This window comes from Plecotus auritus (assembly GCF_963455305.1).
Source record: "Plecotus auritus genome assembly, chromosome: 9".
NCBI classification, from domain to species: Eukaryota; Metazoa; Chordata; class Mammalia; order Chiroptera; family Vespertilionidae; genus Plecotus; species Plecotus auritus.
In genome coordinates this window covers 59,314,269-59,458,447 of record NC_137783.1, presented here as the reverse complement: position 1 = coordinate 59,458,447, position 144,179 = coordinate 59,314,269, and the positions used below count along the sequence as shown (strand labels likewise).

Here is a 144,179-nt window from a genome sequence, read left to right as displayed (position 1 = left end):
AGGTGGCCCACAGTTCGGTACGTCCCCGGTGCCCTCTAGCAAAGAGTGTCCCCTGCCTCTCCTCATCCAGCCACTGCCCTCCATCCTGATCTTGCCACCTGCCTTTTTCTTCCGGCCCCATCGCCAGTGCCTCCACCTACAGGGCTGGGCCCTGGGTGTGAGCCTCTCCAGGCCTTCTTCACGCAGGACCTCAGAGCTGACTCCAGAATGCGGAGGCCACGCCCCTGCGGGAGCTCAGGGGACCTCGGGCCTCGGATTGCCCACCACCAGCCCTGGGGTGGGGGATATGCCCACCCACCCACCCACCCACCCCCAACCCCTGCCCTCCCAGAGGGCCCAAGGCAGGTCCTGCTCACAGCAGTCGCAGCAGAAGGGCTGCTGAGGAGAAAGCCAAATGACCACAGGAACGCCTTCCGTTCACTTTTCTGGGGGATCCCCGACTTCTCTGCATATCGTCAGCCTTTACTTGGGACTAAAACCAAACCAACAACCCCACCGCCCCTGGGCCATGGGCTTCCCTTACACCCTCAGCACGGCCCAGCCAAGTCCTGAGACCACAGGCACCACACACTTTCCTCGTTCTCCAAGCACACCCAGCTCACCCCATGGCCCTGGGGGTGCTGGAGACCAGGGAGTCTGTGTGGGGGGGGAGAAGATGAGAGAGTTCCTCAGGGGAACTTCCTTTAACTTTAATTTTTTAAAAAAGAAATACATGCATATGTTTAAAAAATCAACTACTGCTCCAAAGCTGATAATCAACTTCAGCACTGACGCCTGGATTGGGGTGGGAGTGCACAGCTGTGCACCGACTTCAAACAGCAGAGCCTGTCCTTATTGCAGTGAGAGGAGACATCAAGAGCAGAGGCTGTGTGTGTAAGGAAGGAGCTGGCTGGCTGGTGGGCCCCCAGCAGGCTCCTACCTTTTGGAGCCCCCCACCTTGGAGGTCCTAAACAGTGAGGTCTTTTCTCTGAGCCATTTGGTTTTTTCAGAGGAGAATCTGTCACTTTCCTGTCTAGGGAATTAAATCTGGCCACTGGGGGTCTGGGTCCAGGCTGGAGAAGGCAGCTGGGCACTCACCGTTTCCACATACGTCCACTGATTTCCATTTTGCTGACATCACTCTGCCCCGGGCTCTGCTGCGTCTGCCTGCGCCCGGAGCCACAGCTCCTCCAGCTCATCCCTGCAGAGGGTCGGCCTTCCTCTGCTGCCCTGGGCGGAGGGCACCCAGAGTGTCAGCTGGGGGATAGTCCCGTGTCCAGCCTCAGGGCCCCTGTGCTTCCGGTCCTGAGCCTCCAGCCTCCTGAGCATACTGTCTTCCTCCTTCTGCAGTTTTACTGTTTAGTTACTTGTCCTCCTGCATCTGCACTCTCTTTTTGAAAATATTTTTGGTATTTCTCATCCCGTTTCCTCTTCTGGTCTCAGGCCCTGTGAATCCACACCATGGTCTCAGGAGGACGCGGAGGTGACTGTGACCTCAATCCCCTTTCCAGCTGAAGGTCTCGGGTTCATCCTAAGTTGTTTATCGCTTTGAAGAATGTTTCTTAACTTCTCCAGACATGAGTAACACCTGGTAAGCCACGAGTGCCGATTTTCAGGCACCCATAGATCTCAGCGTGTGGATGACCCAGGTGCCTGGTGTGTTGTGTGGCCAGGACTTGGCCCTGGCTTCGGGACAACAACCTGTCGCTCATTGCAGAACAAGGCGCAGGAAATGGCAGTGTGGGGCCAAGTCAGTGCTGAGGTTCAATAGTGATGCTAAAGGGAGGCTCTAAAAAGAAGAAAAGAAAGAACCCCTTCTCATGAGCTCAAATATCCATTCTGCACTGGATGGACCACTCACCTCTCTTAGCCTCAGCCTCCCCCTCCTTATTTTGATGAGGGAATCTTCATGCAGCCACATAGACCAAGGGAGTGAAAGGATGTCAATGACAAACAGAGAATGATAAATGGAGGTAAATGGTGGATGGTGGATGGAGGATGGTGGACAGTGCATGGTGGAGGAATGGATGACAAATGGAGGCTGGGAAGCCTTCCCCACCTCTGGGTAAAGGAAAGACTTCTCTCATTCCTGTGATTGTCACATCCGCCTTCAAAGGATTTTTTGCTCACAGTCCATTTGGAAGAGTAGGAATCCTTCGAGGGCTCTCAGCGGGCTTGGGCGTGAGGCGAGGAAAGAGAACACCTCAGTGCAGGCAGACAAGTTCCAGAGCAGCGAGCTCCCAGGATGTGGCTCTAACCCTAGCTCAGTTCTTAGGGACAGACCTGGCATGTTCTCCAGAGTGGAGAGCAGTGGTTCTCAAAGTGAGGTCCTCGCAGATGCCTTGGTACCGCCAAGAGCTGGTGAAAAGTGTAGATTGTTGGCCTCAGCCAGGCCTGCTGAGGGGGAACTCGGGGGCAGGCCCAGCACGCTGAAAGAGCCTCCCGGTGATGTGGTGCCTGCCCAGCTTCCGCCCCTGCTCTCGGCCGGGCACACAGATCACCCAGGGATCCTATTAAGATGCACATTCTGGGGCCTGAGGTCCTGCATGTCTATCAAACTCAAGGTCATGCCAGTGCTGCTGGCTGAAGCACTTCACTTTGATTAGTGAGGCTCTCAAAAAATACAATTCGAGCCAGATTGGATTTCAAATTTTCTAATAGCCACATTTTAAAAAGTAAAAGTGAATAGGTTACATATGTTAACCTTTTTATTTAAACCAATACATGGAAAAGATTATTTCAACATGCAATCCATATAAAATGTGTCAAAATATTTTACGTAATTTCCATGTATATTTTTACTAGTGACCCAGCATGTGAAATCACGCGAGACCCGGGACCCCAGACCCCGCTGCCACAGGACTCCCCCAAGTCCCGACATGCCGCAAGACTCAGAGTCAAGTCCCCACCCACCCATGCGTGCCTCGCCGTGCACGCAGCCTCCTGGTGACCATTCTTTGGTCGTTATGGCATTAGGGCCACTGGGTTTTTATAATATAGATAGATATAAATGAAATCTTGTTAAGTTTAGAGCACATCTCAGTGGGGAATGTCCACATCTCAGGCATTCTATGGCCACATATGCCTAATGGTTATGTATCAGAAAGTGCAAATCGATATGCTCCCTCCACACTCCCACCCACAAACCCTCCTCCAAGGACCCACGCTGGGATGAAGGCATCACCCACAAGCCTGCCGGTGACTTCCTAGGGAACTGTCTGTCCCCTTATTAGAGTGAATATACATTTCACGTCACCACTGATTTAATATTAAAGAAGATTCACACCTGTATTTAGAACATTTTATTGCTCACCAAGTGTAATTCCCCCACAAAGAGAGAGGAGAAAAATCATTGTGCCCACTCAAGCCAGAGAGCTGGAATGGAGACCACACAACAAAGCTGGGGTCCACCGGGGAAGGGGGCTCGGGGGGAGGTGGTGGCAACACCAGGGGAACAAGGGAACAGGGAAATTCTGCCCACCAGCAGAAAGAGAGGGAGGAGCTGGTATCTGCCAGCTTTTCAGTGGGGCCCAGGAGGGAGGGGAAGAAGGAGATTCTTCCAGGGAAACTGCAGACCTAAGCTTCCATAGCCCACAGGTTTGCAGCCCAAGTGCACACAATCAGGGAGGCCTGGCAATCCCTGAACTGAAATTTTAACATGAGAATGGGTTGTAATTGGGTGAGATCTCAGGCATCCTAGAGGCAACAAAAGCAAAACCAATCTTTAGGAATATATTCCTACATTCAAAACAAACAAATTAGCCCTAACCAGTTTGGATCAGTGGATAGAGCATCAGTCTGCAGACTGAAAGTTCCCAGGTTCAATTTCAGTCAAGGGCATGTACTGTGGTTGCGGGCACATATCCAGTAAGAGGTGTGCAGGAGGCAGCTGATTGATGTTTCTAACTCTCTATCCCTCCCCCTTCCTCTCTGTCAAAAAATCAATAAAATATATTTTAAAAAAATAAAATTAAATTCCTGCTATATATGAGGTTCCAATTTAAAAATTCCAAAATATACAAAGAAATAAGACACAATAAGTAAAAATTAGCAAAAACATCAAACAAGAGAATTAGCCTCCACTGCTCCAACCATACTTGAGTTAGTAAACCATTATTTTTAAAGTTTATAAAATAACACTATTTAAAATGACTAAAGAGAAATGGGAACTTTGAAAATATTAACCAGGAAAAAAAAAAAAAAAAAAAACACAGCAGTTGTAGCTACATTTCTATTGAACAAAATAAACATTAAGACAAAAAACATCATCACATGATGATAATGGGAACAATTCATCATAAAGATATTTTTAAAATCCAAATCTGTATGTTTCTAACAATACAGTCACAAAACCAATAAAGCAAAAGTCAATATATTTGTAAAGAGAAATTTTAAAATTGACATCATAATGAAATTTTTATAAACCCCCACTCAGTAACTGATAGATCAGGCACAGAAAAAAGATTAATAAGGACACAAAACATTTAAACAGCACAGTTGACAGGCTTGATTTAATAAATATTTATAGTAAGCCTGGCAATCAGTATAATCTAACCTGTTTCTAGACAAAAAAAGTTGGCCTCCATGAATGCCAAAACCCCACACCATGTAGACCAGTTCTCTGACCACAGTAAAATAACATTAGAAATCAAAAATGGAAAGACAGTGAATCTTGCAAATGTATTTGAAAATTCAAAACCTTTAAACAGCTTAAGAGTGAAGAAGAAATCATATTGGAAATTAAAATCAAATAATGATGAATACTTAACATCAGAAACTACAGGATGCACCTAAAGTGATACTTACAGGGAAATTTACAACTTTAAATTCACATACTAAAAAGAAGGAAGACCAAAAAATCATGAAACAAGTGTCAAACTCAAGACATCATTAAAAGAATAACAGGCTAAAACTCTAAAATGCAAACTCTAGAAGGAAGAAAATGATAGAGATCGTGTTCATTTGGGAAAGTAAATGAAATTAAACCTCTACTGCACACCATGCATAAAAATCAGTTCCGGCTGGCATAAGAACTTAAACAGCAAAAGTAACATTTTTAGTAAAAAAAATACCCTATCTAATAAAAGAATAATATGCAAATTGACCATCACCCCAACACACAAGATGGCCGCCCCCATGTGGTCAAAGATGGCTGCCCCCATGTGGACACAAGATGGCTGCCACAAGATGGCCAGCAAGGGAGGGCCATTGTGGGCAATCAGGCCAGCAGAGGAGGACAGTTGGGGGGGACCCAGGCCTGCAGGGGAGGGCAGTTGGGGGCAACCAGGACAGCAGGGGAGGGCAGTTAGGGGTGACCAGGCCTGTAGGGGAGGACAGTTAGGGGTGACCAGGCCGGCAGGGGAGGGCAGTTAGGAACAATTAGGCTGGCAGGTGAGCAGTTAGGCATCGATCAAGTAGGCAGGGGAATGGTTAAGGGGTTATCAGGCTGGCAGGCAGAAGCGGTTAGGGGCCAGGCAGGCAGGTGAGCATTTGGGAGCCAGCAGTCCTGGATTGTAAGAGTGATGTCCGACTGCCCGTTTAGGCCCGATACGGTGGGATAGGGCCTACGGGCAGTCAGACATCCCTTGAGGGGTCCCAGATTGGAGAGGGTGCAGGCTGTGCTGAGGGACACTCTCCCCCCCCCCCCCCCCCCCGCAACTCCCAAGCACGAATTTTGTGCACTGGGCCCCTAGTTCATCAATAAACACCTTAAAGAGAAAGCAAAAAAACAAGTTTCAAACTGGGAGAAAATATTTGAAAAATATATACCCTACATGAGATTGGTATCAAGAATATGAGAAGGACAAACAACCCAATAACAATGAACAGGAGCGATCCAAGAAGGCACTCTTCCCAGGGCCAAACGGGAATTCAACTAAATTATAGAACAATCAACCTGAATAACCAACTGAAGACTAGCTGGAGAGAAGTCTTATAACCAAAAAGAAGCCACATGGAGACTGGGAGGAAGGGTAAGACATGAAAGAGTCTGGTTCCGAGGGAGGAAAAATGGCAGCGGAATAGACAGACGTGTTCCGAGCCTTGTCCCGGAGTAGGAAGAAAGAATAGCTGAGGGTCACATGAGGAGTGTGTGTTGGCAAGTTAAGAGACAGCTAAACTCCAGAAGAAGGTGGGGGACTTCTAGACGGGGTTCCCCTGACCTGGCAGCCCCCACTGTGGCTGGGTCCCCTCCAGGAGCTACGGGCTCCAACGAGGAGTTTGCGCCATCTTGAATGGGAAAGTGGAGCTTATCGGAAGCCTGAGAATCCACAACTGCGGCACCCACGGAACAGCTGCGAGCCCCAGAACACCGGTCCCCAATTGGCGCAAACACACGGATTCAGAGGAGCTCTACACTCCACCACGGAAAGGAGAGAGAGAACTACATAACCAGACATCCAGAGAAGAGAGACCATGGGGAGACAAAGAAACAGCCTGCATATGAAAGAAAAGCAGGCATCATCAGAAAAGGAAGTAAATGGCCCTAACAGGTTTGGCTCAATGGATAGAGCATCGGCCTGCGGACTGAAGGGTCCCAGGTTCAATTCCGGTCAAGGGCATGTACCTGGGTTGCGGGCACATCCCCAGTAGGGAGCATGCAGGAGGCAGCTGATCGATGTGTCTCTCTCATCGATGTTTCTAACTTTCTATCCCTCTCTCTTCCTCTCTGTAAAAAAATCAATAAAATATATTTTTTTAAAAAAAGAAAAGGAAGTAAACAAAATGGAGGCAAGCAATCTTCCAGAGAAAGAATTCAGAGAAATGGTCATAAGGTGGCTGAAAAGAATGGAAGACAAATCCGACAATATGAGCAAGAACCAAGAAGAAATGAAGAAGAACCAAGAAGAAATGAAAAATGACATCGCTGCTGGAAAGAACTCAATAGAAAGAATCAAGAGTAGACTAGAAGAAGCAGAGGACCACATCAGTGAGCTAGAAGACAAGATGGGAAAAAATACCCAAGTAGAGAAACTTCTAGAAAAAAAATTAAAAGACAGGAGGAGAGCTTAAGGGAACTTTGGGACAACACAAAACAAAACAACATCTGCATAATAGGGGTTCCAGAAGGAAAGGAAGCTGAGCAAGGAATAGAAAACCTGTTTGAAGAAATAATGACAGAAAATTTCCCTGATATAGGGAAGAAAAAACCCACACAAATCCAAGAAGCTCACAGAGTCCCAAGCAAAATGAACCCCAAAAGACCGACGCCAAGGCACATTATAATTAAATTGGCAAACACCAACGACAAAGTAAGAATCTTAAAAGCGGCAAGAGAGAGACAGAAAGTTACATACAAAGGAACCCCCATCAGACTAGCAACTGATTTCTCAACAGAAACTCATCGAGCCAGAAGGGAATGGAATGAAATATACAAAGTCATGCAAAGGAAGGGTCTGAATACAAGAATACTGTACCCAGCAAGGCTATCAATCAAAATTGAAGGTGAAATCAGGAGCTTCACAGACAAAAAAGGACTAAGGGAATTTATTACCACCAAACCAGCAATGCAAGAAATGCAAAAGGGTCTGCTGTAAAAAAAAAAAAGAAGAAGAAGAAATAGGAAGCGAAGAAGGAACACAGGGGTAAAGAATAAAAATGGCGACAAATAAGTACCTATCAATAATAACTTTAAATGTAAATGGATTAAATGCCCCAATCAAAAGACATAGGGTAACAGATTGGATAAGAAAACAAGACCCAGAGGAAAAACCAAGATGGCGGCATAGGTAAACACCTAAACTGCTGCCTCGCACAACAATTTCAAAACTACAACTAAAAGACAGAACGGACACCATCCAGAACCTCAGGAAAGCTGACTGAGTGAAAATTCTACAACTAGAAGGATAGAGAAAAGCTCACAGAGAATTGGAGGTACGGCAAAGGGTCTTTGTGCGCGCAGAGAGGAAGGGCGGCTGAGAGCCTGGCTGACTTTCTCTGGCGGAAGGGGGAAGGGAGCCCCCGACCGAACTGAACCCCGGTTCTGACTGCACTGAAACCCTGTTCCGGGCGAGCCCCTGGGGACCCACGCTCTTGTGGGGGGAGTCTGGACTCTCGGGCGGAGACTCAGGAGACGGGAAGGCGGAGGACTGAAAGTCCGCTCGGCCAGTGCGCACAAAGGCTGCGGAGGCTGCCACAGGCATTCCCTAGCGGAAGGGAGTGAGAGGCTCCTGACGGCACTGAACCTCAGTTCTGACTGAAGTGAGCCCCAGTTCTGACTGCAGTGAACCCCAGTTCCAGGCGAGCCCCTGGGGACCCACGCTCTTGTGGGGGGAGTCTGGACTCTCGGGCGGAGACTCAGGAGCCGGGGAAGGCGGAGGACTGAAAGTCCTCGCGCGCGCCAGTGCGCACAAAGGCTGCGGAGGCTGCCACAGGCTTTCCCTAGCGGAAGGGAGTGAGAGGCTCCTGACGGCACTGAACCTCAGTTCTGACTGTAGTGAGCCCCAGTTCTGACTGCAGTGAACCCCAGTTCCAGGCGAGCCCCTGGGGACCCACGCTCTTGTGGGGGGAGTCTGGACTCTCGGGCGGAGAATCGGGAGCCGGGAAGGCAGAGGACTGAAGGCACACACGTGCGCGCAAGGGCAAGGCTGACGGGAAGCCAAGACTGAGACTCCACCCCATCCAAGCTGAGCACAGAGGCTATTGCAATTTGGCAAGTCTAATCCTATAAGGCTGTCTCCAGCACCGGACTTCTCCCAGCATAGACACAGCTCATCCTTACAGCCAACTGGCCTGGCGGTCAATTCTTCCCAGTTACACCAACAACAATCAAGACTTAATTACAACAAGGCTGTACACACAGTCCACAAAGGGGTGCACCAAGAGTGTCCACCTCAGGTTAACTGGGGAGGCAGACCCACTAGGCCAAATTGGAAACCTAGCACACAAATCTACCAACCCAGGGAAGCAGTGAAAATGCGGCGTCTAAGAATCAGATCACAAACAAAAGAAATGGAGGAAAACAAATGACTGGACATAGAATTCAAAACCACAGTTATAAGACTTTTTAAGAATATCCTAGAAAAGGCCGATAAATATAACGAGACCCTCGAAGAGATGAAAAAGGACCAACTAGAAATTAAACATACACTGACTGAAATAAAAAATATTATACAGAGACCCAAAAACAGACAAGAGGAACACAAAAATCAAGTCAAAGAATTGAAATACAAAGAAGCAAAAAACACTCAACCGAAAAAGCAAAAAGCAAAAAAAAAAAATCCAAAAAGTTGAAGATAATCTAAGAAGACTCTGGGACAACTTCAAGCGTACCAACATCAGAATTATGGGGGTGCCAGAAGAAGAGAGAGAGCAAGATACTGAAAACCTATTTGAAGAAATAATGACCGAAAACTTCCCCCACCTGGTGAAAGAAATAGACTTACAAGTCCAGGAAGCCCGCAGAACCCCAAACAAAAGGAATCCAAAGAGGACTACACCAAGACACATCATAATTAAAATGCCAAGAGCAAAAGACAAAGAGAGAATATTAAAAGCAGCAAGAGAAAAACAGTTAATTACCTACAAGGGAGCACCCATACGACTGTCAGCTGACTTTTCAACAGAAACTATGCAGGCCAGACGGGAGTGGCAAGAAATTTTCAATGTGATGAGTAGCAAGAACCTACAACCAAGATTACTCTACCCAGCAAAGCTATCATTCAGAATTGAAGGGCAGATAAAGAGTTTCACAGACAAGAAAAAGCTAAAGGAGTTCATCACCACCAAACCAGTATTATATGAAATGCTGAAAGGTATTCTTAAAGAAGAGGAAGAAGAAAAAAGGAAAGATAAAAATTATGAACAACAAATACATATCTATCAACAAGTGAACCTAAAAAGCAAGTAAATTAAAAACCTGAGGAACAGAATAATCTGGTGAATATAATAGAATCAGGGGCATAGAAAGGGAGTGGACTGATAATTCTCAGGGGGAAAAGGGTATGGGGGGGTTCATAAAGAGACTGGACAAAAATCATACACCTATGGATGAGGACAGTGGGGGGTAGGTAAGGGCAGAAGGTGGGGTGGGAAATGGGTGGAGGGGAGCTATGGGGGAAAAATGAGAAATAATTGTAATAATCTGAATAAAGATTTATTTAATAAAAAAAATAAAAAAAAAAAAGAAAAGAAAACAAGACCCATATATCTGCTGTCTACAAGAAACCCACCTCAGAAAAAAAGACGCACACAGACTGAGGGTGAAGGGATGGAAAAAGGTTTTCCAGGCAAATGGAACTGAAAAAAAAGCTGGGGTAGCAATACTTATATCTGACAAATTAGATCTCAAAGTGAAGGACATAACAAGAGATAAGGAAGGCCACTTCATAAAACTAAAGGGAGCAATCAAACAAGAAGAAATAACTCTGGTAAACATATATGCACCCAATACAGGAGCACCCAAATACATAAAAAAACTCCTGGAGGATATCAAGGGAGAGATTGACAGCAATACAATCATAGTAGGAGACTTTAATACCCCACTATCACCATTGGACAAATCCTCTAAACAAAACATCAGCAAAGAAACATCAATCCTAAATGACTCACTAGACCAGATGGAATTAATTGACATCTTCAGAACATTTCACCCCAAAGCCACAGAATATACATTCTTCTCAAGTGCACATGGGTCATTTTCAAAGATAGACCATATATTGGGACATAGGCAAAATCTCTTCAAATTCAAGAAGATAGAAATCATATCAAGCATCTTCTCAGACCACAGTGGCATAAAACTGGAAATCAACTACAATAAAAACAACCCAAAGAAATCAAACACATGGAGACTAAACAGCATACTATTAAACAATGACTGGGTTACCAGAGAGATCAAGGAAGAAATAAAAAACATCATGGCAACAAATGACAATGAAAACACTACAATCCAAAATCTATGGGACACAGCGAAAGCAGTCTTGAGAGGGAAGTTCATAGCTCTACAAGCCTACTGCAAAAAACAAGAAACAGGGCTAATAAATTACCTAACCCAACAACTCAAAGAGTTAGAAAAAGAGCAACAAGAAAAGCCCAGTGTAAGCAGAAGGAAGGAAATAATAAAGATCAGAGCACAGATAAACGACATAGAGACCAAAGAAACAATACAAAAGATCAACAAAACCAAGAGCTGGTTCTTTGAAAGGATAAACAAGATTGACAAACCTCTAGCCAGGCTCACCAAGAAGCAAAGAGAGAGGACCCAAATAAACAAGATCAGAAATGAAAGAGGTGAAATAACCACAGATCCCGCCGAAATACAAAGGATTGTTAAAAAATACTACGAACAACTCTATTCCAACAAACTGGACAACCTGGAGGAAATGGACATATTCCTAGAAAAATATAACCTTCCAAAACTCAACCAGGAAGAATCTAAACAGCTCAACATGCCAGTAACTATGGAAGAAATTGAAGCAGTCATCAAAAAGCTTCCGTTAAACAAAAGCCCGGGGCCAGATGGCTTCACAGGGGAGTTTTACCAAACATTCAAGGAAGAACTAAAACCTATCCTCCTCAGACTATTCAAAAAAATTCAAGAGGAAGGAACACTTCCAAGCTCCTTCTATGAAGCCAGCATCACCCTAATACCAAAACCAGATAAAGACAACACAATGAAGGAGAATTACAGGCCAATATCCCTCATGAACGTAGATGCCAAAATCCTCAACAAAATTCTAGCAAATCAGATCCAGCAGTACATCAGAAAGATCATACACCATGACCAAGTAGGGTTTATCCCAGGAATGCAAGGGTGGTACAATATCCGCAAATCAATAAATGTGATACATCACATAAACAAATTGAGAGATAAAAATCACATAGTCATATCAATTGATGCAGAAAAAGCATTTGACAAAATCCAACACCCTTTCTTGATAAAAACTCTCAACAAGGTGGGAATAGAAGGATCATACCTCAACATAATAAAAGCTATATATGATAAACCCACAGCTAACATCATACTCAATGGGCAAAAACTAAAACCATTTCCCCTAAGAACAGGAACAAGACAGGGATGCCCACTCTCACCACTCCTGTTTGACATAGTACTGGAAGTATTAGCCATTGCAATTAGACAAGAAGAAGAAATAAAAGACATCCAAATTGGAAAAGAAGAAGTAAAGCTGTCTGTCCTTATTTGCAGATAACATGATATTGTACATAAAAAACCCGAAAGACTCCATCAAAAAACTAACAGACTTAATAAATGAATTCGGCAATTTAGCAGGATACAAAATTAACGCCAAGAAATCTATGGCATTTCTATACACCAATAGTGAACTTACAGAAAGAGAGACTTAAAAAGCAATCCCATTTACCATCGCACCAAAAAAATTAAGATACTTAGGAATAAACCTAACCAAGGAGGTAAAAGATCTATACGCGGAAAACTACAGGACACTGAAAAAAGAGATAGAGGAAGAAGTAAACAGATGGAAGAACATACCATGTTCATGGATTGGTAGGATCAACATCATTAAAATGTCCATACTACCCAAAGCAATCTATAGATTCAATGCACTCCCCATTAAAATACCAATGGCATATCTCACAGACCTAGAAAGAACTCTCCAAAAATTCATCTGGAATAAAAAAAGACCCTGAATAGCCACAGCAATCCTGAGAAAGAAGAAGTAGAAGGGATCTCAATGCCAGATTTCAAGCTGTATTACAAAGCCACTGTCCTCAAAAAAACCTGGTACTGGCACAAGAACAGACATATAGATCAATGAAATAGAATAGAGAATCCAGATATCGACCCAAACCACTATGCGCAATTAATATTTCACAAAGAAGGCATGAACATACAATGGAGTCAAGACAGTCTCTTCAATAAATGGTGTTGGGAAAATTGGACAGATACATGCGAAAAATGAAACTAGATCACCAACTTACACCATACACAAAAATAAACTCAAAATGGATACAGGACTTAAATATAAGACGGGAAACCATAAAAATACTAGAGGAATCCACAGGCAGCAAAATCTCAGACATATGCCAAAAGAACTTTTTCACTGATACTGCCCCTAGGGCAATGGAAGCCAAAGAGAAAATAAACAAATGGGACTACATCAAAATAAAAAGCTTTTTCACAGCAAAAGAAACCATCAACAAAACAACAAGAAACCCCACTGTATGGGAGAACATATTTGCAAATGTTATCACTGATAAAGTTTTAATCTCCAACATCTACAGTCAGCTTATACAACTTAATAAAAGGAAGGTAAATGATCCAATAAAAAAATGGGCAACGGACCTAAATAGAACCTTTTCAAAAGAAGACAGAAGGAAGGCCAAGAGACACATGAAAACATGCTCAAAGTCACTAATTATCCGAGAGATGCAAATCAAAACGACAATGCGATACCATCTCACACCTGTCAGAATGGCTATCATCAACAAATCAACAAATGACAAGTGTTGGCAAGGATGCGGAGAAAAAGGAACCCTCCTGCACTGCTGGTGGGAATGCAGACTGGTGCAGCCACTGTGGAGAACAGTATGGAGTTTCTTCAAAAAACTGAAAATGGAACTCCCATTTGACCCAGTAATCCCACTCCTAGGAATATATCCTAAGAAACTAGAAACACTAATCAGAAAGGATATATGCACCCCTATGTTCATAGCAGCACAATTTACCATAGCTAAGATTTGGAAACAGCCTAGGTGCCTGTCAGCAGATGACTGGATCAGAAAACTATGGTACATCTACACAATGGAATACTATGCTGCCATAAAAAAGAAGGAATTATTACCATTTGCAGGCACCTGGATGGAATTAGAGAACATTATGCTAAGTGAAATAAGCCAGTCAATGAAAGAAAAATACCACATGATCTCACTCATTTGGGGATAATGAAAAACATTATAAACTGATGAACAAAAAGATAGATACAGAGGCAGTAAAGCATCAAACAGAGTGTCTAATTACAGCGGTAAGGTTAGGGAGAGGTGCGTGAAATATGAGATCAACTGAAGGACTTATATGCATGCATATAAGAGTAACCAATGGATGCAAAACATTGGGGGTTGAGGGCATGTATGGGAGTGGGGGGGGGGCAATGGTAAGATATGTACACATATAATACCTTAATAAAAATAATTTTAAAAAAGGAGTCTGGTTCCCCTCCCACAGGCTGAGGCTAAGGTTCTGGAGGGACATCTCAGCTGAGGGTGTTCCCCCTGAGAAGTGTGGGGTCTAAACCTCAGGCTGAGCTCCAAGCCCAGAGTACAAGAGCTGGGAAGAAGTGCCCACATAATATCTGCTGTGAAAACAGTGTGGGGTTTCTGTCTGCCAGGGGAGACAAGAGTCCCCTAGAAACACAGGCACCCTCTTAAAGGGCCAATGCACAAAATTTCATTTGCAGCCACTCATCCTAGGCTCTGGCAAAGGGAGGATAGAGTGGACTAGAGTTCCATAAGGATAGACTAGGATTTGTGGCTCTGGGCAGAGAGCTGAACAGAGAGCTGCTAGGATTCTATACTGAGTCACCCTCTGGCACCACAGCCACCATCTCTCTTGGGTGGAGCATTCCCCTCCAAGAGGCATCTGCCTGGAAGAAAGCACTGGACTTAATCTCACCCCACCTTGTGGAGCCTACACCCTGCTGAGGAGTCAGCTGCCTATCTCCAGAATCAAGAAAAATCTCAAATAAACTATCTAACTTTACACTTAAAGGAACTTCAAAAAGAACAACAAAGACCAAAGTGAGTAGCACAAAGGAAATAATAAATATCAGAGCAGAAATAAACAAAATAGAATCTAGTGAAACAATACAAAAGATCAATGAAAACAAGAGCTGGTTCTCTGAAAGATAAACAAGATTGATAAACTTTTAACCAGATTCATCGAAAGAGAGAGAGAGAAGGACAGAGAGAGAGAAAGGAGACATAAATAAAATCAGAAATGAAGGAGGAGAAGTAATAAGTGACACCAAAGAAATACAAAGAATTATAAGAAAATGTTATCAGGAAGAATCAGAGAATCTGAATAGACAGATTACAACTAGTGTAATTGAAGTAGGAATGAAAAATCTCCCAGTTGAACAAAAGTCCTAGACCGGATGGTTTTATAGGTGAAACTTATCAAACATTCAAAGAACTAAAACCTATTCTTTTTCTTTTTTAAAAAATATATTTTTATTGATTTCAGAGATGAAGGGAAAAGGAGAGAGATAGAAACATCAGTGATGAGAGAGGATCATTGATCGGCTGCCTCCTGCACACCCCCTACTGAGGATCGAGCCCACAACCAGGGCATGTGCTCTTGACTGGAATCGAACCCAGGACTCAATTCAAGAACAGGGAAGACACCCAAGCTCATTTTGAGGCCAACATTATCCTAATTCCAGAACCAGATAAAAACACAACAAAGAAAGAAAAGTATAGACCAATATCCCTGATGAACATAGATGCTAAAATCCTCAACAAAATATTAGCAACCAAATCCAGTAATACATTAAGAAGATCATACACCATGATCAAGTGAGATTTATTCTTGGGAAGCAATGTTGGTACAATATCGGCAAATCAATAAATGTATACACCACGTAAACAAAATAAAAGATAAAAACCACATGATCATATGAGTTGATACAGAAAAGGCATTTGATGAAATCTAGCTCCACTTTATGATCAAAACTCTCAGCAAAGTGGGAATAGAGGGAACATACCTCAATGTAATAAAGGCCATATGTAACAAACCCACAGCCAACATCATACTCAATAGACAAAAACTACAAGCATTTTCCTTAACATCAAGAACAAGTCTGGGATGTCTCACTTTCACCACTCTTATTCAAGATAGTACTGGAAGTCCTACCTATAACAATCAGACAAGAAAAAGAAATAAAAAGCATCCAAGTTGGAAAGGGAGAAGTAAAATTCATTATTTGCAGATGACATGATGCTGCATATATAGAATCCTAAGGATTCCACCAAAAAACTACTTGAACTGATGAATGAATTCAGGAAAGTAGTAGGATACAAAATAAATATCCAGAAATCAGTTGCATTTTTATGTACAAGTAGTGAACTAGCAGAAAGGGAAACTAAGAAAACCACACCATTCACAATCGCTTCAAAAAGAATAAAATACATAAGAATAAATTTAACCAAGAATATAAAAGACCTGTACCCAGAAAATTATAAGACACTGCAGAAAGAAATTGAAGAAGATAAAAATAAGTAGAAGCACATATCACATTTCATGGATAGGAAGAATTAACACCTTTAAAATGTCCATACTACAAAGAGTAATCTATAGATTCAACACAATCCCTATCAAATTAACAATCGCGTATTTCACAGAACTGGAACAAATATTCCAAAAATTTATATGGAACCACAAAATACCCCAAATAGCCTCAGTAATCTTGAGAAAGAACAAAGTTGGAGGTATTATGCTACCTGATACCAAACTATACTACAAGGTCATAGTCATCAAAACAACATGGTATTGGCATAAAAATAGGCATATAGATCAATGGAACAGAATAGAGAGCCCAGAAATAAACTCATGCTTTTACAGTCAAGTAATATTTGACAAAGGACAAAAATATACAATGTGATAAAGATAGTCTTTTAATAAATGGTACTGGGAAAATTGGACAGCTAAATGCCAAAAATTGAGACTAAACCACTTTCTTGCACCATACACAAGAATAAACTCAAAATGGATTAAAGACATAAATGTTAGATTTGAAACCATAAAAATCCTAGAAGAAAACATAAGCAGTAAAATCTTGGATATTTCTTGTAGCAATATTTTTTCTGGTATATTGCCCCAGGCAAAAGACACAAAATAAAAAAATACAAAAATACATCAAACTAAAAAGTTTTTGCACAGCAAAAGAAACCATCAACAAAATGAAAAGACAACCCACTGAATGGGAGAATATATAAGGGATTAATATCCAAAATGTATAAAGAATTCATACAATCCAACACCAAAAAAACAACCTGATTTAGAAATGGGCAGAAGACCTGAATAAACATTATCCAGAGAGGGCATACAGATATAGAAACATGAAAAGATGCTCAATGTCACTAATCATTAGAGAAATGCAAATTAAAACCACAATGAGGTATCACCTCACACCTTCAGAATGGCTGTCATCAATAAATCAACAAACAAGTGCTGGTGAGGATGTGGAGAAAAGTGAACCCTCGTGCACTGCTGGTGGGAATGCAGACCGGTGCGGCTTGTGTGGAAAGCAGTATAGAGTTTCCTCAAAAAATTAAAAATGGAGCTGCCTATGACCCAGCGATTCCTCTTCTGGATGGAATACCTGAAGAAACACAAAACACAGATTTGAAAGAATGTATGCACCCCTATGTTCATTGCAGTGTTATTTACAATAGCCAAGATTTGGAAGCAGCCCAAGTGCCCATCAGTAGATAAATAAATGTAAAAGCTGTGTTACATTTACACAATGGAATGCTCCTCATCCATTAAAAAAAAAAAAAAAAAAAAGGAAATCTTACCCTTTGAGACAGCATGGATGGGCCTAGAAAGCATTAAGCTAAGTGAATAAGCCAGTCAGAGAAGGACAAGTACCACGTGATTTCACTCATATGTAGAATCCAATGAACAAAATGAACTAACAAGCAAAATAGAGACAGACCCATAGACAGAGAGCAGGCTGACAGCTGTAGAGGGTGGGGGAGATGTTGGGGTCTGGGTGGTTGGGGAGGGATTGAGAAAAAAAAAAGAAAAACTTATAGATAGGGACAACAGTGTGGGAATTACTGAGCGGAGATAGATGTGGGGGTAGGAGAGGATATGGGGTAAAATAAATTTTTAAAAATGAACAGGAAAAATATGAAGAGGAAAGGAATCATACATGAAGAAATGTTTAAAATCATTAGTGAGCAGACTTCCGGCTTCCTCAGCATGGCAGCCTTTCTGGCTCCTCTGCCTCTGTTCTGGCTCCTAACTGCTGGGTCCAGCCTGAGGTAACAAGACCAAGAATATGGGGGTGTCCTGGTCTCCGCCACAAAGACATGGGGGTGAGGCTAGGCGACCTCGCCCAGGTGACCTGCACCAGGCCCGGGACAGGGTTCCCACCTCACCCGCAGCCCCCGCCTGCTCCACCCACAGAGTCCGAAGGCAGCTGGGCCCAGGTGGTTAGCTGAGTGTGACCTTTGATGATGTGGCCGTGTGCTTCTCCTGAGAGGAATGGGATCTCCTGGATGAGACTCAGAGACACTGTACCAGGATGTGATGCTGGAGAACTTGGCACTTATCACCTCCTTGGGTTGCTGGCATGAGGCAGAGGATGAGGCACCTGTGCAGAGCGTTTCTGTAGAAAGTGTCACAGGTCAGGATTCCCAAAGTGGATCTGTCTTCCCAGAGGGCCCACCCCTATGAGAGGTATACCCCAGTGTTGAAAGGTATTTTGGTCTCAGCTGAGCACCAGGGAATGCATCATGGACAGAAGCTGCGCAGGCTTGGCCTGTGTGTGAAACAATTAAATTTCAGTGCAAACCTCCCTCAGCACCAGATACAGAATATTGGACAGAAATCCTTCACAATCAATGTGAACAGAGCTTCCATTGGGAATGACTGCAAATTTCATGTGTCTGGGAAGCCATTTACCTGCTGGCAGGTTGGAAAGGACTTCCTGGCCACTTCAGGATTCCTCTAAGTACAAACCACTAACACTGAAAAAAATTCAAACACCAGAACTAACTGTGTGATAGCCTTTCCCAAGTGAAAGACTCATTACAACCTTTAGAACATACAAAAGCTTTGTGGTACAAACACAAACTTGTTCATCAGCAGAGAGTCTTCAATAGAGACAGATGTTAATATGCAGTGAATGTGGGAAATCCTTTAGCCAGAGCTACAGCCTCATTAGATACTGGAGAGTTCACATGGAAGAAAGGCCCTATGAGTGTGGGGAATGTGGAAAATCCTTCAGCAAAAGCCATACCCTCAGTAACCATCAGAGAGTTCACACTGGAGAAAGCCTTATTAATGTAGGGACTGTGGGAAAACCTTTACTCATAGCTCTAATCTCATGAACGCCAGAGTTCACACTGCAGAAAGGCCATATGAGTGCAAGGAATGTGGGAAAATCTTTATCTTCAGGTCCCTTCTCTCAGAACACCAAAGAGTTCACACTGGAGAAAGGTGTTACAAGTGCAGTGAATGTGGGAAATCATTTAGCCAAAGATCCCACCTTAATAACCATGGGAGAGTTCACACTGGTGAAAGGCCATATGAATGCTGTGATCGTGGGAAATCCTTTAGCCATAGCTCTAGCCTCATTAAACACCAGATAGTTCACAGTGGAGAAAGGCCTTATGAGTGTGGGGAATGTGGGAAATCCTTTTACCAAAATTCTGGCCTCCTTCAACACCAGAGAGTTCATACTGGAGTCAGGCCTTATGAGTGTGGGGAATGTGGAAAATTATTTAGTAACAAGTCCAACCTCAATAAACATTGGAGAGTTCATACTGGAAAAAAAATAAATAAGATAAAATAATTAGTGAATAAGGAAAATCAAATTAAGATCAGGATGAGATTTTAGAATAATTTGATCCCCCAAAATTAAAAAGTCAGCTTCAAGTTGTAGATATAAATCAGATTTTCTTATACGTTGCTTGAAGGAGTGATATTTGGTACAATAGGTAGAACTCCTCGTTATATGTATAAAATGTAAAAAAAAATAGCCTTACCAGGAAGCATATATCAGAATGTTGATAGCCACAGTGCTTATAATATAAAAACAGAATGTCTTTTGTTGACCCCAAGAAGAGCATACCTGACAAAAGGATTTTTCATGGTTCACTGGACTCAAATTTATAACCAGAGTTTAGCACCCATTTGTTCACCCAAGCTGCCAAGCTTCCTGCACTGTACTCCTGCTATATGAGTCAAGCCTTATAGAAGTCCATAAATCAACCAATGGGCTGAAGACCTGCCTCAGGCAATGGGGCTGTATGGCTGTATCTTTATTTGCATCTTTACCAACCAACCAGAATGGCTGTTCAACTAATTAGGACAGTGCATTTTGGATCAATAAAACTGTGAGGCTTTGGAGTCCTCATTCGCATGAGAACTGACCAATCAGGGACCAGAGGCTGGAACTCCTCTACATAGCCAGCTTCAGCTCTGTCTCTATGGAGCCCACTTTCAGTTTCCAGTGAAGACTGCCTTTCCCCAGCTGGAGCTGCGAGGATAGAGCGAGGGCAGAGTGCCAGTGGAGCACAGCTGTGTCACCAGGGCCTCCTTCCAGGCTGCCTCCCAGCCAAACTATTCCGCACTGACTGTCCCACTACTGAGCTGAGCCTACCCCAAACAGTGGTGAGTGGAGTTGAACAGTATTTTCAAAAAAGTGACAGAGTAGATTTATCACAAGATTCCAATGATAGTTTCACCTTAGACAACAGAGCAGTGTGCTCCATCACGTTAAAAGATTAAAGGAAGGAATAAGACCACTATCCCCTCAATAGATATAGAAAGAGCATTTGTAATAATAATGATTATAATAATGATTCTTAGTAAAATCAGAGAAGGAAATTTCCTTAGTCTGATAAGGCCAGCTATCAGAACCTAAAGCAAACAACAGACAATAGTGAAACTTTGAAATCATTACCTTTAAAACAAGGAGTACAAATTTTTTACAAAGGAAAAAGAGGAAGAATCTACAGATAAAACTAATAGATCTTAGAGGATTTAATTTCCAACTGATAAATACATAAACAAATCATGGGGAAATGTAATTTTTAACAATAACATTTATAGATATCTTTGATTAAATCTAACAAAAAATGTTCATGAACTTATATTGCTAAAAGTATAAAACTCCATAGATGGATTTAAAATACCTGCATAAATAGCGAGTTTTAACAGACTGTTCAATATCATAAATATAATAAGTCTCACAAAATAATCTATAAATCCCACCTAATTCTAATTTATATCCAAATAAGATATTTCATTTAACCTGAAGTGTGACCTTAAAATTCCGAGGAAACAAAAGAACCAAGAAAAGCCAAGTCCATTCTGAAGATGGAGATGGTAGAGTTTCTACTTCACATATCAAGCCTCATCATAATGTTACAGAAATTGAAGCAGTATTTATATATTTACATATACACATGTATATGTATATGTAATATAATATATACATATAAGACTTACCTGGCAGAAGTAAAATTATAAATCGGTATTTATAAATTGGGGAAGAAATTGTGCTGGGTCAATCAGCTATTTATATGGAAATAGATAAAATTAGATTCCTACCTCACATCATTCACAAAAACAAATTCAACATATATTGGAAACCTAAATATGCAAAATAAAACTAGAACAGACTGACAGCTGTCAGAGGGAAGCGGGGAGAGGGGAAGTAGAAGAGGCTAAAGGTAGGATAACTGGTGATGGAAGGAGACTTGATTGGGGCGGTAAACACACAATACAATACATAGATGATGTATTGTAGCATTGTATACCTGAAACCTATATAATTTTATTAACCAATAAATTCAATTAAAAGCATTTTGATAAGGATATAGATGATTTTTATGACATTAGGGAGAGGGAATGATTTCAGAAACATCACATAATATGCTCAAACCATAAATAAAAAGGCTGACAATTGAAAAATTCTCTGATAAATGTTATACAAAGTAAAAACACAAGCCATTCAGAGACATTTGTAACTACAGATGAAAAGATTGGTATCTAGAATATGTGAGTCAGAATATCAGTAAGAAAAGGGTAATACAAATGAACAAATAATATAAATAGGTAATTCACAAAAAAAGAACATGAATGATCTCTTGAACAAATGAAAAAAACACTGAACCTTACTAATGATCAGAGAAATAAAACAAGGAGATACAATTTCACTATTTATCCATTTAAAATACATTTTAAAATGTGAATGTTTTGCCCTAGACTGTTTGGCTACTAGTAAGTGGATAGAGCATCAGCCTGCAGGTTGTGGGCTCAATTCCCTCCCACAGTAGGGGGCGTGCAGGAGGCCAATCAATGATTCTCTCTCATCATTGATGTTTCTATCTCTCTATCTCTCTCCCTTTCTCTCTGAAAAAAAAATATATTTTTTTAAATAATAGGTTTCTCTGAGGTTGACAGATACAAGATCAACTCATAAAAACAGTAGCATATTTTTACAATAACAGTAAACTAATAGAAAATATAACTAAAAATTAACCACAAACAATAACAATAAAAGTATGAAGTGTCTAGAAATTTTAAAATAATTCATAAATCCTTAAACAGAAAAAACTTAAATCTATTGAAGGACTAAAAGAAGATATAATTGATGAACAGTTATACTCTTGGTTGAGAATAGTTAATATTAAGAAGAAACCAATCTTCCCCTAAACAAGCTAAAATTTAATGCAACTAAAATTAGAATTCCAGCTGAATTTTTGGTGGATTTTGATAAATTCAATCTAAAACTTATTTTAAAATTTTAATAAAGCTTCAATAATAGCCAGTTCAACACTGCAAAATAAAAAAAAAAGTGAATAGTTTTTAAATCTATTAACAAGTGTTGGCAAGGGTATAGCTCCCATGAACGGCAGGTGAGGTGAATCAGTGCAGCTGTGCAGAGCGCTGTCAGTCCCTAGAGGAGCTGAGAGTGTGCCCCCACATCCAGATGTCCATTGGGAGCAGCCCTTGCACATGTGCACCGGGGAGCAGGGAAAGCTGGTAAAGCATCATTCTTGGTAATAGCACAAAAATGTAGACCCCAGTCTCTCGGGAGGGAATTAGAGCACAATGAAATATTATACAGCAGTTAAAATGAACTTGCATTACCAACATGGAATAAATCTCTAAAGCATAATGTGTGGCCCAGCCAGCATGGCTCAGTGGTTGAGCATTGACCTATGAACCAGGAGATGAATCCAAAAATGCCCACACCAGGACAAAAAATAACTAAAAGGTCAAAGGTTAAAGATAAGAGAATCTTAAAAGCAGCAAGAGAAAAGCAGTTAGTTACCTACAAGGGACCTCCCATAAGACAGTCAGCTGATTTACCAACAGAAACTTTGCAGGCCAGAAAGGATTGGCATGAAATATTCAGTGATCAAAAGCAGGGACCTACAACCAAGATTACCCAGCAAAGCCATTATTTAGAATCAAAGGACAGATAAAGAGCTTCCCAGACAAGAAAAAGCTAAAGCAGGTTTGTACCACCAAGCCAGTATTATAATAAATGTTAAAGGGAATTCTTTAAGAAGAAGAAGAAAATGTCAAAAATATGAATCATCAAATGGCAATAACTACATATCTATCAACAATTACTTTAAAGATGAATGGATTAAATCCTTCAGTCAAAAGACATAGAGTGACTGAATAGATAAGAAAACAAGTCCCTTACTTTACATATGATGTCTACAAGAGATGTACTTCAGATTGAAAGACTCACACAGATTGAAAGTAAAGGGATGGAAAAAGATATTTCATGAAAATGGAGACAACAACAAAAAAGCTGGGGTAACAATACTTATACCAGACAAAATAGACTTTAAAACAAAGGCTATAACAAAAGACAAAGGAGGACCCAACAATTACAATTCTGAGTATGTATCCCAAGAAATCCAAAACACTAATTTGAAAAGACATAGGCATCCATATGTTTATAGAAGCATTATTTACAATGCCAAGCAACCTCAGTGTCCATCAATAGATAAATGGATAAAGAAGTGGTGCATATATACAATGGAATATGATTCAGCCATAAAAAAGAATGAAATCTTGCCATCTGCAACAACATAAGGAGTATTGTGCTGAGTGAAATAAGTCAGACAGAGAAAGGCAAAGGTCATACATGTCATATGTGGAATCTAAAAGAACCAATTAAATGAACAAATAAAAAATAAAGAAACTTGTAGTACAGTTCATTTTGACAGGTGCCAGATGGGACGTGGGTTGGAGGAATGAGTGAAAAAGGTGAAGGGATTAATAAGTACAAATTGGCAATTACAAAATAGCCATGAGCAGGTAAAGTATAGCACAGAATATATAGTAAATAATATTGTGATAACTATGTATGGTGTTAGATAGGTACTAGATTTATTGGGGTGATCACTTCATAAATTATATAAATATCTAATCACTATGTTGTACACATGAAACTAATACAATATTGTATGTCATCTGTAATTGAAAAATAAAAATTATTTAAAAAGAGAGATGATTTTGAAGAATATGTTTTCACAGTGAAAGTATGCCTGTGCAATAATAATAATTAAAAAAAGATCAGTATGAGGCAAATTCAACAGACACAACAAAGAACAGCATGAATACTAAGAATGTCATCCAACATAATAATTGGATTGGAGACTCTAAAACTATTATGTTTAAAATTTTAGCCATAAAAGAAAAATTTGATAAGAAAAATAAAAGTATTGTAAAATAATGACAGGAAGGTTAGGGTGAGGGGAATAAGCAGTTTTAGAAATAAATATTATAGTTATAAAACTCAAAACTTGATGGAGCTTAAACAGAAGATTAGAAAGAGGAGGTTCTAGAAATGGGGGGGGGGGGGGGGAGAGGGTGGTAGAGAAAACTGGGAAGAGGCAATATTCAAAGAAATAATTCCTACAGTTTTCTGGGATTATTTAAAGACATGGATCCTTAAATTTGGAAAGCAAAAGGTACATATAGGATAAAATAAATCCACAGAAATCTGAGCAAAAATGCAGAATGCTGAAGACAAAGAGATGATATCCACAAAGAAACAATTTTGAAAATTTAGACAAAATGGACAATTTTCTAGGAAAAAAACTTACCAAAATTAACTAAAAGCATTATTGAACACCTGAAAATTTTTAGTGTACAATTCAGTGGCCTTTAGTACATTCACAATGTTGTGCAACCACCAACTCTATGTAGTTTCAAAGCACTTTAGTCAAAGTGCTCCCCAAAGAGAACTGTGTACCTATTAAATAGTCCCACTGTATCCACCACCCAACTCCCAGCCTCTGGTAACCTACAATCTACTTTCTGTCTCTATGGATTTGTCTATTCTGGATATTTTATACAAATGGAATAACATAATATGTAGTCTTTTATCCCTGGTTTCTGTCACTTAGATTATTTTTTTGAGGTTTCTCGATTTTGTAGTATGTATCAGTACTGCATACCTTTTCATGGCTAATTAATATCCCATTGTTTGGAAATACTATTTTTTTAATCCATTCATCTATCAATGGGCACTTCAGTTACTCCCATCTTTGGCTATTGTGAATAGTGCTACTACGAACATGGATGTACAAATATCTCTTTGAGATATTTGCTTTCAATCCTTATGGGTATACTAGAGGCTCGGTGCATGAAATTCGTGCACAGGTAGGGTCCCTAGGCCTGGCCGGCGATTGGGGCTGATCGGGAGCCTTCTGGCTGCTGGCCAAGGCCTTCCTTCTGGCTGCTGGCTGCTGGCTGGGGCCTTCCTTCGTTCCACGCCACCCCCTGGTGGTCAGCACATGTCATAGCGAGCAATTGAACTCCTGGTCTCCCGGTCAAACTCCCAAGGGGACACTTGGCATATTCGCCTTTTATATACTAGAGTCCCGGTGCACAAATTTGTGCACAGGTGTGGTCCAGCAGGCCCACCCAATGGGGGAGCATTGGGCTGGGCAGGCGGGTGGGAGGAGATATGGGCAGTTGGCCAGCCAGCCCCACCCCTGATTGGGGTGTTGGGGGCTGATCGGAGCCCGGATCAGGCTAGTTGGCTGCCACAGTGTGCGTTATAGCCACGGGTCGTTCTGCCTTTCCAGTCGCTGGGCTTTTATATATATAGACTAGAGGCACGATGCATTAAATTTGTGCAAGGGGCTCGGCCCTCACAGCCGCAGCGGCTTGCCTTGGCCCTCGCAGCCCCGGCTTTGTCCAGAAGGTCGTCTGGAAAGTCGTTGAGCTGTCTGGTCTAATTAGCATATTATGCTTTTGTTATTATAGATAGATGCCCAAAAGTGGAATTGATTACTATTTTTAAATTTTTAAGGAATTTCCATACTGTTTTTCATAGTGGTGGTACCATTTTATATTCTCACCAACAGTGCATAAAAGTTACAATTTTTTCGCATCTCTATAGACTGTTAGGTTCAGTTGGCTTATAGTGTTGGTCAAATATTTTATTTTTAAATATATTTTATCAATTTTTCACAGAGAGGAAGGGAGAGGGATAAAGAGCCAGAAACATCGATCAGTTGCCTCCCGCGCACCCTCCACTGGGGACATGCTCACAACCAAGGCACACGCCCCTGACCAGAATCGAACCCAGGACCCTTCAGTCTGCAGGCCGACGCTCTATCCACTGAGCCAAACCAGTTAGGGCAGTGTTGGTCAAATCTTGTTTCATTGTTGAACGTCTACCTACTTGCTCCATCCATTATTGAGGATGCGGTACTGAAGTCTACAACTATTGTTTATTTCTCGCTTTATTTCCACGAGTTTTTGCTTCATGTGTTTTGGTGCTCTCTTATTAGGGGCATATATAATCGTTATATGTTCTCAGTGGGTTGACCCTTTTCTACTATAAAATGTCCCTCTTTTTCTCCAGTAAACATTTCTTAAATTTTGAAGTCTATATTGTCTGATATTAGTATAGCACTTCAGCTTTCCTGTGGTTGCATGATCTTTTTACATTCCTTTTGTCTTTGAACTTAAAGTCCCTTGTAGACAAGTTAGATCTTTTTGTTAATTCAATCTGACAATCTCTGACTTTTGATTGGATTGTTTAATTCACTCACATTTATTACTGTACTAGAGGCCCGGTGCATGAAATTTGTGCAGGGGGACCGGGGGTCCCTCAGCCCGGCCTGTACCCTCTCCAATCCAGGACCCCTCAGGGGATGTCCGACTGCCTCTCGCAATCTGGAACTGCTGGCTCCTAACCACTTGCCTGCCTGCCTGCCTGATCACCTCTAACCCCTCTGCCTGCCTGCCTAATTGCCCCTAACTATTCCCCTACTGGCCTGATCACTCCTAACTGCTCCCCAGCTGGCCTGATCGCCCCTACTGCCTCTGCCTCGCCCCACACTCCAGATCCAGGATTCCCTTCTGCGGCCAGTTGCAGGCACCTGGGACCCAGGCTTCCCTCCCTCTGGCTGGCTGCAGGCACCCAGGACCCAGGCCGGCTTTGCCTGGGCTGGCCGTAGCCGCAGGGGATCGTGGGCGGGTGGCTTTGCCTGGGCCACAGTTGCAGGTGCTGGCGCCCGGAACCTCAGGGTGAGCAGCTTATCCCTCTCTTGGCCATGGGCATAGGCACAGCCATTGGTGTCTGGGACCACGGGGCAGGTGGCTTGTCCTTCTCACGGGTCACAGGCGCTGGCACCTGGAACCGCGGGATGGGTGGCTTGTCCCTCTCCCAGGCCACATCCTGGCTGGTTCCCATTCCTCTCTCATGAGCTCATTTGTGCCTGGCTTGTCCCCATTTCTTTCTCCCCACTGTTGAGTGTCTGAGCCATTACGGCATGATGGCATGATGACCATTTGCATATTAGCTCTTCATTATATAGGATAGTTGGGTTTATATTTGGCCCTTTATTTTTTATTCTCTATATATCTTATGTCTTTTTTCTTTCTTTTCCTCCTTTACTGTTTTATTTTGCACTGAATGAATTCTAATAAAAGAGTAATATGCAAATTAACCATCACTCTGCTACACCCACAAACCGTGCCCACCAGCCAATCAGGAGCGAGTATGCAAATTAACCCAACCAAGATGGCTGCAGCCACGGAGTGAGCAAGAGGCTTGGGTTTCCCCGGCAATGGAGGAAGCCAAGCTTCCTGCATACCCTGGCCAGCCCAGGCCTCTGCTCAAGGCTACAAAGTTTCAATTATAGAAGATAAATAAATCCCAGATCCCAGGGCCTCCGCTTGGGTCACCGGGGGGCGTAGCCAGCCTGCAAACCACCACAGGCCCCTCGCCCAGATCGCCCCATGCCCCAAGGGAACCCCCACCCTGATCCAGGACACCCTTCAGGGCAAACCAGCTGGTCCCAACCTGTGCACCAGGCCTCTATCCTATCTAATGAAAGAGTAATATGCAAATTGACTGTCACTCCAACACGCAAGATGGCTGCCCCCATGTGGACACAAGATGGCTGCCGCAAGATGGCCAGCAGGGGAGGGCAGTTGTGGGTGATCAGGCCAGCAGGGGAGGGCAGTTGGGGGCGATCAAGCCTACAGGGGAGGGCAGTTAGGGGTGACCAGGCCAGCAGAGAAAGGAAGTTGGGAGCGACCGGGCCTGCAGGAGAGGGCAGTTGTTTGGGACCCAGGCCTGCAGGGGAGAGCAGTTGGGGGGGACCAGGCCTGCAGGGGAGGGCAGTTAGGGGCAATCAGGCTGGCAGGGGAGTGGTTAGGGGGTGATCAGGCTGGCAGGCAGAAGCAGTTAGGGGCAATTAGGAAGGCAGACAGGCAAGCAGTTGGGAGCCAGCAGTCCTGAATTGTGAGAGGGATGTCCGACTGCCTGCAAGGGGTCCCAGATTGGAGAGGGTGCAGGCTGGGCTGAGGGACACACACCCCTGTGCATGAATTTCATGAACTGGGTATCTAGTAGTTTATAATGTAGTATTTTAATTTACCAATGATTTTTTCACTATTTTTTTCACTATTTTTCTTAGTAATTGCTCTAGGGTTTACCATATTTCTTAACTTATCAGAATCTATTACAGATTTATACTAGTTTAATTCCAATCCTGTATAGGCATTGCTACCATATAGCTCTATTGCTTTTTCCCGTTTTCTGCCTCGTGATGATACATACTGTTAGAAATCCACATTATCGTTGTAACTATTACTTTACCATCTGTGATAATTTCATTAGCCCATTGCAGTCTTGCTTGCTTCCATCCACCTCCTTGCTGTTATTGGCGAATGTTACATTCTGTATGTGATAGTCCCAGCAATATATTATATACACATTATTTTATACAACTGCTTTTGGAGTCAGTTTAGAGGTGAAACATACTGTGTCATTTATAATGATATTTTTACTATAAAATCTACTTTTACTGTAGCTCTTTGTTTACATAGATATGCATTACTATCTGAAGTCACTGGCTTTCAGCCTAAATAACTTTCTTTAATAATCCTTGTGAGGCAGGTCTGCTAGTAACACCTTTTCGGTTTTTATCTCAGTTAGTCTTAATTTCACCTTCATTTTTTAAAAAAAATATATTTTATTGATTTTTTACAGAGAGGGAGAGGGTTAGAGAGGTAGAAACACTGATGAGAGAGAAACATCCATCAGTTGCCTCCTGCACACCTCCTACTGGGGATGTGCCTGCAACCAAGGTACATGCCCTTGATCGGAATCGAACCTGGGACCCTCTATCCACTGAGCCAAACTGGTTAGGGCTAACCTTCATTTTGTAATACCTTTGCTGGATACAGGACTCTTGGTTTATAGTGTGTGTTTTTTCATTGAGCACTTTGAGTGTTATCCTTACCTTCTGGCCTCCATTACTTCTTCTGAGTTACTGTTAATCATGAAGTTCCCTTGTAAATGATGCATAATTTTTCAATTTCTACTTTCAAGATGTTCTTTTTGTCTTTGATCTCAGCTTTTTACTATGATGTGCCTGTGGGTCTCTTTATATTTATCCTTTTTGGAGTTCATTTAGCTTCAAGGATGTTTTTCAATACATTTGGGATGTTTTCAGCCATTATTTGTTTGAATAATTTTTGTTCTCCTTTCTCCTCTCCTTCTGGTACTCCCATTATGTGTACATTGGTGCACTTAATGCTACATCACATTTCTCCAAGGCTTGGTACATTTTTCTTCATTATTTCTCTTCTATCTTCTTTGGATAGCATCTCTATCAATCTATCTGCAAGTTGGCTGATTCTCCTGCCATTTCAAATCTACTGCTGAGCCTGTCTAGTAAATTTTTAATTTGTTGTTACACTTTTAACTCTATAAATTTAGCCCCTGAACCTTGAAGCTGGAGAGGATGAGAAATGCTGGCAGCATGCCCATCCCAGTGAGATACTGTTCCCTTGACTGGGAACTGAGGGAAGGAACCCAATTTTGTGAGCTAAACATACCTGAATTATAGCATCTCTCATCACTGAGATGAGGATGAATAAGTTGTGGCTCAAAAGTCATGGACTCTCACTGTAGATTTCTTGACTAAGTGTTTCTTTGTTTGCAGTATTCCCTTAGGACTATTTCTGGAAATATTAAATTTTAAGGTGGTGGTGGTGGTATTTGTCTGTCTTTTGAAATTTTGTTGTTATAGTTGCTTTCTGAATAGCAAGTCCAAAGGGTCCCTCACACTGCCATTCTGGAGGTGGAAATCTAAAAGATGTTCTAATGTTGGAAAGTTTAACTGTGTATTTTATGATACTATGAGAGATATTTAAAGGAGACAAATTACACAATCAAATGAACAGATGCAGAAAAAGCATTTAATACAATCCAGCAGTGTATTCTGGGCTGCAAAGAACATTTCCTTAACCTGGTAAAGGCCATCTGCTAGAAAACAACAGCAACTGTGTACTGGGTGTCCCAAAATGTATACATACCTAACAGCTAATAGCTCAATTTTGAAAATGAAATGTATTTTAATAAACACTGCCGTTATAATTATTCAAAGTGTGTGTATACATTTTTGGGGACACCATATATTAAATGGTAAAAACCTAGAAGCTTATCTTCAATGTCAGGAATAAGACAAGGATGCCAAAAATTGTTGTTTACACTCATTATCATATAGGAAATATATAAAATATAAGTATTGGAATGGAAGAAATATAATTGTCATTATTTGCAGCTGATATAATTGTCAAATACAGAATAATTTATAGATTACCAGAACTAGTAAAAGTTCAGGAAGATTGCTAGAAGTCAACAATAAAACTAGAAAATAATTTTTAAATGTTACTGTAGCAACCAAAACTATAGGATTATTAGGAATAAATGTAAGATGTGCGTAATCTTATAAAATATTAGTGAAAGACAAAACGGAATTATGTCTTCGTAATAAATATGCATTATAAATGCTCTATTCATACATGAGAAACTCAATATTATAATCATTCCCAAGCAATCTGTACAGTCATTACAATTTCAAAAACAACAAAATCCAAATATGATGAGGTGATCCCAAAATTTATATGAAACAAAGGTCCAAGAATTACAGCATTTCTAGAGGATAACAGGGTTCATTCTATCATATATTGATAGCCAATTATAAAACCACAATGATTAAAACAGTGGGTTATTGGCAGTTAGATATCTAATGAAACACAGAGCCTAGAAACATTCCCATAATACATGAAAACTGAATATAATGTAGAGGAGGAGAAAATGGCGGCCAAATAGGCAGATCTGTTGGGCACCTCGTCCCAGGGCCAAGCTGGAAATACAACTAAATTGGAGAACATTCACCTGGAATTTCCAACTGTGGTCCAGCTGAGGAGGTGACCTATATCAAGGAAGAACAGGAGGGACCTGGAGATTGGCAGGAAGAGCAAGATGAGAGAGAGGTGGGGAGCCTGGAGAGGAGGGACCTGAGCTACAGGGAGAACTATTCCAGGGGCACAGGCAGGGTTCCACACACCTGCCGGCGGCAGTGCTTCCCGACCCACTACAGCGCCACCTGCAGTGCCCGTGTCATCCAAGCAGCTGCAAAAGACAGCAGGACTGCTGGCAGCAGCAGCGTCTAGACCCGGCAGACCAGAGCCAGTGGGGGACAGAGCCACAGTTTCAATTGCCTTTTTTTTTTAAATCTCTAAACCCAGAGCCCAGAAGTAACTACACACCTGAGGCATTGGCAGAGGGAAGGAGGCATGGATTGAGGTGCCTGAGGACAGGCGGTGGCGGGGGGGTGGGGGGGGGAGGGGGAGGGAAGCAGGGCAGGGAGACTTGGAAAAGCACTAGCCAGGAGTCCTGCATTGGGTCATTCATATGCTTGCAAACCAAAAAGGCCATTTTCCCTGGGAGGAGCTTCCTGCTCCCAACACCCAGAAGGGAGGTAAATGAAAACAACAACAACAACAACAACAACAACAACAAAAACCCACCCAAGGTGATACAGCCTGCCATAACCTGCACTTTGAGCTTTACTGAGGAAACAAAGGCAGAGACCAAGCTTACAGGTCTGAACAGTCTCAAGGAGCCCTCAGTGACTGGACTGGAGGAGGGGCCATCTGCCCCACTATTCTAGGAACCAGCCTGATAAAAACTCCAGGGTCCCAGCTGATCCCATTGGTCTCCATACAAGGATCTCTGTCCAACCAAGGGCAAGTGCTGGCGAGGATGTGGAGAAAATGGAGCCCTAGTACACAGCTGGTGGGAATGCAGACTAGTACAGCCTCTGTGGAAAACAGTATGGAGTTTCCTCAAAAAACTAAAAATGGAACTCCCATTTGACCCAGTGATCCCACTTCTAGGAATATATCTTAAGAACCCAAAATACCTATCAGAAAGGATATATGCACCCCTATGTTCATAGCAGCACAATTTACAACAGCTAAGATTTGGAAACAACCTAAGTGCCCATCAGCAGATGAGTGGATAAAAACACTGCAGCACATTTACACAATGGAATACTGTGCAGCAATAAAAAAGAACTCATACCATTTGCAACAGCATGGAAGGACCTGGAGAGTATTATGCTGAGCGAAATAAGCCAGTCAGAAAAAGATAAGTGTCACATGATTTCACTCATATGTGGAATCAAATGAACCAGATAAACTGATGAACAAAAATAGACCCAGAGACATAGAAGCATGAACAGATTGTTGAACCTCAGAGGTAAGGCAAGGGAGGGTGAGTGGGAAGAGATCAACCAATGAACTTGTATGCATATATGCATAACCCCTGGACACAGACAATGGGGTGGTGAGGATCTGGGGGATAGGGGGATGGGAATAGGCTGGAAGAGGTTAATGGGGGAAACAGGCGGACCTATGTAATATTTTCAACAATAAAGATTTTTTAAAAAGGATATAATGTAGAAGTGGCCTTATGAATTAGGAGGGAAAGGATGAATATTTTTTTTTATTAAGGTATTATATGTGTACATATCTTACCATTGCCCCCCCCACCCCACTCCCATACATGCCTCACCCCCCAATGTTTTGCATCCGTTGGTTACTCTTATATACATGCATATAAGACCTTCAGTTGATCTCTTATTTCCCCCACCAATCCCTAACCTTACTGCTGTAATTTGACAGTCTGTTTGATGCTTTACTGCCTCTGTATCTATCTTTTTGTTCATCAGTTTATAAATGTTTTTCATTATCCCCAAATGAGTGAGATCATGTGGTATTTTTCTTTCATTGACTGGCTTATTTCACTTAGCATAATGTTCTCTAATTCGATCCAGATGCCTACAAATGGTAGTAATTCCTTCTTTTTTATGGCAGCATAGTATTCCATTGTGTAGATGTACCATAGTTTTCTGATCCAGTCATCTGCTGACGGGCATTTAGGCTGTTTCCAAATCTTAGCTATGGTAAATTGTGCTGCTATGAACATAGGGGTGCATATATCCTTTCTGATTGGTGTTTCTAGTTTCTTAGGATATATTCCCAGGAGTGGGATTACTGGGTCAAATGGGAGTTCCATTTTCAGTTTTTTGAGGAAACTCCATACTGTTCTCCACAGTGGCTGCACCAGTCTGCATTCCCACCAGCAGTGCACGAGGGTTCCTTTTTCTCCGCATCCTCGCCAACACTTGTCGTTTGTTGATTTGTTGATGATAGCCATTCTGACAGGTGTGAGATGGTATCGCATTGTCGTTTTGATTTGCATCTCTCGGATAATTAGTGACTTTGAGCATGTTTTCATGTGTCTCTTGGCCTTCCTTCTGTCTTCTTTCGAAAAGATTCTATTTAGGTCTGTTGCCCATTTTTTTATTGGATCATTTATCTTCCTTTTATTAAGTTGTATAAGCTGCCTGTAGATGTTGGAGATTAAACCTTTATCAGTGATAACATTTGCAAATATGTTCTCCCACACAGTGGGGTTTCTTGTTGTTTTGTTGATGGTTTCTTTTGCTGTGAAAAGCTTTTTATTTTGATGTAGTCCCAATTGTTTATTTTCTCTTTGGCTTCCATTGCCCTAGGGGCAGTATCAGTGAAAAAGTTCTTTTGGCATATGTCTGAGATTTTGCTGCCTGTGGATTCCTCCAGTATTTTTATGGTTTCCCGTCTTATATTTAAGTCCTGTATCCATTTTGAGTTTATTTTTGTGTATGGTGTAAGTTGGTGATCTAGTTTCATTTTTTCGCATGTATCTGTCCAATTTTCCCAACACCATTTATTAAAGAGACTGTCTTGACTCCATTGTATGCTCATGCCTCCTTTGTCAAATATTAAATGCGCATATTGGTTTGGGTCGATATCTGGATTCTCTATTCTGTTCCATTGATCTATATGTCTGTTCTTGTGCCAGTACCAGGCTGTTTTGAGGACAGTGGCTTTGTAATACAGCTTGAAATCTGGTATTGAGATCCCTCCTACTTTATTCTTCTTTCTCAGGATTGCTGTGGCTATTCGGGGTCTTTTTTTATTCCAGATGAATTTTTGGAGAGTTCTTTCTAGGTCTGTGAAATACGCCGTTGGTATTTTAATGGGGAGTGCATTGAATCTATAGATTGCTTTGGGTAGTATGGACATTTTAATGATGTTGATTCTACCAATCCATGAACATGGTATGTTCTTCCATCTGTTTATATCTTCCTCTATCTCTTTTTTCAGTGTCCTGTAGTTTTCTGCATATAGGTCTTTTACCTCCTTGGTTAGGTTTATTCCTAAGTATCTTAATTTTTTTGGTGCGATGGAAAATGGGATTGCTTTTTTAGTCTCTCTTTCTGTAAGTTCACTGTTGGTGTATAGAAATGCCATAGATTTCTTGGTGTTAATTTTGTATCCTGCTAAATTGCCGAATTCATTTATTAAGTCTGTTAGTTTTTTGATGGATTCTTTCGGGTTTTTTATGTACAATATCATGTCATCTGCAAATAAGGACAGCTTTACTTCTTCTTTTCCAATTTGGATGCCTTTTATTTCTTCTTCGTGTCTAATTGCAGTGGCTAATACTTCCAGTACTATGTCAAACAGGAGTGGTGAGAATGGGCATCCCTGTCTTGTTCCTGATTTTAGGGGAAATGGTTTTAGTTTTTGCCCATTGAGTATGATGTTGGCTGTGGGTTTATCATATATAGCTTTTATTATGTTGAGGTATGATCCTTCTATTCCCACCTTGTTGAGAGTTTTTATCAAGAAAGGGTGTTGGATTTTGTCAAATGCTTTTTCTGCATCAATTGATATGACTATGTGATTTTTATCTCTCAATTTGTTTATGTGATGTATCACATTTATTGATTTGCGGATATTGAACCATCCTTGCATTCCTGGGATAAACCCTACTTGGTCATGGTGTATGATCTTTCTGATGTACTGCTGGATCCTATTTGCTAGAATTTTGTTGAGGATTTTGGCATCTACATTCATGAGGGATATTGGCCTGTAATTCTCCTTCATTGTGTTGTCTTTATCTGGTTTTGGTATTAGGGTGATGCTGGCTTCATAGAAGGAGCTTGGAAGTGTTCCTTCCTCTTGAATTTTTTGAAATAGTCTGAGGAGGATAGGTTTTAGTTCTTCCTTGAATGTTTGGTAGAACTCTCCTGTGAAGCCGTCTGGCCCCGGGCTTTTGTTTAACGGAAGCTTTTTGATGACTGCTTCAATTTCTTCCATAGTTACTGGCATGTTGAGCTGTTTAGATTCTTCCTGATTGAGTTTTGGAAGGTTATATTTTTCTAGGAATATGTCCATTTCCTCCAGGTTGTCCAGTTTGTTGGAATAGAGTTGTTCGTAGTATTTTTTAACAATCCTTTGTATTTCGGCGGGATCTGTGGTTATTTCACCTCTTTCATTTCTGATCTTGTTTATTTGGGTCCTCTCTCTTTGCTTCTTGGTGAGCCTGGCTAGAGGTTTGTCAATCTTGTTTATCCTTTCAAAGAACCAGCTCTTGGTTTTGTTGATCTTTTGTATTGTTTCTTTGGTCTCTATGTCGTTTATCTGTGCTCTGATCTTTATTATTTCCTTCCTTCTGCTTACACTGGGCTTTTCTTGTTGCTCTTTTTCTAACTCTTTGAGTTGTTGGGTTAGGTAATTTATTAGCCCTGTTTCTTGTTTTTTGCAGTAGGCTTGTAGAGCTATGAACTTCCCTCTCAAGACTGCTTTCGCTGTGTCCCATAGATTTTGGATTGTTGTGTTTTCATTGTCATTTGTCACCATGATGTTTTTTATTTCTTCCTTGATCTCTCTGGTAACCCAGTCATTGTTTAATAGTATGCTGTTTAGTCTCCATGTGTTTGATTTCTCTGGGTTGTTTTTATTGTAGTTGATTTCCAGTTTTATGCCACTGTGGTCTGAGAAGATGCTTGATATGATTTCTATCTTCTTGAATTTGAAGAGATTTTGCCTATGTCCCAATATATGGTCTATCTTTGAAAATGACCCATGTGCACTTGAGAAGAATGTATATTCTGTGGCTTTCGGGTGAAATGTTCTGAAGATGTCAATTAATTCCATCTGGTCTAGTGAGTCATTTAGGATTGATGTTTCTTTGCTGATGTTTTGTTTAGAGGATTTGTCCAATGGTGATAGTGGGGTATTAAAGTCTCCTACTATGATTGTATTGCTGTCAATCTCTTCCTTGATATCCTCCAGGAGTTTTTTTATGTATTTGGGTGCTCCTGTATTGGGTGCATATATGTTTACCAGAGTTATTTCTTCTTGTTTGATTGCTCCCTTTAGTATTATGAAATGGCCTTCCTTATCTCTTGTTATGTCCTTCAGTTTGAGATCTAATTTGTCAGATATAAGTATTGCTACCCCAGCTTTTTTTTCAGTTCCATTTGCCTGGAAAACCTTTTTCCATCCCTTCACCCTCAGTCTGTGTGCGTCTTTTTTTCTGAGGTGGGTTTCTTGTAGACAGCAGATATGTGGGTCGTGTTTTCTTATCCAATCCATTACCCTATGTCTTTTGATTGGGGCATTTAATCCATTTACATTTAAAGTTATTATTGATAGGTACTTATTTGTCACCATTCCTATTCTTTACCCCTGTGTTCCTTCTTCGCTTCCTGTTTCTTTCTTTCTTTTCTTTTCTTTTTTTTTTTTACAGCAGACCCTTTAGCATTTCTTGCATTGCTGGTTTGGTGGTAATAAATTCCCTTAGTCCTTTTTCGTCTGTGAAACTCCTGATTTCACCTTCAATTTTGATTGACAGCCTTGCTGGGTACAGTATTCTTGGATTCAGACCCTTCCTTTGCATGACTTTGTATATTTCATTCCATTCCCTTCTGGCTCGATGAGTTTCTGTTGAGAAATCAGTTGCTAGTCTGATGGGGGTTCCTTTGTATGTAACTTTCTGTCTCTCTCTTGCCGCTTTTAAGATTCTTACTTTGTCGTTGGTGTTTGCCAATTTAATTATAATGTGCCTTGGCGTCGGTCTTTTGGGGTTCATTTTGCTTGGGACTCTGTGAGCTTCTTGGATTTGTGTGGGTTTTTTCTTCCCTATATCAGGGAAATTTTCTGTCATTATTTCTTCAAACAGGTTTTCTATTCCTTGCTCAGCTTCCTTTCCTTCTGGAACCCCTATTATGCTGATGTTTTTTTGTTTCGTGTTGTCCCAAAGTTCCCTTAGACTCTCCTCCTGCCTTTTAATTTTTTTTTTCTAGAAGTTGCTCTAATTGGGTATTTTTTTCCATCTTGTCTTCTAGCTCACTGATGCGGTCCTCTGCTTCTTCTAGTCTACTCTTGATGCTTTCTATTGAGTTCTTTACAGCAGCGATGTGATTCTTCATTTCTTCTTGGTTCTTCTTCATTTCCTCTTGGTTCTTGCTCATATTGTCAAATTTGTCTTCCATTCTTTTCAGCCACCTTATGACCATTTCTCTGAATTCTTTTTCTGGAAGGTTGCTTGCCTCCATTTCGTTTACTTCCTTTTCTGGTGATGCCTGCTTTTCTTTCATATGCGGGCTGCTTCTTTGTCTCCCCATGGTCTCTCTTCTCTGGGTGTCTGGTTATGTAGTTCTCTCTCTCCTTATCCCAGGCGAAATGTGACTTTTCCGTGGTGGAGTGTAGAGCTCCTCTGAACCCGTGTGTTTGCGCCAATTGGGGAGCGTTGTTCTGGGGCTCGCAGTCGTTCCTTGGGTGCCGCAGTTGTGGATCAAATATTTTTTTTAAAGGTACTAGGAAAAATAATTATCCTTATGGACTTTACAAGAGAATTTGTGAGAATGTAATCATGACTTTAGGTCATTAAAGAGGCTATTAAATAAGTAAACAAAACAAAGTATGGATAGACTAAATTTTACTTTATTTAAATTAAAAATTTCTGTATAATAAATGACAGCATAAACAAAGTAGATACGTGGATGTTCCAATTTCTTAGATTTTTATGTAAAATTTAAAAATTCTCACCCAAAACTAAAAATCTATAAATACCTAGAAATAAGCTTAATATGAAACATGTAAGATCTTTATGAAAAAGTTATTAAAATTTTATCAAAGACCATAAAATATTTTAATTAATAAAGAGACCTATCATGATACTAATGGGAAAAATTATAATTAAGTCTATTCTCCACAATTTTAGTGTAACTTAATAAATTGATTCTAAAGTTCACCCAGAACAGAATATGTACAAGAATAAGACAATGGAAGGGTGGGGGGAGGAAGGGAGAACTTGCCTATAGAAAATAAGACGCATATGAAGTCAAATGACAGTGAAGAACATGGTCGGTAGGATAGACATCTAGATCCATTGTCCAGAAATAGGCAACTTATCATATTATAAACTTGGCATTTCAAATAAATGAAGAAAGAAATGGACTAGTTAATACTAGTTGGGACAACTGCCTTTTCATTTTTGCTTGTAGTGGGGGAGGAACCCTTAAAGATAAATAACCAATAGTAAAACTAGGCAAATATGACATAAACAGGCAGCATACAATAGAGGATCTATAAATGACAAGAAAATATGAAATGTTTGGTTTTAAAAGTAATCCGGGAAATTCAAGTTAAAGCAAGATTATTTCCAACCACAAGATTGGTCAAAAAAAAAAAAAAAAGACACTAGTACCTACTGTTGTCAAGTGTGTAGAGCAGGGTTGGGCAAACTTTTTGACTCGAGGGCCACAATGGTTTCTTAAACTGGACCGGAGGGCCGGAACAAAAGCATGGATGGAGTGTTTGTGTGAACTAATATAAATTCAAAGTAAACATCATTACATAAAAGGGTATGGCCTTTTTTTAATTTTATTTCAATAGTTTTATTCATTTCAAACATTTTAACAAGAAGAATGTAAACACTTATTATTATAATTTGAAACTTCAAAAAATGGAGGAATCATAGCACAGTAACATACCTTATATTGAAGATGGCAAAGGCAAAATAAAATTGCCTAACAAAGGAAAGGTACAAAAGCCTTTCAAATTAAACTTAAATATAATAAAATAATTTAAAACTAAAACAAATAGAAAAGAACAAAATGTGTAAACAGTAAATGCAGTTAGTGGCCACGGTAGCGTTACTGATACCGCATCCGTATCAGCAAAAAAATGCAGCCACAGCATGGCTAGTGTGACATGTCCTCTGTGTGTCTTTTTCCCTGCTGCGCGCATCCGCAGTGGGAAAAACAACTGCAGTGGATACAAGCCCTAAAAGCTGAAAGTCTTTGTTGTTTTATTAACAAGTCATTGTGATGTACAGAATGTGAGAACAGGAAAAAATTGTGTCTGAGTAGAGCTCTTAATCTTACCTCAGAAAGGCTCTGATACTGTGCTCTCCAGGGGCGTGTCTCCCTACATCACCACGATAACATGTCTACGCATTTCCAGGGTGATGTCGGGAGATGCGTCCTCGGGCATTACAAGGAGCCTCTGGAAGATTGAGAGGTTGTTCCTTCTACTGAATGGGCGGATATAAATCCGCCCACTCAGAAGAAGGAGCTGCGGCCGTGTTTCCTGACTTTGCCATGTTAACACTGCTGCTGGTGAAGGAGCGGAGGGGAGAGCAAGAGAACCCTCCACTCTTTCAGCTCTGCGGGCCGGATAGAACAGCCGAACGGGCCGGATCCGGCCCGCGGGCCGTAGTTTGCCCACAGCTGGTGTAGAGTATGGTCCTTTGAATAGAAGAAAACAGTTTTATTATCCTATATAATAAAAGCCTAATATGCTAAGTGTCTGGTCGTCCATTCAACCAATCAAAGCATAATATGCTAATGATCTGCTCAACCACTCGCTATGACGTGCACGGACCACCAGGGGCAGATGCTCCAACCGGTAGGTTAGCTTGCTGCTGGGGTCCGGCCAATCAAGACTGAGCGAGATGGGCCGGACACGCCCTGGAGCCCTCCCGTGGCCCCTCCCCAACTGGCCAACCTCTCGCATCCCTCCCCTGCCCGGATCATACATCAGTGGGGTCCCTTGGCCTGACCTGCACCCTCTCACAATCCAGGACCCCTCAGGGGAGAACATTGACTGTCAGATAGTTCCATCCTATCTAATAAAAGGGTAATATGCCAATTGACCATCACTCTAACACACAAGATGGCCGCCCCATGTGGTCAAAGATGGCTGCCCCCATGTGGATACAAGATGGCTGCCACAAGATGGCCAGCAGGGGAGGGCAGTTGCGGGTGATCAGGCCAGCAGGGGAGGGCAGTTGGGAGGGACAAGGCCTCCAGGGGAGGGCAGTTTTGGGGGGGGCAGGCCTGCAGGGGGGGGGGGCAGTTAGGGGCGACCAGGCTGGCAAGGGAGGGCAGTTAGGGGCAATCGGGCCAGCAGGGGAGCAGTCAGGCATTGATCAGGCAGGCAGGGGAGTGGTTAAGGGGTGATCAGGCTGGCAGGTAGAAGCAGTTAGGGGCAATCAGGCAGGCGAGCGGTTGGGAGCCAGCAGTCCTGGATTGTGAGAGGGATGCCAGATTAGAGAGGGTGCAGGCTGGGCTGAGGGACACCCCCCGCAGCTGCCTGATGCCCCGCAGAGGCTCCCGCCCCCACAACCACACCCCTCTCGGGGTGGCAGGGAGGAGCTTACAGAAGACCTGGACACAGCTGCTCTTTCAGCAGGTGTGGGACGGGAGGAAGGCCAGCATAATACAGGAAATGAGAGGACGAACAGCAAGCCAGAGAAAACAAATCCAAGAAATAAACATGTAGCACTGAATAGCTCTAGAACAAAAAATCTAGGAATACAATGACTTTAAGAAAAGACTTCAGGCCATGGCTGATGTTGCTCAGTGGTTAGAGTGCTGGCCCTGCACTGAAGGGTCCCGGTAGGGCCACATGCAGGAGGCAACCATCAGATGTTTCTCTCTTTCCCCCTCCTACCCTCCCTTCCACTCTCTCTAAACAAACAAACAAACAAAAATTAAAAGACTTCAGAGCTGAGATCTTAATGTAACAATGAGAAGGAAACAAGGAAAAACAGGCTAAGAAAACAAACTGAGGTTCAAACAGCACCGTCACAGAACTGCAAGCACATGGATAACCATCAGCAAGAGCAGCTGAAACCAACCTCTCCCACAGGAGCGCCATCACGAAGGCGAAGGAAAGAGATGGCAACAGGACAGACGACACCTGAGGAGAGCAGTGCTGCCTGACACAAAGCCACCAGCACCACGGAAAGCGACCAGCCAATGAAAGGAATCCAGGAGGTCACCTCCCAGCAAGAGCAGAGAGGGCTGGGATGGCTCACGGCGCAGCATCCACAGCAGATCCAGGTGGGCTCTGGAGTGATGTTTGTTCTCGCGTGTGTGTTGGTTGAGTTATCTGTACTTACTTTTGGTTCTGCTTGCTTTTTTTGTTTTTGTTTTTGAAGATAACATTTCATTTTCCTAAAACCAACAGTCACCGTAGGGACTTTGCTTGTTATAAAACTGAGTACACTACAACTTTCTACAAACAATAGCCTTGTTTATCCCAGGCTATTTCATGCTTTACTAACAAGAATACCTGCCAATTCAACAGCACCTTAAAAGAAATACTATTTACAGGAAATTAAGATGATTCAAAAGATAAATCTCATCTTTTTGGGAGTGGCAAATGATAAATTTAAACATTTTAAAAAGTTAAGCACCAAAAATAATGCTGTTGTCAGATATTGCTGAATTAATTTATTTAACAGGTCTCACCGAATAGAAGACATGTTTTAGTGCAATAAGAGAATTCTTGCGATTCTGGGTCACAGACTTCTCAATGAGCAGCAGCGTGCTCTGGGACAACGGCTTTTGGGAAAAGGAACAAATGTGTCCAAGGACTGTCAGGCCCCTGGTTTTATAACATAATTCATAGCATCAATAAAATCAACCCCTGTGCTTATAAATCCTTTAAGTCCCAAAGAATTTCTTCTTCCTTAAAGTTTTAACTAAGAGGTAGCTATCACTCAAAGTAAACATCAAATGCAGCCAACCTCTGCTGACAGACGTGAGCATTACTCATAATTACTGGAAATTGCCGCTGGAAAGTCAATTAAAAGTTTAGAAATTAATGTTAATCAGCAGTATTCTGGCTTGAGTTTCCAAATTCCTTCCCCACCTGAAGTTCTATGAAACGTGCAGAGGTTTCTCAACAGTTCTCGAAAGACACAAGACTGGGAAACTGATAACTTGGACTCAAACTCCTGCAGAATCTCCTGCGTGCTGGCCTGGCCGTCCACGTGGGCCTGAAAGGCAATGAAGTTTCTCATTTCCACCAGGAGGTCGTCGTGCTCCGTGCTGGAGGGCGGCGGGGCGCCAGCCTCGTGAAGGGGCACGTTTTCACTTTCCAGCCGCTCTGGCAAAATCAGGTGGTTCCTGGCTCTCATTTTAGCCAACAATGAGGACGACGTGAGGGCCCCGGGTGAGGACTCCACAGCTTCCACGTTTCCACTAAAATGCTCTGAAATGTGGTCTCTCCCATCCTTTTTCACGATGCCGTCCTGCAGAAGGAAGAGCACTGCACTGACACATCTGACGTCTAACTATGGCCCACTAACCTCCCCAAAGCTCTGAGGGATACAATACATGGGTGCCCGGGCCAGGGGGTCAAGTTCGTGGGGAAAGAATGAAACACCAGATACCACAAAGTGAAAGGAGTCACCATCTAAATCCACCCGTATTAAAACCAACAACAAGAAAACACCCAAAGCTACACTGTTCACTTGGCGGCCACTCTGCGTGATGAGGATAAAGGGAGCAGAGGGGCTGGGGAGCAGGCGCCAGGAAACTGCCTCCAGGATGCTTGAGTTCCGTGGGCTTCTCCTGCTCTTCCTCCCAAATCTATCCCGGTCTAGGCTGGCACTGTGGGATAGGAACAATACTGAGCTGTACTTCTTCTTCTTCACTTGTGTATCATTTTATTCTTTACTGATTTATACCTCATACGTGTTTCCTTAAAAACAACAAAGGTTCTCTATTCGTATTCATCTAAAATAGGAGCCTGATCCTGGCAGTTCCAAAGGTTATCAGTAGCATAGCCCTTAACCAGAAGACCAGAGAGAACACCGAGGGGGCGAGGCCCAAGGGGACGAGGCCTGAGGGAGCGAGGCCCAAGGGAGCGAGGCCCAGCTGCTCTGGTGGAGCACTGGGACGTTCGTTACAGGACAGGGAGAGACTGTCAGAGCTCCGGCAGCTGGTGAATGCCAAGCATCCCAGGCCTTTGTTCTAGAGGGCAGTGGTCTTTGGAAGCACTGAGCCTCCGGGTGGGGCAGGCTGCCTGGGCCATGCCTCCCACCTGTCACCTATCCCTATATAAATCCCCAACCCCCCACCACACATATTAACTTTCTCAGGGAAAAATAGAGAATTTGCTCCAGATCGTGGGTTAAAGACTTTTTCTGTTAGGAAGTTAGCTGGCCTTTTAGATTCGAATAAAGTGGTTCATAAATCAGAGCAGACAGCACAAATCGCAGGTGGCATTAGCAAGCGACTTTTTTCACACTCGAATCAGGTTACATTTTCCTGGGAATGCAATCAAGTCTCCCAGGTGAAAAGCAGACAGGCTATCACATTACCTGGCATTTCTGCTTTGGGGACATCAAAGAAGGACGTTGCACAGAGAAGCTGGATTTCCTTTTCTGACCAAATCTACTCCTAAATAAGGAAAAGAACCACAGATAAAGTGTTTGTTTTTGTGACAAAGAGATGAAAATGCCTTTTCAACAACTAAACTCCTCCAGGAAAACTTTTTTCTGCGTGAATCTTCTTTCACAGCCATGGCCTTTCCTCTACTTTATTCTCCTGGGAAGAACAGGTGCTTCTCCATCAAGAACCCTTCAATATGCGTGTTCAGCACACGGGGCCACTGCCTCCACCTGGGGAGGAAAGCCCTTCCAGGAGAGTGGACTGAGCAGCACAGCCACTCCGACTGTGGAGCTGGCGAGATGTCTTATGAAGCAGCTGCATCTCCTCCTGGTTTTAACAAAACAGCTCTCCTTCCCCCTGAAAGCTTGTCTTTGGAAAGCAGGGACAAAAGCGAAGAAGAAGGTAAGGTTACAAATGTGTTTCACTGAGTCCCACAAGTTGGCTGGCCGTCCCTCCCTGAGGTTTTCCCTTGCAGAAGAGTAGGGGGAGGAGCGCCCATGCCTGCCCTATGCCCAGCCCTTCTCACAGCATGGCAGGGCAGCATTTCTCACTTTGTTCCCGCTGGTGCACCGGAAACCCCCCGGTGGCCGGTCCAGGTAGGAACACCAGACGCCACTCCCAGACACTGCTGACGGGAGAGCCTCAGTGCCTTCAGGGCATCCTGGGCCACTCGGTTGGCCTCTGCCTCCACCAGCACATAATCAGGGCTGGCTCCATCCATGATGGCGTCGTGCTTCATGACACTGTGCACGCCAACTAGCAAGAACACGGGAAACAGGAAACGTGTTAGTTCAGGTGGGAAACAAGCCCAGTTTTTCTTCCGTACAGTCTAGCATGTTGTAGGTAGAGGAAAACAATGAGTATTTTTATTTACTGAGACCCAGACACTTACACGCTGTGGCTACTTACCTTCACCAAATGATATGGGCTAGGGCCTATCACTATCCCTGTTTTACAACGAAGGAAGCATGATGCTTCAATCATAACTTCAACATCACCTCTTCCCACCTATCTGGAAATTTTAAAACCTTCTATGGGATGGTATATGAATTATATGTCAATAAAGCTATCTTTCTGAATCAATCAAGAGAAAAAAATTCTTTATTGAAGGGAAAAATATAAACCAGAATTATAGAATTTCTAAAATGTAATAACGATGAAAATATTACATATTAGACTAATTTAATGTAGTTATTAGTGAAAAATTCATAGCCCTAAATACTTATATTAATAAAAATAAATGAATACAAGAACTACATTTCCAAGTCAAATCCTATATAATAAAAGCCTAATATGCAAATTGTCCCCTCGACCTGGAGTTCAACCGGGAGTTCAACCAGGAGTTTGACCAGGGGGTGGAGCCGGCGGCGGCAGCGGCAGGTGGCCGGTGGAAGGGTATCCCCAGCCGGCAGCTGCTAGGGACCCTACCTGTGCATGAATTTCATGCACTGGGCCTCTAGTGGTTTTATAAAAAGTAAGCAAAAAAAAATTCACCAAAACACAATAAAAACAAAAGCATAATGAAGAAAGTAATGAAGATAAAAGCAAAAATTATGAAGTAGAGAACAATCATGGATCTAATTAATAAATCAAAATCTTGGTTTACTAAAAAAAAAAAATCACAAAATAGACAAACCACTAGCTTAACTTGATCAAGAAAAAAGGAAGGTGTATGGGGACATAGAAAATTAGAAATGACAAGGGGGAAATTATCTTGAAAAAGAAGTAAATTAAAAAGAAACATTTCAAGAGTATTTTCTATATCTCTATGCAAATGAACTTGAAAACTAGACAAAACAGATAATTTGCTAGGAAAACAGATCAATAACTGCAGAAAAGGCAGAGTTAACAAGTTACAGGAAAGCATCAGGTCCCGACGGTTTCTCTCTGAAATGCCATGCTAAGCTGCCTCTTTGAACAGAGAACCATCCCAGGGACCTGTTCAGGCCTAAACAGGACCACACCCCACAGACACTAAGCTGGGCAGGACTGCCTGTCCCCAGGGTCCTGACACATTGCTGAGACTCTTCCTAATTGTTCTCCCTTGACGTTAGCCATCAGCTTTCCTGCTTCCAGATGCCTGCCTCTGGCCATACCCCCACCTCCCTGTTGCTGCAATCTCCTGTGGTTGGAAAATCAGATAAATATAACATGTAAGGAAATTTCCTATTAATGTTCAGACAGGACAAATCCATTTAAAGCATTGCACCCCTCCCGTAATTGGTTATGTCAAGTACTATTGTTCTCCAAAGTTTCAAATCCTAGGTCTTCAAAAGGGAGAGGTGAATATAATTTTCAAAAATGTCAATAAATTTCAAATCTTAATTTTAGAAGAAAAAGTTACTTCCAGCAGACAGCACCGTCAGTAGAGGCTGCTACTGCTAGAAGCGGCCTGCTCGTGCTCTGTTCCCAGCACACTTGTGGCAAACTCAGCACAGGATTGCCTGACTTTTTTGATTGTTTATTTGTTAATCCTCACCCAAGGATATTTTTTTCCATTGGTTTTTAGATAGCATGAAAGGGAGGAGAGAGGAGGAGTGTATATATGTGTGGAGGGGGTAGGGAAGAGGGGAAGGGAGAGAGGAAGAGAGGGGGGAGAGAGAGAGAGAGAGAGAGCAAGAAACATCGATGTGAGAGAGACACATCTATTTGGTTGCCTCCTGCACATGCCCCAACCAGGGCCAGGGATTGAACCTGCAACCCAGGTACATGCCCTTGACCAGGAATGGCACTTGGGACCCTACAGTGCACGGGCTGACACTAACACTGAGCCAACACCGGCCAGAGTGGATTACCTGATTTTTTGAAAAGCTTTTCTAGAACATAGTCATCATTGTTCTGCTGCGTGCTCTCATGCTCATTTTCACTGTCCTGCTTCCGGTACTTTCCTTTCTTCACAAGGTGTGGAATTCGAGTTCCTTCAAACTTGGCGTCTCTGTGGCACTTGGAGCTCTTAGGCTTTTGTTTTGGCCTCAGAAGCATCTCCTGGGTCTCTTCTTCTGCCACACTATGTTTTGTTTTCGACCTGTGCTTATAGAAGTTACTGTCCATTTGTCCATTCTCCCAAAGAGGTTCAGTTTGGACCTGGCAGCTTTCTCTTTTATCAGAAAGACCCTGCTTTTCACCGATCCTTTCCCCACCAGATGTCCTGCCCGTGTCACTGATTCTTGAAGAACGTGAATACTGCCCCTCTGCACTCGGCACTGGTGAGTCCTCCAGTCTACACACCGCGTCTGTCTCCTTAGCAAGTCTGTCACCATTAGCTCCAGTGCCAGGTGTCTGAGGGGCCTCTCGCAAAGGGTCACCTTGATTAGAAGGCACTGCATTTACTGCAGCTCCTACAGCTGCCGATTTCTCTGCTAATGCTATGCTATCGCTGGCAGGTGCATTAGAATCAGGGAACTCTTTGCATATTGGAATGTTATGGTCTGTTCCAAAGGCCAGCTGAAGTTTTCTTTTTAAGTGGCATTTGGGTGTTTGAATATCTGAGCCAGTTCCTATAAAAGGAAAAACACACTCATGTTACATTTTATAATTCTTATATCAGTTATTCCTTCAAGTTAAACGACCTTCTGCAATACCTGCAAAAATAGCACTTGTTTCAGTGCCCTGGGATGCATCAGGACTGGTCAGAGTGAACAGCTCATAAAGGTCATTGGACTTGAAGAACCGCCGTTGCTTTGGATCCTTTAGCACTCTATTTGTCAAAAACTGCTTGAAGATTTGTCTAAAGATAAAAAGTAAACTGGTATGAAACAATATTTAGCTCTACCTCAAAATGCTAATGATAAAACAATGTAAGAGAGACACGATAACTGTGGCTGTACAGGTGTCAAAACAATGCCTAAAACTTCTAGCCTTGGACATTACAATTCAAAAAGTACACAAAACATCAGTGGTCTCCCATGTTTTACAGAATGTAAGTTAGAAATAATGCCTTATTATTATTTATACCCCATGGGTTTCTGCAACTTCCAAGATTCATCACATTTCAAGAAACACCTTTTTCCACATAATCAAGTGGTGCACAGCCTGTCTACGCTGCAAAAGCCAGCCTCGGACTGCTGGACCAGGGCCCCTTCCCATGACGAGCCCAGCAAACCCCACCTGGGCTTTGCAAAGTTTTCACATGGAGCTACCTTACCAGCTTCCACCTACTGAGCCACACCCCACGCTAAAGCACCATGCCACTGTCACTCTTGCCCAGATCCCTCCATAAAGCAGCCCTGCCCCGCTTAGTGGCTTATTCTTCAGGCGAAGGCGTGTATTTCTAAGCGGAGAGCTCTCCCTCTCAGGACTCAGCTGGTCTCCAGCCCTCTCACAGCCAGGCCCCTGAAGAACATACACAGTACCACAAGTGGCCCAGCACATTGTGGAGAGCAGGGGCCTCCCTTTATGAGCTGGGACGTGGCTTAATAGTCTTCAGCAGGGGAGGGGTGAAACTGGCAATATCTTCATTCCACTGTTTAAGTGCTCCTTGCTCAAATCCCTCCTCTTCACAGAGAGAAAGACGGAGGAGGAAACAGGTGCCCTGGTCAACCTTCCTCTACAGGACATCTGAGCCAAGATGAACAGAACACCCACGCCAGTCACACTCATGCCAGTCACACCCACGCCAGTCACACCCACGCCAGTCACACCCACGCCAGTCACACCCACGCCAGTCACACCCACACCAGTCAAACCCATGCCAGTCACACCACACCAGTTACACCCACATGCTATGTGTAAATATCAATATTGTTAGCATTTCAATTCTGTCACATCTTAAAATTTTTCTGAAAAAAAGATGGCACACTATAGTAGGCAGGAAAATTTCTTTCAAATAACAATAGTATGAAGTTTAAACAGAAGCAGTCCTTGAAGTTTAGTAAAGTAGAACAATGACCATGTTCAAAGACACCTTTTAAACAACTCACAATAAGCCATTTTAAAAAACTAAAATAAGGCTTATTTTAGTAAAAAAAAAATATATATATATATAAAAACAAAACAAAAAATTCAAAAACTACATTATCCCTCACATTATAGCAACCATTGCTTTATAAAAGACGCCTGCCTGCCCCGGCGGTGGGTTCTGTCCCGCACACACGCGCAGGAGAGCGGGCCCAGCTTCACTGACCGGTGGTAGATCTTCTCCTCGATGGTGCCCGCAGTGAGGAGCCGGTACACCGTCACCTGCTTCCTCTGGCCGATCCTCCACGCGCGCTCCCGGGCCTGCGGCAGAGAGCACGCGTCAGCAGGGCCCTCCCAACGACAAGCACTATCTAAAGAGAGGTGGCTGGGTGCTGCTCTCCACTCCCACAGTCAGAGTGCTGGTTAATAAGGCTAACACACCTCAGGCCTGTTAGGAAGACAAACAGGCAAGTGACAGAGAGACCTCTATCTCTACCTGAAAAACAGTGAGTCTGTAGCATTCCCTTTACCAGACCTGGTGATGGAGGCTGTGAACAACAGAAGCGCATCCTCCTCAGGCCAAAGCCCAGCAGCAACACGGAGCGCAGAGCTCGCAGGGCCCTGCAGACACCCAGGTGTGGTCCATAACCGACTGCTGACCCGCACAAAAACCCGAGATAACTTCACTCTAAAACTTAACTACTGACAGCCTATGGCTGAAGCTAACCCATAACATAAACAGTTGGTAAACACATACTATGTATGTTGTATGTACTATATACTGTATTCTCACAATAAAGTAAGCTGGAGAAAAGAAAATCATAAAGAAGACAAAGGACATTTACTGTACTTATTTTTAAAAAGCCTCAGATAAGTGGACTCATGCAGTTCAAACCCACATTGTTCAAGGGCCAACTATGTCACCAACACACTCCTTTTAAAAAATAAACAGACCTGTGTGTCTGTGCTTGGGTTCCAGTCGGGGTCGTAGATGATGACTCTGTTGGCCCCCGTCAGGTTGACTCCGAGGCCACCCACCCGAGTGGTCAGAAGAAACACAAATATGGACGTGTCCTAGAGTAAGACACACAACACTGAGTGCACACACTTAGGACCAGAAAGACCCTTCACCTCTGCCGCCCGTACTCCACCCACGGGAAATGGCCCTGATACAAGGAATGGGCTATGGACTAGAGACCTGGTCAGTCAAAGATGCCATCTCACAACTCCCACTCTTAATAGCAATATTAGTTGACATGTAAAAGTTGGGTTTTCAAGAAAAAATATACACACATTAATAATTTTAAAGACACACACATCAATAATCCAGAAATGCACGGAGTTAAAAGCAAAAACTCTCCCTCCCCCTGCTGCTCAACCCAGACCCAGCATGCTCAGGCGGTGTGGCATGCCTGCCCCTGCACTCAGCAGCAGCTTCGGCATCACTGCCAGTCACTGGTCACCTCGTTGTATCTTGTGATCAGTGGCTGTCTTGAAGCTATGGTCGTGGTACCATCCATTTTGAGATAGGAATACTTCTGGGCTCTAAGAAAGACTTCAAGTATGTCCAACATCTGTTTGGGAGAGAGGATGGGGGATAAGAGTTTAAAAATTAAATGCACACTTCTGTGAGTGCTTTCACATTTGTGTAAACAGTCACACCTTTCCAACAGTCACATTAAAAGGATTTCTTGCTTTGAGGGACATAAATTGCTGCGAGTATTTTTGGGATTTCCCTGCTGTTAATTTTTATAAGTTTTGTAAATAGCTGGGCATTTATTTGAGTTCAGGCCCAAACTTGCCCAGACCCAGAATCACATGGTAACTAAGCCTTTTTAAAAAGCCAACTTCTGGGCGCCAAATCTAGAGAGAGAGAGATCTAAGCTCCCAAAGAGATTAGCAGGCTGCCACCCCAGTATCAGCAGGTAGAGCTGCTGAGGGGATCATTACTTTAGATTATATTCTGTATTTTGAATTATAAGCCGTAAGGAACCAACTTGTCTCCTGCATGAGCTTTGTCTGCTCACCTGCCTTGACTGGGAAAACAGCAGTACTCGCTGGCCCTGCTTGTGCCATATCTTCAACAAGGACTCAACAACGATCATTTTCCCAGAACGTTTCCAGTATCCAAACTGATCTTCCTCTGGTTTATTATCGGAAATGCCTCTGAGAGTCTTGGGGCCTCCAGAAAAGAGATCAGGGTGGTTGCAGATTTTCCTCAGGGCTACCAGTCCAGAGAAAACCTAGGGCATAAAAGAACATGTGCACTCTAGAGGACTTGGTGTAAACTCACAGTCGCTCAGGAAGGAGGGGAGGAGGCTGTTCGATACGGAGAAGGAATTCTTCACTCGCTTCTTAGCTTCCTCCCTAACCACAGCATATGAGGAGCTAGAAGAAATCAAACTTCACTCACCTTCTTTTCCTGATAGGGCAAGTTCTCCAGAAACAAAAAAATTCTACTGGGCCAAATATGTCTGTAGGGGTCATATTCAATTACTGATTAACTATTTCCCTCACTAGAAGAAAAGGCATGCAGCTCACAGCATCAGAAAAACGTGATCTATAAAACTGACTCATCTTTTACGTACAAATAAAAAACGTCAAGAGAAACCAAGATGGCAGCATAGGTAAACACCTGAACTTGCTGCCTCGCACAACCACTTCAAAACTACAACTAAAAGACAAAATGGACATCATCCAGAACCACAGGAAGGCTGGCTAAGTGGAAATTCTACAACTAGAAGGGAAGAGAAAAGCACACTGAGACTCAGAGGAGCTGCAGAAGTAAAGTGCAGAGGTATGGAGGCGCACACGGAAAGGGCTGGCAACTGAGTACACGGCTGTCTTTTTAAATCCGCAGGGAGACACAAGCTCCCGACTGCTCTGAATTCCAGTTCCGGGCAAGACTCTGGGGACCCAGACTCATACGGGAAGAAACTGGACTGTCTAGCAGTGGGCAGAACTCGAGGGCGGCTTTCTCTTAGAGGTGCTTGCAGCGATTACCTTGGGACACTGAGACCAGGGCCCTCTTAGGGCAGGGCTTCCCATCAGCCATTGGTGTTTGCTCCACCCTGAGACTCTGCCCCACCCCAGCTGTGCGCGGAGGCTTTTGCATATGAATGGCCTGGTCCTTTGAAATCTAAACTTACCTAACAAACTGCAGCTGAGTCAGTGAGACCCAGAACATCCAAAAGAAGGCCCAAGGCCCCACAGCAGCTTGCACTGCTTCACAGCTGGGCCTCATCTGGGCACCTCCAAAACCCAAACAAAGAAAAGGAATCTGCAGATCTCTCCGTAGCTCCTGCTGGGTGGCCTCAGGCAGAGGCTAAATTAGCACCTCCTTGGAGATCCAAGAGCCAGTATACCCAGGGGTCAGAGTAGGACCATCCAGATTACAACTCCTCAGATCCATAAGGGACACACTCAGGGGGCAGACTCAGTGAGCACCAAAGCCCCACTGAAGCAAGTCTTGCCTCATAAGGGTGTCTCCAGCACAGAAGTTCTCCCAGCGTAGACACAGCTGATCCTCACAGCCAGTTGGCCTGGAGGTCAATTTCTCCCAGTGATACCAACAACAATCAAGGCTTAACTACAAGACTGTGCACACAGCCTACAAGGGGTGCACCAAGAGTGTCCACCTCAGGTAACTGGAGAGGCTGAGCCACTGGGCCCTATAGGACACCTACCACACAAAGCCACTCTATCAACTCAGGGAAGCAGCCAAAATGTGGAGACAAAGAAACAGGTCACAAATGAAAGAAATGGAGGAAAGCAAACTACTGGATATAGAGTTCAAAACCATGGTTATAAGGTTTTTCAAGAATTTTCTAGAAAAGGCTGATAAATTTAGTGAGACCCTCGAGGATATGAAAAAGGACCAACTAGAAATTAAGCATACACTGACTGAAATAAAGAATAATATACAGAGATCCAACAGCAGACTAGAGGATCGCAAGAATCAAGTCAAAGATTTGAAATACAAAGAAGCAAAAAACACCCAACTGGAAAAGAATAATCCAAAAATATGAAGATAGTGTAAGGAGCCTCTGGGACAATTTCAAGCGTACCAACATCAGAATTATGGGGGTGCCAGAAGAAGAGAGAGAGCAAGATACTGAAAACCTATTTGAAGAAATAATGACCGAAAACTTCCCCCACCTGGTGAAAGAAATAGACTTACAAGTCCAGGAAGCGCACAGAACCCCAAACAAAAGGAAGCCAAAGAGGACCACACCAAGACACATCATAATTAAAATGCCAAGAGCAAAAGACAAAGAGAGAATATTAAAAGCAGCAAGAGAAAAACAGTTAATTAACTACAAGGGAGCACCATATGATTGTCAGCTGATTTCTCAACAGAAACTATGCAGGCCAGATGGGAGTGGCAAGAAATATTCAAAGTGATGAATAGCAAGAACCTACAACCAAGATTACTCTACCCAGCAAAGCTATCATTCAGAATTGAAGGTCCAATAATGAGCTTCACAGATAAGAAAAAGCTAAAGGAGTTCATCACCACCAAACCAGTATTATATGAAATGCTGAAAGGTATTCTTTAAGAGGAAGAAGAAGAAAAAGGTAAAGATAAAAATTATGAACAACAAACACATATCTATCAACAAGTGAATCTAAAAATCAAGTGAATAAAAAATCTGATGAACAGAATAATCTGGTGAATATAATAGAATCAGGGGCATTAGAAAGGGAGTGGACTGACAATCCTCAGGGGGAAAGAGGGGTGAGGGGTGCGGGAAGAGACTGGACAAAAATCATACACCTATGGATGAGGACAGTGTGTGGGGTGGGGAGGGAACCGGGTGGAGGGGAGCTATAGGGGGGAAAAAGAGGAACAACTGTAATAATCTGAACAATAAAGGTTTAAGAAAATACAAAAAAAATCAACAGATGAATGCATAAATAAGTGAAACAACAAATCAATGTGGGTTTTTTCTTACTCTCTCAAATCAATAAATAAAATTTTAAAAATTAAAAAAAATTAAAAATGTCATGCCCATCTCAATTAGCAGAAATCAGTCACATAACTTGCAAATGCATTGAAATAGTATACTCCTGAGGACTCACTAAAAGTTCTATAATTTAATATGAGTCAGAGGTTTCCACTAGTATCATATCAGAAATAGTATGTGCATGGGAAACACACATATGGGAAAGATGTGCGGAGGTTCACTCTGCAGGACACACAGCAAGGGAGCGCTGCCTCCATGCCTGGCAGGAGGGCCTCCGTCACAGTTTTCAGAGCACAACTCACATTGACTCCCCAGCATAAAAGCTCAAGCAGGAAAAGAGAAGTCATAAACTGAGCCAGTAGTCAAAGACTATGATAGTTCTGACCAGTAACTAACAGTTAAACAAATACACTATAAAGGATCTGCATAAATCAGGAACATTGTCAAAATCCCCCAGCATCACCTAACTCATCTTTCTTCCCCAGCCCTTGCCTCCAACACAGCAGTCACAGCCACGTGTGGCCACAGCACAGGAAGTGCGGCTGGTCTGAACTGAGAGGAGCCACAGTGTAAATACACTGACCCTTTGAACTGAAGGCAAACTTTTTTCAATAAATCAGTCAGCCCTCCGTATCCACAGGCTTAGCATCCTTGGATTCAACCAACCGCTGACGGAAACAGTGTTTCTGATCCAAGGCTGGGAATCACACATGCAGAGGGCCGACTGTATGCATTGTCCTGTGCCATTTTATATAAGGTACCCAAGTATCTTTGGATTTTGGTATCTATGGGGGTCCTTAAACCAATCTCCTCCGATACCAAGGGATGACTATACACTGAGTGGCCAGATTATTATGACCTCTGAACACATAATAATCTGGCCACTCAGTGTATATCCTATATAATAAAAGGCTAATATGCAATTGTCCCCTCCACCAGGAGTTCGACCAGCAGGCAGGCCGGCCAACCGCCCATGTCCCCTCCCGCTGGCCAGGCTGGCTGGACCCCACCTATGCACGAATTCATGCACCGGGCCTCTAATATATATATACATACACACACACACACACACACACACACACACACACACACACACACTGAGTGGCCAGATTATTATGCGTTCAGAGATCATAATAATCTGACCACTCAGTGTAGTTAAGTTTTTGAGGAGTCAAAAGTTAAAAGCAGATTTTTGTGTGGGGTGGGTACCAGCACCCCAACCCCTGAGTTAAGGATCAACTATCCAATTTTGAAGACTTAACTACAAAAAAAGAAAAAGAGTAAATATCTCAATAATTATTGATTACATATTAAAGCATTTTGGATATATCAGGTTCAATAAATGTATCATTAAAACTGATTTTGCCATCTTTCTTCACCATTTTTAAGTGACTAATGGAACACTTTAATCACACATGTGGCTCATATCCTGTATCTACTGGATAGTGCAGATCTAGACTACCTAAGGCCTCAAGACTTGGAGGCACCTGAAGATTAGGGGAGATTTAGGAGAGATGAATAGATGTGAATGATTTAACAAACCTCCAATAGAAGACAAAATAAGAAATTATGAGCCCTGGCCATTGTTCTCAGTGGTTAGAGCATCAGTTCCTGCACTGAAGGGTTGCGGGTTCAAGTCCAGGTCAAGGGCTGGATTGCAGGTTCCATCACCAGCCCCTGAGTCAGAGTGTGTGCAGGAGGCAACCAATCGATGTGTCTCTCTCACATCGATGTTTCTCTCTCTCTTTTTCTACCTCTCTCACCCTCCTTCCCTCCCTTATACTCTCTCTGAAAATATCAATGGAAAAAACTTCTGTGGGTGAGGATTAACAAAAATAAAATAAAAAAAGAACTGAAGTGACTTAACCTGGAGGAAAAAGCATGCAGATGCTACAGACACCGGTAGCTCTGTCCCTGCTACCCAAGGATAAGCAGGAAAGTGTGCACTTTGGAGCATACTGTGCTACTCCAATGAGAACAGGTCAACGATTATGAAAGTCTTCCATATCAAATAAATAAACCACAATGTAAGATTCTGAAACACAAACACGTTGAATAGTTTACATGAACCTTTAGACTTAATTGCTGATTATAAAGCTACTACATACACTTACTGAACAGACATTTCCTCACAAACTGCTGAGTATTGCCAATAACTAAAATGTTATCACAGAAAAATGTATCATGATAATTCTTCCTTTAGGCGCCTAGTAACCCCAGCAGACCAAGACTGCTCCCCGCATCCTGCATGGATCAGCAGCCCCCAAAGGACTCACCATCAGATCTGTCATCTAGAGCTGCTTTCCCACTAGACCCTCTGGTGCTGGGTTCAAGTCTTAACAGTACTCCGCACAGACCAAAGGGAGCGTGTGGAGTGTAGTCGTGGTCTCTTACTTCTGGTAAAGGTTCTAAATGAAGTGAAGGCTTGCACCAAAATGTTTTCAAGTGTAACAGTGATGCCCTGGCAGTCATTGCTCAGTGGTTAGTGTCGGCCTGTGCACTAAAGGGCCACGGGTTCAATTCCCAGTAAAGGGCATGTCCCTGGGTTGTAGGTTTGCTCCCCATCCCGGGTCAGTATGTGTGCAGGGGCCAGTTATGTGATCTCACATCGATGTTTCTCTCTCTCTCTCTCTCCCCTTTCCTTTTACTCTCTCTGAAAAAGCAATGGAAAAAATATCCTCAGGTGAGGATTAAACAAACAAAAATAAAAAAAGAGAGAGCGAGTGACAGTGAACCGCTGACTGGTGCTGGTATCCGTTCTTTCCCCGCTTCCCTTCCTTTCTCTAGCTTCTCTCACTTTACTGACCTGCATCTCTCCATTGAGAATTCTGTAAACTTCTTTGGAATCAATGAAATTTTGGTAGACTTTATGTTGCTCATCTGTAAGACGGCAAAATAAGACCTATGGGGAAGAAAATAAAACAAAAAAAACTATAATTTCAAAAAACATTTTAACAGAATAAAATTATTAAAATATCATGAAATTTCCTAATCCAACAGCACAATGTATGCAATTTTAACAATGTACCTCTTGTTTAAAAAAACAAAATGAAGCCACATCTCAGAACTGAACAATGAGTATAGTTCCCTCCTCTCATCAACCCCTATTTCTGTCATCTGTCCACCTTCTGGTCCCCACCCCACCGTCCTGAGAGTCCCTGAAGACTGGCTTCCTGCTCACAGGAGAGCTCAGGACCAGGTGCTCAGAGCTTGCTCCATCCTAGCCATCACGTGCTGGGAGGCTCACCTCCCATGATGCCCCCTTGCCTCAGGTCAGGCCTACACCTCTGTTCCCAAGGACTCTGCCGGGACTGGCTGACTCATCCCCTTCCTCCATTTTCTTTCCTCTTCAATGTTTGCAAACACCACCTGAGTAATCCTTCTAAAACAGAACCCGAGTGTTTATAATTCTTAATGTCTTAAATTCATATTTCAGTCCTTTAAAAATGGCAACAGAAAAGCCTCCCCTTTCAATCGCAAGTTAATTGAACAAGTTATTCACCAGGTGCCTAGAGGCTGCAAATCACTGTTTCGGGTGCCATGCGGAACCCGATGATGGGAAAGACAAAATCCCAACCTCGGAGTCCAGTCTAGGAGAGGCTCCAGTGGAGCCTAGTGAGGTCCCCAAGTGACACCTCTGTGTGTGCGTTTGCGGAGGGATAGGAAAACCTTCAGGAAGAGGGGCCTCAGGTGCAAATGGGAGGAAAAGTGGGGCATTTTTAAAAAATCGGAAGCAATTTGCCTTGGTTACTGCATGGAATACAAGAGGCATTCTAGGATTCCACAGTAAAAATAGTGTTGCAAATAAGCTAAATCAGTATTCTTGGTGGGGAGAGGGATATTGAAGGTATCCAGCAACACTGCAATATTGAGAGGACTGGGGAGTGCCGACGGCAGGCCATTGGACGATCCCACTGACTTATGAGGATGTGAAGCAGAGGAGAGTATGAATCACCACAGCCACTGGTTGATGGGGAATCAGAGGCAGTCAGAGGGCTGTGGCCTGGGTGGCCGGCAGTGGTGGGAGCCTGTGGGGAGTGCTAAGACCACAACTAAATCTGGAGATGAGTTCTGCTGGGAAGCCAAGAGGCAGCCATGAAAGTAGCCTTGATGACCAATCTCCCAGATCCTTTAGTTTCAACACTCGAAATCTACAAGGCCTTTATTTTTAGATGCTGAGCAGAAGGTGTGGTCATCTATTGAGATAACAGGACATGAGGATGAAATTTAAAAGGATGATCCCTCAAAAGCCTGTCAGATGATGTCACTCCCCGTCAGGGGATCTTCCTGTGAATTTCCTCTCAAGTCTTGCCCATGCCAAGTGGCCCTATCACACACCTGTATATACAGATGTAGATCAGCCTGCCCACAGCCCCTGCAACCATACCTATTACCCTCACCGATTCCACATCTGAAACGTAGAGTGACGGAGAGGTACACCATGCTTTAGGAATATTTTGGTAACTCCTGGATTTACAGACCTGTTCATTTTTATCCGGTAAAGAAAGACTCATCTTGACATCTGACTTCATTCTCCGCAGAAGGTATGGATTTATGGTATCTCGTAAGACACATGCACACTTATAAGCAGTTTTAACCTTTAGTAAGACAAAAGGAGACACAATTACTGCCTGTTTAAGGAATGCATTTGTTCCTAACTCTCAATGATTCCAATGCTTAAAAAAAGAATTTTCAGAAGAATGACCAATGATTATACAAAATTGGTTGGAAATGGTTTGGAAAAATTAGTGTTAAGTCCAATATGTTCCAGGAGGTGGGAGCTTTCATAATATTAGTAAAAAACACATCTTATTAACCAAAATGTAAAAGCAAAAGAACAGCTGGTAATTTTGAACCCTATTCCTTTTCTATACTTTGCTTTAATTATTACTGTATAGTTAAACCCTAAAATAGAGATTTATTTGGTTCTCAACCAACCTCTAGGGAAAAAACTGCTTGTAAACAAATCTCTATTTACAATCTCATAGTCTCCAAAAGCTACAAGAGAATGGCTACTCTGCAAGCTGAAGATCAAAAGGCAACCAGGGGGGAAGCTGCAGCAGTGGAGGCAGCCAGATAATCAGCAGAGATTACTGCCCTTTGGAGACTTCAGAAAGTGAGTTCAAGACAAGCCCTATGATCCCAGAAATGAAAGGTCGCTCAGGTCTACCACGGAGCATATGGCTCTGTAATGGAGCAGCCACATGAGATGGTATTAACTATGTAGAAAAACAACGACCCACAGCACAGAAACCACTCTGCATTTCATTTAAAGGCAAAGAATTTAATAAATTATTGATATTTTAAAAATGGCTAGTGAATTACTATTTAATGGAAAAAGAAAAATTCTAACTAAAGTTTAAATTTAAGAAAGTTAGCTGTAAAATGAATGAGAGGTTGATCATAATACAGAAAAATTCATGTTACAAACTTAACATGGTAAAAATGAAAACATTTAAAAGACCCTACGAACACCTCAAGTATGTATACATGTATGTGCATGTATGTGTGTTTATCTTCTGTGATATTTTTGCCAAAAAATGCAAAACCTGAATCCAATCACAAAGAATGAAAGACAAACCCAAAGTGAGGCACATTCTATAAAAAAAAAACAGGCATGTGGTCTTCAAAACTGTCAAGGTCATCAAAAGGCATAAGAAAAGTTAGAGAAACTGTCCAAAATTAAAGGGGATTAAAGAGACACAGATACCACCAGAACTGGCAAAATGTAAATGACATACACCTTAGATAACAAAATTCTATCAATATATTTTATTTCCTCCCGATTCTAATATTTATGCTGTGGTTCTGTTAAGAAAATGTCCTCGTTCTTAAAAAATACACACTGAAGGATTTAGAGGAAAGAGTATCATCTGCAACTTGCTCTCAGATGATTCAGAAACAAACATAAATCTGTGTGCAGATAGAGGTTGGGGGGGAGAGAGGGAAGGGAAGATCGAGCAAATATGGCAAAACGTTAGCTAAACACAAACAACTAGTGAATCTAGGTGAAGAGCATGAAGTTCTTTCTAATTTCTGTTGAACTTGAAATTATTTCTGGCCCAGCAGGTGTGGCTCAATGGTGAGTACCTACCCATGAACCAGGAAGTCACAGTTAGATTCTAAGGCATGGCACATGCCTGGATTGCAGGGTCCATCCCCAGTAGGGGGTGAGCAGGAGGCAGCTGATCAATGATTCCCTCTCATCACTGATGGTTCTATCTCTCTCCCCATATCCCTTCCTCTCTCTCTAAAATCAATAAAGACATACTTTTTTAAAGAAATTATTTCTAAATAAACAAACACTATAAATGAAGAATAGGGATTCAGTGGAGGAAGAGAGCCCTTACAAAAGTTAATTAAAAATCATTCAATCTCAAGATGTAAAAGGTATTAAAATTGTTGTTGAAAATCCTCTGATAGTAAAGGTCTAAAATTCTATTTCTCATCAAGTATTTCAAACATGTGAATGTCTCTTTCAGTGAAAGGCTTTTTGTCGAGGCTCAGCTTTGACCTGACGGTGCAGGCCCCCCTGAGGGCTGTGCAGAAGCCCTGCCTCTCACCCAGGATGGAGCCTGCTCTCAGGTCGGCTGTCCATGCCTGTGACAACCCCATTCTCCCAGTCACCCAGGCCTAAAATCTCAGGGCTCAGCAGCAAGCTCACCACCACCTATCCCATTTCCTTTATCTTAGCAGCCTCCACATCTCATTTGTTCTGCCTAAAAAATTGCCACCAGGGGCCCTCCTCTCCACCTTCTTTCTCAGCACTACCACCCAGGTCCAGGTCCAAGTCCTCATCGCCCTCATCCCCAGAGGTCCTGCAGGGCCTTCAATGCAGCCTGAGTACCTGACCTGCAGCCTCAGTACCCATCTGCATCCCGAGTACCTACCCGCAGCCTGAGTACCCGACCCGCAGCTTGACTACCCACCTGCAGCCTCAGTACCTGACCTGCAGCCTCAGTACCGCCCTGCAGCCTCAGTACCCACCTGCAGCCTCAGTACCCGACCTGCAGCCTCAGTACCCACCTGCAGCCTCAGTACCCACCTGCAGCCTCAGTACCCGACCTGCAGCCTCAGTACCCACCTGCAGCCTCAGTACCTGTGAGAACAGCCCTTTCCCGTCTCCGCTCCGACAGCTTTGGTGGCTCTTGCTTGCCTGAGCACCTCTGCCTCCCTTTCAAGGCTCCCCTTTCCGGAACCCACAGCTTTCCTCGTGCTTCCCCACAAGCATCTCCAGTCCAGTCAAATGTGTCTCTTCACTGCCATGGCCAACTAAGGTGGCTGTTGCCTTGTTCTCGGGCCTGTTTTCCCAGAATCAGGATAAGAATACCTGTCGCATTAAGTCTTCCCTGAACAGTTCTCTCTGGTTTCCCCTTCCTAAGACTTTATACTACTTTATAAGATGCATTACCCCAATTTGCACTAAATTATATGCTGTCCAGAACTAATTCACTCTTGTTTCATAATTTGACTGCTCTCAAATATTTTACATGATTTTTTAAAAATCATCTGGAAAAATATAAGCTATTAAGCAAACATAATTTTGTGATTTTTATCAGATACTAATTTATAGGTTTGGCCATTTCCCTTCTTTCTAAACAGCTTGGCTACAAAGTATAATATTAAAATATAGAAATACTAGCAGTGTTACCTGTACTGGGGAAGCATTTGAATATCCCCCCATGGTGATGGGGACCGAGAACTGCTCCATAAACACAGGTAACGTGCCCAACTTTCCTGGGAAGACAAAGTCAAAGAGCGACCACAGCTCACGGAGGTTATTTTGCATTGGTGAGCCAGACAAGATGATGCGATGAGGAGTGCGGAACTATTTTGGGGAAGAAAATATTTTCTTATTAAATTCAGCTTTTAACAGATGATCACCGACCTTACCCCAAAACACTCCCACTCTATTTTGTTATTTAACACATGTACGTATCATTTTGGTCTTTCCAAAACACAGAAGACATTTTATATAATTTTAATTCTTCAATTACATAAGGGGAGAATTATTCCTTATTGTTCTAGCTGAATACTATGGATTTGAGTTAGATTTGGTTACATTCTAACAAACTGATCCCTATAAGGATATTAAGTTATATGAACAATTGGAATTTTTAAAAAAACAAGACTAAGAGCAAGAATGAAGAATTGTCTGTATTAAAGCTAAATGTATATTTCAAATTCCTTATGCAAAGGCACAAGGAAAGATTTAGTAAATGCGTTACTAAAATCAGGGAGTTTATTCTCAATTAAATATTATTACCCACCTGGAAATCCCCCTTGTTCCAAGAGGTCATACCTGTTTGCAAGCAAGGGTGATGGCAGCATTTGGATTTCGAATTTTGTGTCCCTCATCCAAGATCACATAGTGCCAGTCATGCCTACTAATATCATCTTGCCTCAGTCGGATGTAGGAGTAAGAAGTGATCAAAATTCCGTGACAATGAGCAATATCTCGAATTAGTTTCTCCTAAAATGATAATAAAATGGAAAAGCAAGTTTTAAATAAAAAGTTAAATTAAATAAGCATGACTCTTAAAATGACAATCTTCCAATCATTGCAATCTAAAGAACTTTATAAATATGTATACAAACACAATACAGACAATTGTAGTTATACATTAGTAGCAATGGAAGGTTACCACAGGTTTCATTTATCGGTAAGTAGCAAGTACTAACATAGTCATTATTGGGGGAAAGGGCTCAAAAGAAGACTAAAAAAATTATAACATACAAACACTTACTCAATTTTTATTTTTCCAAAACCTCCTTTGTGTCAATCCTTGTTAAACTTAAAACAACAAGGTAGATGGAAAGTGATTTATTTTAATAAAAAAGCTAGAAAATGAGAGGAAACCCAACGAGACAAGATAAACAAATCCAGGAGTTCTAACAACTTATGGCATGAATTCCAGGAGAATAGAGTCGAAAGAATATAAAAGTAATCATTTTTTTTGAAAGGTAGAAAAGTATCTGAGGAGAGACTTGGGTCTAGAACAGGGGTGGGCAAACTTTTTGACTCGAGGGCCACAATGGGTTCTTAAACTGGACCGGAGGGCCGGAACAAAAGCATGGATGGAGTGTTTGTGTGAACTAATATAAATTCAAAGTAAACATCATTACATAAAAGGGTACGGTCTTTTTTTTATTTATTTCAGTAGTTTTATTCATTTCAAACATTTTAACAAGAAGAATGTAAAAACTAATTATTATAATTTGAAACTTCAAAAAATGGAGGAATCATAGCACAATAACATACCTTATATTGAAGATGGCAAAGGCAAAATAAAATTGCCTAACAAAGGAAAGGTACAAAAGCCTTTCAAATTAAACTTAAATATAATAAAATAATTTAAAACTAAAACAAATAGAAAAGAACAAAATGTGTAAACAGTAAATTAAACATTTTCTTTAGTGCAACTTCCAAATTATGCCCGGGACGTAGATGTAGATGGCAATGTAGACTGGGTTGAAAGGTTTTTGGTCTTTAAAACATCAACTTCAGTGGGAACAGTGTTGTTGGTCTCCTTTTTAGCTAATGCTCTGATACTGTGCTCTCCAGGGGCGTGTCTCCCTACATCACCACGATAACGTGTCTACGCATTCCCAGGGTGATGTCCGGGGACGCGTCCGCGGGCATTACAAGGAGCCTCTGGAAGATTGAGAGGTTGTTCCTTCTACTGAATGGGTGGATATAAATCCGCCCACTCAGAAGAAGGAGCTGCGGCTGTGTTTCCTGACTTTGCCATGTTAACACTGCTGCTGGTGAAGGAGCGGAGGGGAAAGCAAGAGAACCCTCCGCTCTTTCGGCTCCACGGGCCGGATAGAACAGCCGAACGGGCCGGATCTGGCCCGCGGGCCGTAGTTTGCCCACGGCTGGTCTAGAAAGCAAAACATCCAAGAGTGTCAGGTGGAAGGAAACACTGAAAAAAGACACAGACCTAGGCAAATACCTACTAGATGTCTGAATTTCAAAAATAAAGAAAAATAAGAGGAACTACTATAGTTTTTAGTTAGAACAAAAAAAAGAAAAGATTTCCTTCAGAGGAAAGATTAACTGTGTTGAATATATTTTATGCAACATTAAACTTTTCAGAAAACAGCCTGGCCAGCATGGGTCAGTGGTTGAGCACTGACCTATGAACCAGGAGGTCACAGTTCGATTCCACGTCGGGGCACATGCCTGGGTTGCGGGCTCAAACCCCAGTGTGGGGCGTGCAGGAGGCAGCTGATCAGTGATTCTCTCTCATCATTGATGTTTCTATCTCTCTCACCCACTCCCTTCTTCTCTGAAATCAATAAAAATATATTTAAAAATTTTTTTCAGAAAACAACTGGAAAATCTTTCCATAATTCTAGGGGAAAGCAGTGACCCGGAAACTGCACTGATCTGAAGTAGTAGTCATGCTTGAGAGGAAAAGAAATTCCACCTCACAGGCAGGGGCAGAGCATAAAGCAGCAGGAGGTGGGCTAGGTACAGTGTGTGACAGTGGGCCAGCGCAGGGCTGCAGTCACCCAGAGAACACGGTGAGCCCGCAGACCTTGGGCCGAAAAGCTCATCACAGACAGCTTGCTCAAGGAAACTCTGAGAGACAGAGGCCCCATTACTAACCCCCGCTTTACAGATGAGGAAACTGTAGCTTAGAGAAAGTAAATAACACATCAGGTCACACAGCTGAGAAGTGGTAGAGTCAGGATTTGAATATAGGAAGGCAGCCAATTCTAAAGCTTATTAACTAAATGTTACGCAACACTGCCTCTTACTTTACCATAAAAGAAAAAGAATTCTAAGGGAAAATTACATGTAATATACATTCCAGTTCTTAAAATAAATTATTAAAACAATAATTAAGTAAATATTAAAACACTATTAAATACTAATGAAAACTGTTAAAAAATAAAAAGGGATATATTAAGTGTTATTATAATTCCAGTTTAGTTTAAAAAAAACCTAGAGTGAGAATAAGGGAAAATAAAAGTGTACTAAAAATCCTACCCTGTCCAAGGGTAGAATGGGGCTTAGGTGATAGATATAGTTTAATTTCTTAACCGCAAGAGAAAGATACATTGAAATACATTTGTAAACCATTTATGCCCACTTACTGATTCATATTTGCTACTCTGGCATGAATATGAAAAAAAAAGAAATAAGATTATAGAACTAGCATACCACTGTAGGGGAAAGAAGACGAAACATGCCAGGGGTCTCCATATGACACTAGAGGCCCGGTGCACGAAATTCGTGCACGGGGGAGGGGGAGAGGGTCCCCTCAGCCCAGCCTGCACCCTCTCCAATCCGGACATCCCTCTCACAATCCGGGACCACTGGCTCCTAACTGCTCACCTGCCTGCCTGCCTGGTTGCCCCCAACTGCCCCCCCCCAGCCGACCTGGTCGCCCCTCACTGCCCCCTCCCTGCCGGCCTGATCGCCCCCAACTGCCTCCCCTGCGAGCTTGGTCGCCCCACGCAGCCTGCTGTTCAGTCATTTGGTCGCCCCTCACTAACCCCCCTGCCGGCCTGGTCACCCCACGCAGCCTGTTCGGTTGTCTGTTCGGTTGCGGTGGTCGCTTAGGCTTTTATATATATAGATACCAAGGAAATGCAAACAAAAATAGAGCAGGATAAGAAATAAATATCAGACAAAAAGAACTGAACAGAAAAAAAGAAGGATATTTTATATTTTAAAGGAAACAACATAAAGAAAGAAGAGCCATGAAACTTTACCTACCAACAAAGCACCACAAGACAGGAAAGCAAAGTCCTGAGTGCTACATTGACAAAGTGGCATAGCCACAGCCTTCAGGGGACCTGACCACTGCCTCTCAGAGTGTGACAGATCAGAAGAGAAAAAACATTAAAGAAAACAAAAAATTTAAAATTAAGATACAAGGGATTTGAGTGCATTGTGGCTCTCAGCAGTGCTCAGACCACACGGGGAACAACCCTCTTCACACCTCAGAAAGGCTGGGCCCAAACCTAGCAGTCTGCTGAAACGGGAAAATGATAGGATGGATAACACAAAAATTAGTGAATCTTAAAGAAAAAACCTGACAGAAATGAAAAAGCAAAAAACTAAACAATTCTTTGAAAAGACACAACAAAACAGACAAACCTCTAAAAAGTCAACCCAAGAACACACAGATGCAGATACACAGCATGAGAACTGGCAAAGCAGTGTCACTGCAGATGCAGAGAACACAAGATGCTAGAGAACACAAAATACTAGCCAAGGGTGCGTGCAATCTAATGCCAAAAGATCACATCAGACAGGAGACGACTGTTGACAAAATAAGTCACCAAAATGGACTCGAGAAAAATGAGACAAACCAATCAGTATACTACACCCAAAGGTTTCATGAGTGAAGTAGGAATCCATACTGTTAAACTGTCCCAAAATACAAAAGTTAGAATAAATTCCAAATCATTAATATAAAGCTAGCAAAACTCTGTTTTCAAAACTGACATACACATTAGAGATCCATTACTTTATAAATAAAATTTAGCAACATAAGAATAGATAAATATCAGGAAATCTAATTCAATAATTCATGTAAACACAATCATATAAATTTTTACAAATTTAATATCTTAAAAATTGATATTATCTCAATAAACTATGCTTAGAATATTTTTAATTAGAGTACAAAAGGGTATAACAAGGGCCAAGAAATTTATGAAATAAAAATAAAAAGGAGGATAATAAAAAAAACTTCCAGCAAACAAAAGCCCTAGGCCAGATGGCTTCACAGGGGAGTTTTATCAAACATTCAAAGAAGAACTAAAACCTATCCTCCTCAGACTATTCCAAAAAATTCAAGAGGAAGGCACACTTCAAAGCTCTTTCGATGAAGCCAGCATTACCCTAATCACAAAATCAGATAAAGGACGACAAGGAAAGAGAATTACAGGCCAATATCTCTGATGAACATAGATGCTAAAAATCCTCAACAAAATTCTAGCAAATCAATCCAGCATTACATTAGAAAGATCATACACCATGACCAAGTGGGATTTATTCCAGGGATGCAAGGCTGGTACAATATCTGCAAATCAATAAACGTGATACATTACATAAACAAATTGAGAGAGAAAAATCACATAATCTATCAATTGATGGAGAAAAAGCATTTCACAAAATCCAAAACCCTTTCCTGATAAAAACTCTCCAAGTGGGAATAGAGGGATAATACCTCAATATAATAAAACTAGAGGGCCAGTGCACGGAATCGTGCAGCAGTGGGGTCCCTCAGCCTGGCCTGTGCCCTCTCGCAATCTGGGACTCCTCGGGGGATGTTGGACTGCCGGTTTTGGCCCAATCCTCGCAGCCAGGCCAAGGGACCCCAACGGTGAACGAATCCATGCACTGGGCCTCCAGTATGCATATAAGATCTTTGGTTAATCTCCTTCCACCCTCCCCCCTGCCCCCTTCCCTCTGAGATCCATCAGTCTGTTTCCATGCCTGTGTGTTGAGCATCTGCCCACTGGTGGCCAGTGTGCATCACAGCTACCGGTCAAACAGTCTCTTAGGCTTATATATATACTAGAGGCCCAATGCACGAAATTCGTGCATGGGGGTGGGGAGGGTGTCCCTCAGCCCAGCCTGCACCCTCTCCAATCTGGGACCCCTCGAGGGATGTCCGACTACCCGTCGGACATCCCTCTCACAATCCAAGACTGCTGGCTCCCAATTGCTTGCCGGCCTGCCTTCCTGATTGCCCCTAACTGCTTCTGCCTGCCAGCCTGATCACCCCCTAACCACTCCCCTGCCAGCCTGATTGATGCCTAACTGCTCCCCTGCCAGCCTGTTTTCCCCTAACTGCCCTCCCCTGCAGGCCTGGTCACCCCTAACGGCCCTCCCCTGCAGGCCTGGTCACCCCTAACTGCCCTCCCCTGCAGGTCTGGTCACCCCTAACTGCCCTCCCCTGCAGGCCTGGTCCCCCCCAACTTCCCTCCTCTGCCGGCTTGGTCACCCCTAACTGCCCTCCCCTGCAGGCTTGATCGCCCCCAACTGCCCTCCCTTTAAGGCCTGGTCCCTCCCAACTGCCCTCCCTGGCTTGTGGTGGCCATCTTGTGTCCACATGGGGGCAGGATCTTTGACCACATGGGGGCAGCCATCTTGTGTGTTGGAGTAATGGTCAATCTGCATATTACTCGTTTATTAGCTAGGATAGAGGCCTGGTGCATGGGTGGGGGCCAGCTGGTTTGCCCTGAAGGGTGTCCCAGATCAGGGTGGGGGTTCCCTTGGGGTGTGGGGTGGCCTGGGCAAGAGGCCTGTGGTGGTTTGCAGGCCAGCCACGCCACCTGGCGACCCAAGCGGAGGCCCTGGTATCTGGGGTTTATTTATCTTCTACAATTGAAACTTTGTAGACTGGAGCAGAGCCAAGCCTTCTGCTTGCTCCATGGCGGCAGCCATTTCTTTTGGGATTTATGTATCTTCTATAATTGAAACTTTGTAGCCTTAAGCGGAGGCCTGGGCTGGCCAGGGTGTGCGGAAAGCTTGGCTTCCTCCATCTCTGGGGGCAACCCTAGCCTCCTGCTCTTTCCAGCTCCATGGCTGCTGCCATTTCTGTTTGGATTTATGTATCTTCTATCATTGAAACTTTGTAGCCTTGAGTGGAGGCCTAAGCCGGCAAGGGCAGGTGGAAAGCTTGGCTTCCTCCATTGCCGGGGAAACCCAAGACTCCTTCCTGCTCTCTGTGGCCGCAGCCATCTTGGTTGGGTTTATTTGTATATTCACTCCTGATTGGCTGGTGGGCGTGGCTTGTGGGTGTAGCGGAGTGATGGTTAATTTGCATATTACTCTTTTATTAGATAGGATAGATCCTTATATGACAAATCTACCGCCAACATCATACTTAATGGGCAAAAACTAAAACCATTCCCCCTACGAACAGGAACAAAACAGGGATGCTCACTCTCACCACTCCTGTTCGACACAATAATGGAAGTGCTAGCCACAGTGATCAGACAAGAAGAAGAAATAAAAGGCATCCAAATTGGAAAAGAACTAAAACTGTCATTATTCACAGATGATATTATATTGTACATAGAAAACCCTAAAGACTCCATAAAAAAAAACTACTAGATTTAATAAATTAATTTGGCAATGTAGCATGATACAAAATTAACACCCAGAAATCTATCGCTTTTTTTATACACCAATAATGAACTCACAGAAAGAGAAACAAACAAACAAAAAATCCCACTTATCATTGCACCAAAAACAATGAAGATACCTAGGAATAAGCTTAACTAAGGAGGTAAAAGACCTGTACTCAGAAAACTACAGGACATTGAAAAAAGAGATAGAGGAAGACAAACAAATGGAAGAATATCTATCCCATGTTCATGGATTGGTAGAATCAACATCATTAAAATGCCCATACTACCCAAAGTAACCTATAGATTTAATGCAATCCCCATTAAAATACCAATGGCATATTCACAGACCTAGAACAAACTCTCCAAAAAATCATATGAAATAAGAAAAAGACCCTGAATAGCTGCAGCAATCCTGAGAAAGAAGAACAAAGTTGGAGAGATCACAATACCAGATATCCAGCTGTATTACAAAGCCACTGTCCTCAAAACAGCCTGGTACTGGCACAAGAACAAACATATAGACCAATGGAATAGAACAGAGAACCCAGAAATTGATCCAAGACATTATGTTCAATTAATATTTGACAAAGGAGGCAAGAGTATACAATGGAGTCAAGCAGTCTCTTCAATAAATGGTGTTATGCCCTAATTGGTTTGGCTCAGTGGATAGAGTGTTGGCCTATGGACTCAAGGGTCCCAGGATCGATTCCAGTCAAGGGCATGTACCTTGGTTGCGGGCACATCCCCAGTAGGGAGTGTGCAGGATTTTTCTCTCTCATCAATGTTTCTGACTCTCTATCCCTCTCCCTTCCTCTCTGTAAAAAATCAATAAAAAATATTTTTAAAAAAATAAATGGTGTTGGGAAAATTGAATAGATACATGCAAAAAAATGAAACTAGACTACCAATTTACACCATACACAGAAATAAACTCAAAATGGATAAAGGACTTAAACGTAGGACAGGAATCCATAAAAATCTTAGAAGAATCCATAGGCAGCAAAATAGCAGACATTTGTAGCAACAGCTTTATCAACTGTTAGGACAATGAGAACTAAGGAGAAAATAAACAAATGGGACTACATCAAAATAAAAAGCCTCTGCACAGCAAAAGAAACCATCAACAAAACAACAAGAAAGCCCACTTCATGGGAGAACATATTTGCCAATGTCATATCTGATCAGGGCCTAATCTACATAATTGTATAGGGAACTCATATATCTTAACAAAAGGAAGATAAACAATCCAATTAAAAATGGGCAAAGGACTTAGACACTTTTCGAAAGTGGATATACAGAAGGCCAACACACATGTGAAAATATGCTCAAACTCACTAATCATCCAAGAGATGCAAATAAAAACGACAATGAGATACCATCTCACACCTGTCAGAATGGTTATGACAAGTGCTGGCGAGGATGGGGAGAAAAGGGAAAACCTCATGCACTGCTGGTGGGAATGCATACTGGTGCAGTCACTGTGGAAAACAGTATGGAGTTTCCTCAAAAAATTAAAAATGGAACTCCCATTTGACCCAGTAATCCCACTTCTAGGAATATATCCTAAGAAATCAGAAACACCAATCAGAAAGGATATATGTACCCCTATGATCATAGCAGCACAACTTATAATAGCTAAGATTTGAAAACAGCCTAAGTGCCCATCAGCAGATGAGTGGATTAAAAAACTCTGATACACCTACACAATGAAATACTATGCTGCTATAAAAAAAAAAAAAAAGAACTCTTACCATTCGCAATAGCATGGATGGACATGGAGAGCATTATGCTAAGCAAAATAAGACAATCGGAGAAAGATAAACATCACATGTTCTCGTTCATTTGTGGAATATAATGAACAACATAAACTGATGAACAAAAATAGATCCAGAGACATAGGAGCATCAAACAGAACCTCAAACTTCAGAGGGAAGGCAGGAAAGGGGGGCGGGGTAAGAGATCAACCAAAGGACTTGTATGCATGCATATAAGCATAACCAATGGTCACAGGCACTAGGGGGGTGAGGGCATGTGCTGGGGGTTGGGAGTGTCTGGGGAGAGGTCAATGGGGGAAAAAGGAGACATATGTAATACTATACATAATACTTTAAACAATAAAGAATTTTTTAAAAAATGAAGAGGAAATTGTCTTCTCATCTGCCACAATAAACATAACACTTCAGAGCCAATAACACTGCTTTAGAGAATAACTATAACACCTGTGCCTATTAAAGGTTCGACAGGTGAGAGCTATAACATTATGACTGGTATTTTGCCATCTTCCTATTCACAATTTTCAGTGCCTGCACAATACTACATTAAAGGCCACCCTGACTTAACCATTTCCTGACTTCCTACTTATGATGAATGCAGCAGTAAATACCTCCGGGCTCACACTCCTTCATCGATTCCCCCTGACTACACCACTACTCTGCTGGCACCGCCACCAGCTGCTGTCAAAAGACACAGCGTTCCACCTCGAGCACCACAGCCCACCTCCCAGAACTTCTAGAAGCAGTGATGATTTCAACAGTTTCTTCACATCTAGATTTTCCACGGAGATTCTGGCAGCTAGAATTCATGAAGCAGGTTGGGCATGAGACAGACGATAGATAGCAAACGGAGACCCGGACTGTTCCAGGGCGAATTTTACTCCAGGCACAATGCTGTGTGCGTGCACAGAGAGAAAAGGAGATGAAGACAACCACAACTGTTTGGGGCCTGAAATACACCAGAAGTTAAGTCACTTATACCATTTCCACTGGATCATGGCCCAGCCCTGCAAACGTGGACTCTGCGATCCCGACTGCTGGACGCAGAATCCCCTGGATCGCTCTGGACAGCACTTCACCAAGTTACACAAATGAGATTCCAACCTCTCAAATATGTAGCCCTGGTACCATATTTAGCTTCTTTTGTATGTTTAAGGATTAAAGTTTATCTTTTAAATTTTGTAATGTTAGCTATAAATGTATAATGAGTAAGGATTAAGAAGATACTTTTAGAAAAAGAGTAAGTAAAATATTAAAATGCCCCCATTGAAAAGATAACCTCCACACACAATAGCTACTAGTAAAAACACATCCAAGACTATTTGCTTTCACCTGATTCAATCACAGAATTCTGTAACTGCTAAGACTGGAGTTTCAATAATGGTGAATTGTTGAATATTACGGATGTCTCTATCCAAATACTTAAGACAAATTATCTCGGGCGGTTTCAAATTAAAAGCTTGTAAAATATGTAACCTCGTTCCTAGTTTTTGCAATTAATAGGGTACGTCTGCAATTAGCCTGACTTACTGAACGCAGTGCTGCTGTCATTAAAAGATGTCTGTGCAAGAGCTGCTGTTATTACGGAGGCTCAGGAGACCAATCGCTCCTAGAGGGCAAACAGTGGACTGGTAGGAAACAAGAGCCATAAATCACACTGTCAGGCGCCGAGAGCGGAGGGGAGCACCGGCACATGAAGGCCATTCCCGGCAAGCACAGCATGGCAGCTTCCCAGGCAGGATTTACTGCACCTGTAATTAATTAAAATTTCCTTCAAGCTAAATCTTTAATAAACAAGGATTTGTGCTGACAATGAAGAAAAAATGGCTCCAGCAACTTAATTTTACAATATACCTCACAGAACAAGCATAGCATCTATCATTCCTTGTATCAGGTGAACATACCATCTCTGAAGTTAATAGGAATTACATCACTTTGCGTAATAATTTGTGTACTTGGAATGGGTCTGAAATATTTAGGATGCTGGAGGCACCGTGTGGCCCTTTTCTTTTATTTGTTGTGGTTTCTCGCTCTTCCAGCTTTTTTAAAAGCCAAGTCTTTTTACTCTAATGTTTCAGAAAACAGGACTTTTAAAAGAGCACACGATAACAGTTTTATCAGATGCCCATGTTTTGTGTGGTTTGTCCTTTAATCACACGTTGTAGTTCTCAAAAAGAATTTTAACATTCTACTTCATTGTTTCCATTTGGGGCCAAATGTCTGGACACGAGGAAAGGTCTATCCATGAATGACCATGAACATTTTTGATGCATTTATATGGAATCATCAGATATGCCAGAATGTATTTTCTTTCTCAACAACTAACATAGAGACCTACAATATTCTTTGTTTCTAGTAGCAAAAATTCCCCGAGTAAATGTAAGCTTTGCACATGCCATTTCACAGGAAATCAAGCTGGGTTCATAGAGGCTAAGTGACTTGCCCAAGATCACTAAGTGATCAAATGATAGATCCAAGATTCAAACCCTGGTCTGGTAATTGCAGAATCTATGCTTTACACCTTTAAGCCATTGTATTTCTCACTCTTTTTTAAAAAATATATATCTTTACTGATTTCAGAGAGGAAGGGAGATGGAAAAAGAGATAGAAACATCAACGATAAAAGAAAATTATTGATTGGCTGCCTCCCACACCCCCCCCGCCCCCCCTCCCCCCCTCCCCACTGGGGATCAAGCCCACAACCCAGGCACGTGCCCTTGACCGGAATCGAACCTGGGACCCTTCAGTCCTCAGGCTGATGCTCCATCCACTGAGCCAAACCAGCTAGGGCTATTTCTCACTCTTAAGCCTCTAAATGCCATGAAATGATCAAAATAAGATAAAACCCTTTAAATTATCTAAAATGTTCCACAGAATTACTATACCCTATGTAGAAGTATAAGGTGAGACATAAAGTGACAACTGTTTCAGAATATAAGCAAGAAACTTCTCGTTATACATTTTCAAACAAACTGAAAGAAAACTCCTTAATAATTAAATAAATGTTTCAACAGAGTGTTAAAGATACCTACTGTGAGTTATGGCAGAAGTATCACAAAACTACCTTCTTTTATTATCTTTTCATATATTTTCTTTCCCCAACAAAATGGTTAGCTTTTCAAGGCCAGTTAAAACCATATACCCATTTTGGGAAGCCGTAACTGCATCAAAAACCTGGAACATCATGTTTATAATTATACAACAAATAAATACTAATTGACTGACGCATTAGGTTTGTCTATATTAGAAAAAAGGGACCACAAACATGAGAAAGGGAAAATTTTTGACTCCTATTAAATATGATTTTAACTGACCATTGAAGGAGATTCAAAAGACTAGAAATGACTTTATCTGGTTGGACCATTTGGTTGAATATATTAGTCACACATTTTTTTTTTTTTTTTTTTTGCATGGTAGCTGGGTTTTTATTTGCTATCAAAGAGAATATGAACAAAGATAACATAACATGGTAATAGAGGTGGGAAGCTAACAGGCTATTTAGAGAAGAAAAAAAATAGATGCACCCCATTTAGAAATTGTTTGTTCATTTAAATGTTCTCTAAATGCAAAATTTTCAAAATTTTATGTCATACCAGCTACAACAAATCATTATGAAAACTAGAGGCCCAGTGCACAAAATTCATGTATCGGAGGGGGATGTCCCTCAGCCCAGCCCACACCCTCTCCAATCTGGGACCCCTCGGGGGATGTCCGGTAGTTGGACATCCCTCTCACAACCCGGGACCGCTGGCTCCTAACCGCTCACCTGCCTGCCTGCCTGATTGCCCTAACCACTTTTGCGTGCCAGCCTGATCGCCCCCTAACCACTCCCCTGCTGACCTGATTGATGCCTAACTGCTCCCCTGCCAGCCTGATCGCCCCCAACTGCCCTCCCCTGCCGGCCTGATTGCCCCCAACTGCCCTCCCCTGCCAGCCTGATTGCCCACAACTGCCTTCCCCTGCCATGACCTGCCTCCTCCACCAGGCTCCTCCTCCGCTGTGCACGTGGCCATCTTGTGATGGCTATCTTGTGAGGACATTAGGGCGTGATGCATGAGGGCGTGACGACCACCTAGGTTATTATTAGTATAGATAAAGATAAATCTATTTGAATGGTAAACAGAACAATTCTGGCATGATTACTCTGTTAAGTATTTTTAAAGAGAAATTCTCTTCTCTTCCCTATTTTCCCCACCCTGAATGTCCATATGCCAAAGCACCACTGTTACATTTAGACAGGACAACCAGTGGGCACAGAAAGCTGGAGAAAAGGAGTCTTAGCCAATAAGGATGGAAAGGAGGGCAGACAATAGATGCAGGGTGAGAAGCTAGACTGGCAAAATATTTGAAATATGATTAAGAAACATAAATTCTATTGCAATTGAACGCACTTCTAAACCAACAGGTATGCATAGGATGGCAAAGATCTATACATACAAGTATGACAGGACAGAGCAGAGGGATCAAACACCACTTGGGTGCCTGAATCCAAAAGCCAGTTCTGATCTTGGCAGTGTTACTAACAGGCCTGGGTAAGGAATTAACACATTTTTGATGTATCATCACAAATAGCAAAATGATATTAGCATTCAAAATAAATGGATTCTAAATCAAGAGTATGGTTTGAAAGAGAACATCATTTTGATCTTTCGCTTGACAGCTTACATCTTTAGAGATCTGAGATACATTTTTGTTTGGTTTTTAAAGAAACCTGAAGTGATCTGCTTTCCTACATAATCTCCAGGTCATACACACACATACACACACACACACACACACACACACACACACACACACACACACACACATATATTTATATTTTATTGATTTTTACAGAGAGGAAGGGAGAGGGATAGAGAGTTAGAAACATCGAGTAGAAAGAAACATCCATCAACTGCCTTCTGCACACCCCCTACTGGGGATCGAGCCTGCAACCAAGGTACATGCCCTTGACCAGAACTGAACCCGGGACCCTTAAGTCCGTAGGCCGGCACTCTACCCACTGAGCCAAACCAGTTAGGGCAGATCTGAGATATTTTGTAACAAAGAAGGAACAGTAGAGTTAAAGGTCAGAATAAAATCACAAGTCTACTGCTTTTCCTTCAAGTTTAGAAAGGAACTTCAAGTTAAAGTCCTTGTTGAACTGCAAAGCACTAAGAAAATTATGAACAATCACATGTCAGCATGTGTCAGTGTACGCAAAACAACCTCGGAAGCTAAAATCACTATAAACAGAAGTGAAATATCTGTCCTTAAGCTTTTGCCCTCTGAACAAGTTAAGGAAGCAAGCTTTACCAAGAAACAGTGACCAATATCAATGCTACTTCCATTAATGAGTCAATGTATTTCATTTACATGCAGGGAGTTCTTCAGGTTATCCTATCTAATAAAAGAGTAATATGCAAATTGACCATCACTCCAACACACAAGATAGCTGCTCCTATGTCAGTGGTTGGCAAACCGCGGCTCACCAGCCACATGCGGCTCTTTGGCTCCTTGAGTGTTCTAATGCCACTTCTTCAAAATAGACTCACCCAGGCCGAAAACCAACTTCTGTGCATGGGCCATGAAGTTTCAATTGCACTGTACGTGCACGCCCACACGTGGTATTTTGTGGAAGAGCCACACTCAAGGAGCCAAAGAGCCGCATGTGGCTCGCGAGCCGCGGTTTTCCGGCCACTGCCCTATGTGGTCAAAGATCCTGCCCCCATGTGGACACAAGATGGCCAGCGGGGGGGGGGGGGGGGGGGCTGTTGGGAGGGACCAGCCCTGCAAGGGAGGGCAGTTGGGGGCGATCAAGCCTGCAGGGGAGGGCAGTTAGGGGTGACCAGGCCGGCAGAGGAGGGAAGTTGGGGGCGACCAGGCCTGCAGGGGAGGGCAGTTAGGGGTGATCAGGCCTGCAGGGGAGGGCAGTTAGGGGCAATCAGGCTGACAGGGGAGCAGTTAGGCATCAATTAGGCTGGCAGGGGAGTGGTTAGGGGGTGATCAGACTGGCAGGCAGAAGTGGTTAGGGGCAATCAGGAAGCAGGCAGGCGAGCAGTTGGGAGCCAGCAGTCCTGGATTGTGAGAGGGATGTCTGACTGTCCGTTGAGGCCCGATCCTACCGGGATCAAGCCTAAACGGGCAGTCGGACATCCCTTGAGGGGTCTCAGATTGGAGAGGGTGCAGGCTGGGCTGAAGGACACACACTCCCATGCACAAATTTCGTGCACCGGGCCTCTAGTAATTGCAGAAGATACACAGGTGAGCCGTGATCCAGGTGAAGGTGTGAAATATATACACTTCACTAGCCCAAAGAAAAGCATAAAGATGGACATATAAAAATTTTGCCTTTTAAAGACAAACATCAACTAATGGATCTTTCTACAGAATTTTGCAAAACAAAACATTAAGAGATGTCAGTAGACAATGGAAGTGAAAAAAGGAATACCCAGGCTTACAAGGGTGGTGACAGGATGGTTATATTTTGACTAGAAAAACAATAGAAACTGTTATTTTTGCCCTGGTGGGTTTGGTTCAGTGGTTAGAGCATCAAACCTCAGACCAAAGGGTTGAGGGTTCGATTCCCAGTCAAGGAATCAGTTGCAGGTTTGCCAGCCATGGTAGGGGTGTGTGTGTGGGAGGCAACCAATAAATGTGTCACTCTCACATCGATCTTTCTCTCTCTCTCTCTTCCTCCCTTCTACCCTCTCTAGAAATCAATGGAAAAATATCTTCAGGTGAGGATTAAAAAAACACACCAAAAAACCCAAAATTGTTTATTTCCATGCTGCTAAAATATCACTTTTAAAAATCACCGCATTATATTTTAACTCAGTTTATATTCCATTTATCCTTTAAAATTCAAGGCAATGTCAGTTGGTTTTAACAACAGCTAGTATAAGTAAGATTGCATCTCACCAAACTTGAGCTACCAAACTATGGATAGTAATGATTTACTTCCATCAAAAGTTCTGCTTTCATAATCACAAACAAGTTGGGAATTTAGAAGAAAGGAGTACTGGCAAAATTACAGAAACCCTGGGGTCTAATGGCTCATGTGGGTCTCCCTCAGAAAGGCCAACATTCACCAGCTCTTTCATGGTCCACGAGAGCTCACTCAAGAGCTCCGACACTCAGGAAAAAAAGTACTCAGAATAAACTGCCACTTCCCGTCAATAAAACAACCTGCGAACCCACAGTGAAAACATGTAATTATTATTTATTCCACAAATGCTTATAGGGCACTTGGGATACAAAAATGCGGAACACACAGTCCCTACTCTACGCAACTTACAGTCTAGATGGTGAGACAGATGATAATAAAAAAAGCATAACACAACACATCTATGCTACCCCTAGGAATACAGATAAACCTCCTTTTAGATAATGTGGTTAAAGTTAGGAATAAGTGAGGAAACATACTATCAAAATACAGTGATTATAATTATATGACAATCAAGGATTCAAAGAACAAAAAACTAAAAAGCAACAATGCAAACTGTGAAATTCTCAAAATGGCACGTTGTTCTTTTGTTCATTGAAAACATGTTTTAAACGCATATTAACAAATGCTTTCTCCAATTAAAAGTTATTATGACCTTTTATACCCACCTTCCTAAAACCATTTGAAGCCCCCAATACTCCCAATCCTCCAGGGGACTGTTCGTGAGCCTGCCTTACGGTCCCCCTCATGCTCCCAGGCTGAGCCCTGTCTGTGCCCAGCAGGACAAACAACATGTCTCATCACCACTAGGGGCTGGAATGATAAGCCTACACTCACAATTGTTTTCAAAATATACAGCTCAAATTAAATCAGTAACAGTTTAACTGCATGAAGAGAAACACAGAAACACACACTATACATGGGTCAAAGAAAACAAGCATGTAAATGGAATGCTTTAAGATGAAACAAAAAGGTGCTGAAGTGCTGTGCTGTTACCTTTCTGTGGGTGTAGGAGCCGGTTTCGTGTAGAACTGCCACTCTGAACGGAGGCCACCATGTGTGAAATTCCTTCACCCACTGATGCATCACTGTCGTAGGGCAGACAATGATTGTCGGACCCAACCCCTCAAACCTGCACCAAAATGTCCAAGAAGAAAATACAACCATAAATGACAGCGCAAGGATGATCAACTGCCAAAAAATTAAAAAAAGAAACAAAAAGAAAATCCAAAAAAAAAAAAAAAAAAAAAAGGAAAATCCTAGCTATGGAAATTTGATATGTCCTATAAAGAAAAAGCTGCTAAGGTTAAAACCTCGTCAGTGAAATCCCCACCATCCCATTCATCAATTGGTGAATGTAGGTATTAAGAGAAAACACTAGCTAACACATTGGAAGATAACATCTATGCTCAGTGGTTGAGCATTGACCTATGAACCAGGAGGTCACAGATTGATTCCTGGTCAGGGCACATGCCGGAGTTGCAGGCTTGATCCCCAGTGGGGGATGTGCAGGAGGCAGCCAATCAATGATTCTCTCTCATCATTGATGTTTCTCTCTCTCCCTCCCTCTCTCTTCCTCCCTGAAATCAATAGATTTTTTTTTTTTTAAAAAAGATAACATTTAAAGTAAAGGAGAATCAAACAAAAATCATGTAATAAAAATACTTTTCTCTCCTCTATTCCAGATTAATGAAGAGATTATACAATGTATCTTAAACTAAGGGAACACAAGAGTGCCTTCTACTTGTTTGATCCTTTATAGTTTACCACAAGTTTTCACCCACAAAATTCCAACCAGCCTCACAGCCCTGGAAATAAGCCGGACAGAAATGCTCGGGTGTTCAGAGCCCAGAAGGCTGACATGCCAAGGCCACGTGGTCACCAGGAGATGGGCAACGCCTAGAAGTCAGTCTTCTGAGCGCTGCAGTCTGCTCTTCCACATGCTGCTCGCTTCCCATGTGATAAACACATGGAGGAGCATCATAGTGGCCATCGCTAGTGGTAAGCCCAGGCCAGCGAGCAAGCGCCTGTTCTTGTGGAAACAACTGAGCACCACAACCAAGAGCCTTCCCAACAACGCCCCTGTCCACCCAGCAATCCCAAAGAAGCATCTGTCCATGGCGGGGAAAGGGAGCCTCTTTTTCCTATTTATTTCCTCTTTCTACTTGCACACGCACAAATAAAGGAAGGGTTGACTAACCCATCCTGTTCTTCAATGCAGCATAGGTCAGCGGTTAGGACTGCCTGCATCTGAATCCCAGCTCTGGACACACTAATTCTGTGATCTTGGGCACATTACTTAATCTCTCTGAACCTCAGTCTCTCATCTTAAAGTGGGAATAACAGTACTGATCATATGGTTTATGTAAAGATTGAATCAGTCAATATCTGTAAAGTGCTTACAGTCAATATTGAACCACACAGTAAATACTGTAAGTGCTTGTTAAAGAAGATGGAATATCATGTAACCATTAATATTCTTCCTGAAGAATATTTTAAAATCTGGAAAAATGTTCATAGTAAGTCTTCTAAAAAAAGACTTACACATAGGTAGCTGATAGAGGGGTTGTGACCACTATCCCAGCATGCCTTTGTCCTAGCTCCTGCCTAACAGAACCAGTGCTGTGCAGCATCCACGCTTCCTTCCCAGAGGTGTGCCTGCTGGGACTCAGCACTGTCTGGCTGTAGTGAAGAAGGGAGAAGCAGGAGTCCCGATTCCTCTCAGACTGTCAGCACACACCACTCCCCTGGCAATGCTCACCGGACCACTAAGGGGCCTGGGAACACTGGCTCACCCAGTGATGGTAGTCTCCCCTTATCTATGGTTTCACCTTCTGCATTTTCAGTCCAAAAATGTTAAATGGAAAAGTCCAGAAATAAACAATTCTAAAGTTTTAAACTATTCTGAGTAGTCAGACTGTGATGAAATCCCACATCCAGCTTCAGCCGTGCGTCACCCCTTCAGCCAGTGTACCTGTGCTGTATACACTTCCACCCATTAGTCACTTAGCAGGCATCTGGGCTCTTGCATTGACTGTCGTGGTACCACAGTGCTTGCATTCAGTCACACTCATAGTGGCCTGTGCTATGGCACCCTGCCCACACCACTCACCTCCTTTCCTCCTCAGGTACACACCACACCATCCCACATCATCACAAGAAAAAGAGGGTGAGAACAGTAAAAGAAGACATTTTGAGAGAGAGGTCACATTCACACATCTTTACTGTAGTACATTGTTATAATTACTTTATTTTGTTATTAGTTACTATTGTTCATTGCTTACTGCGCCTAATTTATAAATTAAACTTTATCATAGGTGTCAGGTATTCACTGGGGATCTTGGAACACACCCGTGTGGATGAGGCGCTGCACCTTCTCAGCTGGGGAGCGTTTCCTCTGTTGGTCTCCTGCTGCATGTGCACAAGGAACTAGCCCAATGGCCACAGGGCAGCTGGGCTACAGTGCAAAATCTTATGACCACGAGAAATGTGAGCACCTGGGTCCCTAAGGACATCACAGCCTACTGACCAGGCTGGGTTACTGCCCACTCCTGCAGTTTTCCAGGGATAGCACACATACTGGGAGAGTTTAACCTACTTTGAAACCGGGCTTTATTTAGTTACAGTCAAAAGATCCTGATGCGCTGTAAACCACAGGTAGCTGAGTCTACCCCTCCTGCCTTCTCTACCCTCCTGTGACAATAGAACAGTGTCCCTTCTCTCATCGGAGACCAGCCCCTGGGCCTTGCTATGATCCCGGGCCCCACCACAGCCGCCCACCCATTGCTGGCTGCTTTATCTGCAGTCTTGCAGGGAGTCGGGTGCTAGTAAGGGCATAAGTGAATATTAAGCACCTTGAACTATGGGGATCTTAACATTAGACTCGCGCAGCTCCTGCTACAAGAGGAGCCAACACTGTCCAGACACTGCTGACCTCCATGGCCCTCTCCCTCATTCTGGAGCAGTCTCAGGCACTTTTTAAACTGCCCTTCTTCCCCTCCCCTACCTTTTTCTGCCCAACACAGTGTTGACTAAAGTTAGATGTACACTGCACATTCTTGCCCCATGTTATCTAATTAATTCCCATAGTTTCAATTACTCCCTCTACACAGATGACACCAAATCTAGGTCTCCAGCCCAGATCTCCTTCCTGAACTCCACAGTATCATATGCTTGGATGTCCAACTGCTGTATCTCCACTCAGATGTCCCCATGGCATTTTCCCCCCAACACCCTGCCCTCCGCATGTCTCCTAATCCAATGGAAAGAACTGTCACCTATTCTCCAGGTGCCCAATTTGGAAATCCAGCCCTCACTCCTGGTCAACCCCTCTTGCTGTCCACCATATCCAACCTATCGAGTTCACGTCACGTCTGGCTCCTAAATCCCTCCAAAAGCCACCTGCCTGTGCATCTACACTGCTGATGCTCAGTTCTGGCCACTATCATCTGACCTAGTTACTGTGTGTACTAGCATGATCAGTTCAAAAAAGCAAAATCTGAATGCTTCATCCCTTTGCTTAAAAAAGCCTTTTAATGTCTGCCTGTTGTTCTTGGAACAGTTTAAACACCTAACCTGGCCTATGAGACCACGAGGATCTGAGCTCTGCTCCCCTCATCAGCCTCACCTCTCATGGCCCCATCCCAACATATGCCCCGAGGCTTAGCACTCCACCTGCCCGCACTGTCTTCAGTTCCCACAAAAAGCACAACCTGGGCCTCTCACTCTTTGCCTCACCCCTTCCTATCCTTTCATCCTCGCCACTGTCCATTTGTCCTGCAGACCTCAGCTGCCTCTGTAGCTTGTCCTGTCCTTCCTCTCCAGAAGGGCTAAGGACCCCGCTGCGGTGCAGCACACTAATGAGGACCTGTACTAACCAACCCAATCACAGCACCCTCATTCCTAAGCGCCTTTCTTCAAACCATCTCAGTGCCTGAGCCACAGGAAGGAATTAATGAATACTGGCTTTATTAAATAAAAATATTTTTAAAGGTTGGCAGAAAATATATTGAAATGTTAAAAGAGATAATTTCTGAGTTGGGAGATCATATGTAATTTTTATTTTCTTGCTACAGCTCAATAAATGATACCTGAACTTAAAAAAATTATAAATCAGAGTAAATCACAACAGTGCTTGAAATAATAAAAACAATATTGTGCAAAACTGAAAAATACCTTGTAGTTCTAATAGAAAAACAAGCCATAACCTAAACGAGGCTTACTCTTATACTCCAATGTGACAGAGTCTCCACCTGCTTCTAAACCCTTTCAACCTGCAGCTTCAGTCCCTGCCCTGACCTCTGCTCTGCTCAAGAGCTGGGGCTACAGAAGTCAGAGGCTGCAATCGACTCTGGCACTTCCTGCAGAATTCCCCACACATCTCTGCTTCTCACCAAGACAGGTCCTGGGAGAGTGTGCCTCTGCCCTGGCCCCTTCTAAGACAATATTCCTTTCTAAAGGGATTAAATGCACCAGCTTATATCCTCCAAGGGGAACAAGAGTTACCATCAATATGTACTTAGCAGGAATTAGGAAACAACCATTCGAATCTGTCTAAAATAGTTAAAAACAAATTCATTTTCAAATAAGCATAAATACACACATATGGGGTTTTTATTAGGTTCTACAGCAGTTTTTCTCTTTCTGCAAACTGCTATAATGATGACTCACATTTTGTCATTTAAGGCCAATATTACATTCTGGCTGAACATCTGCGTGAATTATTACGCCCTTCAATTTCTGTCATTCTTCCTTTATTTAAAGACTATGGAGGTTTACAGGCTGAGTGGACAGCTAGGAGCAATACCAACCTTGTTCCTGAACCAAAGAAGGAGCAATCAAATTCATTCACAGTCACATCTACTACCCTACCCTTTCCAGCCCTCAACACTGGTGAGATGACCACTAGAAGTGCCAAATATCCTAGAGCCATGGTTGGCAAACTGAGGCTCGCGAGCCACATGCGGCTCTTTGGCACCTTGAGTGTGGCTCTTCCACAAAATACCACGGCCTGGGCGAGTCTATTTTGAAGAAGTGGCATTAGAAGTTTAAAAAATTTGGCTCTCAAAAACAATTTCAATCGTTTTACTGTTGATATTTGGCTCTGTTGACTAATGAGTTTGCCGACCACTGTCCTAGAGGATTAGCATCAATTACCAAACTGGCTACAGCTCCTTTCATCCTCGATGACCATTGATTACCTCACAAATTTAAGACAAGCCAATAGTGCCAGGGTCAAATATGTCAACCTGCAGGATGGAAATCTGCTATTCACAGCCTAGAACTTACCAGAAATTACAAAGTAAAATATTTAATTTTGAAAGTTTATTAACTTTTTCAAGCCATTTATTTGTAATTAGAAATTTACTAAATGATAGTTAAGACTTTAAAATATTATCTGAAGTTTGAAAGATAATTTCTTTCCTCTCCATCATAAAATTTGGGGTGTGTCTATCATAATATGAATGGCAAAGTGAAAATAAGATAGTATGTGCATTATGAACTGGGAACACAGTGACCAGTATAGATTTTTATTAACCACATATCATATGTTTCTTCCTTCTTAAAAACAAACACACATATACATTAAAATAAACCACCCAAAATGTCTTTTACCACGAAGTTTCTTCTTGCTATCACAGAGACTCACACTATTTTAATGATCATGGGCCTTAAAATTACAACACTAAGACCAAGTTAGGGCCCCAAGCTGAACAGCTTGTAGCAGTTTGGGGGAAATGTGCACAGCCAATAAACCAAGGCCGACTCATATCACCTGACAACTCAATTTCATTTGAACTTCACTTGACTATTCATCTGACTCTTTTCCTTTAGGACATGAACACGGAGGAAAACTCCAAATTCATTCCGTTTCAGAAGAGGACATGTTACAAAGCTGTTACAGAGTTTGCTCTGGCACATGGGAGTGGGGGAACCCTCAGTGCACCTCTATTCATACAGAGCCTCGTTGTTCTGATGATATACAACCACATTCTGGGAAGCATTTGTACCAATACTATTTCAGTGAAGACCATCTGGGCTGTAGTCCAACATGTCACACAATTTCATTATGGAAAGAGGATATGCGCATCGATAGCTAATTGATTACAGCTGTTCTCATCATTAGCCCTGACTTCGCTCCTACCATTGTCACTGCTCGGGAGGCATGTTTTAATTTTTAGATCAAAATTACACTGCAGGGATGACTTTAGGTTTCCTAGGCCCAGAGGACTGGGTTCCATACAGGTTTCATGATAATAGGAAAGGAAAAGAGGAAAAGACATGGGAAATAAGAAAATCCCAGAAATTATTTAAGGAAAGAAAGACAGTCCTAGAAAACATCTAGTTATCAAACAACAACAACAACAACAAAAACCAAGTGGAGTTACCGAGCCAAGCCCACCTAAGAGCCATTTAGAACAGAGAAAGCATTTTTACAAATCTAAACTAATGGCAGTCTTAGAAAAGAAAACATTAAATTCAACTATGACTTTTCCCTGGGCTGGAATGTCTTCACCTGTTTCCAGGCAAAATGTAACAGAATTCTAAGAGGTTTTGAAGAAAAACCTCTTCTTCCTTGCAATAACAACAAAATATTTAGTATTTTAAAATCACCAAGTGTTTTTTCCCTTTCCCACATTTACATAAATATTTCTAAAACTTTAAATACTCCTCATGAGAAGTGTTGACCTGCTAAATTAATAAGAGAGTAAGGGATAAAAACAAAGCACTAAACTCTGAAGGTAAAAAGTTCTTCACTCAGTAGCCCATGATTTGTATTTGGCTCTCTGCTATACACTGTCTGTGAGGAATTGGAGAACAGCACAACACAGGGACTTTCTGCAGTTGTGACTTCAGACACACTGATATGATTTTAAAGGTGTCTCCAAATCATATCTAGAGAGTGCCTGAGGTTTCTACCACATAACCAGCAGGTAAATATCTTGCTTTTACTCCTTAGATAAGGCTACTGGACTCTAAGAAGCTCTCAGTATTATGCAAAGTGAAATAAGCCAGTCAGAGAAAGACAAGTATCACATGACCTCACATATGTGGAATCTAATGAACAAAATAAACTGATGAACAAAATAGTTCCAGAGACACAGAAGCATAGAAAAGACTTATGAATCTCAGAGGGAAGGTGAGGGAGGGTGAGAGGTGGGAAGTGATCAACCAAAGAGCTTGTATGCATATATGCATAACCCGTGGACACAGACAATAGGGTGGTGAAGGCCTGGGGGAAATAGGGTGGTGAAGGCCTGGGGGATGTGGGAGGCAGGGAGGTGGGCTAGAAGGGGTTAATGGCGGGGGAAGAGGGGACATAAGTAATACTTTTAACAATAAAGATTTTAAAAAATAATAAGCTCTCAGATTAACTGGCTTCAAGAATAAGCCACATAATTTACCTAGCATTATTTTTCCCAATACTAAACTATACAAAGCAAATTTACAGCTTAAATATGAAAAGAGTCACCAAACTGATTTTAAAATAAAGTATTTCAGTCCTACCATACCGAACTAACACTTTAAAATTCTTATTCTTTCTGAGTACTAAAGCTTTAATAGTTTATTTAAATTCCTAAAGAAAATAAAGACTAAAATCTAAACACAGTTTTCCATCATTTTAGCATTTCAGATAGTCACTTAGGCTGTGGCCTTAGCATTTTTATAAAGACTTGGAAGAGGGGGTAGAAAGCATAGTGAGCAGACAAGTAATGTCATTTTAAGAAATTGCTGTCTATAAATGCTCACACCGACTGTAAAAGAAATTCGGGAGAATGGCTTTTCTAAAGCCCCAACTTCCCCCATGAATAGACTTTGTACTTACTGTAATGCTTACCTGGTCTCCTGCCAAAACAAATATTTTAATATAAAATTTAATAAATGGAACTAAAAGTATCATGTCTAATTTAAAATTCCATATTGTGTAAACTATTGATATTAACATAATTGAGTTTGTAAACAATCCATTTGTAGAAGCTAACCTTAGACAACTGTATTGACCCAAAATATCTAGTGGGGCTCATCTGCAAAATGAAGCCTCAATGCCTAGAATTCATTAAAAGTGTTACATGTTTAATTTCTCCTGCCCTACAGCTCCATTGTCTCGTAAAAATTTTCCTTTGATCTCCCCCACTAAAAGAATTAAAGGAATATTGTAATTGAAATGTCATCAATAATTCACAAGACCCTCCTCCACAGCAATACATCTGATAAAATATTAATTGAGCTCCACAGACTGACAGTCTGCAGAGGAGCACTTGCCTGTAATTTGAACCACGAGTTCTGATCTTGCTGTAGCTCAGACCTGCCAAGAAGGCAATTATCTGGATGGTCTTGCCCAATCCCATTTCGTCTCCCAGAATTCCTCCTGCCTGCTGGCAGTGCAATTCCCACAGCCACCTAACACCTGTCTGCTGGTACCTACAACAACAAACACCAACAAGAAAAAGAAAATGGCAAATGGTGGATAATACAGATCATAACACAAAGTACTCATGAATTAATCATTTCACTAAGTTCTAGTACCAGTTAGAGAAACATGCCGGATGTGTGTTTTACATAAGTATTATATTTATAAGGTCATACATTTTTTATTATCTAGGCCTAAAATCACAAATTTTTCTTTACAGAACATTAACACATTTCTAATTAAACTGATAGATGGTGTAATTAGGGATTATTTTCTTTCTTTTACAACATTAAAAATAGCTTGGTAGATAAACATAAACTCATTATCTTTTTCAGTATCTTCCTGGAGGGGGAAATCTCAAATATTTTTAGTTTTTAAATTTTCAGTAATTTTCTATTAATAACAAGCATGAACAGCATCAAAAAGCAGGCCACAGATTACCAATTTACAGCATATATTACTGAAAAGTCACTGGTAATCACATTTCTTTTTTTGTTGTTGTTAATCCTCACCTGAAGACATTTTTTCCATTGATTTTTAGAGAGAGTGGAAGGGAGGGGGAGAGGCAGAGAGAGAGAAACATCGATGTGAGAGAGACACATTAATTGGCCGGGGATCGAGCCTGTCACCAAGGTACTTGCCCTTGACCAGAATCAAACCTAATACCCTTCAGTCCATGGGTGGACGCTCTATCCACTGAGCCAAATTGACTAGGTCCATATTTTCTTTTTATAAGAAAAACTAAATTAAATTTTAAGGTGATAAACAAGTCTGAATAATAGAGTTCCTCATAAAATTAATACATAACAGATGATTCTGTCATATTACTAGCATATGCAAAAAAAAAAAAATTTTAAAAATCAACAATAGCCCTGGCTGGTTTGGCTCAGTGGATAGAACGTCGGCCTGCGGACTGAGGGGTCCCGGGTTCAATTCTGGCCAAGGGCACATGCTTGGGTTGCGGGCTTGGTCCCCGTATGGGAGGCAGCTGATCAATGATTCTCTCTCATCATGTTTCTCTCTCTCTCTCTCTCTCTCCCCCTTCCTCTCTGAAATCAATAAAGATATATTTAAATAAATAAATAAATTAATTAATTAATTAATTAATTAATTCTTTGACACTGCTCATTTAAAAAAAAATCAACAATACAAAAAATCTTTTTAATATTTTAAAGCAGAACTTGATTCAGGGACTTTTTCATAGATACAAAAACATCAGAGCTCTTGAAATTTTAAATAAGGAGTACAGGTCAAAGGTAATAGTAACACAGTCCCCTCTACAAATAAAAAAAGAAAAATGTTGGTATTTTCCTTTCTCAATGGTATATTTATTTAATCTAGTCTAAAAATAAAGTTTAAAAAAGGAATAATGCAAAAAGAATTTTTAAGAGTTAACAACATGGAACAGTATAAAGATTACATGGCAAGTTAAAAAAAATCTAAAAATAAAACCCCACCTAAGTTAAAAGACAATGAAATCCAAAGGATTTTTTTTTTTTTTCAGGAAAATATCAAAACTAATGAGCTTCCCACCTTAAAAGAAAATGATTTTATTTTACTGCCCAAATTTATTTGGTACATGGTATGTCTACCTAAAATCTCATTATGAACTGCAGTCCTTGTTGAACTAGTTTTACTTAATCTTCTCTCATGTCATAATTAACTTTCCCCAGTATTTTGCAAATCAATTCCAAAAGTTTGACTCCAGCTGTTGCCATTATTATCACATTAGGAAAGCTTAGAATGAGAATTTTGCTGCTTACTAAGTTTGCTAATCATAATATACAATTTGAATATGCACCCTGGAAAAAAAGGATTAAAAATCAAAACATAAAAAGTGCACTATGAATAAAAGATCATTTAATTTGGGAAGAAGGACAAGTTCTACTAGCAAGTGGTATGCAATCAGAGAATAATGGCTACTACTTGGGGAGCCTAGAGCCTATTGCCAGGGAGGCACCAGGCCAGGTGGTTGGATATAGCCTCAAAACCACCCTGCAGGGAGATTGGCCTGCCCGTTTTATAGTTAGGAAATGAAGGCACACAGAGGTTAAGTAACTTGCCAAAGGTCACACTGTTAGAAAAAAATGAGCTAGGCAGAACTGAAATCCAGAACCTCTGACTCCTACCACTTTAGAGATAATCCTGACCAGCAGTTCTCAAGGAGGGGTTACTCTGCTTCGTAGGGGACAGCTGGCACTACCTAGAGGCAAGTGTCATTGTTCTCTAGTGGTGAAAGCCTGAGATGCTGGTCAACATCTTACAACGCAAAGGAACAGTCCCTTCAACAAAGAATTATTCGGCCCAAAATATCGTTGTGCTAAAGATGAGAAATCCAGATCTAGAATAAAAGCTGGCTGTGAACTGGCTATAATACACTAATCCCAGCTTTGGAAAAGGATGTATTCAAAAAACTCATGTACAGAACTAACCCTTTATTTGTGGTTTCACTTTCTACAGTTTCAATTGCTTGCAGTAAATCACAGTCTAAAAATATTAAAGAAAAATTCCAGAAATAAACATAAGTTTTAAGTTTGCACACCATTCTGAGTAGCATGATGAAATCTCAAGCCTTCCCACTTCATCCTGCTGGGACATAAGTCACCCCTTTGTCCAGCACTGCCCCCGCTGTACATGTTCCCTGCCCCTTAGTCACTTAGTAGCTCTTTTAGTTATCACATCCACTGTTGAGATATTACAGTGCTTGTGTTCAAGTAACCCTTATTTTACTTAAAAATGGCCCAACCACAAGAGTGGTGCTAGCAATTCAGACTATGCCAAAGAGAAGTGAAAAGAAAAGTTTGGTACTATCCACAGTTTCAGGCATCGATTGGGGGTCATTAGGGAAAGTTAAAGATTTTTACAAATTACTGTACCATAGTAAAGAGATTATTATACTCTGCTTCTCCCATGAGACTAAAAAATCACAAAATTATCGCAGATAATTGGTATATTTTGGCATTGTCACACTAATCTAAGATTGCATTAACTAGTGTAGCTAAAAGTAAGGTCAAAAGGGTGAAGCTTGCCATTCAATTGCTAAATTATACAGATGAATGCATTTGCTGGGCAAACTTTCAAAACAGAATTTTAAAAGTTAAACATGATCTTACAGAAAATATCACTTAAGTGGGTAATTGTACCTTCTGACTCCCTTGTGTACAATTCTCTGTTAATCTAATTACACAGAGTGCAGTAAATACAGGAAAAATACATATCTATAGTTTAAAATTAAATTGCCTTACCTAAAATATAATCATAAAATAAAAATGGAGACTATCAATCATATTACTCTTTTTCATATAGCAGAAGAAAAGGAACAGAAGTTTTATAACATTTGTGAAGTATTTAAAACCTTGTTTTTGAGAGATGAAAAACAAAAACAAAACACTTTCCAGAAATGTGCAATTAAGATAAATTAAAAAAACAAACAAACGTGCTAATATTAACTGCAATAAGGTTAATAGTCAATACAATAAATCATATACATTCTTAGTAAGCAAAGTTTGGTTATTAACTGTGAAATTTTTTTGCTAGAAAATTTCCCATTTATTTTTAAAAAATGCAGATTCAACTTGAGTCTTGAGGATATTTGCCAAATCACTCACTATACGTGTAGAAGTATCTTATCTTTGATAAATCACCTTAATCTGTAATTTGGCCTGTTACTTAATAAGCAATCGCTTCAGAGAAGATGAAGAGTTGCCAATAAACATCTTTATTTACCTTTCCATAGTTAATTTTCATTTTGGGAAAGCAATAAATAAAGTTGCCACCTCTCCAAGCTACAAAATCTATAAAATTACTAGAGAGATTCAGATTTTAATTTCTTTGCAGTTTTTCTATCTAGTTATGGCAACCCAACCAAGATACTTCAGCACATTTTTAGGATTCAGCTTTTCTATATGTTTAGTGAGATAAAATAATTCTTCCTGTACTTGTTTTCTCCCCCACTCTCCAAGAAAATTAAAACTATAAATAAAAACTCTTTGAGATGAAATATAAAAAGCATGCTATTTTTAAATAGACATCTTGCAGAAGTTTAAAGCATGGCTGACAGGTAAATCTATGAAGATTAAACATAACCATTTCAAAGAAAGAAGTTTGCATCCCATACCCAACTACCAACTGATGATGAGAGACAGAAAGAAGCTATTTAATGGTTTAACTTCCTATATGCATCTAAGAAGCCTTCCTGAAGTACCTTGTTAAGCAAGTCCCAAGAGTGATGAGACTGAATGTGCTTCAGTATTCACATTCATCATGGGAGACTGCCAGGGCCTTGCAGGCTTTCCGCATGCGCCTGCCATGCAGCATCCGGTTCTAACACTGAGGCCACTTCATATATGAAGCATAGTCAGTTGCAAAGAGCAACTCAATCCTGAAGGTGTTTGCCTATATCTTCTTTTTTGACATTAGGACATCTACATAAAATATTTAGATGCACATTTGGTCGGCTGAAAAGTATTATACCCTTAGGTACAATATAGGGCACTCAGAAAATAATCTAAACAGTTTTTTTATTCTACATAGAAGTAAAAAACCTTCCCAATATTGATTTTAATATGAAACTCTTCTTAATTAACCTGATTTAAGAAATTTGAGGTTTGGTTCCTAAAAATTACTAAGAACAATAAAATAATTCAATGTAGATGGTTTTTAAATGTGCTGCTTTTAGTCTGCTAAGACAGGTCCATATAGATTCATCAGTTTACAAACATACCCAATGCGCACTTTAGTCAATTTATTATCATCTAATTTTAATGAACAGCATGTGGCTAAAATTTCATTTGACAGCATCTATTTGCAATAAATTGCTGCAAGTACCTAAGGGCCTACAGGTAACTGCTGTGTAATTCCTAAAATATTAATCTGCACACAATGGCTTGATGACAGAATAAAAAAAAAAAAAACATATGGCACATACTTGAAAAGCTTTTTGAACAGAAAACCTGGCACTTTAAAACCTTCATCAAACTCAGCATCACTTTCCTCAGAATCATCTTCAAGCTTCAGACACTTCTCTTTGTCCTGCAGTCTCAGCTTATTCCATCTCCTACATGAAAAGAAAAATCATATTTCCATTATTTTGATTATAAGACAGATTAAAATAAATCGTTCTAGATAATGCACAGGAAAAAAACAGGCAAGTTAGAATGATCTTTTTTCACCCAAAACACCAATATTCAAAGAAGAAAAACAACTAATTCTCTTTCCCTTCCTTCTCAATTCAATTCTTATTTGAATTATTGTAGCTGCACTACAAATATTTTTAAGGTTCCAATTCATTATTAAAACTACCTGTTCCTGAGAAACCAAGATGGCGGCATAAGTAAACACCTAAACTGCTACCTCGCACAACAATTTCAAAATTACAACTAAAAGACAAAACGGACACTATCCAGAACCACAGGAAAGCTGGCTGAGTGGAAATACTACAACTAGAAGGAAAGAGGAAAGCACATTGAGACTCAGAGGAGCTATAAAAGGCTGAGGTATGGAGACACGCGCACGGAGAGGACGGGCGGCTGAATGCACGGGCAGCTGAGTGTGCGGCTGGCTTTCTAAAGTGGGATGGAGACGGAAACTCCTGACTGCACTGAACTCCAGTCCCGGGCGAGACTCTGGGAAAGCAGATTCATTCGGGGGGGATCTGAACTGTCAGGAAAAGAGAAAGCACACTGAGACTCAGGGGAGCTGTGGAAAGCAGAGGTCCGGGGGCACGCGCGCGCAGAGAGGACTGAGTGCTGAATGCACGGGCGGCTGAGTGCGCAGCTGGCTTTCTAAAGCGGGAGGGAGACGGAAGCTCCCGACTGCACTGAACTCCAGTTCCAGGCGAGTTTCTGGGAACCCAGACTCATTTGGGGAGAAACTGGTCTGGCAGCGGGCAAAACTCAAGGGTGGCTTTCTCTCAGAGGTGCTTGCAGTGATTACCGAGGGACACTGAGATCCAGGGACCTCATAGGGCAGGGCTGATGGGAAGCCAAGGTGTTAGAGAGTGGGAATTTTTGAGTGCTCCAGAGAGGCCGTGGACTATGCCCCAGATAGAGTTGTCAGTGCTGACACCAGGCCAGGCCTTGAGATATAGTCTCACGGCCCCTTTCCCCTTGCACCTCACAAAATAGCCTTGCAAGATAGAACACTGTCAGCTTTCTGAAGAACAGGATAACCCTGTAAATAACATGGTCATCAATAGCATGGCCCTGACATTATTTGGGAAAAACTGTTTTGTCTTGGGTTACTTACTCTGTAAAAACAGGATGTGGTTAATGTGCTTAAAAGTGGTCTTGCACAAAGGGTCGGGGCTGCTCTCTGACCTCCCCAGGTAGAGAGGGCAGTCGCCGGCCAGCAATAAAGGCTCCCTAAATTTTAATTTGGTCTGGACTCCAGTGGTCTTTACTCGCGTTCGCTCCACAACAAAGGCTGTTGGCTCCGCCCTAAAATTCCGCCCCATCCAAGATGAGCACAGAGGCTTTTGCAATTATGCAAGTCTTGTCCCATAAAGGTGTCTCCAGCACAGAAGTTCTCCCAGCGTAGACACAGCTGATCCTCACAGCCAATTGGCCTGGAGGTCAATTCCTCCCAGTGATACCAACAACAATCAAGACTTAACTACAACAAGGCTGAGCACACAGTGCACCAAGAGTGTCCACCTCAGGTAACTGGAGAGGCTGAGCCACTGTGCTCTATAGGACATCTACCACACAAAGCTACTCCACCAACTCAGGGAAGCAGCGAAAATGAGGAGACAAAGAAACAGATCACAAATGAAAGAAATGGAGGAAAGCAAACGAATGGATATAGAGTTCAAAACCACGGTTATAAGGTTTTTCAAGAATTTTCTAGAAAAGGCTGATAAATTTAGCGAGACCCTCGAGGATATGAAAAAGGACCAACTAGAAATTAAACATACACTGACTGAAATAAAAAATATTATACAGAGACCTAATAGCAGACTAGAGGACCGCAAGAATCAAGTCAAAGATTTGAAATACAAAGAAGCAAAAAACACTCAACCGGAAAAGCAAAAAGAAAAAAGAATCCAAAAATTTGAAGATAGTGTAAGGAGCTTCTGGGACAACCTCAAGCGTACCAACATCAGAATTATGGGGGTGCCAGAAGAAGAGAGAGAGCAAGATACTGAAAACCTATTTGAAGAAATAATGACCGAAAACTTCCCCCACCTGGTGAAAGAAATAGACTTACAAGTCCAGGAAGCCCACAGAACCCCAAACAAAAGGAATCCAAAGAGGACCACACCAAGACACATCATAATTAAAATGCCAAGAGCAAAAGACAAAGAGAGAATATTAAAAGCAGCGAGAGAAAAACAATTAACTACAAGGGAGCACCCATATGATTGTCAGCTGATTTCTCAACAGAAACCATGCAGGCCTGATGGGAGTGGCAAGAAATATTCAAAGTGATTAATAGCAAGAACCTACAACCAAGATTACTCTACCCAGCAAAGCTATCATTCAGAATTGAAGGTCAGATAAAGAGCTTCACAGATAATAAAAAGCTAAAGGAGTTCATCACCGCCAAACCAGTATTATATGAAATGCTGAAAGGTATTCTTTAAGAAGAGGAAGAAGAAAAAGGTAAAGATAAAAATTATGAACAAATACATGTCTATCAACAAGTGAATCTAAAAATCAAGTGAATAAAAAATCTGATGAACAGAATAAACTGGTGAATATAATAGAATCAGGGGCATAGAAAAGAAGTGGAATGACAATCCTCAGGGGGAAAGGGGTGTGGGGGATGCGGGAAGAGACTGGACAAAAAGCGTACACCTATGGATGAGGATAGTGGGGGGGGAGGTAAGGGCACAGGGTGGGGTGGGAACCGGGTGGAGGGGAGCTATGAGGGGAAAAAAGATGAACAATTGCAATAATCTGAACAATAAAGATTTATTAAATTTTTAAAAAAATAAAAAAATATTAAAAAAATAAATTAAAAAAAAAAAACTACCTGGTCCTCATTTGGAATACACCCTGAGGGAAAACTTCTCTGCTAGTTCCTAAGATATATGAACTTAATTTTACAAAAGATTTAGTGAAAATTTCTATGTGGCTAAGTATCTCCTAAACAGCAGTATAACAAAAAAGTATTTTATTTCTAATTACTATTTCTGTGCTAAAAATATGCTAGTAATACCACAAAACAGCACAATATCTTGAATATAAGGTAAATTTTTGGTCAATATGACTATAATTGGGTTCACACATTGATTACTTAATGGGGGGGGGGCATCAATAATATAAAAGTACTGATAATTATACCATTGAGAAAAAAGTGTGTTTACCAAATAAAATCTAAGTTACAAATTTAGTACATAATGCTTTTCAAATATAAAATAAAATGAATATTTATATTTCAGAAGGGTAATGCCATCTATCTATATATATAAAAAGGCAGTGACTGTAACGACCAAAAGCTCGACTGAACACCGGAAGTCAGTCCTGCAGTCAGTGCTGGGTTGCCGTGGCGACCCAGCACACGGCGACCCAGCACTGACTGCTGAGGGGGCTGTGGATCAGGCCACGAGAGAGGCCTGGAGAGAGAGGCAAGGTCTGATCAGCCCTTGTCTCTCTCTTTCTCTCCAGGCCTCCGCGGGTGCTGCTGATCAGCCCAGCCTCTCTGATCAGGCACGGAGATAGGCCCGGAGACACTGACTGGCATAAAAACCGACCAATCAGAACCAAATCTGGGTGAACTGTGAGGAGCCAATGGCTGCCTAGGAGGAGGAGCTTTTGACACAGACTGGCATAGAAACCGACCAATCAGAACCAAATCTGGGTGACGTGCGAGGAGCCAATGGCTGCCTAGGAGGCGGAGCTTTTGACGCTGACTGGCATAGAAACTGACCAATCAGAACCTAATCTGGGTGAACTGTGAAGGCAGAACCTAAGGTGGGGCTGAGGAGGGGTTTTAAGGCAGTTGGGGCGAGATCAGGCCGGCAGGGAAGGGCAGTCTGGGGAGAGATCAGGCCGGAGGGGAGGGCAGTTGGGGGCGAGATCAGGTCTGCAGGGAGGGTAGTTGGGGGCAAGATCAGGCTGGCAGGGGAGGGCAGTTAGGGGCGATCAGGCAGGCAGAGGCAGTTAGGAGCGATCAGGCAGGCAGGCAAGCGGTTAGGAGCCAGCGGTCCCAGATTGCGAGAGGGATGTCTGACTGCCGGTTTAGGGATCGGGCCTAAACTGGCAGTCGGACATTCCCCAAGGGGTACCCAATTAGAGAAGGTGCAGGCTGGGCTGAGGAAATCCCCCCCTCCCTGTGCACGAATTTCATGCACTGGGCCGCTAGTATATATAATAAAAGCCTAGGCAACCATTACGGGGGAATGACCAGAACAACCGGTTGCTATGATGTGCACTGACCACCAGGGGGCAGACGCTCAATGTAGGAGCTGCCCCCTGGTGGTCAGTGGGCTCCCACAGGGGGAGTGCTGCTCTGCCAGAAGCCAGGTTCATGGCTGGCGAGCGCAGCAGCAGTGACGGGAGCCTCTCCCGCCCCTGCGGCAGCGCTAAGGAGCAGCAGAGCCGAGCAGTAAGCAGCCTGTTGCTAAGGAGCAGCAAGCAGAGCGGTTAAGAAGCGAGTAGGCGGGTGGTAAAGAGCGAGGGATCCCGGATTGTGAGAGGGATGTCCAAGGAGTCCCGGATTGTGGGAGGGCACAGTCTGAGCTGAGGGACACCCCCCCACCGTGCATCAATTTCGTGCACCGGACCTCTAATATATACATAAAAGAACAAAATGTGTAAGAACTAAAAGTCTCAGCAATATGCCAAGGTTGTTGGGAAGTTGTAGCCATTTAGCCAGACTAATTCTGTATTCATGTAACTACAATGGACACTGGTGTTACAAGTTAAAAAAAAGTCAATAGCCTCACATTTTATTCATTTCCATTTATAAAAGGATGACTTTTCAGTAGGCTTGCAAGTGACATTTTGAATTTCACAAAATGGTGGAAATAAAGCACTGATACAGATAAATGCCTTGCAAATCAAAAGCTCACAGCAATATATGTAAGAAGGCATTTATCTGCCTCTCATGCAAGAAAAACATCGCACATCTAAGGGAAGGTAAAGGAGAAAAGGTTAGAATGATATTGCACAAGGTGTATTCTCTGGTATCAATTACCAAACCAGCATGGAGGCCAAACAGAGCAACAGGAGACCCATCCAGGGAACTGCTTAAAGCACCTCCTTTGATAAATTCTTGCCTTGATGAAAATTTCAACTCTTCAAAGTAGCAAAAGGAAGGGTTAGCTGAAGTTTAACTGAGGAAGACTAGCTGGTGATCTGAAACTGCTTCTCAGGGTACTAAGAGAACCTATAAATCAGCATTGTTGGTAATTTCCAGAGAACAGCAAATGGAAGAGGCAGTATATAGCCAAGTCTAAGGAAATAGCTGTTATATAAGATTTAGTATGTAACAGTCTTTTTATGTAAAAAATTAATCACCTTTTTGTGCTTAACTTCTAAAAACAATCTCTTCCTCTCTTTTATTTGTATTTTTCTTCCTTAATTTCCAGGCAACTGATTAAATGAAGAGTGATGCGGTGGGCTATATAATAGTCTCTGCTATTCTGAGTTTCACTTCATCTATAAACTTAGTTACATGCAATGGCATACAGCAGTGGTTTTCAACTGACCGTCCTCCATTGCCCCCTTGTCACAGGGAGATTTGACAATGCCTGGAGACATATTTGGTTTCTACAACTACTAGCATAGAGCTGGCTGAGGCCAGGGATTCTAAGCATCCTACAACGTACAGGACAGTCCTCTACAACAAAATGTTATCTGGTCTCAAAGGTCAATAGTGCCAAGGCTGAAAAACCCTGGTATATAGGTATCCTTTACTAGTGGAACTTAAATATTCATACCTTTTCTTGACATACATATATGAATTCTTACTACTCACTACCTGAAATTTAGCAAGCAAGCAAATTCAAATGAGATATTCCTCAGTATCCAAACTCTTACTATCAGAGCTCAAAACCAAACATCTGCAAAACAAAGGATACTGTACTTAGAAAATTTGTGGATAATATAAAATTTGTGGAAAAATCATAGTACTTAAAAAGTACTTCATTTGCAAATACTCACAGATAACCTTATAAGAAAAAAAGAAAAACACCAGAAGTTACTGGCTTTTTAAATTTGGTACAACAGGTCATTAAATACTTTATAAACAAGAAATTCACTGACAGATGATCGCCATTTCCTTAGACTCAGCCCATACATCTTTGTGGCTGTTGAATTTCCCACCACATCACTCTGTACCAACAGGGTATCAGCTTCCCTCCTCCCTCCCTGCCTCCCTCTTAAAATGCAGGCATCGTGTCAGCACAGAACATACAGCACCTCGGAAACCACAGAAGCCACCATAGAAATGATTGCATCCCAGCGTCATCCGCTTCATAAAGAAAGATGAAAAGAAACAAACATTTATTCAGCTTGGCTAAAGGATGACTGAAGGTGGTGGAGAAAAATCATTATTACCTATAAATATTGGTATCATTGTGAAGACAAATAACCCAGTAGAATCATATACACATTATTAGAGACAGAAAATACCAGTTAAAAAACCACATGCCCATGTGGCTCAAGCTAAGAGATTCTCTGTTACACAAAGCAGCAATTCCTAGGTAGCTTGTAGCCAAAACAGACCTGCCCATATCACTAGAGCCCACACAGGGCAGCGCCAAGCGCAGGTTGACAAGAAGTACAAGGCACACTGTGGAGGTGGAGGAGAGCCAGAGTCATCTGAATCCTGAGAGAAACAGGTGCTGTTCCCATCCTCACTGCCCTCAAGGGTCTCATGCTCTTTTTCGTGTGCTTATCCCACTTCTCGCAGCCTGGAAGGCTGAGGGTTCTGTCTGGCCAGCAGATGTCGAGGGGATTCTGTGCTGTGAACACACTGGGTTAGACATGCAGTAAGCACAGGCCCAAACATAGAGTCCTGGTCTCAGGTGGTCCAGAACCACATCCTGACTGCCGTTTATTAGCTCCTTAACCCACAGCAAGTAAATTAATCTGTTTAGCATCTAAGTTTCCTCAATTGTGAGATGGGGAGAACAACAGTGTCCACTTCCCTGGGTTTGGGCGAGAATTAAATGAGGTGTCACATGTAAAGCACTTATTAGCATAAGCCTAAAATAAAATAAATGCTAAATGAATTAATCTACCATTACATATAATGCTACCTATATGTGTGAAACCCTCCACAACCCTGAGGCAGGAGCCATTACTATGCCCACAGAGGGGAACAAAGGAATATGTAGTCCAATTCAATCGCACACGATACTGCAAAGCACCACCAAATTTGACAGAACTCCTGAACAAGTCCATTTGAACTAAAACTAAACTGGTTTATCAAACGGATGCTAAGTAGATTATTATGAGTAACATGATCAGCATGAATAAAGACAGTAGCCATCAGAGGGTACCTGCTGGAATACCTCACTTTAAAAATTCTGTAACAGACTATTACAGTGAACCGTCGTGAAGTAGGTCCATCTTTTATATAACAAAATGACTTTTATATAACACAGAATGACTTAAAATTAGTTGATGGCAGAAAAATAAGATCCGGGCCCAAGTAATCTGAAATCTTAAAAATTAGAAATGGCTCCAAAATGTCTAAATTCTGTTATGAAGTAGTCCAATATTTACATTTTTGGAAAAGAAATAACTTTTTCCTGTTTTCTATTCTCTCATTTAAAAAAATTCACACATGTAATAGTCACAGCTGCAGCCGAATAAAACAAAGTGGGCCTGGTGTTTCTGGCAGTGTCTCTAGCTCCTCACACAACGACCACCGTCGGCCCGCTGTTGACTCCACTGGCAGCCACTTAGAAGAGAACCTAGCAATAAACATAAACTTCAATTCCAAGCAGATGCAAACAGAGAAAACACTCCCTGGCTCCCGCACATTCATGCAGGAATGAGAACCAGGCCCAGGCCCAGGCCCTGAGGCCTGGGGCTGATACCACAATAACCATCTATCAGTAGCAGCTCGGACCCAGAGCCATACTGCTAGCAATGAGGGCACTGCAGGACCAGTTGAACTGTACCAGGAACAATACTTCCACCAGTTGTAACTTACTGGGTACCTTGTCAATGAAACCCTAACAATACACTGGAGAGCAAGTTGCCACCACTTAAAGTTAATTTACTTCCTAAAGAGAAATTTCCAGCATGTCAAGAGTGTTCCATACACACAAGCGGAAAAACATGGAGAGGTGGCAGAATGTCATCCCTTGTGGCCTCCTATCTGTGCATCTGCATTCCTGCACTGCCTACAACCTCCCCCGCTCCAACACACATCCCACATCTGTGGACCCTTTAGACCTCTGCCCAACTAGTGCCTCCAAAGAAGGAAGCCTTCCCTCATCAGCCAGTTAGCCATCATGTCCTCCAGGTGCTTTCTCAACCCCTTGGTACCTTAGGCATACCCAGTGTCTCTGCTAGCATCTTTTGAAATCCGTATCTGTCTCCTCTTAAGGCTGGGAGCCACTTGAGAATAGAGACTGTCTTAGTCATTTTTATATCCCCAGAGACTAGTATAAATGCCCACCTCACCACACACTCTCAATAAATGCTGAATGAATGAATGAATGAATGGGGTTCAGAATTGGACTAGGAATAAGGAAAACATCAGGGTTGGAAAATGATCTAAGTGGGTCACTCAGAAATGGGTTCAAGAAACTTCTAGTTCCATCTCATTTACAGCCTCCCTCCCGCTGCATTTCCTACTCCCACACACGTGACCTAAGGAACTACTCCCGGCTATATCCACTGGATAACAGGGGTAAGGTCCACTATGAAGAATCAGCCAGGGCAAACAGCAACTGCAAGGTCAGAGAAATTCTAATTTAGAATTTTATAACCAAAAATGTTATATTGAATATAAAAATGTTGTAAGTCATCTTCAAGTCCTGAGTTCTTTTTTTTGGGTCTCCCAGGGGATTCACTTTGCAGCTAGGTTCTGCATAGGGGCTGATGGGAAGAATCAGAAGCCCCAAGGTAAAGCCCAAGCTTCCCTAGGGCCAGGTGGAACAGCTGGGCAAAAGATTAAACTTTTTATGAAAGACTGTCTTCTGATAGAGGAAGAAAGATGTTAACTAGCCCTAAAGTATATTTACATTAGCAGAAAGAAAATGCTTTTTATGTTCCCACCTTCATCTTTTTCTTTAATCTAGACATATAATAGTCACAGCTGCAAGCAAATAAAATGAGTGAGTGTATTAATCACTTGGGGGGTGGTTCTAACTCCCACAGCCCCCCTCCCCCCAATGGCAGCCACCAGAGGAAAACCCAGTAAAAAAAAAAGATTTAAGACAACCAGTGAGAACTGGATATAGGCAGAGAGCTGCATTATAGATCTGCAACAGGTAAGGAGAGGTCTGAACTTTAAAAGCATCATTTAACAATTACTGCATTTGTCTCCTTGACCACAAAGTGAACAAATATTAGGTTTTTATAGAACTAAATGAGATTATATATGTATTATACCCTTTGGATTAAAACTGCATGTTGTTTTTTTACACAGCATACATGTCAGATGCTTTTATAATTATTGGCAGATTACACACAAAAAAAGGTAAAACTGAGAAATTTTAGTTAACTGCAGGTTAAAGGTGAATAAACAATAAAACACATATAACAATCTTGGGCAGGCAGGAGGCAAGTGCAGCCCCAGACTAAAGGCCATCCTGCTAGCCTATCCCTACTGCCAGCCAAGATCAAGATCACTGTAGTCCACCCTGGACAGAACATCCTGCACAACTAGGACAGCAAGAGTGTGTAAATCCAGCCTTACATGGCACAACAAAAGGACCTGGAACACTAACCTTAGAACAAAGAGATGTGTGAGGAACCAAAGTGTAATCTTGACATACCCACACATAGAACCAATAAAGTTTGAAGAATACTCCCTGGGCAGATGTCTAGTGCCCCCTAGTGTGTTCAGAGGAAATATCATTTTTAATTTTTCCCCAAACTACTGAAAATGTACTTATATTTGTCACTAAGTGATACTTTATCACTAAGTGGAGTGTTAATCATCAATAAAAAATGTATGAAAGGTAAGAAAAGCCGAAGATCAACAAAACTAAGTTTGTAACAGCTAATTATTTGGCTAAGCATATTAATACCAATTGTGAAACTGCCTTTTACTTTAGAGAGAAGTCACCTTTTCGTATATATCAATATTTATGATTCTCATGGACCCCCTTACTGGCTTGATGGGATCTTTGTAGTAATGTTTTACCTAGTGGGCATGCAAATAACAAAAACAGCTAATATTTACTGAGTGCCTGACATATGCCAAGTATCTTGGACATATTATCGTTTGTAATCCTCATAATATCCTTGAAAAAGGTGCTGCTGTGATTCACATTTTATGGATGAGGATATCCACAAAATCTCAGAGCTACCAGATGAGACTTTGGCATTCTGATTTCATGGCCTGTGATTTCTAACCTCTATGCCAAATATCACTTCCTTAAGCAATGTCAGCTAGCTCTGGTCAAGCTGTGTTTTGAAATTATACATACAACCCTAGCCGGTTTGGCTCAGTGGATAGAGTGTCAGCCTGCGGACTGAAGGGCCCCGGGTTTGATTCCATTCAAGGACACGTACCTCGGTTGCAGGCTCCTCCCTGGCCCGGACCCTCGTCGGGGCATGTGCAAGAGGCAACCATGTGTTCCTCTCACATCGATATTTCTCTTTGTCTTTCCCTTTCTCTTCCACTTTCTCTAAAACTCAATGGAAAAATATCCTTGGGTGAGGATTAATAAAAAAAAATAGAAATTATACATACTTACATACATACACACCATAGTAGCCTGCCCAAGATCAGCAATGTGAAGATTCAAACCCAGATCATCGGGCTACAGAGTCTGCACTCCTTATTCTTACATAACCTTGCCTCTCAAAAAGTATTTTTCAAAATCCCCAAAGCCACCTATTTTCTCCTAGTACCAAGCGAAGAGTAAATAATCATTTCTTTAATTGCTATACAATGCAAACAACTATACAAGAGCAAATCAAATTCTACTAAACCTCAATTCAAATTTGTCTCAAAAAATGTCAATGCTAAAGTTTAAGGAGGAGAAAGATGGCTTTCATTTTCGTGCAATAATGTGATTTCTTCCCGACCTCAATACTGTGCACAGTGAGTCCAAACTCACTTTTCACTGGGCACCTGCCATCTGTCCAAGGAGCAGTAAAATCAGTTTAGTTCTTTTGACTACAGATAATCTGGGTTGAACAGATGAATAAGACACATTTAATATTAGACAATCCAATATACTCAACTGCCTATAAAACCCACAAAAAATGGAAAATATACCTATTAATAGGAACTGTCAAATTATTAGTAACTTGAGATCATATATTAACAAAATGAACATGCTCTCCCTGAAACAAAGTCACAAATTTTACCTTACTGCTCTGTATTCATTTTTATATTTCAAGGCCACCAAGACCAGAGCAGTTTGGATCTACATGGACTGTGAGGAAGTCACAATGATATAGTTAAATCACTCTTAATACAGGGTGAAATTTCAACCTGAGGATCATTCTCCACTGACTGCAATATCCATGAAAGAAATTCTACAACAGAAGCACAATAAGTGCAATTTGATTTTTAAAAGTATATTCAAGGCACCAAGCTGGGTATTTAATATAGTTTGCATTTCTGCAGCACACTGGGTTCTCTATTTCAGACAGCTCAGAATCCCTTACAGATTACTCTAATTTGCTAAATTGAGATACTCGGTGTTTTACTTTTCTTATCTGCCTTTTTATGGTCTTTCTGGGTGGACTTAATTGGCACATCTAAGCAGATGAAATAGCCTCAGTTAGGAGTCCACATCTCACAGAGTAAATTAAGACTAATGCAGACAATTATGCATTGGAGCTGAGAATGAGAGGTGTGTGCAGAGCTAAATTAGTCTTCATTTGTGTCTTAGCTTTATCATTTAAAGGAAGGCAAGATGCACCCTAAGAAAATTCTTTAAGGCAGTAATTTTTGCTTCTCTTCAAAATACAGACTTTTTGGCCCTAGCTGGTTTTGCTCAGTGGATAGAGCAGACTGACGGGTCCCAGGCCCAATTACAGTCAAGGGCACATGCCCAGGTTGTGGGCTCGATCCCCAGTGGGGGCGTGCAAGAGGCAGCCGATCAATGAGTCTCTTTCACCATTGATGTTTCCATATCACTCTCCCTCTCCCTTCCTCTCTGAAGTGAATAAAAATATATATTTTTTTAAAACAACACCGACTTTTTGGTTGATCTCTTACAACCCCCATCTCCTGCATGTGCTGGGGGGTAGGAGTGGCCAGGGAGAGGTCAATGGGGGAAAAAGGAGACATATGTAATACTTTAAACAATAAAGAATAAAATAAAATAAATTTAAAAAAAAACACAGACCCTTAGAAGAAAATAAAAAAAGGACATAGTTTTATTTCTTGAGAAAGAAATTAAGTCCCAGAAACTGATTATATTTAGGTTTCTAGATCAAGTCCATATTAAACTTTTACTAAATTCAGATTTTTAGGAATCAAGTGATGTTGGTTATTTTTGTTTGTTTTTTTTTACATTGGCATATAATTGACATATAACACTATATTAGTTTCAGGTATACAACATAACGATTTGATACTTGCGTATATTGCCAAGTGATCCCCACAGTAAGTCTAATAAACATCTGCCACCACACATAATTATAAATTGTTTTTCTTGGGATGAGAATATTTAAAATTTACTCTCTTAGCAACTTTCAAATATGCAATACAGTGTTACTAACTTAACTATAGTCACCATACTGGTTTGTGTTTTGTGTGTGTGTTTTTAAATCAAGCTCTACAAGGTAATTTGGCCTTTATGTAAGTGCCACCTAAAGGTGCTGAATCCTCACCCAGGGCAAACCAAGATCCAAATGATGGACCCACAGGGGACAATCCCAGCACAAAGGGAGACATCTCTAGTGCACTACAGAAATGCAAACTATATGAAATACCCAAACAATAAAATGGAGACAGAGCACCTGGGAGAGTGGGTCTAGGGGCGCCCTCCAGCAGCATTTCGGGGGGAGCAGTGGAAAGCATGCAGCAGGCCTCCATGGAGCAACGGGAGGAGTTAGTTGCTAAGGCCAGGCTCTTCTGAGTCCACTGCACCCGACCAAGCTGACAGGCCACTTCCACCTGACCCATACCAACTTCAGGCCCCAAATTTCTTCAGCTTTTTTAGCTCAGATTCCCATCTCCTAAGGGGCTGTGAGGTTTAAACCAATGAACCCACATTACATGAAGCACTGCAAAGTAGTACACATTCATTAACGTTAGCTATTATTGTTCTCATATAATCTCTTCCCATCCCTGCTCAGGCCACGGAGGCCTCCAAATTTCCAAATCCAAAAGACTTTTTTCAACGTTTATCCTACTTAGCTTGACGCCTCTTAGCAACTGAAAATGCTGAGTCTTCCCCTTCTAGAATTATGTGTGTACACAGCCAAACCCTCTGAACAAGACTCAACGCACTCCTGGGCGCAAAGGGGAGGACAATGAAACAGTCTTCCCAAAGGATTAAGCCTTGCAGAGCGTTGGAAGATATTCTTTAAGATTTACATAATGAATGGAGTCATCAGTCCTTTTAAGCTCAAAGTTATTCATGTAAAATAAAGTAAAAAATAAGTCAGAAGAAAAAAATATTTAAGGTAAAAAATGTGTTAAAAACCAGTCACATCAACAGGCATCATGGCTATGGATTCAGATTACACCAGGATCATAAGGTAAATTCTATCTGCATGGCCAGTGAGGCTCAGTTAGTTGGAGTGTCTTCCTATGCACCGAAGGGTTGCAGGTTTGATTTCCAGTTGGGCACATGCCTGGATTTCAGTTCGATTCCCAGTTGGGGCGCATATGAGAGGCAGACAATTAATGCTTCTCTCACATCGATGTTTCGCTCTATTTCTCTGTCTCTCTCTTTCTTTCTCCCTCTTCCTCTCTCTCTAAAATCAGTAGACCATATCCTTGAGTGAGGATAAAAAAATTCTATCCACACCATACTTGTCAGGTCTAGCCTCCCTAGCAATATCCCCAAATCCCCATCCAACTGACTTTTTTGGTTTGGTTTCTATCAGGAAGGTAGAGGCAGCTATATGCTGATTCTTGGCACCACCTTGTGGTCACATCTAGATATTACACATTCCACATCATTCCACAAATGGAAGGAAAGTGATATTTACACAACCCTGTCCTGGCTCCCAATCCCTGGTAGAATTCTTAAGTTCTACCTCTTAAGAAATGGTTAAAACTTCAAAGACTGACTTGAGGTCCTGGATTAAATCAGAAAGTAGGATGATAGTGCTATTATCCAGTCCCAGGAAAGGTTAAGCTGTAGAGGAGGCTTGGTAGGAAATTCCCACTAAGCATCAGCTAAAAAAATAAAAAAAATAAAATAAAAAAGATACCTAGTTAGAATTGATCTTGAGCTAATAAAAGACTTACGGCACAAGCTGAAAGCATGAAGGATATGAGACGTCTAAGAGTCACCCACTTTCACGAATTTAAAAGAGCTTTATAATTAACACATTGCGGGTGGATCACGAGCATTCTCATGTTTTCATATTACAGTGTTTTACATAAATGTTAAAGGCATGCCTTAAAATTAAATACCCATTGCATTTTGAAGTTATTTATTACATGTTCTAACAAGCTAATATCTTTTTAAAGTATGACACTTTGTAAAACATTTTTTGTACTCATTCAATAGAAAGTTATCTGGCCACTGGGTAAAGCTAGCAATAAAACTACTGGTGCGCAATGTGTTAACAGGGCTATAATACATACTTAAGTTAAAAAAATGTGCCTAGACTTTGGCACAATGGGACAGAGTGGGGAGGGGCGGGTGGGGTCATGGAGCAGGGTCAGCTGGTTTGAACAAGACCAAGATAGAACTACAGCCAGGCACTACAGCTTAACAGAGAATCCTATCTAATAAAAGAGTAATATGCAAACTGACCATCACTCCAACACACAAGATGGCCACCCCCATATGGTCAAAGATGGCCGCCCCCACATGGACACAAGATGGTCGCCACAAGATGGCCAGCAGGGGAGGGCAGTTGTGGGCGATCAGGCCAGCAGGAGAGGGCAGTTGGGAGGGACCAGGCCAGCAGGGAGGGCAGTTTGGGGGGACCAGGCCTGCAAAGGAGGGCAGTTGGGGGCAAGATCAGGCTGGCATGGGAGGGCCATTAGGGGCGAGATCAGGCTGACAGAGAAGGGCAGTTATGGGTGATCAGGCAGGCAGAGGCAGTTGGGGGCGAGATCAGGCTGGCAGGGGAGGGCAGTTAGGGGCGATCAGGCAGGCAGGCAGGTAGTGGTTAGGAGCCAGGGGTTCCTGATTACAAGAGGGATGTCCAACTGCCGGTTTAGGCCCGATCCCACAGGGGTCCCCGATTGGAGAGGGTGCAGGCTGGGCTTAGGGAACCCACCCCCCATCCACAAATTTTGTGCACTGGGCCACTAGTGTTTTAATAAATAAATGCCGTAAGAGTATTTAAAATATGCTTCCATATTTCAAAACATAAAAGGTTAACCTGACATGAGAGTTTGTGTGTTTGACCTTGGGTCCGGGAAGAAAAGGCCAGACATTGGAAGCTGCTATTGACGGGCCTTACAGGGCTGCTTGAATCTTCACAGACCTAGCCTGGGCCCTGGGCCCTGGGCCCAGAAGGAAAGTTTAAAAGCTTGCTCTGGAAAGCCATTTGGTGTCCTTGACCAACTACATCCCTAAGAAGTGCCACTGTTGCCTGAATGAACTGAGGGTGTTTCAGCCCTAAGATGTTCAGTTGAATAGACTGATTTTCACTGAGCATTTCTGACGATTTTTGCAATTACTCCTGAAATTTCTATCTACTATGTTTTGTTTTGTTTCTTCACTCTGGGACCTAAATAAGGGTTGTGTCCCATTTTACTGTCTTTTAAGTTTAAATTTAGCCATGGCTGGTATTGCTCAGTGGTTAGAACATTGGCCCGTGCACCAAAGGGTCTCAGGTTCGATTCCCAGTCAAAGGTACATACCTGGGTTGCAGGTTCATTCCCTGGCCCCAGTTGGGGCACATGCAGAAGGCAAAAAATTGATGTGTCTCTCTCACATCCATGTTTCTCACCCCGCCCCACTCCTCTGCTTCCCTTCCACTCTCTCTAAAATATCAATGGAAAAAATATCTTCGGGTAAAGATTAACAACAACAACAACAAAATGTACATTTAACATGTTTCTCTTTTCTGCTCCCCTTGCCAACAGGGGATTCCACTTTGGCTCCTTAAAGTTTGCTGCTTAGGTCAGCTCAAAGAAGAAAGCAGGGACCCTCCCTCCCCCCGCCAACAAGGGGTTAAAAGGACCCCTAGCCCACACTGAAAGGCAGCTTTTCGAGCCTCCCACTCAAAACTTTCTTTCAAGTGCACTTTTGCTTTGCTTGCTGAATAAGCCTTCTCTCGTGAGTTCGAATCTTGGCTCTGAATTCTTTTCATAGCCAGAACTCAAGTACTGAGGTCTGCTTTCACTGTTTACATCTTGGTGCAGAGACTTGAATTGTCCTACTCACTTGCTGTGATAAGTCATCCTCTCTGACTCACTCCTACCTCTATGCTCTTGGTCTCTTTTCTCAGGACCTGCAGCCAGGTAAACAGTAAATACTGGCAGTTTGTTAATTACCTTCTGGGAGTCGGAACTAAACCTTTCGCTGGAAAAATGAGAGCCTGAACTTGTTCGGTTCCAAAGATAAGGGGCACTTCCTCCCTCCACCTCGCATCTTGGGTATTCTTAGGTAACTAAGAAACTATGTGGCAGTCTCAGCAGGCATCCCCATGATGTGCAAGAGCTCCATAGGGAATTCCAACTCAACTGTAACTAAATAACTGATTTGTTTGCTGATGTGCACATAGAGGCTGGTTACCTAGTGCTCCAAGTCCTTGAGGCTATATTAGACAGCCAAGGAGAGAAGCAGAGACAGGGGGTAACAGCTCCTTGGAGTTCAACACACAACAGCACACTTTCACCCACTACACAATATCCCTGTAAATTTTGCTCAGAGTCTACAGCTCTTACCAGTAAATTAAAACTGAAATTAATAGGAGAGCTTACATCAATGATGAGAGAGAATCATTGATTGGCTGCCTCCTGCATGCCCCACACTGGAAATCGAGCTCACAGCCTGAGCATGTGCCCTGACCGGGAATCAAACCGTGACCTCCTGGTTCATAGGTCCATGCTCAGCCACTGAGCCACACCTCCCAAGCCAGGTCCCGGTCTTTTAAAACAGCTTTCTGCATACTCTTTAAGGTCCCTGAAACAGGGTAATAGGACCACCCTCAATTCCTTCTACACTCTTCTAACGACCTTTTCTTTATTTCCAACTTCTATAAGAGCTTCAGGAATAACTTAACAGCGACTCTCACTTCCCTTCCAGAGGTGGCTGCTCTCTCTCTCCAAGGCCTCCACAAGGACCAGAGATCTTGGGAACATGAGAGACAAGGCAAGTTGGTCACTAGCCCGACTATTGAAGACCAGAATTACAGGAGGAGTTTTCCACCCAAGGTGATGACGGTACTAGGCACCCCTTGGATGGATAGATGTGATTGGGGGTGGGGGTGGGGGGCAGGTAGGGACCTCCGGTAAGATTAGCTAAGGTTGGAGGCCAAGAAGCAGGGATGCCTGGCTTCAAATAGGAGCACTCTCCCCTGGGTGGCACCCAGACAGCAGGGTAACCTGCCCTACTGTGGCTCTCAGACCACAGGGCAGCTCAATATAGCCCAGATATTAGCAGGGATGCCTCTAACTCTTGGTTCAGAGTGTACCTGTCTCTCTGAAAATGGGGAATCAGTCCACAGTGCCTCGAGATACCCCTCTGGAATACATACCAACTGGGAGAAATTTGATCCTGAGTCCTTAAAAAAAAAAAAAAAAAAAAAAGGCTAATATTCTTTTACAAGACACCCTGGCCCCAATACAAGTTGGGCGACAGAGATGTTTGGCCAGTCAATGGCACCATTACTTTTAATACTATTTTACAGCTAGACCTGTTTTGCAATTCCCAAGGGAAATGGACAAAAGTCCCATACATCCAAGCCTTTATGGTTCTCAGGGATGACCCCAGGCTATGCATTACCTGTAAACTAGATTCCTCCAGAATTGCTATACTGTACTCACAGCCCCTGCCTCCCTTACCTCCCCCAGGTAAACACCTCTCCTTCTCCTTGCTCTCCTGTGACCACAAAGGATGAAGAAAGAACTACCTGTCAGGCTCCAGTCCCTCTTCCCCCATATCTGGGGCCTTTTCAAGCTACTTTAACTGGCCCTTTACAAGAGGTAGTAGGACTGACTGGGATCCCTATAAGAGTACATACCCCTTTCTCTATGAAAGACTTACACACCAAATCCAACAGGACTTAGGAAAATTCTCAGAAGACTCAAAGCTTTGATCTGACCTGGAGAGACATTATTGTAATCCTTGCTCAATCCCTAAATAAGGAAGAAAAAGACAAGATCATAAAGAATGCCATCCAGCTTGGGAATGGCATGCATATGATAAATACCCTCTAGGAGCGACAGCTATACAGGTCACTGATCCTTTATGGGACTATTAATACCTCCCAGAGAACCTGGAACTGGGACCATTTCCTAAAAAGCCTTCTAGAGGGAATGAAACAAAGCCGATCTATGCCTATTAATTAGCAACTATAAGCCAGGAACCTCAGTAGACTGCTATAGCCTTCTTAGAGAGATTGGGGGAGGCCATCATTAAATGTACTAACCTAGACCGATTTGGAAGCAGGCCAACAGTCTTACGAGACTGTTTTCTAACTTAGGCTGCCCCCGATATTCTGAGAAAGCTCCAAAAGCTCTCTTAGGACCACATACCCCTACCCCAGGCCTACTTTTGGCAGCCTCATCCGTCTTCTATAACCAGGATCTAGAGGAGGAGGAGAGGCTCCAATCAAGGGAGAGGCCTAAAGATCAGAGATTGAAAAAAAAAAAAAAGATCAGAGATTGGCTCAGTTATTAGCCATGCTCTGCTGTCGCTACTCGGGTTGAGCAGATCCAGATTGCCCTGGAAGAACACCTCCTCCCAGAAACTACTATATCTACATAAGATCTGGATATTGGCAGAATCACCCCCAGAAAGTAAGCCCCAGGGTCAGGGTGAGCCACCTGGCCGCTGTTCACTCTACCATGAGCATGGGCACTGGAGGAGGAACTGCCCCAGGAACTGCAGGGATCCTGGGTCCAACTTGTCTCTCCCCATACAGCCCTAGACTAAAGGGGCCTTGGATACCATCCGGCTCCCAAATCGAACATCAACATCATGGGGATGGAGCCCAGGGAAATCTTGAAAGTCAAAGGTAAGACAGTTAAGTTTTTACTTGATATGGAAGCTGTATTCTTGGTCTTGACAACCTTCTCTGGATCACTCTGCTCTGCCTCTCACCTGGTGGCAGGTGTGGATGGTAAGCTGACCCACCGATGGCTCAAGCTGCCAATCTGCTCCCACTGGAAGGGTCGCTTATTTTCCTACCAATTAATAGTTATCCTTGGTGCCCCAGCCCCTACCAGGTTGAGATCTTTTAGAAAACTAGGAGCCAAATTAATTTTCCAAGGGCGATAGGCATCTTCATTAAATTTTATAGCCATCTGTACCCCTCAAGACCCTCAAAATTCTAAGAAAGAGAATGAGCTAGTTAGTTAATTTCCTGGATAAACCCTGAAGCTTGGGCAGATAAAACACCTGGACGAGCTAAAACTGCCAGCCCAATTTAATAACCTGAAGAAAGCCAACCTTCTCCATTAGCCCCTCTGGTCCAACATCAATAAACTTACCCAGGAAAAGTCTGGCTACGAGACATCACCCAAATGCCAAGATATAAAGGACCAAAATACTTTAAGCTTTTACTGACACCTTCACTGGATGGATTAAAGCATATCCCACTAGGACAGAAAGGGCCTCAGAAGTAACTAAGGCATTACTTAAGGAACTAATCCCCAGACTCGGCCTACCCCGGTCTCTACAGAGCAATAATGGGCCATCCTTTTTGTATTCCAGGGCACCCAACAACTAGCTACTTCCCTAGAAATTTAATATCACCTCCACTCCTCCTGGATGCCCCAAGAATCAGGAAAAACAGAAAGGACTAATCTTACTTTAAAGTCCATCATTAGAAAACTAAGCCAGGAAATGGCTCTCCCATGTGTTGAAAACCCTGGTAGAAGACCCTCCCCATAGCTCTTCGTCAAGTATGAATTACCCTAGGACCCTCTCTAAAGGTAAGCCCTCATGAAATGTCATTCAGACACCTTATCTCAAAGGAATATATAATCTCCCATGGACAAGTTCAAAAGGCCATCTGAGAATATGGAAAAGAGAGACTCCCTGCCCCTAGCTAGGGTGGATGACCTAGGAAGGGAAGCCTTCTTACCAGGAACACAAGTACTTATAAAAACCTGGAAAGTCAGATCCCCTCAAGATCAGTTAACTGCATTTTGGAAGGGGCCCTTCCCTTTACTGTTACCCACTGTTACAGCCATCAAGGTACCTGAGATTGCAAGCTGGATACATCACACCAGAGTCAAACCTTACATGCTAGAAGACTAGACACCCATTCAGCATCCAGGATACTCCTGCAAGCCAACTGGAGATTTCAAACTCTTCTTTAAACAGGTTGCCAAACCAGGTAAGTCCAAATAATTATTCTCCTCCTTGCTCTACACCTAGGGGATAATACTCCTTCCTTAAATGCCTATACCTTAAATCTGCCTGGCCTTGCTGGATATGTATCCGCTCTCAGGACTGGGGACAACTAGCCACTGAAACCTACACGGACTGACTATCACCCCCACTTTCCTACACATACAGACAAATTATGTCTCACCTAAGAGAGGAATAGAAAATACAATCAAAGCCAAAAAGATTTTCTTCCCTTGGTATCAAAAACAACTAGATATCTTACACCTCTAAAATTCCACCCAAACCCTTGTTCACCAATTTAATAAATGTAAGAGGCACCCAATTCCCAATTTGCATTCATAGCCATTCTCCTGGCTCCCTAAACCAGGGACCAGCGACAGGAAGCCTGTCTTCCACCCAATGCTCACATATTTTCACTGTCCCTGCCCACAGACAGTCCACAACTCAGGGATGAGCCTAGGACTACAATCCTCTATAGGACGAGAGGGAATTGATGAGTTAATCTATTGGCCCAAAGGACTCACTATTAATAGCCAAAGTTACAACAGCTCCAGAGAGTCATTCTCCTGTGGGTCTAACTTTACTAGACCTTCCTGCTTCCTTGATGTAACTCAACCAGATCTGAAATGTATCCACTAAATGCCCCTGGTTCCCATCACCAAAATCATTATCTTTGAGAACCTATCAGGTCCACCCCATTCCTTGAAAGATACTTCCCAGATCCATACCTTAGCCCCTCACCTCCACAAATATGGCAGCTCAAGGAATTTGTTTACTCTTTTATCCAAGAAAAGAAAATAGGGCTACCTGACTCCATAGGAGGGAAGGCAGGAGAGCTACCAGGACGGGAGGTCATGGAGGAATCCACTGTACCTATATGGGACATGTCTCTCACTGCGAAAACACCTCCCACACAGGGCCTACACTTCATCCGTGCAGCTAATACCTATCTTTCCCTCCCACCTGGATGGCGAGGCCTTTGCACCTTAGGGTACATAACCTCACACATCATCATTGCCTCACTCTTTCTGCCAGTTTTTAGTAAAGAAAGATTATCCAAAAGAGCATTCCCCTCATCCCCCTCTTCATGGTTCTTGGTGTTGCCGCAAGGGCAGGGAAATGAGTTACTGGAGGACTAGCCTTCCAGGCACAATCCCAACTCTCCCGAGAAACTGCAGATTCCTTTGAAAAGGCTGCTGAGACTCTTTCTCGGCTACCAACACAACTTGATTTTCTTGCAGCAGTAGTCTTACAAAACAAAGCTTTAGACTTACTGACTGCTGGGGAGGGGGAGGGGGTACATGCATAAACCTAAAAGAAATCTGTTGAAGGGATCCCTCCATTCTGTGAGTTACTTAGTGCTCTCAGTAAGCTGCAGTGAGACTGGTGAGACAGGAGATGCAGCAGTATTGTGCTCAGGGAAATGGTGGAGAAACTTGCAGTATACACTGTTCTTGGCTCACAGAAAATGTGTGGCAATACGCAATGCTGACATTACAAGGAACACGTTCACCTTCCCTTTTATCTTATATCTCATTTGCATCATATACTAACAAAGTCATGGAAATAAAAGCCAAAGTCAGTCTTGAGCATAAAAAAAGGACAGTGAATAGGACAGGTATGCTGTGTATACAAAGTACATTTTTGGCATGACAGTGGTTTATAATTCTGTAGATATCTACTTTTTCAAGATAGGGAGGGAGGATTTAAGAAACCAAACTTCAACAATAAAGATCTGAAAAAAAAAAAAAAAAAGCAGCAGCAGCCAAGCTTATTCTTTCACATGTTAAAGCTTAAATTTCAGCTCTTATTTGAAGTAAAGGCCTCTAAAATTACTTTCCTGCTTCAAAAGAAAAAGCAAACTATCCAGCATGCTCAACATTAGTCAACCTTTCCTTCTGACCCTTGTCACAAGGCAACCACTTTTGGTGTAAAGGCACACATCTCATGCTTCAGGATCCCGCATTTCACCTTGCCCAAACCCTTCACCTAGGATTTTCTTCTTGGACTTGCCCCCAAATCTTAGTGAAGACCCAGAAGTAGAAGCAATTGGGTCAGCTTCATTGAGCACTCAGGGGCTCTGATGGTTTGAGTACGCTAAGGCTGCAGGAAGTTCAACCTTTGGATAACAGGGATCTAATATATTAAGCTGGATCTAGAACTCTTATTTATTAATAAACCTGCCACCTAAGATAATGCAAGCAGTACAACCTTTTTATAATAACCTCCCCAGACTGACCTTAATCGCTGTTTATAATAATCTTCATCTCCATCGTCTCGGCATCTCACTACTTTCCGACCTCCTCCTCCTTTGGCAGCTTCAGCTTCTTCCCCAAAACTCTCATCATCAATCTCCTGCACTGTGATTTTCTTCTGCCATTTCCGTCGCTTGAGCACAGGCCCCAGATCAGAGTCAGTGCCTTCTGCAGACAGGTCCACCTCTGCTGCCGCCTCCCGCTCCTCCTCCTCAGTGGGTAAGTACTCGGACTCTTCACCCTCAGAATCTCCCTCTGCCTTTGGCCTCACATCAGACTCCAAGTGTTTCTTTCCCTTCAGCAATCCCACTTTCCCCTGGAACTGAAGAGCCCTCTTCTGGAGTTTCTTGATGTGCTTTTTCAAGCGCTTGTCTGTTTTAGAAAGAACTTTGCTTCTCTTGTTTGGTTTGTTTTCACCGAGTGTTGGGCTCAGCTCAGAAGTGACCAAGGCTGGAGTTTTCCTAGATGCTCTTTTATTACAAACTTGCTTCTTCCTTTCAAAAGACAGTTTTGCTTGATCTGCCAAATACTTTTCAAAGCCTGATGCTTCATTAAGCATTAATTTCCTAGGCTTTTTCTCCTGTTTCTGAGGGATCTGGGTACCAAAAGGTGTCATCTGGCCAGTGCGGATGAGTTCTTCCCAAGCAGTCTCCTGAACAGGCATGAGCATGCTGCCAAGACAGGACGGCCCCGCTTCTGAAAGAGGGACAACAATGCATTGGGCACTAGCGTTCTCCAGGAATACAAGGGATATACTCAGCTACTCAATAAACAGTAGGCTCCTACAATTAATTAATATTAAAAATATATCATTAATCATTAATACCTGGCTAATGTGACTCAGTGGTTGAGTGTTGACCCATGAACCAGGTCATGGGTTCGATTCCCAGTCAGGGCACATGCCTGGGTTGCAGGCTCGATCCCCAGTAGGGGCTGTGCAAGAGGCAGCCGATCAATGTTTCTATCTCTCTCTCCCTTCCTCTTTCTCTAAAATCAATAAGAACATATTTTTTAAAGTATATATACATATATATATGTATATATACACATATACTAGTATATATATCATTAGTATACTAAAGCATATGAAGAATAGAGTAAAATTTATCACACCACTTTTAATATACTCCTGTTCAAAAAGGTGATTTCTCAATAACTTTTTCTAAAATATGGCATTATAAATATACTCTCATGCATCCAAAGACAGACCTAGTCGTATGTAACATAAAGATAGACAGATAAATTTAGCTATGCTTCCTTACCAATTAAAGAGTAACCCGGGGAGGAAGCAATCTCCCAAGTTTCCATGTCATTGCTAATACCAGCATTCAGGTTGACTTAAATTCAAGAGACAGTAAAACTGAAAACAGACATCTAAAGAATCAGCATGCATTTAAATGGGTAAAACATAAATGTTAGGTCTGCACTACCCAATATAATAGTCACATGTGGCTATTTAAATTTGAGTTGAAAATTCAGTTCCTCAGCTGCACCTGCCATATTTCAAGTGCTCAATAGCACATGTGCCTGGACAACACAGACAAACATGTCCATCACTGGATAGCACTATGCTAGGTGCGTGAAGTTAACTGGCCGAGGGATGGACTAAAATTGGCAGCTATGCCATAATAACATAAAGTAACCTAGAAATCATCCTTCTTTCATTTGTTGAAATTAATAATCTCTGACAAGATTACTTCAGCCATGTAGTAGTATTACTTTATGGTATAAGTTTTATTTCCCTGATGACTAATGAATGAACTATGGTACCTTTTCATAGATTTATTGATATTTTGGATAGCCTCTTTTGAAGAAAATGTTCAAATCCTTTGCCCAAAATACCCAAAGAAGTAAGGCTCAACAGGAAGAAATTCATATTCTCAACTCTACGTTTCTTGTAGGCCAATAATACCATGGCCAGTTTCTCGTAAACCTAAACTAAAAACAAGTCACTAAAGTGCACAGATCCTAATGTAGAGCTCAATGAAATTTCAGAAAAAACATACCCATACCCCAGTATCCAGATCAAGAAACAGAAATTACTAGCGTCTCAGATGTGCCCTTCTTGGTACCTCCAAGCCTCTAACCACCTCCCACCCCTATGATAAAGACCTGACTATCAACAGTAAAGACAAGTTATACCTGACTCTGAACTTTATGTAAATGGAAATGTTCATACTCTTGTGTCTGGCTTCTTTTTCTCAACATTACACTTGGAGGATTCACACTTGCTGAATATAGTTGCAGTTTGTTGATTCTCATTGTTGTTAGTGTTCAATTATATAACTATACTACAATCTTTCCATTCTACAATTAATGGACATTTGGGTAGTTTCCAGTTTGAGCTACTAGGAATAATGTTGCTATTAATATTCTGGTGCACATCCTTTGGATATATGTTTATAATTCTTTGGGTTTGTTAAGCTTTAGTAGGCACTGCCAAACAGTTTTCCAAAATGGTCCTATCAATTTTAAGTTTTACCAACGGTGTTTGAAAATTCCAATTGGTCCACATTTCTGTCATTCTATTTTAGCTACTGTTAGGCATGTAGTAGTATTACTTTATGATATAAGTTTTATTTTCCTGATGACTAATGACCCATGGTACCTTTCCATAGATTTATTGATATTTTGGATAGCCTCTTTTGAAGAAAATGTTCAAATTCTTTGCCCATTTTTCTTATAGTTTGCCTTTTAAAAAACGATTTCTAGCCCTAACCAGTTGCGCAGTGATTAGAGCGTCAGCCTATGCACCAAAGGGTCACAGGTTCGATTCCCGGTCAAGGGCACGTACCTCAGTTGCTGGCTCAATCCCCAGCCAAGGTCGGGCGCCTGCAGGAAGCAACCAACCAACTTGTCTTTCTTCCACCCTCCCACCCCCACCCCTTCCCATTCTTTCTGAAAAAACAATGAAAAAATATCCTCCGGTGAGGATTTAACAATTTAAGTAAGTAAGTAAGTGAGTAAGTAAATAAATAAATAAATAAATGATTTCTAGTTCTCTATACATTCTGGATTCAAGTCTTCTGATTGATATATGTACTGGCAATAGCTTCTCCTACTCTGCCGATTTTCATTCTCTTAATGCTATCTTTCTAACATACAGAAGTTCTTAGTTATAATACAGTTCATTTATGAGAACTTCCCATTTTTTTGTCTCATTAAGTCTTTGCCCCAAAGTCATAAAAAATATTTTCCTATATTATACTGTAAAAGCTTTGTTCCATCAATCAGTTTAGATATACAACTCATTTGGAATTTGTTTTTGTATATGTGGATTAACTCAGCACACATAATGAAAACATGATTCTTCTCCACAGTATTACATTACCCCATCTGTCATAAATCAAGTGACCATACGTGGGTGGGTCTGTTTGCTGGACCCTCTATTCTGTCCCATTGGTCTACTTGTCTATCCTTGTGCCAATACTGCAGTGACTTAATTACTATAGCTAGATAGTCAGTCTTGATATTTTGTTCTTCTTCAATATTGCCTTAACTATTCTTGACCCAATGAATTTTTATATGAATTTTAGAGTCAGTTTGTTAATGCCTTACCCTACACTTTCCACCCTACAATCTCTTCCTCAAAGACCCCTGGAAATACATATTGGAGTTGCATTGAAACTATAAATGGACAGAACTGACATCATTACAATACCACATCTTCCAATGCATTATCACAGTGTGCCTCCCCATTTATTTAAGTATTCTTTTTCAACAACATTTTCTATTTTTTAAACATTTTTCTACTTACTTTAAAATATATTTTTATTGATTTCAGAGAGGAAGGGAGAGGGACAGAGAGATAGAAACATCAATGACGAGAGAGAATCTCTGATCAGCCGCTTCCTGCATGCCCCCTACTGGGAACTGAGCCCACAACCTGGGTATGTGCCCTGACCCAGCATCGAACCGTAACCTCCTGGTTTATAGGTTGATATTCAACCACTGAGCCATGCCAGTCGGGGAACATTTTCTATTTTTTAATGTAGAAAGCATTGCAGGAAACTATATTCTTTTGTTGAGATTATTTTTAGGTATTTGATTTTTATTATAATTGGCATCTTTATTAAATTTTATTTTTTGCTTTTGCTGGTACATAGAAATATGACTTATCTATATATATAAAAGCCTAAGCGACCAAACGACCAAATGACCAGTCGCTATGACACACACTGACCACCAGGGAGCAGACACTCAATACAGGAGCTGCCGCCTGGTGGTCAGTGTGCTTCCACAGTGGGAGCACCACTCAGCTGACCAACAGGCGCCAGATGCAGGGCTCACCTCTCCAGATCAGGACTGACAGGGTGCGAGCCCGCAGCAGGTGCACTGGGTCTGGGATGAGCAGAAGCAGCAGGCAGGAGCGGCAGGCAGCATTGGACTGCCAGTTTTGGCCCAATCCCAGCAGGCCACGCCGAGGGATCCACTAGTGCATGAATCTGTGCACCAGGCCTCTAGTTTTTATATATCAGCCCTATATTAATGATATTGCTAAATTCACATATTAATTCCAATAGGTTGTCCATTGATTCTTTTGAATTTTCTACATAATCATGTATTCTATGAATAGTCATAGTTTTATTTCTTCATTTCAATCCTTATGCTTTTTATTTCTCTTTTTCCAATACTACACTGTCCAGTACAATGTTTAACAGAAAAAGAGGCAGTGAGTACTTCATCTCCTCCAAATGAGGAGCAAAGCCTACTTTCAGGAATGGATTCTTTATCAGATAATTCCCACAACAACCTCTGAAATGGAGCACTATGTAGAGAACAGGGGAAAGAAACCTCAGGTAAGCACATGAGCAGAGAAATGAAGGTCTACCATACCTATGCCTATCTCATAAGTTCAAAACAGAATTGCAAAGGTTCAGAAATGAGGTCAAGGTCTATGCCCAGACAACGCAGAGCTGGATCGCACAAAGAGTCCTACATACTCTGCTTTACCACCTCTCAAAATTGAGCACAGGGCACTAGGGACCGAGAAAGGACAGAGGAGGGAGGTCGATAAGAGAGACCAGGAGCCTGAAGTGCTGGCTGGTGCCCCAATGGAGAGATATAATAGGAACCAAGAGCTCAGAAAAAAGGCAAGGCCATAGGTCTACAAATGTGTAAGATTTTAGAACCTAGGTGCCCGCAAAAGCCAAGGAGAGTTGGATGAGATTATTTGGGAAGAGGTTCGACAAGAGGCTCAGCAAAAAATCCTGAGAACAATTAACATTTAAGATAAGGCCAGAATAGTTGGCCAAAAATAACTAAATAGGAATGGTCTGAGGGCTGAAAGGAAAGCCAGTTGAAAGACAGGAATCCCGGGAAACACAGGATTTGCTAATGCAGGCCAGTGGAGCAAGGGTAAAAAGAGGCTTTTGGATTTGGGGAAGTAACTATTAATCCAGGGCAAAGTTTTATCAAAGAATCAATAGGAGGTGAAAGATAGCAGCAAGTTTTAGGCAGCCAGACAAGAACAAAAATTTGTTACCAGTGAGAACTATGATGCCTCAGCAGCAGAAAGCATGGCTTTAAAAGCGCACATCTCTAATATTTTTTCTGTTGCCTCAATTAATTCTTCATAATTCTCTTGTCTTATTAAATAAATTACTGGAGCTAGTAGAAAATATTTTTAGCCTTAATTTTTATTTCAAGTAATAAATGAATGAACAGCTACGAACAATTTCTGAACATACAGACATACACACTGACTACAGACGTATTTCATTTCAGAGCTTATGCATTTTCTCAAAAGGTTTTCCAAAAGACGCCCATCTAAGACAGTGATATAAACAAAATCATGGTCATGGTATACCTGGAATGAAGGTATCTTTCCTTAAACAACAAAACTGATGTTTGGAAAGCCTATCAAATATGCCTCAAAAATATATGTGAAATCAATTCTATTAATGCTGATGATGTTGGGCTTACAAAATGTACCTCAATTAAGATGTTAGTTGTCTTTATAAAATTAACTATACAAAAATGTAAGAGTTGTAATTTATTAAACATAATACTAAATGTGGACCAGCAGCCAACAGTAGACTGAGTTAAAATTTCACTTTCACTCTCTAACTTTGGTTCTGCAGGTGTAGAGAATAAAATTTTCCTAAATCAGTTTTGACACTAAGGCAAAGAAATATATTTTTCAGAAAACCTAGGCCAGGACTCACTACTGGCATCAAGTATCAATTCAGAACACAGAGACACTGTTCCCAGTTCCTCACCTGCATCCTCCTCCTCCAGACTGGCATGATCTAGTTCAGCTTTTACTGCCACTCCTCCCAGGAGGGCCTGCAGGCGTTTCTGTTTTGCTGTGATCTTCTTTAGTTGTTGTTCCTTAAATGGTAAATGTGAATACAGAAAACATCAATGCAGCGATTTATTGTTGCAAATACAAAAGACAGCATTACAAAATTTTTAAACTTTAATCAAGAGAAAAATAAAATAAAACAGAAATTCCATATATTACTATTACTATAGAGAACCTTATATGAGCCACTGCCATATTTCTAGCAGGAAGTAGGGCTCAAAGCATTTCCATCAGGCAGGTATCCCTGTCCCCACCCACTCTCCCAACATAGCTTTCTACGTGCCCAGAACTGAGGTTCACATGTACTGACACTCCGCTGATTTGGGGGTGGCACTGCTCTACTTGGTTCCCCCATTACAACTGTGTAAATCACCACACTCCTCTGTGTTCGGACCTTAACAGCCAATGGGCTATGAGGTCAATAGGCTGGAGGGTAAGAAACATAAATGTGAATGTTCAAAAGTTGAAACAGTCAGTCCCCTTTGATAACTTACCATATTTATGTTTGTTCTTTATAGAATTCTACCCAACCACAAATTTTAAAAGAAAAATATATTTTGATATACCCTTTTACCCCAATCACAACAGACTCCTCTTTCTTGTCACCATCAAAGCTCAGACATGGGGATATTCCTACAGCCTCCTCAATTAACAAGGCCTTTGGTACTCAGTTCTTCCCAAGGTCAAGAATGTTTAAATACAAAACATGAATGTGGGGCAAGGGAAATCCTGACTATAAAGGCCGTATTAGAATGACTTACAATTTGTTTGCAGTTTTTCTCAGCAAAATCTTATTTAAAACAGCCTTTCTCTCTGAATAGTCTATCTCTAAACATCAAAGAGCTGCTAAAGAAAGACAGGGATATATAACTGAGTTGGGCTATTATTGAAAATGGTCTAAAGTTTGAGCCTCTCCTCTCCTTGAAACTCCAGCCCACCGAAGCCCAAGGTCAGAGAAGGTCTCTGCACATTAAACCACATGCTCCCACAAGAGGCCAGATGCTGCTTTTCTGATTTGGGAAGACCAACAGCTGCTTCAAGCCACTACTAGCTGTGATTCTGGGCTATTATTCTGGAGGTGAGAGAAGATGGGGTGGTGAAGATAATGGACTGATGAGTAGAAAGCAAAAAGAGGAACTGAGTCTACACACATCCCCACTAGCACAGCTTAAGTGAAAGATGCACAGACACTACTCATTGAAATGAATCAATTGCAAGCACAAGGATATCTGTTAGTCATTTTGGATGGCAGAAATAAAATGATCAAAATTAGTCATTCCTATCTTCTGCAATGTATTTCTAAAAAGTGTTCCAAATCTCACACACACACAAAAATGTCCTAAGTAACAGATAGTCCCTACCCTTAAGTTCTATGACTCTAAATGCAGACGCAGTGTGGCTGGATGATGACTGTAATACCTGAGACCAGCCTCTCAGAACAGTGAGCATGTGTTCACTGTTCCTGTATCACAGGACAGAGTGTAAACAATCAATGCAAGCAGGAGCTAAGCAGGAAAAAAAAGAAAGTTCATAAAAAATAAGGAGACTGAGTAGAGGCCTGCACACCAAGCAGGAGCCTAAGTTGGGTAAAAGAAAATAGTGAGGCAAGGAAGGCTATGAAAGTACACCAGTAAGAAGGCATGCAAAGCCAAAAACCTTTTTCTCAAACATGTATGTATGTGTGGGAGTATGTCTGTATGTATTTTTAAAAATACTCTAACAAAGGATATTAAAGGGAAACAGTTGAAAAATTAAACATACATAAAAACTCAAAATTTTCTATTATACATATTTGCTTCAAATCTTATAAGTACTTTTCATATTCCTTCCTAAACATTAAATGTCTAAATGATGACTTTTTCAAGTGTTATTTGAAATCACCTTGTTATATTTTTGCCGTTTTACAGAATCTAGTTTCCTGTTGATGTCTCTGTTGGTGGCAGCTTGAGGGCTAAGTTGTTCAATAATTTTATTGATTTGCCTTAGGGATGTCGTACATGACCTGAAAAATAAGATAAAATGTATATTTTCCACCCTGGTAACATTTCTAATAGTATAATATAAAGATTGAAATACTAAAAACATGACTCTCTTATTTCTTATTAACTAAGATAAACGAAACTAAACCAAAATGCATAGTCGTCTTGGCCATAAATAGAACTTGAAGTGTTGTTAGAAGTTTAAGATGACTAGCGTTTTATTTTATCTGCTTCTTTAAATCAGCTCATTCCACTTTGTAAGCTGATTAATTTATCCTATAAGCATTTTAAGTGACTAGTTTATTCAAGAGACTACTAAAACAATGTGCAATAAGTTGTCCTTTTATATGAAAAGATGAATACATTTTTTTAAGACTACTTTTTATAGAAGTTTTAGGCTCATAGCAAAATTGAGAGGAAGGTACAGAGATTTCCCATATACCCCGTTTCCCCTATTGTCAACAACCCCATAGATGGATTTTAAAAGCCCATTATGAAAGTCTCTCAAAGCTTCGAAAAGTACTAAAAATGCTTAAACATTTTATTGGGTAAGTCAGACATCTGTGGCAATATTTTTCTTTCACATGACCAGAAAACGTATTTGCTGTAGTATTACGAAGGGGAAAAAATCGACTTTTAATACATTGCTCCTAAAATAGACACCACAGAAATATAGCTCCCAATTTTCAAAACACAAATTCAATCTTGACACTTGTGTAACTTGCTGTTGTATGCTTTCTGGATTTTAGCATAAAAAGATGTTATCAATGCAAGTGACTGGCAAAGCTGAGGACCCCGTGCCACCACCCATCCGGTACTAACATGCCTGTGGCTCTGCAGCACTCTGCCCTGCCATCTCTGTAAGCAATGGACACATTTCTAAGGTCAAATGTAAAAGGTGTGTTCATTACAAAAAGTTGAGGTACTCACACCTGAAGGTCAGACTACAACTATTCGAGAACATCTGCAACTCAAGAGACCAAAAGAACATACCAGGAAACTTAATAGAAAACATGTCCTTTAAGTGCCAATAGCCACCTGTACTACAGCCCTCCCCAGTGGGTAACCAACAGCTCCATGTTCCTCTTTCTCCCCTCCCACAACCACCCCAGCTAAGACTGCACCACCGCTCCATCCAGCCCTCCCCTTCGCTTTCTTGCTTGCCTGACACTGCCTGGAACACTGGCCAAGGGAGAGAAGACTAGCAATGGAGTATGAGCTCAATCCTGCACCCCCTCCTAGCCCAGCCCATAGCCTCTCCCTTCTCTACCAATGTGTTAATGTGTTATGCTCAACAGGGCCCAAGTCTCTTCTAAAACACAAATGAAATCTCCATGGGACTTCATCTTCTCTTATAGTCAAAAGTAGGAAAGAAAGGAAGAGCAGAGAGATATTTTTCCTTATTTCTAGAAATGCAAAATCTGAAAAATTACCAAAAGACATACTCATTTTAAGGGAAAGAAACTACAAGATAGAGAAAAAAGTGAGGAGGCAGGTGTGCTCCTGGGTTCCCGAACAGGACACATAAGAACTGTCAGTACACTTCTCCTGAGAATGATTCTGTACACATGCTTGTGAGTTCCGGGTCACTCCTCTCCATTATGCACAAACAGGCTGTTGTGAGCTGGACTGAAACTTTAACTACCCTGTGCATGCTGCTCCGGAGGGAAAGGGCTGAGGTTCAAACACAAGGTCGATGACTGCCCTTTTGATTCTATCCTCCATATGAGAAATTCTATAAATCTCCTAATATTTCTGGGATACTACAGCTAGTATCTGAATTTCTCCATCCCTTGTAAACACAAACTCTGCAATTAGAGAGAAGATGGTCCACACTCACGTGAGGTCATCCAGGACTGACTGGTACTCCTTCTCTGCATCCACAAGCTGGGCAGCATGGCTGGCCTCATGGATGGCACTGTCCACCTGCTGAAGCACACCTTGCTCCAGCACGTCCTGGTCATAGACGTCCACACCCAACCCCTGCAGTTCAAGGGCCTGTGCACTGGGCTCCACCGCCTGGATCTGATGTCTGTCGATGTGCAGCAGGGCAGGCCTTGTCCTCGGAACTTCCCACGGACAACCCTCCGTGGAGATGGATGGCCCATTAGCAGAGGAACAAGAGGGGAGGCTTTCCTCCATCTCTGCATCACCATCATTTTCTTGCTTAACTGTCATTTTTTCACCATCACTGACACACCAACTCTGTAAACAGTCTTGCTCTTGAGTTTGACTTGAGTCGGGAATTCTCTCATTCGGCATCCTTTACAGACTACCTAAACGTAAAAAAAAAAACTTTCCATAAGCCTTTTCTGTTATATGGAAAGGATAGCTACTTAGTTTCTTGAATATTTTATGAAGCAGACTGATTTTTCAAAAGATCAAGTAATAATCCTCCAATTACACAAACATGTTTCTAAGTATTACTTTTCTGAAAAGCTTTATATCTTATTGAGTTCTGATAATAAGAAAAACTAACCAAAAGGAAAAAAAATGCAGTGTCACTGACAAAGGACATTTGGGTAGCCAGCTAAAAAAGCTGACAACCCAAGTCCTGAGAGACACCTAGAGTCTTCTCCATCTCACTGGTGCTTCCCACATTAGCCTCTCCACTACCTTATGGCATAAATGACTTACATTATAGTGGTATGATCAACCGTGGTGTATAGATTTGGATTTAGTGATGTAAGGAGAGAGCTTCTATATGAATCTGACACTAGAAACTTTGAGATTGAACATTTATTTACTCCAATAAACAGAAACAAGAGATAATCATAACACCACTAACATCAGAATCTGAGAAAAATTAAAATATTCTCAAAAAATAACTCTAGCCCTAACCGGTTTAGCTCAGTGGATAGAGCGTTGGCCTGCAAACTGAAGGGTCCCAGCTTCGATTCCGGTCAAGGGCATGTATCTTGGTTGCGGGCACATCCCCAGTAAGGGGGTGTGCAGGAGGCAGCTGATCGATGTTTCTCTCTCATCGATGTTTCTAACTCTCTACCCCTCTCCCTTCCTCTCTGTAAAAAATCAATAAAATATTTAAAAAAAAATTCTATTTCACTGTGTGATATAATTTCTCACCCTTCAGGTTGGCAAAAACATAAAGCCAAATAATATCCAGTATAGACCAGGAAGATACACCCTCACACAATGCTGGTGAGAATATAAATTAGTAAAGCTCCTTTGGAAGGCAATTAGCAATAGCTATTAAGATTTAAAATACATATGACTAGGTATTTATTCCAGAGAAGTACATATGTGCAGGTATGTTTATTGTAGCATGTTTTAATAGTTTAATGTAGGCATTAGGTATATTCAGTGGTACTGGTATAAGTCTTGTAAAGTGAAAAGAGCCACATAGTATAAACACATTTATGGAAAAAAACTGCATCTGTGTGGATGGAATGCACTCAAAGTGATCTGGAGATACACACTAAACCTACAATAGTTGGAAGGGGAAGCAGAAGGGGCAGGGAGGAATACAGAGGAAGTTTCACATTTCCAAGTAGTCAGGAATTCCTTGAATAAAAATATATTCACTATATTGCCTGAATAACTCTAATAACTAGATTATAAAGCAACACACTGACCAAGAGACAGCCTTGCTTTTCATTTAACTGTGAATAAACTAAGGTTTCTTTCAGCACTGAACTTATTTCTATGAAATGACCACAAGTACCCCCAATAAGCCCCACTCATTCCTCATTAGACAAAAAGATCCCAGAGGCCAAGCACTGGGATACAGAGATGCCAGGAACTTGGCATCACCCTGCCCTGAGTGGCTCACTCTCCAGTGGGAAAGAGTGTCAAAAACAACACAGCAGGACGGATCCATAGAAGAGACATGAACAAGAGGCCACGTGGACACAGAAGAAGTGACGATGCATTGGGTATGATGTTCAAAAAATACGTACAAGATTTGAACACCTGGCCCAGGGTCTGATTCAGAGGAGGTGCTCAATATATGCTGAAAGGAAGTCAGGTTCAGAGAGGAGTCTTAAACAACAAGTCTGGTCTGGACTACTGAGTCACCAGTGAATTCAGTCACAAAAATGAAATCTCTGAAAGGAAGCAGACAGAAGCAGGCAGAGGGGCTGGTGGGAAGTTATAAATGCCAGGTACGGGTCGGGATGCAGTCAGAATACAAATCTGGGCTCAAGAGAAAGAGATGACAGGGACCAGAGATTCTTTCAGAGGTTAAAAGTGAACAACAGAGTAAGAAATTGCCTCCTTTTTTTGGCTTGATTATTTTCAGGAGAAAATTAGTTTAGTGCTCCATCATTAACTAACCTCCACTTTACTGGCTGAAATTGAACTATTGTTTTCATTTTTCTTATTTGTATATATGCAAAGATTTGTTTTTCAGTTAAAAAAACACATAAATTCAAATATATTACATAATGATATCATAAAATAATATATTAAGTAATAATGTTAGATAATAAAGACAAGGTTGAATAATGTTTGAGAAAACTTCTAATAGAAAAGGAAGAAGAGAGAATAGTTAAAAGTGGAAAATGAAATGGCAAGTTCACATAAGGAAACTAGAAAGAGTCCAGTGGATTTGGAAATTAGCAGGTAACTGGTTATCTTAGTTTAAAAAAAAAAGTTTCAGTGGAGCAATGGGGACAAAAACCGGGCTACAGGGAGTTAAGAAGTGAGTAGCCACCAGTGGGTAGCCTAACCTCTAAGCCTTAGAGTCTAAGGAGCTTGCCTATGGAAGGGCGACAGCTGGAATGATCCTATATAATAAAAGCCTAATATGCTAAGTGTCCAGTCATCTGGATGCCACTCAACCACTCGCTATGATGTGCACTGACCACCAGGGGGCAGTCAACCGGTCAACCAGTCGCTATGACGTAGCACTGACCACCAGGGGGCAGACGCTCCAATCAGTAGGTTGGCTTGCTGCTGGGGTCCTGCCCATCTGGACTGAGCAAGATGGGCCCCATACGCCCTGGCGCCCTCCCCTGGTCCCTCCCAGCCTGACCGTGCACCTGTGGGGTCCCTTGGCCTGGCCTGTGCCCTCTCGCAATCTGGGACCCCTCGGGGGATGTCAGAGAGCTGGTTTCAGCCGATCCCACAGGCCAGGCTGAGGGACCCCACTGTTGTGCAAATTCATGCACCGGGCCTCTAGTAAAGTAAAAATGAATTGGGAGAGGAAAAACTAGGTCAAGAAAAACTGTAACATGTAATAGTTGGAAAGGAAGCAGGGAGATAACCTACAGAGAACACTGTACCAGAGACATATTTGTATATGTATATATAAAATATATACTAGTATAGTATACACACACACAAACGTCACTGCAGTAACTGTTTTAAGAGGAAAGTACATGATTCTTTATGACAAAGTAACAGAGGGACCTAACTGACATTGTGGAGGTTAAGGAGGCCTCTCTGATAAAGTGATGTTTAAGCCAGTATCTGAAGAATGAATGAGTTAAGAGGCCTCTCTGATAAAGTGATGTTTAAGCCAGTATCTGAAGAATGAATGAGTTAAGAGGCCTCTCTGATTGCCCTAACCGGTTTGGCTCAGTGGATAGAGCGTCGGCCTGCGGACTGAAGGGTCCCAGGTTCGATTCCGGTCAAGGGCATGTACCTGGGTTGCGGGCACATCCCCAGTAGGAGGTGTGCAGGAGGCAGCTGATCGATGTCTCTCTCTCATCGATGTTTCTAACTTTCTATCCCTTTCTCTTCCTCTCTGTAAAAAATCAATAAAAAATATATTTAAAAAAAAAAAAGAGGCCTCTCTGATAAAGTGATGTTTAAGCCAGTATCTGAAGAATGAATGAGTTAAGAGGCCTCTCTGATAAAGTGATGTTTAAGCCAGTATCTGAAGAATGAATGAGTTAACCGGCCAAAAGTGGAGTGGACGTTTTTGCAAAGAACAGCATGTGTAATTCCTAAGGCTGGTAAGGGCTGGTGCACTTGGAACATGGAAGGAATGGGCACAGTGAGCATGTACTTTACATTCACTGTTCACATCCAAAGCTTTGCACCGCTTAAGTCATCTGGGGAAACAGTATCTTCGTTGTCCTCCCCTCACAGCACCAGTTCTGTGGGGCGACTGGGACTTGGGGTTGGAGTCTGGTTGCACGCACACAAGGCTGAAGGCGGGGGAAGTGAAGAGGAGGGTAGGCGAGGACCAGACTGCACTGGCCTGGGGTAACGCGAGTTTGGATTTGACTCCAAGTGCAATGGTAAGACTCTTAAGAGTTTTGAACACGGTGATGATAGCGTGATCCAAATGATGTTTGTAGACTACTGTGCCGATAACAGACTGGAGGAAACGGTGCGACAAGGAGATGGGAGACACACGGGTGAAAACTGACGCAGCGTGGAACAGGGTGACAGCAGTGACGAGGGACGCTACGTGGGAAACCACCTTACAGCTTTCGCGGCAGGCGGCTCTGACCTCCTGCACTGCATTGACTACCAACGCCCAAAGTGCCAGACGTGCATTTAGCCCGATTCTCTTGGTCAAACAACAAACAGCTCTGATATTTAACCGAGATCAAACTAGGCCGAACTGACCCTGCGCGCGGGGCCTGCCACAGGGCCAAGAAGTGAGGCTCAGTCGCTGGCTCACCCGCCTGGGCCGGCCAGTTTGGGGACCCGCCACCCCGGTAGCGCGCGCCGCGGCGTCACTTCCGACCTCAGGTGGGCGGCCCGGGAGGCGCGCCCGGCCCCCTGACAGGCCCGGGGCTAGGGGCCCGAGGGGCCCCGGCTGCCTGGCAACACGAGCAAGGCGCAGTCACTACCCGCCAGACGCTCAGCCCGGCCGCGCCAACACTCACCCTGGGCCGCGAGGCCGCCAGCTGGTACACGCAGACACCGCCGCCGCAGCGCGCAGCCAGGACTTCGACTGGAAGCGGCCACGGCGCATGCGTGGGGACCCGCCGCTAGCACCGCCCCCAACGGTGACCCGCAGGGCCTGCGTGGGCGGGGCCAGCGGCGGCGCCGGGTGGAGTTGGAAGGCGGTCAAGGCCGAGTGGTTTGAGGGCTCGGTGCAGCTCCACCTTTCCACCTTTGACCCGGATGTGAATGAGGATCCGGCGTGTACCTAGTTGCTGGTGTTTCATTCCTCGTGAAAATGCCTCTGTAGTAAGGCGGTTGTGAGCATTAAAAGATATGTTTTTAGAGAGAGAGGGATTTGAGTAGACCGTGCGAATGTAAACGCTTATAACCGTGAACCCCAAAAAGAAAGCAAGCGTGGGAAGTGCCGCCCATTTCAGTAGCCACGCGCAGGCTGTGACCTCCCCTGGTCATCTGGCACAGCTGTAAGCAAGGAGAAATTGGGAGAGGCGCACACACACACACACACACACACACACACCCTGGGCGGGGTCGGTGTGTGCTCATAGTGGGCCTGCATGAATGTCTTGATTGCGTTAGTGATTCAATTTAATATCTGCCCTCAGATCAAAGATAAGGAGGATTTTGAGCCAGGTGAGAATTTTAGGTTGGAGCACTTGAAGAAACAAAATGCCAACACATAGGTTCAGAACAAACGGAGGAAATTGAAATTCACCTAAGGAAGGAGTAGCGCTGGTGGGCGGGAGCTGAACCAAGTAGCAGCTGTCAGCCCAGGGATTCCAGCGCCCGGAGGGTGGATTTTCCAGGGGCCAGAATGAGAAAGCCCTCGGAGTGACAGCGGACTAGAAGGAATCTGTGGGGCCTGGGCAGGAAAGTGCCTTCCTCATTTAGAAGACTGAAATGGACGATGGGAAAGGGGATCGGGAAGCGGACTGGGTAATGCTCAGGAATATCACCATGTCTCCTGTTAGCAACGCTGATGTACATATGTTTCTGTCATCCCACATAAAAGTGTAACTTGTTTTTTTTCAAGAGGGAATAGAGACTTCTATTGGTCTCTTGAATAAAATACTGAGAATAGAAAGGCATTTGGAAATCTTGAGACAGCTGCCAATAGTAGTTTTCAGGCTTGAATCTGAAAGCAGAATTTTCCCCAAATATATAGTGGTCCTCAACCATTTTAAGAATGAGGCCCCCTTTTTAATATGTACGATTTTGGAGAGTCCCTATATATCAGTCAGAATTTGGACAGGTGGTACATCAAACTGGGTAGTTAAGGAGAATTAATAATTTTTTAAAAAATATTTTTTTATTGATTTCAGAGAGGAAGGAAGAGAGTGAGAGAGAAGCATCAGTGATGAGAGAGAATCACTGATTGGCTGCCTCCTGCACAACCTCCACCAGGGATGGAGCTCACAACCCAGGCATGTGCCCTGACCAGGAATCAAACCATGACCTGGTTCACAGGTCGATGCTCAACCACTGAGCCACTCCAGCTGGGTAAGAATAACTTTTACAAAGCTGTAGGCAGGGGGTAGGAAAACAACTCAGGATGGCACAGTACTCCTAGGGCTAAAAAAGACAAGAAGCTGTTCCCATCTGTTATGGGCTAGATTGCATCCCCCCAAATTCAATTGAAATCCTAACCCCCAGTAACTGAGAATGTGACTGTATTTGGAGATAGGGTCTTTAAAGACCTTAAAAACTTTTAATTAAATTAAAATGGTATCATTAGGATGAACTTTAATCAAATATCACTAGTGCACTTCTACATATGTAATCAAGAGAATTGAAAGCATAGATCCACACACAAAAAAATGTACACAAAGAGTCATAATAGTGTTATTTGTAATAGCCAAAAGGTGGAAAAATCCAAAAGTCCATCAACGGATGAGTGGATAAACAAAAGGTTGCATATTAATACAATAGAAAATTATTCAGTCATTAAAAGAATGAAGGACTGATACATGCTACAACATGAAAACATCATGCTGTGTGAAAGCAAACACAGAGAACCACATACTATATTACTCCATTTATATGAAATGTCCAGAAGAGACAAATGCATAGAGACAGAAAGTACATAAGTAATTGCCAGGGCATGCGGGAAGGAGAGTTGGAGAGTGCCTGTTGAAGAGTATGGGGTTTTTTGGAGGGGTGATGAAAATATTCTGGAATTAGTGACAATGGTTACACAATTTTGCGAGTATCCTAACAACCACTGAATTTTACTCTTTAAAAGTGAATTTTATGGTGTGTGAATTATATCTTAGAAAAACAATTTGAAAAAAAATGATTTAATGCCCACCTAGTAGAGACCCTCCACCCAGAGTCAGGCTCAGATCTGTGACTCCAGAAGACACATCAACACCACATCAGACACACCAAAATGCACCATGACCTCCAGCAACTACTAGGCAGCACCATATAGAATCATTGATATTTGACTATTTTTTAACCTATAAAAATGGCAATATTATATGATTCTACTGAACATTTACTTTGCTGTAAAACCTGAAAGGATTTTTACCAATTTAACTTCAAAATCATTTGCAAATGGTAACTCATTAATGTACAATTAGTTAAGATATCTTGGCAATTATCATACATACTTAGAAATTCTTGTAAGTAAAGCTAAGAAATAAAAAAATGCTGGAATGCCTTGGGGCTTGCACTGTTGTTTCTCTTGGAAATCTTGTGACAGCTGCCATGCAAAAAAGCTCAGTGGACACCAGGCCAACTCCAGAGGTGGGAGAGGCCATCCTATACCATCCAATGTCAACAGAAAACTGAGCCTCCAGCTGACTGCAGGGGCCAGTGGAGCTGATGCAGACCAGAGAAATTACTTGCTGACTGATGCAAAGAATTATGAGAACTAATAAATCCTATATAATAAAAGCCTAATATGCTAAGTGTCCGGTCATCCAGTCAGCTGTTCAACCAATCAAAGCATAATATGCTAATGATATGCTAAGGCCACTCAACAGCTCACTATGACGTGCACTAACCACCAGGGGGCAGACAGTGAACCGGTCGATCAGTCACTATGACGTGAACTTACCACCAGGGGGCACATGCTCTGACTGGTAGGTTAGCTTGCTGCTGGGGTCCAGCCGATCGGGACTGAGTGAGATGGGTTGGACATGCCCTGGAATCCTGGCCAACCTCCTGCGTCCCTGCCTGGCCCCGATCGTGCACTGGGTGGGCCCCTCGGCCTGGCCTGCGCCCTCTCGCAATCCGGGACCCCTCAGGGGATGTCGGAGAGCCGGTTTCGGCCCGATGGCAGAATAACTGGTCACTATGACATGCACTGACCACCAGGGGGCAGATGCTCAACACAGGAGCTGCCCCTGGTGGTCAGTGCGCTCCCACAGGGGGAGCCCTGCTCAGCCAGAAACTGGGCTCATGGCTGTCGAGCACAGCAGTGGTGGCGGGAGCCTCTCCCGCCTCCACGGCAGCGCTAAGGATGTCTGACTGCGAGAGGACGCAGGCCAGGCTGAGGGACTCCCTCTAAGTGCACGAATTTTGTGCACTTGGCCTCTAGTCTATATACATAAAAGCCTAATATGCAAAGTGTCCCCTCGGGAGTTCGACCAACTGGGAGTTTAATTGCTTGCTATGACATGTGCTGACCACCAAGGAGCAGCGTGGAATGAAGGAAGGCCCCAGCCAGCAGCTGGCAGCCACTGGGGACCCTACCCATGCACGAATTTTGTGCACTGAGCCTCTAGTAGCCTATCTAATAAAAGGGTAATATGCAAATTAACCATCACTCCATCACAAAGATGGTGGCGCCCATAGCCACAAGATGGTGGCACCCAGTCCTCTCAGCCCCGCCAGAGTCCCCCAGTCCCGGGGGGTAGCCACTGAGAGCAGGCAGCATGAGTGGCCTGGAAGAATGCTTGCGACGTAGTCCCAGCAACGAGGCAAGCTTTCCGTGCCCAGCCGCAGATGAGCCTATGGCCAGGCCGGGGCGCAGATGGGCCTCTGGGTCATGGACAGCCTCTGGACAGCAGGTGCGGAGCGGCCAGGCCCCGCAGATAGCTACTGGTGTACGGATTTGTGCGCAGGGCTACTAGTCCTATATAATAATCCTATGTAATAAAGAGGTAATATGCAAATTGACCATCACTCCAACACACAAGATGGCTGCCCCCATGTGGACACAAGATGGCTGCCACAAGATGGCTGGCAGGGGAGGGCAGTTGGGGGTGACCAGGCTGGCAAGGGAGGGAAGTTAGGGGTGACCGGGCCAGCAGGGGAGGGCAGTTGGGGGCAACCAGGCCGGCAAGGGAGGGCAGTTAGGGGTGACTGGGCCAGCAGGGAAGGGCAGTTGGGGGTGACTGGGCCAGCAGGGAAGGGCAGTTGGGGGTGACCAGGGGAGGACAGTTAGGGGCAATCAGGCCTGAAGGGGAGCAGTTAGGCATCGATCAGGCTGGCAGGGGAGTGGTTAGGGGGTGATCAGGCTAGCAGGCAGAAGCAGTTAGGGGCAATCAGGCAGGCAGGTGAGCGGTTGGGAGCCAGAGTCCTGGATTGTGAGAGGGATGTCCCAGATTGGAGAGGGTGCAGGCTAGGCTGAGGGACACCCCCACCCCCCGCCGTGTACAAATTTTGTGCACCGTGCCTCTAGTTGGTTATATAAAGCACTGTGTTCTGGAGTACTTCATTATACAGTAAAAGTTGACTGATATGGAAGGTGACCCAAATGGCTGTACCAGAGATGGGGAATACAACAAGATGGGGACCTGCCATTTACACAAAGACAATGGCAGCCAGCAGTCACTGCACAGTTATCGACGGAGCATGCAGGTCCACGGAGTCCACACACATTGCCAGCATTCAAAGGAGATGTAGGAGTGAAGCAAAAGAGACTTATTCCTGCTTCCACCAAGAGCAGGTGATCCCTAAGTGGGATCCTTCTTCATACTATCCCAGCACACTGCCCTTATGGGCACAGAACCTGAGGAAGGGAGGGGAGGCTGGGATGGAGGGCAGGCCACGGGCTCTCCTCTGCCAGCAGCTCATGCTTCTGAAGGTCTGGGCAGAGGATCATAACACCCAGATAAGCTGAATATTTACCTGAAAGGACATAGGTTTTAATCCTGTATTCAAATACTAGCCAAGCTTACTAAGCCTGACCTGGATAATATTTTCTGGCAAGAGATCAAGTTTTCTTTTCAGAAACAGAAAAAGAACCTGAAAGAGCAATGTTGGTAGCAGTAGTTATTAGATAGGATCACATTTGCACATTGCTGGATTAAAACTCCCCCATTTGGCCTGCTATGTTCTCATTCATTTTTTTAAATATATTTTATTGATTTTTTACAGAGAGGAAGGGAGAGGGATAGAGAGCTAGAAACATCGATGAAAGAGAAACACCGATCAGCTGCCTCCTGCACACCCCCCACTGGGGACATGCTCGCAACCAAGGAACATGCCCTTGACCGGAATCGAACCTGGGACCCTTCAGTCCACAGGCTGACGCTCTATCCACTGAACCAAACCGGTTTCGGCTGTTCTCATTCCTTTTTCTCACCCTCCTATTTGGAGCTAGCAATGCATCTGGCCCTTGGACAGTGGAGAAATGAATGTTGAGTCTTTGCTCATGCCTCCACTTCAGGTGGTCAGCATGGTGATAGTCTGTGAGTCCTTTGTGGGTCGGCTCCAGGTCCAGCCTTTTCATAAGTGTTCCCAGCACTCTTCTTCATGCTGCAAGAAGTCCTCCTTGCTCTCTGTCCTTAACTCTAGCACAGCACTCACCATTTTGTAGCTGCTGGGTCAGGGGCCATTTCCCCTGTGATCAGGGAATGAGATCTCTGCTGCCCCCCAGGGCCCTGGCCCTTTCCCTCCAGGTACACAGAATGCCACTCCCCGGCCCTCTCCCACAGCCACTAGGACTGCCAGGCACTGCAGATAGAGATGTGGCCACTGCGAGATCTCAGAACCACGGGCTATTCCAAGATTGTGTGAAGTGGTGAAACTTCAAAGATTTGCCCCTTCTAGCCTAGCAGGAGCCCTACCCACAGCCCACCTCATTTTAGAGAGGTCTGTAGAGACCCCCAGACTCCTAGAGATGCTTTTTAATACTTCCTGTTCTTTGCTGGTAAAATGTTAATCCATATGTGGCAGCATAAATAAAATTAGAGTGTTTAATTAAAACGAATGCATGAGTGAGTGGAGAGCAGCCCAGTAGTAGTAAATAATGAAAAGGTCGCACGGGGAGTGACTGGGTTAGCAGAAGTGTAGGGCAGCCAATAGGGCCCCAGAGAGCTCCTCCACTGGGTGCAGTTTGCCAGTTGGTGGAATGACCATTTTGGTGTGTCTTATGAACTAATTCCACACAAACTGTTCCAGTTTTCTGGCCCTTCCCAAAAAAGGGAAGAAATGAGTAGCATGCAGGCTGCGCATTCTCTGCTCATCCTTGGTGTCCTTTCACAGGCACCCCTTGATGTCCTCGTCTTGAGGAGCGAGCGGAATAGTGGGCACAGTGAGGGGGCCACATGACAGGTATTGAATGGGCAGCTGCCTCAGTGTGTAGAATACAAAACAGAGAACTCACCTGACTTTCAAGTACTTCCCTAGACAGTCACATAGAAAGCCAGTCCGTAATTATTTGGGCTGAGATCTGAAATCGTGTAAACATGAAGTTCTTTTTGCACAGTTTTACTAAGGTATTTTCCAGATATGCAACTGAAAGGGGAGTGAAATAGAATGCTGAGGAACCAGCTAGTATTGTAAGAAATATTAATCATGCTCTGTTAACCATGATTGTTTTATTCTGATTAAGGAAGGCACATTCTCACCTGGCTGGCAGCCACACTTGGAACCAGCTCACCTGGAAATGCAGCCCCTCCCCATTAGGAACTGCCTATTATCATGGAAAGATTAACTTTGCTGCAGACACCAGAATCTCCAGCCCTTTTTACATACCTGCAGGCCTTTGCAAATCTCCAGCCTGCTCACCTGTTAAATATCCATTTGGCCCATCCTTTGGCTAGTTCCCCCAGTAACCTCAGGCCTTGCATATCACTAAGCCCTTTGAAGACCCCAGCCCTTCTGCATATCTGTAAACTGCCCATTTGCCCTTTTGCCTACTTTCCTTTGTGCTTCTACCTATATAAGCAGCTGGTTTATGGTGGACTATAGAGCAGATTTTTGTGGACAACCTGCTGCTCTCCCACACTACCAGCAATATTGGAATAAATGCTCATATATGATTCAACCCTCCTCTGCTTAATTGGCTTGAGTAGTAACAGGCAGCATGGACCCATGGTTTGTCCAGTTACACACCTGCTGTGCGAGCAAGGTAAGCTGGGACTTTGGCAGCCAAATTAACACAGATATTTACATTACGATTCATAACAGTAGCAAAATTACAGTTATGAAGTAGCAACGAAAATAATTTTATGGTTGGGGGTCACCACAACATGAGGAACTGTATTAAAGGGTCGCGGCATTAGAAAGGTTGAGAACCACTGCCCTAAGGGAACTTTCCTCAAGCGGAACAATGTAACCCAGATGGGAAAATATAACCTATTTCCCCTTTTCCTGCAGTCTGGGCTAGCAAGATTTGTTGCCTGTTCACTCACATGTTACAGAGGCCATAAATCGTAAAACATTACACAACCCCTGGAGAAGGCTGTCAGTGCTGGCGCCAGACCTATCCCTTAGGTATGGTCTCACAACCCCCATCCCCACACACAGGGCTTTTTGCAAAGCCCCCGAAAGGTCCAGAAGTCCCATCCATATTTGGGGACAAAGAAGCCAAAACGATATAAAGGAAAAGCTTCCACTAGATTGCTTTGCTGACTTTGAGAGGCAACTCCTCTGGTCCACTGGCATAATAAAGCTGTGTAACTCTATTTCTCTAAGTGTTGCTTGGTTTTTCTCTAGTCTTCTATAACATCACTGAAGCATTGAAGATGAGTGGGGCCATGAGAGAAGGAACACAGGCCCCAGCTGCCTTTCAACACAGAAACAGGACTATAGTTCTACAAGAACTGCAGCTGGTCAACAGTAAGAGTGTGCTTGGAAGCACATATTTCCCCCAGAGCATCCGGTCCTGCCGACCCCTTGATTTTAGCCAGTGATACTCTGAACAGTCACACTCTCTTCCAGTCATGCTATGCCAGCCTTCTGATCTACAGAACTGGGAGCTAATGGATGGTGCTGTTTTAAGCTGCTAGGTTTGTAATAATTTGTTGTGCAGCAATAGAAAATTAACACAAATGAGCACTATTTTCCTGAGGACCACAAGGCGAGGTGTTTAGCTTGACCAGAGAAGTAGTACCTGTAAGAAGCTGAAGCCAAAGTCCCAGGTTACTTCGCCCACACAGCGGTTGTATAACCAGACAAACAATGGGTCTGTGATGCCTGTCACTACTCAAGCCAATTAAGCAGAGACAGGGTTGAATCATATATGAGCATTTATTCCAATATTGCTGGCAGTATGGGAGAGCAGCAAGTCATCCTAACGAAATAGATATTTATCTCTCATATTTCTGGGTTGGGAAATCCAAGGTCAAGTGCCGGCATGGTAGATCTCATGCCGAGGCCTCTTCTCTTGGCTTGGGCATGGCTGCCATTTCACTGAGCTCACATGACCTCTTTGTGCACATAAGGGGAGAGGAGGAGCCAAACTCTCTGTATCTCTTCTTGTAGCATCATTAATCCCATCATGGGGGCCCCACCCTCAGAACCTCATCTACTAGTAATCACCTCTGGAATGCCTCATCTTTAAATTTCCTCATGTTGGGGGTTAAGGGTTCAACATACAAATTGGGTGAAGACACAAACATTCAGCTCATAATATAAACCTTTGCCCAGTTTCTGGACTGGAGCCAATTTGGTAATCTGAAGCCCATTGACTAAAGGAGAGGCCGGGCCCAGCAGGAGAGACCCTGCAGCCCTAGGATGATTCCCCAGCCCTAAGGGAGCATTTCCTTGGGTGCTCTATCTAATCCCTAGAAGTAGTGACAGTTCCTCATATTCACTATTCTTGTGTTCTTTACTAGTAAAGTGATCTTTATTTTTTACTATCCAATCTTTTATTACTCCATTCCCCTGGTAGTGTTTACAATTCTTTATATTAAACTCTCTGTATTCAAATTAATACGTCATTTATCTTTCTTGATTGAACCCTGACTGATACAAAATTGGTGCCAAGAACGATTTTATCATCCACCCTCTGATATATCTCATATTTGTTTAGATCTTACTAAGACACCTAAAAAACTTATTACTTCACGCTCATCAGACCTGATCAGCATAATATTGTCAATGTAGTGGACAACTGTGATGTTTTGTCAAATGTCAAGATGACCAAAATCTCTGAATGGTAGAGAGCAGGAGATTGGTAAAGCTCCGAGGCAAGGGTGTAAAGGTATACTACTTATTGTGCAAGGTAAAAGCAAATAAATTCTGGTGATCTTTATAAATTGGTATGGAGAAAAAGTACTAGCTAGTTCAATAGCTGCAGACCAAGTGCCAGGAACTGTGTTTATTTTTTCTACTAAAGTTATCTGAGATAGCAGCTAAAATTGGAGTCAACATTTGATTAAGTTTACAATAGTCCACAGTCATTCTCCAAGATCCTTCTGACCTTTGCACAGACAAAACTGGTGAGTCATATGGGGATGTGATAGTCTTCATCACCCCTGTTTCTTTCAAGTCTTTTTGATAACATTAATCTGCAATTCTCCCAGGGGTGTAGTACTGCTTCTGGTTTACTATCTTGGAGAAAGTGGAAGTTAGTCCTTAGCCATTTGTATCATAATGGTCCTCACCTCATAGGTCAGAGAGAACATGTGGTATCCCAGTTGCTAAGTATGTCTAATTCAATTATACATTAAAAAATTTTTTAAATAACCCCAGAGTTGGTTTATGGACCAAGAGGGCCCACTGTAATTCAAACTTTGGCTACAATTCCATCTATCACCTGACCACCATCAAATCCTACACTGACTGGTGGGCCATCAGAGTCAGTATCTGGTAATCTTGGAGAGATACAGCAATTTCCTTCCCCCAAATGCACAGTCACTCCAGTAAACAACAATAGATATCTTTGGAGAAGGCTGGAGTAATATTTACAACATTTATTTGTGGAAATGATGCAGGGTTTTTCTCAAGCGACTTCTTCATTCAAGGGGCTGAGTGTGTGAATCACCTTAAATCTAAAAACAGCTTGAAAAGCCACGACTCAAGTCAGATTTTAGTTATTAGACCAAGAATTTTTCCTTATATATATCAAGGAATGCTGTAGTAGACTCTTCATGTATTTCATTCTTAAGAACACTGTAACTAATTGGCCACAGCCAAAGACCTCTGTGGGTAAAGGCATTCTGAATGCCTGTGCATCCTTGCTGTCCTTTACAGTAAATGTGTCTTTGGCCTTTAAGTGCTACCTCTTGGCCTCCACTATTCTGAAATCTCATCCTTATTGCAACCAGAGAGCCCATCTCAATGCCTGCATTCTCTACAGTCATAGCTGACGCACAAAAGAAGGCAGCCACAGAGCTGTTCAAAGGTGCAGGTGTTCTGATCACCAGTGTGTTTCTCAATGCCTTAGCAAAGGGAGAGTCTCTTGGGCCTTCTCTAGAACATGGGTGGAGGTAGAAGTAAAGGTACATGATAAATCCAGCCCGTAATTCCTATATGTCTAGCCTTTAAATTCCATTCTCTGTATCATGCCAGGGCAACTCTAGCACTCCAGCCTCATTACCAGTAAATGTAGGCCAGATTGAATCCAAGTTTCAGTCAACCAACCAAATAGGCTGTTAGAATCACCTCTAGCTATATGAACTAACACATTAAATAAAGATATATATACAAATATCTGTAAATATGCCTTATATACACAAATATATTATAGCAAGATAAAGAAGGAAATGCACATAATAATTACAGTCCTCATACTGAGAGACACCCAAAGGGATCTTCTACATTCCAGATATACTCTTCCTTACCTCCACTGTGGCAGTAGTCCAATTTCCCCTTGGTAGTCATGATCAATCACCCCAGCCAACACCATAACTGCCTATTTGCCTGTTGATTCAGAGGCATAAGGAGTCCAAAGTGGCCAGAAGATGATTTTTCCTTTTTATTGAATTTATTGGGGTGACACAGGTTAACAAAATTATACAGGTTTCAGGTGCACAATTCCAACTATCATCTGTACACTGTGTTATATGTCAAATCTTTTTTTTTATTTTTATTTTTTTAATAATATTTTTAAAATTTTTTTATTAGAGTTGAGATACAGTATAATTTCAGGTGCACAACCAGTGATTGGACATTTATATAACTTACAAAGTGATCATCCCAATAAATCTAGTACCATCTATCACCATACAGAGTTATTATAATATTATTGACTATATTTCCTATGCTATGTTTTACATCCCCATGACTATTCTGTACCTGCTAATTTGTACTTCTTTTTTAAATTTATTTTTTAACTCTTATTATTTAAAGTATTACATATGTGCCCCTTATCCCCCATTGTCCTCTCCCAGCCCAGGCCTTCACCCCCTATTGTCTGTGTCCATTGGTTATGCTTATATACATACAAGTTCTTTGGTTGATCTCTTACTGCCCCCCAGCCCCACCCATCCTCCCTTGCCTTCCCTCTGAGGTTGGACTGTCTGATGATGATCTTAACTTCCAGTTCAATGGTATTATTATTGTGTCTCCTGATGGAGGCATTCCTAATGCCTTAGCTCCACAGCTTTAATTTTTCAAAAGCTAAAATCCTTATTGAGGATGAAGGTTGGGATTCATAGCCAGTGTGGTGTGAGTTGATAAAAGAATTGAGGCCCTTGGTTCAGGGGAGAAAATGCCAGGTTCAGCAAGATTCCAAAGCAGAAGCAATTTGGAAATGGTTTGGAGATCAATTCCCAGCCCAAAAGGTCTGAACGAACCCAAACCAGAGCTTTCTACACAAATGATTAGAAATGAAAGCGAATTTTTTGTCAAAACAAAGATGTGTGTGCAACATATTGGCCCCTTGGTGTCATTTGAAGGAAATTAATGTGGAGGCCAAAGAAACGGAGTCTGCAGTATGCAGTGCCCTAGAGACCTGCCTGCTATTTTGTTCCTAGTGTAGCAGAAACAAAGGCTCCCAGCAAGCCTTCAGGGAGAAATAAGACATGTGCATAAGTAAGATTAATCAGTAAAGCAGGCGGCAACCTAATGAGTCATCTTTGACATCACAAAACTCGAAAAGCACAAGGTTGTGGCCTGTCAGGTCTGTGCACTCTCAGCAGAAGCAAGCGGGCTGCCCAGGGGCACAGCTGGGAGGCTCTGGAGCGCATTAGGCCCAGCCAAACAAGGGAAAGGGACAGGAAACGGCTGCACTGGGGTTTATTGACTTATGTGGGTCTGCTTCTGTGAGGAGACTTAGGGTGAGTTGCTGGGGTGGGGAAAATAAAGGTTTGGGGCTCATGCTCCTTCCCCCTCAAGAGCCCCGTTCCTTCTATGCACATGAAGCTCCCAGGGAGGCTGTGTTTCCATCCAAACAAACCATCCACCGGACTTTCCTGGGACGGAGCCCCCACTTCTGGGAGACTGAAAAGCAGAGGCACAGCGTGAGCCCAGGACCGGCCCTTGTGAGGCAGGGCCTTCCAGGCCTGGCAGCAGAGTGTTTGCAGTGGCCTGTGTCCCACGAGCGGCCAATTCTCCACCCCGTTTGGCACCAGCCCCTGTGGGCCAGCCTCATCTAGCATTAGCCTTCCTTTCCACTGTGCACCCGCACCTGCTGACCCTCAGCCCTTACTTCCCTTGAGTCTGAAACTCTTCATGTCCCTCCCCTCCCAACCTGGGTTACCACCAAACTCAACCAAGGCAAGGCCCGGGGCCATGGTGCTGTCCTCACAAAACCATAGTCTCTTGCAGGAGGTGGCCCACTTTATTCAGCCCCTCAGATGTCTCCAGCCTGCCACCCTTTGCTAGCAGATGCCAAATCTCTTCCTTGGGGAATTATGGTTACATAGCAAGCCAGACCACAGCTTCCCCAGGTACTTCCTGGTTCTAAACGCTTTCTTTAATCACCCCACAAGCTGAAACCCATCTTTCCTTTGCTGACTGATTCCATCTAGATAGTGGACAGTGTATCCAAGAGGCCTAGAAAGTTACTCCTGGTTAAAGCCTCCTAAAAGAACAGCCAGGCCCCTCCGCGGAGCACAGCCACGTTCCGTGGGAGCAGTTCTCCCTGCAGAGCCCACACCACTTCACACCAGTTGCACCCAACCACACCCAGAGCTCTCCACCCACTGCACACTCTGCAGGCCCTGCTGCTTGCGCTGCCTGTCTGGCTAATTCTACGGGACTCTGCTACAGCATCCAATGTCACAGACCCCTCCCCCAAGTGGCTAATTCCAGAAGTCCAACGCCAGGGCCTCGGATCTGGCCCTCTTTCCTGGACCACTTGCTCCTTGTTCATGAATACAACTAGAGCAGAGGTCTCTGGGCCTCTTCCTCATGATAGCCACCGAGAGTAGGAAAGGGCCTGCGCTTTGGAGCAATGCGGCCGCACACCAGCGGGTGTCCCGGCTCAGTCACTGCTGTGTATCCTGCCAAGTGGGTTTGCATCTCAGAGCCTTGGTTTCCTCACCTTTCGCTAAGTCAAGGAATAATTACTATTCTACTCTGTGCCTGAACTCTTCTAGTTACTGAGGACATAGCAGTAAATAGCAAAGGTACAATCTCCACTCTCCTGGGCTTCTATTTTAGTAAAAAAAAAATAAAGACAAACAATGAACAAATGAACAAATAAGCAAGTGCAGCAACGTCAGCCAGTGGTGAATGCCACGCAGGAAGTGCTCGCGACACAGGGACTGTGGCTGGACAGCTAGGCGGGACTTGGACAGAATAGTCAGGAAAGGCCTCTCTGAGGGGGTGATCATTGAGATGAGGCCTGATAA

At 42.5% G+C, this 144,179-nt stretch overlaps 1 protein-coding gene across 2 annotated transcripts; it reads right to left on the bottom strand.

Annotated features, from left to right (window-relative positions):
- Positions 1–41,818: 41,818 nt before the first annotated feature.
- ERCC6 (ERCC excision repair 6, chromatin remodeling factor) lies at positions 41,819–130,326 on the bottom strand. 2 transcript variants are annotated; one of them, XM_080640176.1, is made up of 21 exons: positions 130,242–130,326; positions 125,279–125,714; positions 123,341–123,461; positions 121,374–121,485; positions 115,137–115,848; positions 92,069–92,197; positions 86,994–87,152; positions 78,726–78,861; positions 62,230–62,400; positions 61,579–61,755; positions 58,409–58,525; positions 56,734–56,829; positions 50,988–51,203; positions 50,424–50,534; positions 49,915–50,034; positions 49,187–49,281; positions 47,646–47,791; positions 46,860–47,561; positions 44,616–44,820; positions 43,995–44,073; positions 41,819–42,920 (listed from the first exon to the last, which is right to left on the bottom strand). In XM_080640176.1, the coding sequence occupies exons 2-21, from the start codon at positions 125,698–125,700 to the stop codon at positions 42,498–42,500; spliced, it is 4,449 nt and encodes a 1,482-aa protein (XP_080496302.1). In that variant the 5' UTR covers positions 125,701–125,714; positions 130,242–130,326; the 3' UTR covers positions 41,819–42,497. The 2 variants fall into 2 exon arrangements, with proteins under 2 accessions (XP_080496302.1, XP_080496303.1); XM_080640177.1 differs by lacking the exons at positions 123,341–123,461; positions 130,242–130,326 and having other exon boundaries at positions 125,279–125,653.
- Between the last annotated feature and the right edge of the window lie 13,853 nt (positions 130,327–144,179).

What these genes read in the sequence shown, in the direction of transcription:
- ERCC6 (XM_080640176.1), bottom strand. Translation starts at nt 125,700, where the DNA reads ATGCCGAATGAGAGAATTCCCGACTCAAGTCAAACTCAAGAGCAAGAC. An exon ending in TCAGTCCTGGATGACCTCAC is followed by an intron (nt 123,462 to 125,278) that starts GTGAGTGTGGAC and finishes CTTATTTTTCAG; the next exon opens with GTCATGTACGACATCCCTAA. An exon ending in TGTTTTCCCAGTCAAGGCAG is followed by an intron (nt 50,535 to 50,987) that starts GTGAGCAGACAA and finishes TCTCCCAAACAG; the next exon opens with ATGTTGGACATACTTGAAGT.